The 133870-nt window shown below is 40.2% G+C and overlaps 3 protein-coding genes, 1 non-coding gene and 1 pseudogene across 6 annotated transcripts; 4 read left to right on the top strand and 1 right to left on the bottom strand.

Annotated features, from left to right (window-relative positions):
* Positions 1 to 20541: 20541 nt before the first annotated feature.
* Positions 20542 to 80762, top strand: megf11 (multiple EGF-like-domains 11). Of its 2 annotated transcripts, none has more exons than XM_085357479.1 (25): positions 20542 to 20642; positions 21880 to 21981; positions 22362 to 22462; positions 26610 to 26702; positions 26863 to 26883; positions 49333 to 49579; positions 49720 to 49840; positions 50236 to 50372; positions 58837 to 59049; positions 59526 to 59700; positions 65392 to 65512; positions 68484 to 68647; positions 68774 to 68876; positions 71672 to 71818; positions 73157 to 73291; positions 75245 to 75373; positions 75980 to 76108; positions 76748 to 76876; positions 77014 to 77142; positions 77246 to 77482; positions 77628 to 77797; positions 77888 to 77951; positions 79387 to 79431; positions 80134 to 80340; positions 80587 to 80762. In XM_085357479.1, the coding sequence occupies exons 1-25, from the start codon at positions 20542 to 20544 to the stop codon at positions 80760 to 80762; spliced, it is 3396 nt and encodes a 1131-aa protein (XP_085213605.1). The 2 variants fall into 2 exon arrangements, with proteins under 2 accessions (XP_085213605.1, XP_085213604.1); XM_085357478.1 differs by having other exon boundaries at positions 80128 to 80340.
* Positions 52920 to 53800, top strand: LOC146627938 (uncharacterized; annotated as a pseudogene).
* Positions 80763 to 90168: 9406 nt separating the features above from the next.
* On the top strand, positions 90169 to 90240 carry trnaq-cug (transfer RNA glutamine (anticodon CUG)). Its single transcript has one exon. It is a non-coding gene; the product is annotated as a tRNA-Gln (tRNA).
* A 3886-nt stretch (positions 90241 to 94126) lies between these two features.
* On the top strand, positions 94127 to 115323 carry dennd4a (DENN/MADD domain containing 4A). Its single transcript, XM_085359244.1, has 29 exons — positions 94127 to 94203; positions 98695 to 99026; positions 99189 to 99435; positions 99541 to 99610; positions 99735 to 99904; positions 100695 to 100933; positions 101055 to 101121; positions 101214 to 101272; positions 101391 to 101535; positions 101656 to 101831; positions 102085 to 102185; positions 102920 to 103138; positions 103604 to 103749; positions 105557 to 105690; positions 106022 to 106154; positions 106351 to 106557; positions 106660 to 106788; positions 106896 to 107040; positions 108426 to 108548; positions 110001 to 110108; positions 110922 to 111715; positions 111811 to 112030; positions 112643 to 112734; positions 112835 to 113010; positions 113258 to 113663; positions 113969 to 114086; positions 114385 to 114547; positions 114648 to 114712; positions 115181 to 115323. Exons 2-29 carry the CDS (start codon positions 98716 to 98718, stop codon positions 115315 to 115317), a joined length of 5100 nt encoding a protein of 1699 aa, XP_085215370.1. The 5' UTR covers positions 94127 to 94203; positions 98695 to 98715; the 3' UTR covers positions 115318 to 115323.
* Positions 115324 to 117454: 2131 nt separating this feature from the next.
* slc24a1 (solute carrier family 24 member 1) lies at positions 117455 to 125609 on the bottom strand. Of its 2 annotated transcripts, none has more exons than XM_085357476.1 (9): positions 124497 to 125609; positions 123673 to 123732; positions 123334 to 123442; positions 120367 to 120435; positions 119189 to 119343; positions 118815 to 119072; positions 118636 to 118725; positions 117823 to 117989; positions 117455 to 117704 (listed from the first exon to the last, which is right to left on the bottom strand). In XM_085357476.1, exons 1-9 carry the CDS (start codon positions 125607 to 125609, stop codon positions 117455 to 117457), a joined length of 2271 nt encoding a protein of 756 aa, XP_085213602.1. The 2 variants fall into 2 exon arrangements, with proteins under 2 accessions (XP_085213602.1, XP_085213603.1); XM_085357477.1 differs by having other exon boundaries at positions 119255 to 119343; positions 120352 to 120435; positions 124497 to 125516.
* Between the last annotated feature and the right edge of the window lie 8261 nt (positions 125610 to 133870).

The following is a 133870-nucleotide window of genomic DNA, read 5'->3' as shown; positions in this document are numbered from 1 at the left end:
ATGCACAGCTTCTTTAAACAGTCTCCCTCCTCTTAACACCTTCTAATTTCCCACTAAGCGGCACATCTCTTTAAACATCAAACTAAGAACCAGATCCAGGGTTTGGTTTGCAAATCTTCCATGTGAAAAAAATCCTTGGAAACATCAGGACTGCAAAGCGAGAAGTCGCTGTAAAAACTTAGCAATATTCCTTAAATCTGTCACACGCAGATGAGGATTTGTTAGTAAAGGTGGATTATGAACAATCATTTGAATATTTAAAGAGAAGGGGAAAAAAATTCAGTCTTAAGTAACTTGTTTTTTTCCCCCCTCTTTTTTCCCTCTCTGGTTCACAGGAGAACTAAAGTGTGCATCCTTTCAGAAATAGGATCTTAATTATAATAATTATGCTGTTCCAGGCAATTTGCTTCTTTCACCACATACAATTTTAAATGTTGCATCCATGTATAGAAGTAGCTTAGATGAAAGATGCTTTGCAGAATGAGAAAAAAAGACTTTTAAGAAATCTGAAAGAGATCCTACAGGTTGTAGGCTGTAACTGCTGAGGTTAGAGGGGAGATGTTTCCCAGGTTGCTCTAATAATATTGTGGAATCATCCTCTCTGTAAGAACAAGCAAGTGTGTGTTTATGTGCGGAGAGGTGTACGGCAGGGTGATGGGGACTAGGTGGGTAGGGAGGAGGGCAGCATCAGCATCAGCGCCCATGACGTCACCAGAGTTTAAAGTGGGCCGCGCTTCACCCCGTGGAGGGGAGAGAGGAGAGGGAGGAAGCGGCGGCGGTTCCTTGCACCTGTCTCGTGCGCGTCGCCGAGTGTGAAAAAGCCCTGCGCTGACACAACTCCACAAAGTACCTGCTCTCACCGATCCTGCCCGAATGTTCACTTTCTGCTTTAACTAAATATGGAAGAGCTCGTTGCACGGTGGACCCTGTCAATTCTTTCGCCTTGAGGTCGATAACTTTCCAATTCAGCTTTCCGCGAACGGTGAGTCAAATGCTTCCTCCCCCCGACAAATCGGGCTCGATTTGTAAATGATGCTGCAGCAGCCGTGTCATCGGCACGCGCAGCATGTGTGGCGATAAATATGTTTCCAGATGTTTGTTAAAGCAGATTTTTTTTATTTTAAGAGAGAGAGAGAGAGAGAGAGAGAGAGAGAGAGAGAGAGAGAGAGAGAAATACATTATTGTGTATTTTTGTTTTAACTGCTGGAGTGGCTCCGCAGTAACTTGCAGTCTGAGCGCGCTGCTGTTGGTTGCTGTGACAAATTGTGCTTTCCATTTAATTAGGCTATTGGCGAGTATATCCCACGGAAATGTGCGCGCTGTGCCAAAGAAAAGGGCTGTATCATCCCGGAGAGTTTTCTAATCTGCTGCAGTCGCGAAGCCGAGTGTTTTTCTTTTATCCCATATATATTTTTGTATGCCAATGTGCTCTGCCTATTCAAACTAGTCTATTACTTTTGAAGATTGTCATTTTTAAAAGCTGTAAAGCTTTGAATGCTAATGATTTAGATTTTCTTTCCTTTTATTTGAACTGCTGCAGTTTATGCATTGTTGTGATGCTTTTTTGCCTTGCCTGGAGTTAGTTTGGTTGGTTGTGTGCTGAATGTGATCTTTCATTCCCTGGTTCCTTATAAATGTTACACATTTAATATGAACACTAGTGTAAGTGGCCCCTGTGTAACTGCGATGTCACGACGTCGTTTTTTAAGCTTAAGAGACATTCATAGAACCAGGATTTGAGATAATGGTCTGTCCTTCAAACTCAAGGATTAAGACTGATGAACATTTTGGATGCACAGAATAGAAATGACATGCGGCATGTTATGTCATTTTTTAACCACTAGATGACAACAAAGTGCAACGTAAAGCATCTGATTAAACTTGCATTAGCCTGTTAGTCAATGAGCAGATCTGCACCATGGTTTAATCATGAAATAATTACTGCTGCTGATTTCCTTTGTGGGAGAATAAACAAAACCAAGAAACCCGTCTCTAAAACATACAGTTTTGATGATATCACTATCAGTTACACAACGCACAGACACACACAGAGAAATACGCACACTGTAGCTACTGTTGCTTTGCCCTGCTGGCGCTGCATACATTGTTCCACATACTCAGCATGGGTTCTCTGCATTATAGCAATTTGTCATAAAGTCATTTATCAGGGATGCACCGTGACACTACAGCAGTGAAGGTTTAGTTTTTGAGTGAGACTTGGACACTTGGTGTGTGCTGTTGTGTTTCCAGAAACTCTGGCTTGTTCATTGTAACCCCTTTCAAGACTCCACTTGATATTCACAGCTTCATTTCTGAATATTCAAGGCTACACAATTAGTTAAATCACACCGCAATTTTAATGTTCTGTGTTCATTTAGTTTTTTTGTTCTCCAGTTAACTGGAGCACATCAATAATTCACAGTGTCCTAACTCATGTTTAACAAATACTGCCTTTATATTTAGATCATCTGTTCCTTTGTCAAATCAGCTGTTATTCTGGACCACCATGACCTGTCAAAATATTAGAAAGCGTGGGCAAATATTGCTCCCATTTTCCTTTCTTTATGCCCACAGTTCAGCTTTAGGCTGTCAAACAAGTTGACAAAATCACCATATTCCTTTTTCATACCTGCCTATTGTCCCGTGAAAATGGAGTATCTTCAAATGTCAGGCCTTTCACAAATATAAAAAATGACCTTGTGTTCGGCTTTGTGTCAATAAATCATGTAAACACTGAATGGATAATAGCTTTTTAAGTGTTTATTTAGTTAAAGAATCCTTCACTTTGTCTGACAGGTTAGGGAATCATTTCATCTAACAATCACATTTACATTTTTCTTGCTAATATTACTGTGAATAACAATACCTAACTGTAATAATTTTTTTTAGTCTTTTGTAGATAATTAGTAAAAGAAAAACAGTCATTGTCTTTTAGTAGTTCACTCAATCTGTCAGGGCATAGCAAGTGCTTGGAAAATGGGAGAAAAGGGGTATATATATATATATATATATATATATATATATATATATATATATATATATATATATATATATATATATATATATAAACATTGATATCCAGAGTTAGGGCTGGTTAAAGCTGTGATTTTAAGCAACACTTTCCTCTAATGAGGGGTCATGGAGCCAGAAACCAAAGTAATACTCTGTTCAGCTTCAGTGGTTTCAGCTCTCAGTGGAGCCAAGGACGACATTTGCCGCTCAGACACCGTAAATTCTGATGTTGTTTACTGAACAGATGCATATTTGTCTTATTTTGGGGGCTCACTTAAAGGATCACTGTGTCCGGGGCACCTAAGTGCCTCATGCATTCGGTGGAGGTCATTTTTTTGCAGGCATTTTACAGTCTAGTAAACCCTTTCAACTGGAAATCCCGATGTTTGGCTCAATCAATATGTTTAATTAGGGCTGATTAATGGAAGCAGATAGCTGTGGAAGGCTGACCAATTTCTCTCATCTCAAGAAAAAAGAAAAAATTCATTCCATGGTGGTAATGTGATTTTTATGTAGCAACTCACAGTATTCATTAAACCGAAATTGTAGGGATTAAGTATACATGTATAGTTTACATTTCCGTTTCTATAGATGACCTAACAATTTTTTTCAGTAACTACATTTAAGATTTGACCAGCTGGGGGTTGAAACTCACACAGGCTCAATATAATCTCTTAAACACATGTGAATTAAGGGATTTGAAAACACTGCTTCGTGCATATGTTTAGAAATAGTTTTCCCCGCAGGCGTAGACATAGACTGTTGGCAGTGTGAAATCTCTCCATTAGTGTATTGGGATTTGCAGAACTACAACTGCTGTGTACTGTTTGGGGGTTGGGTCTGGTTCAAAAGGGCAAATCCTAAAAAGTCGTCTCAGTCTTATAAATCTGACACTGATTTTGAAAATTGCATGTGGACACCTCAGCATAGTGCTGTGTTTCAGGGCTTAGTTTCTTTTCGAATTTGCTGTAATGAACACTGTTTTCTGTCAGTCCCTCAGAAGTAACAGCTAGTATGACCTTTATTCTGCAAATTAAGCCGTTTTTGCTTTGCAATGACTGATAGATCTTATTATTTCAGCAAAAGTGCATTGAGCATTGAGCAAATACCCTGGAGCCATAGCAACTGCATTAACAAAAGTTAATGAAATATATGGAGGCAGGACCTAGACTTTGCTTTACTTTTGAAAGCTGTGGCATTTACATTTTGCGTTGAGTAGAGGGAGTGAAAACGGTTTATCCCTCAGCGTACACCCACAACCTACCTCGTCTGTAGACATAAATTTGCAGTAGCCAATATTGTAGCGTTACCAGTAAAAATAGACACGTTTGTTACAGGTGATTTTATTTATTTATTTATTTTTTGTTCAAGAGCATTTGGCTTTTCTTGTAAGTGGGGATTATAAGGAAAAGTCACAGTTGTGCATGTTGTGCATCACAAAAAAGTTACATAAGTGCAAAGTGATGCAAAATTTTAAAGGCCAATAAAACGTCGTCGCTAGCTGGCATTAAAAAACAAAAAGACATCTGCAATTTAGATTGAGCTACAATTCCACATTAGGTTTCCCAAGGGTCTGGTCATGTCTGCATCTGATTATCCTTGCATACATTTAATTAATAATTCGACAATGCATGGCATTGATGCCGGTCAGCCAGCATTCTGCAGGGGAATAGATTGGCTCTGCTTGATATCCAGCCACAGCCTCTTAGCGAGGAACAAGGAAACGATGAGCTCAGGCAGATTTCAGATACACGAGCTCGTGCGGAGCTGCGTTAATCCTCCCTCCCTCAGGTGCAGTCTTGGGGAGGAACGCCGTGGACTACAGCTCACCACAGATAGTTGGCCAAGCTCTGATTAATGCACTCATCAGTTCTTTTCTTGTTGGTTTTAATGACAAGTATGTCCCTTGCGGGAATTTGGTGACTTTTTACAAATACTGCTGATGCATCTGCTTGGATCTGCCGCTTTTCCCTTCCCCGTATTGTGTAGAGAGCCCTGGTAGAACGCCCAAGTTTTTTGACATGACTAGGCTGTCAGTTACAGTGCAAGAGACCACATGACATATTTTCTACCAAGAGATACAGGATACATGAGCTGAGGAAATGAACAGTGATAATATCTCAGCATGTTGGGATGTGTTGTGCTTTGCTGATAAGGCTATTATTCATTATTATGCCTTAGACAGCAGAAATCCACTCTCCATCTCAGGCATATGCTTTTCACACATAGTTTACTTACTGCTTACTAATTACTTTGGAGTTAAAAATGATTTAATCGCTTATGTGGACTGTAAAGAAGCCACAGATATTCACTAAGCTAATCTTTCCTTTTGAGAGCTCAGGCTGTTGAGCAGAAGTAGAAAAGTGAATTATTGGCTTGTCAGAAACATGATGAAATCCATCCATCCATTCACTTCCGCTTATCCTTTTAATTTGACAGCATCAAAAAGGTACCAATAGGCACTAAGAATGTTTTAAAATGAGTTAGAATAGATGTGATAGATTTCACAGAAGTCCCCAGAAATCTTAAGGAGAAGATGATTCATAACTGTGGTCAAAGACTAAGGCAGTTTGTAGCGCCTGCTAAACAGAAAATCCTAACAACAGCCATTCATCTTAAAAAGGGCTTTAAAAACTTAAATGTTCCCCAGCATATTTAATGTTGTTATTTTTGCATTGTTTCCTCAACCAAACAAATCGGGTCTGAGTCACAAATTTGACAAACAACCACAATTTATCACTCACATCAAAGAATTGTAGTGTTGTGTCTCAGTAGGCAAAGTGAAATGGAAATTATTATTCACGTTTTATATTGTGCAGTAATTCAGCAACATGATCAATGGCTTATGATCATCATCCTGACAAATGCAGACAGAGTTGTGGTCATGCCACATTTAGCTGCCCTTATGTGATTGATGATTAAAGCAGACAAATGATTCACTGTGCTCAACTGTCCATTAGTAGTATGATGCCTATTAGAGGGTGATATTTTGCCTCTGGCACCTTTCACACAGGGACCTCGTCGCACTATTTTTTTTCTCTGTCTGTTGACAGGGATGTGCGTCAGAGTGTATGTTTCTGAATAAGTAAATATAAGCTTATTTTTTTATTTAAAAACCAAAAAATATGTAAATGTATGACACCTGACATACAACATATTGCTGTCACATCACTGCCACATGCTGTGCACCGTCGTAGCAAATGTTTTAGCTGCATCTCCTCTCGGCTTGTCTGATCAGTTCCAGTGAGAATACTTTGGAGCCTTTCCAATGTCTAGTGATGGATCTTTGTGTTATCAGTGAGACGCTTTGAGCCCTGTAACATAAAGCCCCAGCGCTTATTCAGCACCGCGTACCTTGCCTGTGATCAATGGCCAGCAGTCAGGACACTGAATGGAGCACAGATTGAACCACATCTGGGATTTGGATGCTGAATAACAGCCCACTCAACAGGGGTGACTCATGAATAATGCACCAGCCAGCTGAGTGTCCCATCTCCTTTGGCCCCTTACTGGTGATGCTTTTGCACTCAGACCTGTCCAGGGAGCAGAAGGTCAGTGCACAAACACTTGGCACCCCTAGCACCAGCATCAGGCATCCCTGCCCACCGCAACCATGTTATAATGGAAAGCATAATGGAATAGAGGCTGAAAGAAGCACGTAAGGGAGATGTAGCTTCCATTTACAACAATGATCATTTTTTATTAGGTTTTTATAGATTTTAGGAGCATTTTTATATACAACACAAAGCGGTCTGGGTTGAGATGGCACGGAAAACTGCAATTTAACAACCTTATGTTGTTTTTATTTCACTCAGGTCATGGAGACATGCTATTTTCCTTGACAGATGTCATAAATTAAAAATGAACAGGTTTGCAGTTCATAAAACAGTAAGTATATGTTGCTATATTGTTTTGCAACCTGTGCACTATTTCTACATTTCACTGCACTATGATATTTACAGACTTTAGTGACAGACCGATTAATTGGTTGGCCTATGAATGCGGACACATCTGCATTGCAGGCAGAAAAGCTCATGTTGGTTGACCACAGCTGTAATATACGACACAATTATATTGTCGAGTTCTACACCGCAGGATGAGCTTTAACAGTGCGAGCATCTCATGAATCAGATGATTTATACTGAATACATTTTAGTGCATTGTTTTCTCAGCCTAGTGGTTATATTCTGTTTCCCAGTTATTATTCAAACAAATTTCTAATGACTTTCATTGGCTTTGTGTATGCATTGGATTTTATGGATTTGTTGCATTTTGGCTTTATTTAACATATGATTAAAACAGGCGTCCTCATGTGTTCATTATGCAGGCTGAACACAGCCACACAAACGCCTCTCTTTTGTTCATTTTTTTTAATGTATTCAGTCTAAGTAGGCACATTTTGCTCAAGTGGTTTCAAGGACATTTAAAAGGTCATGACGGCAAAAATTGGGCGTACATCGTGCAAATCAAGTTGATGGAGCTCTCATTTCACCAAATGGAGATCACCTGGTTTGGATCCTTTGTGCACCGGTAGCGCATTTTCAGATTTAATAATCATGATGGTAAGTCATTCTTCATTCAGTCATTGACTAGTGATCCAGAAGGTCAACGTGCTGCACTATCGGAGAGAGCACACCACTGAGAGGGAAGTAGGAGGTGTAGCTTTTAATAGAAAGAGTTGATGTTTTATTCTGATTTTTTATTTTTTGGAAAAGAAGCATTAGTTAGAGTAGGCTAACTAATGCTTCTAAGTAAGCTGGTGATTCACTCAAGTCACTCAAGTACACACATGTAAGTCAGTTTTCAGGTACATTATTCTGACAGCAACTTTAATAATTCTGCCATTTTTTTTGATGAGCTACCATTTAGAAACTAGTGCTCGATTATCAAAATTTCAAATACCTAAATTATTAGCACATCCACTTAGGGGAGATTCCCCCTCGAAATTCATCACTTCATTTCAGTGGCTGTTCATAGCTGTTTCTCATTTCACAGCAAATCAAAGATAATAGAATTGCAAAAAAAAGAAATAAAACACATTTATGCATTATTACTTATTTTTTAAGATGCTTTTACTCAAAATGTCAGGTATTGGTAAAGCGTAAGTAAATTACAGGATTATTTCAGTTACGAAACAGAAAAAAGCAACCGATTTACCCACTCAAACAAAAAATAGTCCAATAAAACGTACAGAGAAAAGAGCACAACTACACAATTTTTAAAAAAAATATTGTTGCAAAAAAGAGGAAGGTCATTTTTGTCCAGATGCCATCCTTCTAAAGTCATCAAGAGTGCTTTGATGAATGATTGTTCGATAACAATTTTGAACATATCCTGCCACTCATCTCAGTTTTTTTTTAATCCTTTGTAGCTGTTACAGCCACTAAGTTGAGAAGTAATTACCTGGACTATGAGGTGTTACAGTGGTAAAGTGATGTTTGATAATTCAGCATTAATAATTTGTTCGTACCATAAGATAAAGTCACTTCAGAGCTGCTTCTTTTTAATTCACTTGAACTCTGAGTCAATTGTTTGACAGTACATTACTTCATTGAAGTAGCCATTTGTATTCTGAACTTTTGCTTGCTTGTAAGTAAAGGGTTTGAGTAGTCTCTCTACTGCATTGCATGCATCAGTATAAAATGATATGTTTTCCCAAGTGTAATGTAAAGTCCTCTGATATCTCAGAGGATTGTCTGCACAGAAAGCAAAGTGCATCCACGCGCAGTGGCTTTTCTCTTCCTTGCTCCCCGCGTCTGCTTCACACACCACATACCCTGCGACATTTGGGACGAGTTTCTCACTGCTTGGCTTCTCACATCTTGGACACTGACACAAAATAAATGAAGACACAAAGAAGACACAAGGTTCAGAGTTGGAAGGGGTTGGTGGCTGAGGTGTGAAACTATTGGGGTGTAAAATTGCCCTGGCAGCCGCACTGTTGTTTCAGCATTTCATGGTGAGATGCTCAGCTAGACTTTACTTGACTTTTCTGCCTCCTTCGATCCACCTCCTTTTATTTGTGTTTCTGTCCACACTATACCTTTGCTTAATTTGTCCACAGCACTGTAGCTGTACAACTAAAATACAGAAATGAACACATGGCTTGGCTGGGCCGCCAGGCAGAGAGCAGCTGAATATTACAGTGGTTCAGTTTTGTTCTCCACTGGAGAATGATCCTGGTGAGAGAGCAGACGGTTCAACAGGCTAATATTCACACATTAATTTGCCCAAAGATGTCCAACTGTTCTCCAATAGATCTCATTACGTGCAATCAGTCACAGGCTGGCTAATTGTCTGTGTGGTGTAGGAAAGCTTTACTGGTGCATATAGGAATGACTGGTGCTTCCTCCTGGTGGCGGCAGGAGGCCATGCCCAGGCTGTGAAGAGAGAACAGACGTGGTGCAGAGGGCACTGCAAAACATTTGGCTGTCAGTATGATGCCTAGGGTTTGTTATTAAAAGCATAGGGCGAAACACAGAAACTATTCTGAGCAGCAGGCAAAGCTATGTGACATCAGGCACATTGTTATTTTGCTTCATTAAGTGATGTTGTTTCACTAATTAGTTTTCTTGCCTAAAGCTTGTAATTGGTGACATGTTTATGACTGTATGTGCCATGCCTGTTATGTGAGGAACCCAAACATGATTAATTACCAAAAAAAAAAAAAGTTTGACATTAGAATAAGCACAAGAAAAACGACGTTGTAATTGCTATACGCTGTACTCCATTATCTATATTAGTGCAGTGCCTGCTGTCAGAGACATTTTAGCGTCAGCAGAGGCAGATGTCATAATCAGTGGAGATTTATTTAGAAACTGTGTTATCCGAATTGAGGACATCATTATGAAGAATGTCACATCATCTGTGCGGTCACAAATCAAGCAAAAGACCCTACGATGCAATCACATTGTCGCATCATGCCATACATTTGCATGTGACAATTATGCTTAGTATCAGAGGCGACGTGATGACTCTAACCTTCTAGAAGCTGTCCCTGCCACTCAGCAGCTATCCCTGTAATGCCTTCAAGCAATCTTTTACAAGACTAAGCCACCCAAGTCTCCCAATTTAGTGAGGCTAGAGCCATAACTGCAATAGATGGGTCAATGAGATATAAAAAAACCTCATATACAATCACCAGTCAAATTTTTTTCAGCAGGTTCTATTATTACTATGCATGCAGAGTTTCACGGCATTACTGCCTCATTTACAGCCCAACATAGAGTGCCAACATGATCATCCAAGCAGAGCAAAGCATTAAGCCAATAAAAAAATAGTTCATTTACCCATATCTTTACTATAATAAATAGACACACCTGCCACCACACAGCTAAAACGATCCTCAACCTCATCTGTGTGTGTTTTCATTATAAAGCAGGTGATTGGCTCTTTGTAGGGAGCAGTGGAAAGCCGCTGTCTCCCATAGATTTCTTATTCACGGGCCTTTAAGTGCTACGTCTGCCTAAAAATCCGGAGAACAGGAGCACATAGCCAAAATCAAAGCACTTATCAAAAAACGGTCCCTAAACTCAGCAATGTACTTGCTTTGGTTTCTAGCAATACAGCCAGCAAATCGATGAATAGAGAGTCCTCGATCTGATAGTCACCAGTGCTTTGCTCAGTGGTGCAGTGGTTAGCACTGTCTCATAGCTAAGAAGGTTTTGGGCAAAAACCTGCGCACTGGGTTGTGCAGTGTCAGCCTTCTACAGCCTTCAGGTATCTTTGCATCAGCAAAGTTAGATATCACACTCATTGGAAGTTTATTCCAACTAACCATGTTATCTGAACTGTGACATTGTTATGAGGCCACAGAGGAGTGTGGCATAATCTGTGCGGTCACATATCAACCATAATGGCCTATTCCCACTGAACGCATCATTTGTCACATAAAATTATGGGCAAATTTAAACCTGCTGGAGCCAGCGAGACCCTTCCTGCATTCATCCTCTATGGAAGTGGGGTCCACTTTCAGGAGCATGTTTGTGAATGGTTTAAACTTGTGTCACCTGTGACATCATGCGTCAGGTCAGAGGTGGCTAAACCCTAAGGTCAGACCACAGCTCATCTACATGACCTCAAGCTCTTGCAGTGCTCCTACTCCTGCTCCCAGCAGTACACCCGCTAAATATGATGTAGATCATTTGGTGAAATATGTGAAGGACAGACAGACAGGGGTTTCTTGATTTATTAGTGAGATGTGATGATTATGTTTACTCACATTAGTTTCACATTTTCTGCTCTTTCTTTGAACCACTTCTGAACAGATGGCTGGAGTGACTGTGCTGCTCTCCTCCCTTGTGAGTCTGATTTTAGATTCATAAAGCCAACGTTAGACTAGATTAGTTTCTCTGATGTCTATAAAGCAATTTCTCATTATTGCCCGTGGTTGAAAGTGGGATGGGAGTACACAGGGCAGTGTTTGTCTGCTCCGACAGGCTGCGAAAAATCTTTGTGCCTAGAGTGAAAGAAATAAAAGTATGAGGACAGGCTCCCTCCAACGGGCTGAGTCTGGTGTTGGCATGCCCTGCGGTAAGGCAAGGTTATTCAGATGAAAGATGGTGTTGAGATTAGTGAGCCCTGCCTGAGCGCATGGACGTCCAGCATTCCGCACTGCGTGATTTATGAGAACCATGATATCAGCAGTCGCCACATGAATAAACCATGTGGGCAGAATTAAGCTTCTGTTAAACGACGCACAGCATTTTCCCAGGTGCTTCACCAGCCAAAGTGAAATCACATTCGTGGATGTTGTTGTTGCTACATGAGACTTTAAAAGCAGAGGATGTTTAAATTTTTCCTCTCTCTTTCCCAGTAATTCCCATGGCTTCGGCAACACTTCCAGGTAATTGTTTTGAGCTTATTAATAGTTTGTAGAGCCCCTTGGCATGAAGGCTTGACGTAAGGCAACGTAACTAAGCTCTCATTATCTATTCAATACCAGAATAAATGCATATATTGATATATTTAAACTGTCCTCCTGCGGCTAATGGTTCTTTCATTACAGTCATTTAGCGTGTCAGATACTTACCCCAAGATGAGCTCTTCAGATTGTGTGTTTTCTATAGGCTAAAATATTTGCTGCCATACAATTGAATTTCTCAGCTTGAATAACTGCATTAAAATTCGGAATTCAAATCACTTGATTGGACTTTTCTGATCAAAAATCTGGAACAAAAACAAGTTTCAACCATAACAAACACTAACAAGTTGAAAATGAAAGTTTAACAGTCCAATTAAATAATTAATAGCAATTAATGTAATTACTGAAAATCGTTAAACTGGAGAAGCTACTTTGCACATAACAATTTTTAATCATTTTTTTTTAAACTAAAACAATAACACAAGCAACATCACGTTGGGGTTGAAAGTCACATATTTAAGAGAAGAACTGCACTGCAAACCCAGGATGTCAAGTCTGCAAGATGTGGGAGGGGTAGTAGTAAATGCCAGCACTAAAGGGAAGGGCTTTTGATCCATACTAAGGAGTATATGTATAGTTATCCTCACTTATGGCTCTTTCTCCCAACCTGTTGTGCTTTGTGGAAGCACAAATATACTACAGTACCTCTTTAAACTTAGGCTGAAATAATGTTTGGACAGATAATTTGTTATTTTCCTTATCTACGTGTGGATTTGAAATAATAAAAAAAGTCTGAAATAAAGTGAGAAACAAAAAACTCATTTGAGGATGCGAATCAGGCTAATCTCAATAAGACTGATTGTGCCAATTTTTAAGATAAAGTCCGCTGAAAATAAAATGGCTGCTTTTGTCTATCTTTTGTTTTTTAAATACACTACTTCGCCAGAGGCACAATGTACAGTGAGGTGCTGCGGCAGCAAGAAGCAGCAGTTTTTCGTGGGAAACTACATACATATTAATGCATATTAATAATAGGAATATTGCGCGTCTGTCTTCCTGTCCATCTTCATTCACTGATTGAAAAATCTTATTCAAATGCCTATAGCTAAAGCAGGGGGAACTATTCTTTTCTGGCCTGTATAAAATAATCTGAACACAGTATGCCCTCTGTCCTCAGAAATGAGTTGAACTGCTAATGTCCATAACCATAACTAAGCAGTATTATGGCGAGTATCCAGCCTGAGATTGAGAGATTGTGAAATTAATCCTTGGCTGGATCATGTCAAGCTGGCATTCCTAATCACTGAAGTGTAATAAATAGAGAAGTACCCTAGAGAGAGAGATCAGGTATAAGGCATTGCTGCCTTGGCTCCACTTCATCCTGTCAGCATTACTGAGATTCCCATAAATGCAGCGACAAACACTCTCTCGGGCTTTATGACTTCAGTACTCTTGCCATGCTAGTGCATGCACTTAGTCTCTTTAAAGTGATTTGTGTATAGAGAGGAACAGAACAAGTAATGTGAAGCAACAAAAAAAACAAACAAAAAAAAATACGTAAGTAAAAATACAAAAATGTAAAAATCACCAGCATTCAAACGTGCAATCAAGTCACTCCTGTTATTAGGAAACTATTCTTAAACATAAGCACTCATTATGTTGGTCCTGTTGGAAGCAAAACTGTTATTATACTAATATTATTTGATATTATTAATAGGTATATGATACGGGAAACAGTATTTTAGTCTCATGATTTGAGGCGGAGGCAAGTTTGAAATAAAAAACTGTTAAATCTATAGCAATTTAGGTCACAGACAAAAAATATGTAGAAAACATAAAGATGTCACAAATTTAGTCAGCAAAGTAACTACTACCTGTAGCACTTTATATATTAATAATGTCACACTCTGATGCCAATCATAGTCTTAATAATATATCTGTATTTATAAATAGCACACTAAGGAGGAGTAATGCTATATAAATGATGAATTAAGCACTTACTAATACCTTAATAATGCTTAATAGTGTGACATTATTATAACGTGCTACCAAAAGTATTTATAATAATTTAACTTTGAATATAATTGATTATAAAGTAGCAAATGCTCAAAAATAAAGCACCAGTACCCTCAGATTATAGTTACTATTGGTTCTCATTAGAACACTCATAAAGCTTTGAAATATACATACAAATATACAACTCATAAGCAGATTTTAGAACCTAGTTTTTGTAGTTTTGTTGTACCTGCAGAGAAACCATCTCTTTCTGGCCTCTTAACACTCAGGTATTTGGCTGAAACCAGGGGAACCAGAGCGTACAGTGTGCCACACTGTGGCCTCTGTAATGAGGCCTGACTCCTAATGACTCACAGCCCCCAGCAAGAGATAGAGGTGGCCAGCAGTGGGGCTTATCTCATTGGCACTCTGTGCTGCGTGGTTACTGCTGTAACCTTTAGATCACTTCAGATTAGGCTGCTGCGGGAATCCTTCAGTAGTTATTACAAAACAGATTGAGCGGCTGGAAGAATTCTCATAAAAGTTGTATACGAGCCCTCCGCTTGAAGTTGTGATAATAGGCTGATTGTGCAAAGACATGTTACAGGCTGAAGCTCGTGACTGATCGGCGTTCTCTAACGCTGCCTCAGATAAGGCTGCGATGCCATTGTTTTTGTTGACTGCTTTTGATTATGTAAATTCACACAAGCTAGCGGAAACAGAGCATTGTGATAAATTTAGCACTAAGAAGGTCCTGAAAGCGGCAGGGGGTCCACAGAGTGGAGGTGAGCTAACTTGTGCTAGTCAGTCATGCCTGCTGAGCATCATTCATGGAAGAGTGCAGGAGTTGGTCAGCCAGGGGACAGGGTGGTTAATTGCACTGCACTTTAATAAGTCACACACTGAAGACACATGGCTTTAATCACGCAGACGTCCCCGCTGATAGGCAGTGCAAGGGACAAAGGTGGCTCCGTCTCATCGGACTTAATGTTTCTGCAGGCAGGTGTCCGATGTAAACTGCGGGTGTTCCTGTCAAGATTCAGAAGTCCATATAATCACGTACACACACCTTCACTATACTCTGCCGCTTGTTCTTTGCACTCGTCTAACCTCGGTACCTAAATGATGTTGCTATTTCAGCTGTTTTTTCACTGGGAGCAGCACAGCGGTGGGAAGGTTTCATTGTCACAGTAATCAAAGTGGTGACGAGCAGAAGTGAAATACATTTAGGTCGAGTGAGGTCTCTGGAGAGCATTTTGTTGGTGTAAACACTTTTCTCGTCAAAAAAGAGGGAATCTATTTTCAGGGATTTGAGCAGATACAGTGCGAAGTCATACAGGAGAGCCCCGAGTGATAACCGTCATATTCATCCAGCTTGTCTTTTATTCAGTGCTCTCTGTACGGAGAATCAGCAATGAAGAGAAGTTATTCAACATTAATTAAAGGGCGTGTTGCTTGCCCCCAACAATGCATTCTAATGTTAAAATCCATGTTAAGGGAAATAGCAAACATGTGATTAGGCAAAATGTTAACTAGGTCTTTGTCCTTGACATTCACATTTTTAATGTCACTAAGCTGTTCCTGACGCATGCTGCGCTGCACACATATATCTCACTGGAGGTAGATTTTGTCCAAATCTAACAGGATTTGCTAGGATTTGGAATTAAATCTCCACGTAGGGTTTGATTTCCAATCAAAATTGGCCACTGCATTTTGTTCTGCCTTTGATGGTTTAAAAAAAAACAAAAAACGATCTCACTTCAGTCATTTTTTTTTTTTTTGCTGCAAAATGAGACTGTTATTTTAAATGTTGCCATAAGAGACAGTCAGCCTGATATCAGTCTGACAGCAACCAAATGGGATCAAGTTGGCTATTACTTCCAATCTGTTTTTGATAATACAGCATGTAATTGTGATAAATCATCGAAAATCACACATCTGTTGTTTACATAGATGGAAACTCACAAATAACAGAAATGTACATTTAACTGTTACATTTGTGCACAGCAGCCTTCCTGTCCTATAGAAATATAACCGGACTACAACCAGTCCCTACAGCCGAGTCCCCTCCAGTTGGCTCATTGACAAAGACTCATTCAAACTGATGGCAACATGTTGGCTATCTGTCACCTTTTTTAAATTAGAGATTAGTGATTATTTGCAAACCTTCAACAACGTCTCTGAGTGTGACTGCAGTCATCCCAAGTGAGACTGTGACTGTTTGGAGAAAGTTTGCCTCCTCTTAGCCGACCTTGTGATCAATAGTGTGCAACACCATCAACAGTTTGGTGAAAAAATTCAAAACAATCACAAAGTAGCCACGGAGTTTTCTTTTTTGTTCCTTTTATTGTAGATGCAAGATTTCCATCCTATTTTTTACTTGTGTGACTGACCCATTAGCTTGCTCTGAATATAGGCATAGCTTTGTCAAGCTAAGTGCACCCAGCTAATTTAATGAAAGCTTACTCAAGCCGGCTTGTTCTTAACATTCCCACAGTATTTTAATTTATTTAATAAAATATCAATATTTGGTGTCTCTGTATCAACATAATATCCATAGACAAAATATTGCAATACTATGCTGTATTGATTATTTTTCCCCACAAACCTAATAATTACGGTGATAATTTTAACCCAATCAAATCAAGCATTCTCTTGATGCTTGTTGTAATAACAGTGGGAGTGCATTGTTTTGTATTTGTTGACCGGCTGTATAATTGTGCTGCAGATTTAAAATTGCTTCAGACTAGCATAGTCTGACTTAATGTTCAGCAGACGTAATAAGGGGACCTACAGTAATTCTTTAGTCTTCCCTCTCATCGCCGGGCCTTGGAAACTATTTACATGAATAAGAAATGATGTTAAAGTATTTATTAAGACTTTATTTTGTTGTGGCTGTGTTTGCATCTTAATTTAGAATTCATAGCAAATGAAGGACGAAAAAATCTCAAACCTACACTCTGACCTCCCAGCGAAAGCCATGTAATGAGAAAAATGATAAACACATGAATGTTCTCCAAATTATTGCAATAAACCTTGTGTAGGCTTTGTTAATGATCACAGTTAATGTGATCTTGTCACATTGTGGACAAACCACTCACAGAGTTTGAAACGTGAAGAGAGTTCATTGTATTAGCCCCTCTTGAGTTAATGCAGGCTTTTATTCCTGTGGGTAAGTTAGTGTGGATGTGGATACCAGGTAGGTGGAAATGAGAACCGTGTGCTCGAATGTGGAGGCTGCGCAGCGTAAACTGGCCTTTCAAGAGCAGCTTTTGTTGAACTATATGCCTGTTGAGACTCTTGATCCCATAAGAAATTTATGAGTTTGTGTGCGTGCGTCCATGTGAGAGCGAGCAAGGAAGCATGTGTCTTCTGTGTGTCATCATAAGCTCATTATTTTTCTTCTCTCCCACAGATCTGCGACCTGTCATCACCTCACCCAGCAAGTGTATGTGTGCGCACTGGCACTTCTGTGTTTTTTCTGCTTCCAGAGCCCCCTCAGCAGCCACCGAAAACACCCAGAGACCACAGGCTGCAAGATTAGGTGAGCTTTAGGCCACACGCCTCTGGCTATTAGATCTGTCACTGTCTCCTCATTTGAGGGCACTGTGGCACTTAATTTGCTTGCAGACCACACTCTAAAGCTTACTAATAGTCATTGATTTGTTTAATCTTGCCACATATTTAGGATAATCCCAATTTTATTACCTCTTAACCCCCTTTCAGACTAGTGATTGAGAACAATAAAAAATAAATAAAAAAAATATTGAGCTTGTCCACAGTCATTCAGATTAAATGGCAGAGGAAGATGGTCTAATCAAAGAAACAGTAAAAGCTTTCTGGTTCATCAAGCAGTGTCCCTGTAGTAGCGTATAACCCGACTGTTTCAGAGCAGCGCTTGAATATGAGAGCAGCTGTAGCCCATAACACATGTGTATCTTGATTAATCATCCTGTTAAGGAAATGAACATGGCTTTAACCTCTGCCTGTTCAGATGAACTGCTGCTCAGAGGAAGTGGAGCTCTGATTGATTTTCTTTCACATGTGAGTGAACTACATGCATCTATCAATGCAGAAGATTAGCTGAACATGTGAATTTGTGCGTTATTGGATACAGTCACTCTGAAGTATTGAACACATCCCCATAACACGGCAAACCACATGCAGAGCACACGCAGCCCACACATGGATGTATTACTACATGTTGAGTTGTACAAAGACGCATCATGTTGAATTTATTACAATTCATTATTTTTGCTCAAAATGCCACGCTGTAACATTTTCCGTGTACTTCGTACTTGTGTATTTTATTACTACTGTGCAAAACTGAAATTTGCTGTGTTAGTCATGCACGTGTTATACCTGGACTTCTATACCTAATCTGTCATTGTCACTTTTGTTGATGATATGTGCTCTTCTTCTGCCTAATGAAAAATCCTGATTGGGTAAACAGCCTGTCTGTCTCTGTCACTGGGTGGTTTCATTTCTGTAGATATTAGAGCCATAGATAACTTAGCCCAATATTCTGCTTGAGCCACATTTAAATATTTTATTATGATCTTCTATTTGCACCAATTGTAATGGTTGATCTTGATTATGTAAATTTATTTTGTGATTTAGGATATTATACTCCATTAATTCGTCTGGCTGTTGTGAATCTGTTCTGTTTAGGCAGATGTAGTAGATTGGTGGGCCAGCACATGCATCTTAGAAGGTCATCAAGGACATGGAGCAATAGTTTTCTGACTGTCACAGTTTACCAACAAAGCTATGCAAAGCAGAGGGTCTGCACATGGAAATTAGCCCAAGGCTATAATCTGGCATATTTACATTTGTTAAAATGTTCATTAATATGTATTGCCCCTCTTTCTAAAAAATAAATAAATAAAAAATATATATAACCAGAATTCCATTTTCTTATGTGTGGAATAAAAAGTTTTTTTTTCCTGTTTTTGTTTCTGAATGGCATGCAAGCTGCCTCCTAGAAAACACAAGTGAGACACTTTACGTCTATACAGAAGGTCCAAAGGTTGCTGCTACAGTAGGTGTCCATTGAACACACAGTGTTTTCAAGGTGAAAACTACTTAAATAAAATAGTTTGGTGTGTTTTTTATGGGAAATAAACTAAGAAAATGCACCACTATATGGGGACTATAGCTAACGGCTGGTCAGCTTAGCTTAGCACAGTTGAGTCTTACTCTATGGCAGAGTTACCACTAAAGGGTTTGAAAAAATAATGATATTTAAAAATTTAGGTTTCGTGTCCTTTTAAGTACCTCAGAGGACAAAGTGCTATGGTGTATTTGAGAGTTAAATAGTCCAGTTAAGTCAAACTTCAAGTCCCACAAAACAATAGTATCCCAGATATATTGTATATTTAGTCAATAGCCATATCCATGGTAACCATCCATATGCAGTAGAGATTCACCAGTTGTACGTTTTTGATTGAAATTTCTGATTTATTTATTTTTTTACATGCTTATACTGACTTTTTGCCAATTGCAATTTTTTTTCTAAGAATGACAAATGAGAGCATATACAAACAAAAAAAAACGACTTTTCTTCAGTGTAAAATATTATTCACATAATAAAATAAATTATTAAACTTTACATTTTCCCCAAAACTACAGAAAGAAACAGAATCTTCTCTTCTTTAAACAATTTCCAAAACAATTCTCTGCTACTGAAAAAAGGTATAAATAATTAAGTCAACGTGAGTTGTTGTACACGAATATTCACCTGATATATTTTTACCTCAAACAAAAGCAGGTGCAACAAGTTTGTATAACAAAACAAATTGCACTTACATATTTTTCCAATTTGTTTAAATTCACCAGACACCAACCCTTTTTTCTTTTTTTTCATCCATCATTTTCCTCATAACTTCTTTGATCATTTTGCTAATACCGAGGCTGCTGACTTGCAGCTGCCTCGGTGCTCTTTCCCTTTGTTAGCTATGTCCATGTTAATCTGGGTGAGGGTGATTTAAGTGTCTGATTAGGTTGTTTGATATAAAAACTTTTTCACAGTTATCCCCCATGGTTTACTTTGGGGAACTTTGTGTCGCCACTCATGCATCTCTAATGTCTACCATTATAAAACAAGAGTCCCAAAAAGTGAGGACACTTACAAATAGAAAGGTCTGAACAGCTGTGATCGAGCTCAACATTAAACCTGGTGTCATTGTCCAAAAACCTACAGACCAACTGCACAGCCTATTGCTAACCTTTTGATTCCCAACCTCTAAATACTGTTATTTTTTGATGCTTATATTGTACCCTTGATTATTCCACCTGAGATAACTGCTAGACAATCACAATACTGGAGTATTCAGAGTATTGATGAATCAATTGGAGAGTTTACGCTTGTGTTTGTCATCAAAAGCATTTGAACCTGGAAATTGCAATTACATCAGCCTTACCGAACAAACTGGCACAATATAATACAAACAAGTTTATTAATCCCACTAGGGGCAATTAGCTTCAAGCAGCTTGTTATACACAAAACACATTAACATACAAACAAGCAAATGAAGCTTAATGTGATAAACCTCTCAGGAATAAAATAAGCCAGTTTTTAAAAGGTCAAACTATTCCTTTAAATGTAATGAAATTATCATCTACCACCCAACTGTCTACATTTCCTCCCTGTTTCCTTCTTAGAGTGAAGGATGGGGTCATCAGTTCCTCTGCTGGCCTCGCTCCTTGCGCTCACCACCAGTGCGTTGAGTCTCAACCCAGATGACCCCAATGTCTGCAGCCACTGGGAGAGGTAAGCACATTCCCTTGCATTTAATCGTCTGAAAACGCTGATTCGTATGAGTGACGTTGTCACTTCTGAAACTTTTTCAGTATATCTTCTCTTAACCAAAGTTCTGATCTATTGTCAAAGTCCATACAGCAGTATTGATCTCACAGCGGCTCAAGTTGCCAAGCTCGGAGAGATGGGAGGTGCTGCTGCTTCAAATGAAATACACAGGCAGATTGATCAGTGTACTCTCATCCCAATCAATCGCGAATGCCACAGAGCCTGAATAATTATTAGCTTTGCTGGGCAGTGTCACTTATGAGAAATAAGCAGGAATAATTTCTGTCTGTGGCGCAAAGGGGAGGAAAGAAAGCTGTGAAGATATATTATCTGGATTATTACCTGACCAAGGTGAGGGTACTTTGTGGTTCCACCTTGTTGGCATCGAAATGGATTCCCTAAGTGGGCAGTATGGTTATGGCTTTTAGGTCCTCCAATATCCGCAGACCATATATCATAAATATCAACTATTTTTTAGCGTTTTCATACCCTTTATTTTAAAGTCAAAGCTTCACTATGCAGGAAAACGACACTGTGTTGAAAATGGGATCAGTGACTTTCTGATTCTTAATAACTAGCATTTTATTGCTATAGCTGGTAAAACCTGACCCAGTTTAATAGGGTTAGGGTAGGGTTAGGTCTAAGTGATTTAAAAAATGATTTTTTTGTGATGATTCACAAAAAAGAAAAATAAACAAAGTTTGGCTGCTCAAATATTTAAAATGTTTGACTTCCCTCTAATATTTTTTAAATAATGCCACCTTTCACCATTTTTTTCTAAAATTGTTATTTAAGTCAAACCATGTAAAAAATTCAAAGGGTAAATTTCTCCTAGGTAGAGCTTATTACAACACTCAGACATTTAATAGATGACAAGAAGCCGAGACTAATGGCTGCTTTTCTTTGTGCCTGTGGCAGGGACTGAAAGCCAAAATTATTGGAGACTATAGGACCGGCATTTCAAGATTTTAACAGGCGCTTGTTTACATTTAAGATCTTAAACAGAAACCATGCTGAAAATTCTAGGAGTCAAATAAATGTAAAAAGTAAAGAGCACAGCATCCGAATCTAAAATTTAGAGGAGAATACATTTTAAATCTCTACCACAATTTAAAGGGGTAGAAATAATAAGCCAGAGTACAAGAAAGTATGGTACAGTCCTTTTTTCTGCAACTGGTGTCCTTAAACATTTGTCTTTCAGCTATGCGGTGACTGTCCAGGAATCCTATGCTCACCCATTCGACCAGATCTATTACACTAGATGCACAGACATCCTCAACTGGTTTAAATGCACAAAGCACAGGTGAGTTTGTAGGTCTCAGAATTTGTTTCCTTATTATATTTTACTTGTTTTTTTGTTTTTGTTATAAGTAGCACGACCTTTACTGTACCCCCAGAGGATGCCAGTGACTGTAATTGTGTTGTTTTGAAGACGTTATGTTTTAATTGCTTCATCAAGGTTGATAGCTCCATCAACTAAATGAGTAAATAGAGACCTCCTACAAGCGGATTTTTATTTGGGGGTAAAATTCCACTTAAGAATGATTTTTCTGTGCGTACTTTGATAAAATGACAAATAACAACAAAACATTAAGTTACTGTTTCGAGTTTGTTTGTTTCCTGTCCTTCAGAAAGGATCACTCTTTACCTCACGTAGCTGTCCCTGTGTGTCTGCTTTTTCAGGATCAGCTATAAGACAGCTTACCGGCGGGGAGTGAGGACCATGTATAGGCGCCGCTCGCAGTGTTGCCCTGGTTACTTTGAAAGCGGAGACTTGTGTGTTCGTGAGTGCACCTTTTTTTAATTCCTAAGTCTTTGCTCACGACATTTCAGGTTGTATCTGCAGGAGATTTTAAGAAAATAAAATATTAGGATTGATTTTTAGTCTGAGTGGCTTGCAAGTAAAGACGCAACTTCCATACAGGCCGCTGCTGCCCAAGTCTCCTGTCTGATCCCTCAATAGCAGTCCACTCTTGCCTTCTTTGCTAGCGTGCCACCATGTATAATATGCGGATTAAGTCAATTTAAAATGACTGAGCATGATTTAATAAGGTCACTCACTGTTTTACAACATGGTCTGCTCCCTGCTTTGCTCTTTCTGTTAGAGTAGCTTAATTGAAGTTGTATAACAATGAGAAAAATTAACGAGCCGAGAGCATACTGGTTACAGACCAAGGATGTATAGCACCCACCATAAAACCACAACAGACTTCAATAACTTAAAAGAGCAAGGGCCTTGAAAATTAGGTTGTAACAGTGCGCTTAAAACAGTCATTCACTGTCAATTCAATAGCTTCAATGTATAATTTCACTCGCACGCATTCAACTGAACACTTTTGCAAGCTGTTCACAGTATTTGTTACGCTGACCTCACTGAATATTTCATTTGCCTTAAAAAAGAATTTAATTAAAATTGGTCTTCAATAATAGTTTTCATCATCTTTTGCAACATAAGCTAGCTTCTGATATAGTAACCCCACCGTGTGCTCTTTGACCACAGCTGAGCTTGTCCTTGTCTAAGCTTTCCTAGCCTCGGGGTAACAGCTCCCCAGGAAGTCAGCCAACAAAGAGTGAGACCCCGTCTGATTATATGGGAGTCTGGAGAAGTGAGGAGCAGACTGATCAATAATGTATTCATTAACCATTTAACTGACAACAGAGACATTTGTTCATTAATAGTCTTTTCAGGGTGTTAACAAGGTGAATCTGCTAACTGCGATGCCGCCTCTTGAATTTGGCTCGTCTTTATCAATAAGCGTGCTTTATTTTTTTGTATAATACAGTATCAGGCCATTGCGGCCTGTGTCAGGTGAATAGAGGAGATTGAGTTGATAGGGGCCAAGAGGGCAGTTTTTGCTTTTTGCTGGCTTTGCAGACTGCTCTCTTTTAATCCTAGCACTCTCACTACTAGGATTAAGAGATTTGTACTCCCCAAGCTGTTTTGCATGCAGTGACAAAAGGGAGCATTATAGAGGAAATCGAACCAAAATTAACTCAAGTCATCTATTTCGAGACATTTTATTGTTTACTGAATGTAAAATATCCCTCCCTTGTGTATTGTTAGTTTAGTGTAGCTTTTCCCCATGAAGTCTGTTTCATTAAGAGTCAGAAAAGCTTCAAGAGGGTTTGCCTTTTAATCCTGCCTCCTTTCTTTTTTTTTGTCATATGGCACCACATCAGCACTCACATTAGCTCCAGTGAGAGGCAGTTAATGAATTTGGGGATGTGGAGCAAGCATTACAGAAACACACAAAATGCTAATGCTTCCGACACTCTTGAAAGATGCCTTTTCTTTGTTTGTTGTTGTGTTTCGTTTTGTCTGTAAGAAGTGATTTTTATTTTTTTAACATTTTGTCAAGGCGCTCTGTGATACGCTGAACTTTGATCTGCTTTTTTCTAATTAGTGCTTGAAGTTTCCAATGAGAGGTGTTTATTATTTCTGTGACCTTTGATCTGTCGTAAGTCATTAGCTTAATATGTAACTAGTCTATGTAGAGGATGTGAGGAACTCATTTCCCACCTAATAAGCATGATTATTACAGTTGTGCAAAGGAAGCAAGATGAGCTCACTAATGACAACAGCTCGTAATATCTTCTGAGGCTGACAGGCTCTGCGGGGCTCTGAGTCTCTCTTTTCGCAAAACATTTAGGCCAGATGACTCCTGCGTGACTCTTGCCTGTCCATTTTAAAAAAGACCTTCGCTGCAGAATTAGTCGGGTTTTGATAAGTTTCACATTTGAGCTTTCACCATCAGTAAGATGATGAGATTTGGCTCCAGAAAGGGATCGTGTGCCTGTGATTTCTTTTTCATTTTTGGCTTTGTTGCATTTTTTTAATGTTTCAAAGACAGTTTTAAAATAAATCGTCTCTGTGCTAGACAGAGGCCCGGAAAAGAAGTTATGCAGGAAGTTGTTTGATAGGTTCTGCTGGCATCTGTCTTAGAATGATTCAACCATCAGCTGCATCACCTCGTTTCAAGCGTTTTCCACTACAAAGCACTACGACTACAAGAATCATAAACACTGGCAAAAAAATGGCACTGGTAGACCCTTTTTTTCCTTTTGGTTACTGCAGGAAAGCTTTCCACAACAGGAAGGGACAGTAAAGATTTATAATATCCAACATTTTAAAAGATTGCAGTTTTCCTGGGTAAAAATATTAAATTTATTAACACTGCATGACAATCACCAATTAGCTCCATTGTTCCCCGTCCTGATAACACCTCTGCATAATGAGTTAGATTAGCCTTTTATCTAGATGAAAGACTCAATTTTCCAACAGATTCCTTAGACATGAGTTAGGCAGAGTGATTCATGAATTTCAATTAAAATGAAAGACCTACCTCCTACTTTATTATGCCATCCCTTCAGTACACCGGTTCAGATCTCAGGAGAAGGGTGCGCTTTATCCTTTCTCCCATATTCAAAACTTCATTTCCATATTTCTTTTTTTTTCTAAAGGATGTGACACATTTGCATTTCCCTGTTCTCGCTGATCAGAATTTGCTGATTGAAACTAAACGAAATCAACTCATCGTGGTGACATTGAATTCGTCTCCTCTTCTCTTTGAATACTCTGCATACTGTGGGCCCATTGATTACAGGTAGTCGATCTCACTACCTTCGTCAGCACAAATGTTGAAGCTCTTCCCCCTTTTCTTTTTGCTGGCTTACTGTAATTAGACAGTTCTCTGCCAGAGTGATGTTCAGAAAATCTGCCCTGAATTATCTTTCAATCTCTGGTTTACCATTTTTGCCGTGGGAGCATTTCTGCGATTAGCGCCAGCTTGTTGCTGTCTGGCGTTCACTCCTATTTCTCCTTTCCTGCTGCATCTTTTGAGTTGGTGGTGGAGCTTAATCGAAGCCTGACTGAGTGATAATCTATAGCGGCACTGTTCAGGCCTGCAGCCAGCTCCTCCTGACCTCTGTGCCTGCAGCATGGGTGCCATAGTGTTGAACACAGGACTTATATTGTTAAGAAAAAAAACTGCTAGATGCTATCCCCTGTCCCTTTTTCACTTTTGACCACATCACAAAAAAATAAGGAACAAAGGAAGCAGAACTTGGAGTGTTGGATGAGCTCTGATCAGTTAAGGGCATGGACTGTCTGCTCTGCCGCCCTTGGATTGCGTATTATCCCTCCACAGGCCATGTTAGAGGACTGCTGATTCCCATCAGGCGGAGTTTCTCTCTCGTCGTGTTTCCTTCCTCAGATAAGAGCCTGTCTGTCTTAACCCTGTTGGCCAGATGACCTTGGCTGCCATATAGTTATTAATGCTAAGTACCTATTTTTGTCATCCTTTTCCTTCTTACTTTGAAACACTGTGGAAAAAATAAATCCACATGGGTCACTTTATTTTCCAGCTCAAAGAAAAAAAAAATCCAACTCTTGTGAACACACTTGCAAGAATACTAATGCCAGCCCAATCAATTGGGCGCTGTGTTGTTCAATATGAATGATCAAGAAAACTGCATACTTAGTAAACACTGCAGTGCCTGGACCTGCTACATTAAAGCATCACTATATGACAAAGCACTGGCTGATCAAATTAGGGAGGATTTACAGCTTGTTCCGTCATGCCTCGACCTGCCGATAGCGAGTCATTGTGGAAAGTAAAGCTACATGATAAACCAAGTGTTGACCAAGGACTTTGGCTGCTAACGAATTGTTTAGCCTATTGTCAAGTAGCTGAGATGGATGTTAAATATGAGCGCCAGGAGATATTGAGTGTTCAGTTTTATGGGCCAGTTTTATGGGCCATTTTCTTTCAGCTGTTATCTTGGTGCTTTTCATTATGCTGTTTATTTGTGCTTTAATGACGGTTTACACTCTGTGTGTGTGTGTGTGTGTGTGTGTGTGTGTGTGTGTGTGTGTGTGTTCCAATGCAATTATAAACTGTGCTGATGAGGAAATGTCTTTGTCTATTTTAGCTCTGTGCACAGAGGAGTGTGTCCACGGTCGCTGCGTGTCTCCCGATACATGCCAGTGCGAGCCCGGATGGGGAGGACTGGACTGCTCCAGTGGTGAGGGCACTTTTCTTTTAATTTTCCAGTTAACCATTTAGACCCATTTATTTCTAAATGGCTTCACAGCCAGTTAGTCCATAAGACTTTGCTCTCAGTGTGTTTTGCCACAATGCCCATCTACCTCAAAGCTGCTCAGCTTTGTATCCTCTCTTCTTAGCAAGCACAGCCAATGGAACAGGTAAGTTACAATGAATTCATTTTCATTTGCTGGAAGTGGAAGTGATTTGCCTGATGAATATAGCGGATGGATGGATGGTTGCATTCCCCCCCCCTCCCCCCGTGTCTACCAAACTCTCTGTTATGGTCTTAATCATGATTAGACTGATGCCCGTGGCTTGTTCAGTGCGATGATGAATCAGTGCCAAGCTGAAACAAGCCATTGTATTGGTCTTCTATTTACTGGGGTTTCCTCAGCACCCAGAGCTGGATGGGAGGGTGGAGTTAGACATATTCATCCTGCAATCAACTAAATGCTGGAGTGTCACTGAGGCCAGGCAGGAGGGAAGAGTCTATTTTCTCCTTTGTGAAATGTATGCCAGCAGAGAAATGTAGATACAGAAGGCCTTTTATACTTAGGGCAAATATAGCAATAGCCATGGCAACATATCACCATTTCCTGCATCAACATTTCTGACCTCTAATTCTTAACTTCAACTCTCCACTCCCAGTTGCATTTAACCGTTGCATATTTAGGAATGAGTTATGGCAGATAAAATCAAATCAGTAGTGCTATTGTATAGATCTATGAGTTTTCATTAGCAGGAGAGCCATTCGCTGATTAGCAACTGTGTGTAAATCAGCTGCCTGCGCAGCAGCAGTGGCCTATCGGAGGTGGATTCATGGGCATAAATGACAAGCCTGAGCTGTTTGCTGCTGCTGCTGCTCACTCCTACAGACTGGTGAGGGTCCAACAGGGAGGATGTGTGAGGTTCAGGGCCCTCGGGGACTCTTGTCCCACTCTTAGTTGGTTAGGAGTGCAGCCGTGTGTGCGTTTGAGCCTGCAGGCGCTTGGCTAATCCACCTTGTTAAAACAGACTTGATGATTGAGACAGAGGCATTATTCATAACTTTAGATTTCCATACCAGGCATGATTCCAGGTTTTTTCATTTACGAGCTTTCATCTGTCGAAATAAGGAATGTGTGCCAATTTTTAAATTAAATCTGCCCTCTTTTTCCTTCGTGTAAATGGTGCAGCATGGTTTTTTTTTTGTCTTTCACTGTAAATTCTGCATTCGCTCAGCACAGACAGATGAGGCGGTTAGGTAAAAGTCTTTATGCAAATGGATGCAGGCTTCATATTATGGCACAAGTGGGCTGAAATACACACATTAACACCAAATCAGCTCCAACACAATCAATGTCATGCTTTATTTGCTGTTTATTTTACCACTATTATGTTTGACTTGAGGTGTTTGTGTTCACATAAAAGCCAATTCCATAGCTGGTGAGAAGGCAAAATGAGCTCATCATATGACAAAGGATTTGTGAATGTGATTAAAATAAAAAAAAGAAAAAGTGTGCCGTCCAGGCTTGGAGATGAAGAGCTGCCGTGGGATGCTGTGCGGTCTAAAGCTGAAGTGACAGCCTTTCAGCCAATGATCTGGAGCTGGATCAAAGGCTTGGACTTTGTTTCTGGAACAGCACCCACCAGGAAACAGTTTTGTATATGGGTCAGGTGGTGGAAATAAAGAGTTGCACTGTTTGTTGCCAGAAAAGGGAAGGCGATAAGGTGGGAGAAAGTCAGTAAATTGTGCTGGGAGTGGTGGTGAAGGCTGAAGAGAGATCTAGCCTGGTTTCTTTTGGTTTTTTTTGGTTTGTTTTTTTGTTTTCGCCTGCTGTTGTCCACCTGCTGTAGCCAGAAAACATTTCATCCTTTTTCTCGGCCTGAAGCTATATTCCCACTGAGACCAGACCTGCCCTGTGACCTGCCTCGAGTCCCGGGGTGTCTCAGACTCATCTCAAGGACACACTGGTAGATGTGGACCACACATAAAACAGAAAAAGCAAATGAGTGATGCTTGCTTTCTGTCATGTGTGGATTTTGAGTATTTTGAGGGGAGGCTTTGTTTTCCCAGAGTGATGAATGATTAATTGCCGCTGTTGGTTAGTGTGATTGCTCTAATGCCTGCACATTGTGTTTGTGGAACGTGGTCTTGAAAATGTTCTCCTAATCACTTGTCATGAATCAGTTGTTTATTTTTTAATTTAACAGTTTAGGGCATTGAAAGAGTGCCCTGTACCTGTTAATGTTTGCTTTTGTCCGTTTTTCCCCCCAATGTTGTGCTTGTTTTGTCTGTTCTTTTGCTTTCTCTTCTTTTCATATTGAAATGCATCTATTTGTCCTCTCTGTACCACTGTGTATACTTTGTTTTGTCAGTAGGGTTTGTCTTGGAGAAATAACAATGTTCACAATAGGAATTCCACCATGTAAATAAAAAAAATGGACAAAAAATATTAGGTTCAATAAAGCAGGGACAGCAGCAGATTTATTTATTTATTTATTTTTGCAATGGCAATTCAGATAGATGGAGCTCTGCTCATGGGACCGAACAGTATGTCTTTAGTCATTTTAGATTTCTGATGTATGCTACTGCTGTTATTGGTTGTAGTTTGCAGCAAATATACTAGATGTTAGCGTAAAAAAAGAAGCACACAGTATGAGATAAAACGGGAAATCAAATCTTTGTAGAGTATTATCAGTTTATTGAATAAAATCTATATAAAGTTTTTTAGAGACTCTTATGAGTTTCTTGGGTTTAGCAGTAGACTCTTCGTGAAGTTGCAGAGAAATGACCTGGTCCTTTTTTTTTTCTCCCCTCCTTTATTTCCGTGTATTTTTCAGCTCTTGTGATTTAATCCCTCTTGATGAGTCTGTCACACCGGGTCACTGTTTGCTACAGTAATAACAGCTTTCAAATAAAAAGAATGATCAAGATAGATGTCGTAAGGTATATTTACCCGTGACTGCCATCGCTTGTAAAATATTAGGTGCAATGAAGCACTATCATTGATTTCATGTGATTCAGTCAGATAATGATATGTTCCTGGTGCTCGGGGAGAAGAAATGTGCATATGAAGCTTTTAATGTTTCTTTCCTCAGCCTTCTTGGAGATTTCTTTCCCCTATCGTGGTGGAAAATGTACGCCCACTTGTGCAGAGATTCTAAGAATCAATGCCACCGATATAAGTATCTGGAAAGTCCAAGAAGTAGTTCAGGTTTGTTAACCGCAAAGCTTCCCTTGCATTCTAAAAAGAAATCTATCACACTTAACAGCCAAATCTAATGTGTTTGGTCAGCCGTGGCCCATGAGGTAACATATTCCTCCCTCATGTATTCAGATGGCAAAGCAGCTATTGCTGTGTGTGCTATACACATGGTTAATTGATAAATGTGGCTGATGAATGGCTTTTTTTATGCTATGCTGCACCAGATCAGATGTTACAAATGCTAATTGACCACTAAAACTGTCCATTTTTATGGATTTAAATCAATGATTTGTTTTTATTGGATTTAGGAATTTGGGATTGCAATCACAGTAATGTGGCTCAAACAGAATTAAATGATTTGTGCTTTTAGCTTTGTTAGTGTCACAGCTGGCGGAGTGAGCCGTGTGGTGTGGAGGAAAAGGAGGACCCAAAATGCAGCAAACTGATGATACGAGTGAAGTTTATTTACACGGTGGCAGTGGCAAAAACAGGCAATGAAGCATGAGTAATGACAAACCTAAACTGGGAGAAACTAAAGAGCAAACCTGAAATCTTACAAAACGGAGAGCGGAGCAGAGAGACGCAGACCAAGGACCAGGATACCAAGAAACACAGACGAGCCGACAACGAACACAGACCGACACCCACTATATATACACACACACACACACACACACGGTAATCGGGTAATCGCACACAGGAGGGAAGAACAGCTGATCTGAATACACATGATGACTGGAGGACACAAGCTGAACACAATGACAACAGACACAGACTTTCAGAACAAAACAGGAAATCTAGAACCCGAACCGGACACAAGGGGGGAGGACACAGAATAACTAGAACAGAGGGAAATAATCACAAAACACAAAACGCTGGGTCAACGACCCAGGACCATGACAGTTAGCTTGTTTTGCCCCAACAACTGTAGATGTAAAACGAAAGAGTAGCCCGACCAAGACCAACAGACCAGAAGCTGTTAGACTTCATTTTGACTTGAAAAACACTCTCACGAGGACTCCCTCTGGCACACGTCGACAGTATTTACACATTATTCTCAGAAGAGCATCTAAGCCAGATGGTTTCTCTCCAATCCCACAGCAGCAGGACATTGATATGCATTGCTGTCAAAGACCAAGGGACTGAATTACATTGAACATCGGCATAGCACACAGAGATTCACTCTCACTTGACACATCACTCCAAATGTCACCTTACTTTGCTCCCGAAACTTCTCCCTTCATTAATCTTAGAGACAGAGTGTTGAACGTTTGTTTGTGAGCATGTGTGTTTCAACAAGTCACTTTTCTTTGAGATGACGGCTGCACGTCAACAACAGCAAGCAAAAAAAGTGAATCGTGTTTTTAAAAAGACGTCCACATCGATTGAATTCCTCATTATACAAGCATGTAAAGAGGCATTTTTGGAGAACTATAAATATTCTAACTCTATCATTCTGAAGTGGGTTCCTTGCTGCTTATTTCAGTCGATGCCAACTGCCTCATTCATTTTGATAGATCAAAGCGCCCAGGCAACAGTTTTTCTCAAGGGGACAGAAGACGGACCGATCTATAGAGCCTCGTGCCGCTGTGCAAGTGTGTGCTTGCATCAGTGCAGTTGAGGCCTACTGTGCTCGCAGAGGTTTGTTTTTGTGAATGACTCCAGGTTCCCTGTGGATGGTGGAGCCATTTTGTGTACTGCCAAGTATGCAAAAGCTGTGCTTAAGGTCCCGACATGGTAGCGTGCTGGTAGTCTCTATGTATATATGTTCCACACACAGCTTTGTAGGCCTGCATATACATGTTGTAGCTTCACACTGCCACTTGGGGGCATTGTGAAATTTTTTGTGGAACAGGTAATGTGGGCGACTTCCTATTTAATTTGTGCAGTTAACAATAAAGGTCCACATGATCTTAACTTTGATATATATATCTTGTCATTCTGTTTACTATTTGGGTGCAGTTAGGAAAAATTTGTAGTGCCTTGCATTCAAAAGCAAAACTCTAACAACTTAATATATAACTATAGTCTTGGACAGTTGAAATAGTGAGCACAAATTGTTAAACTTTTTATTTCACTAATAGTCCATTACTTGCTATTTAGAACTTAAGAAGGACTTTGCATGCTAACTTTAGTAATTCGAGTTGGTTGTGTGCAATTTTAAAACCCAGTGGTGACTGTTAAACAGAAAAGATTAAACCATGTGGATGCCGCTGCTCGGGCTCTGAAAGAGATGTTTCAGGACGTGCTTCAGACAGCACGCCTCTCAGATCTTTCCCTGCATGCCTCACACTGACTCGTGTGACTTATGTGTAGTGTAAATCACTGTGCAGAGACTTCAACTGACTGATATTGAGTCCATCAAATGAAATGTGGCGCACACACCACAGCTGACAGCATTCTTGGCTACAACCTGACAAGCACACACACACACACACACACACGTGCACACATCCAAAATGAATTAAATATTCATTACTGAAAAATGTTCTCACTGAGTACAATAATCATAATCTTTTACACACACACACACACACACACACACACACACACACACACACACACACACACACACACACACACACACACACACTTACATGTCTCTTATACTTTCTGTACATACAAGCCTCATTGGCCAAGCATGCAGATTGACTTTGCCAGCCTCTGAAGATTTTTTTGTACCATCCCATTAAGCAGGATTTATTATTCCCCAAGAGCTCACTGCTCCATTACTTTTGGGAGAATGCCTGACGTGTGTGTGTATGTGTGTGTGTGTAGGTGTGTGTGTGTGTGTGTGTGTGGTGGGGGTTAGGTATGTATCTTTGTATGTATGCGTGTGATAGATAGAATCTATTTATCTTATCTGTCTAGATCTGATGAGTGTGGAGGCCAATTGAGAACAGTGAACTCAACATTGTTCAGATAATCTGAAATTTGTGACATTGCGCATCAGCAGGCTGGAAGCAGCCATCTAAAGATGGGTACACTGTGGTCATAACGGAATGGATATGGTCGGAAAAAATACAGCAACAATACTCAGGCTGGCTGTGATGTTTAAATAATACTCAGTTGGTACTAAGAGACCCAAAGCGTGCCAGGAACATATTCCCCACACCATTATAACCAGCCTGAAGTTTTAAAACAAGGCAGGATGGATCCATAATGTCATGTTGTTTACACCAAATTCTCTCCCTAACATCTGAATGAGACATTGATAAAGGACATTTACCAGATTAGGCAACTTAATTGTTTTTTTCTAGCTGACAGGAGTGGCACCCAGTTGCTGTAACCCATCTGCTTCAAGGTTTGATGTGTTGTACATCCATATGTCTGCTGCATACTGTGATTTTATATATATATGAGAGGAGAGAGAGAGATGCATGTATGAATTCTTAGTATTTCACATATAAAAAGCAGGTGGATGTCATACTCATGGTGCATGGTGATGGTTAGGATGGTATAACATGAAGTTCCGAGGGTCATTATCACCCTCATGCTTGTCATTAGTCAGTAAGAGAGAAAGAGAGAGAGAGAGTTAAGGACTCCTGGAACACACCACCCAGCTCTGAGAGCCTGTATAGATGGCTTGATTTAATAAGGACATTAAAAAGCCTTATCTCCTGTCCTTAAGAGAAGGTCAGTGTGTCTAAAATAGCTGAAATGCTATGATAACAGTTTAGAGAGATAAGATATCTCCTGAATACTAATGCAGAACAAAGCAGCTTTAGGATCATGTTACAGCCTATAAGTCACCCTTATTTTTCTGGCCTAATGCGTTGTTTGTTTCAGTCATTTGAGTATTGGATACAGTTGCACATGGTGTCAAAATGCACTGTGGATCTGTGTTGTTAGGTCTCTACAGAATTGACAAAACTCCTCCCATCCATCGGTGTCATTATTTTTCTATTCTGACCAGTGGCTTCAAAAACCTGAGAAGGCCAGACTCCTCATGGTCTTAAAAAAATGTTTGTAGTCATTTGCCCCCCAGTAAGTATGTAGTAGTATCATCAGCCATGATGATTTGACTTCTAAAAGTCATGATGTCGTATTATTGTTTGAATATGCCTGTCAGCTGTTGTGAATGTAGCTCAAGTATGATTATTGTTAGTATGATTGCTTATGTTTTTGTGTTAGTAAGCTGAGAATTCTCCGTATTTACCCAATAAAGCAGCTAGAATCATGGAATGAATTTTTTTTTTTTTTGCCATGATTTATTTGTGTTCATCTTTCCCATCTGTGTAGTAGAAATGTGCTTTCTGCTTTAATATCCCATGCTTCATTTTGTGACGCCTCAGACTGAGCTCTTGTGTCAGTCCCAGTACCCAGATAGTTATTCTTAGTACATATGCTAAATTTCACAAGATTTAATGGGGTTTATAAACATATATACTTCAGTGTTATTAAGTTGAAAGCACAAATAAAGGGTAAATTATCATATCCACACACATTCACATATATCTTCTGCCTTGTACCGCATATACAGATATCACATTTTATTAGCAAAGTATTAGTAATAGATGCCCCAATCACCTCTCAGGACCTTGGACTCATGATCATTATGATAAGAATAATAGCTTGAGGATCGCCACAGTCCTTTGGGTGCTGCGTTGCTGTGTCCTTGCCTTGCTTTGGGAGAGGGAACATATTAGTAGTCTTTCTCAGATGCTTTGGTGCACCTGCAATCTCCTGATGTTTAACCCTGGACTTCATTGGAGTGTTGCAGTGATTACAGGCCGTCCTGAGGGACATCGATTGTCCTGCTCCTCCTAGGCCAGCCCCACACAATGCTGACGAATGAACTCGTGGCCCTGCCAAGTCCAATTAACTGTCAGTGCCGCATCGACGAGCTCCTCCGTTTGTTGAGAGTGAAGAAAAACAAACTTTTAATCAAATTTGCCTCCGGGCCCTAGGGTATTTGGGGTTGTATTTTGCATTCCGCTGTGTTCTGCCTCGCCTGCAGCCGTGCTACCCTCTCAGAAGGTTATATTGCATGTTGTTTGTGTGAGATAGCAAATTTCCCTGGACCCTACTTTGGTACAAGCCCTATCTTTCTACTGTCTGTGATTGATGAATTAGCCAGTGGTAGCATCTTAAAATTATCCACCCGCAAACAAGGCTGACAAAAGAATAAAACTATTGTTTATATTTGGTGCGAGTTTACTGCAGCTTGTCGCAAGAATTTTTTTTTTTGTGCGTGTGTGTGTGTGAGACAGTTCCTGAGTGCATGGCAGTGTCAGGAAAGTCTATAAGCACCTTGGACTAGTTGATCAATAAAAGCTGAGGTTACAATCTTGCAGAATTGTTTGTGCATTAACATCTCCACAAATACCCTCTGCTAATTCTACATCTCCACAAATACCCTCTGCTAATTCTACCAAGGTCGAGATAAACAACTCTACTCTTCTCTGATTAGAGTAATGCAGACATTAAAAGCCAAGAAATTCAATTAAATTGATGGCTGTTGCCACAAAGAAAAAAGGAAACAGACAAAACGCAAAGATATGCTATCACATAGCTAGGGCATACTAACTGGAACAAAGAGATGTAGCTTGGGATTTAACCACTGACAAAAGGGCATCTGGATGATAAGGATCAAAGGAAATTTTAGAGGAAATGTAATCGTTACCCCACACAAGGATGTATTTATGATGATCCAATCTGTGTTCTGCAGACGCTCATCTAAAATTAGTCGTCAGTGCCACTAAAATTGTCTTTTTGCCCTGATTGGGTGAGCACACATCACCAACCAGTACAATGTTTAGAAAAAAAAAACACACCTACCTATAGGAGTCCATCATGTCCTGTACTGCGCACTTCATTAAGACCTTTCAATTGAGTTTAGATGGATAAAAGACAGAAAATGCTGACTTACTGGTTCAGGCACCCGTATCCTCAAAGTGATGAGTCCCTCCTGAGAAATTAGATTAGCAAAGAAACTTGACACCATGTGATTTCACACTTTAAACATTCCCTTGTATTATAATTCTGGGACTCACTTCCATTTCAGGCACAGGCATACTGTAGTATGAATGACAAATTCGCCCTCTGCCACAGAACAAAAAGAGGGTTAAGGTCCATGGATCAATATCACTGTTCCTTCTGCTGACTCTTAAAGCTTTTGGGCAGATTTTTTCCCTTCTCTTGTGTCATTTGTTTATTCCTTAAAACTTTTAATCAAAACCTGACCGATGAGCAAATCTGTCTAGTTTTAGATATTTTTAAACTATGTTTCTTCTCTTATAATAAATGTCATGCGGGTGGTTTTATGCCCCATGCTGACCCTGCTCTTCCCAGATGGCTTAATTCATTTCTTTGCTGCTTCTTTAATGTACTACAGTATTTCTCTCCTGCTCTCTCTCTCTCTGCCACTCGCACACAGTACTCCCTAAGTTGCTGTTGTATACTTTTCTCTTCACTTTGACTTTGAGAATCGGGGAGAATAATTCATGGGCCAGCAAGTTTCAGAGACTGGGATAACAACGCTGCTTTCAGAGCCAGCAGTTCATTTGAGTTGAAATTCTGGATTTTCCTTTTTTTTCCCTGACAAATCTCCAAAGGGCCCATATTATCCTGGAGAGAAATAGGGGAGGGAAATAGAAAGGAAAAACTCTTAATCTACAGTTTTTCTGTGTTAATCAAAGGCTCAAGATGTTTTCCTGTTTCTGTCCTTTCATATTTCAGGTATCCATCTACCCTGTGCCGCTACTCTTTTTACCTCATTGAGCATAATGCACTGCTCTGGTTTTTCAACCTCCTGTTTTCCGCATATTCAAATATTTCCCAAGATGCAGTGCTAATATAGTTTTAAATGCATGACTGCGCCACATTTTGCCCATTTTAGATGAATAGCAATGAAAAAAAACAAACACTTTTCTGGGTTTCTCTCTTGGCTATTTATTTCATTCAATTAAAAAAAATTGACAAAGTTGTACATAAAAGTCTTTGCCTCATAACTTTCCTCATATAATATACGTCAGTGTGTCGGATTAACTGGTGGTCAGGCAGGTAGAAACTCCCTCCAAGATTGATGGCTACATGATGAGTATTTGCATAATGTGAGATCATTAAAAAGCAATTATCCTTGTGTTTCAATGTGCGAACGTGTTTCTGTATTGTTGGGATTCATTTGGTAGGTGGATAGGCGCACTGATTGACCGCCTTTAAGATGAATCATATTAAGTGTTTACAGTGGAGTGGGGCGGTGGGGGGATATTCATATGCCGTGACACCCGAGACACATAAAATCACGGCTTTGAGAGAACAACTAGCAAGTTTTGTTTGCTCACACTGTGTGGCGAGGAGTGGTTAAAAATGCAGAGACAACAGAAAATTTGCATTTACGCACCTCTCTGTGTTAGTCGATGAGTTCCGGTGCTGTTATTGCCGCGTGTCTCAAGCTTTAGGGAATTCAATAATCAGATTGACAGATGGACATTCACACTTTGACTTTTTTTTTTAAACATTTTTTATGCCTGGTGTTTTCTTGACAGTATTAGCTTGGATACATGTAAACCTAGATGCTAATGCTGTCAAGGCTTAACACCTGTTTTCTCAGCTCAGGATGAAACTCGTTGCATTTTTATTTTATTTCCAGTTTAGCTTTAATCTGCTCAAACTGCATGGTTCCAGTTTCTCAAGTTTTCTGCACAATATTCATTTCTGGGTTCCTTTCCACACAGCACCACAAAGTCATATACGTGTCTAAATAAAAAGTATTAGCAGGACTTCCAAGTATTTAATGTTTCTTGTTTTTACTTCACAACAATGTGAACGAGACAATAAAACTGCAGAAAAATTATTTTGTCAGTAGGCTGGCTGTCTTCAAATCTTTCCAATTTAACACAATGCTTTTTCCCCCCTCTACATTTTAATTTAAGGTTCAGTGGAGTTAGTTGAAAAAAACAGAGTCTGTTCCTTTCTTTACTTAAGTGACACCGGATACTATTTGGCTAGAGGGCACTCTTAAGACGGTCCGTAGTGAATTTGAATGAATGGGGCTGGACTATAAAATAAATATACTCCCATGTCTAGACCAAACTGTTACATTTTGATTTCAGCTTTTACTAATGTAGTTTTAATTTTATATCAGGATTAAAATTAAACTTTACTAATATTTTTTATTTTGCATACACGGAATATAATATTCTGCTAGTGCTGATTGGTCAGCTGAGATTTCCCCAATCACTTTGTCAGGATACTCTCCAATAATGAGACCTGTTTTCAAAACACTTCAGCAAATCAAGTACGCTCCTGTGTATACGCTTTAAAAAAAGCAAACTTAAATGTGCATATTAAAAGCTGCCTATGCCATCTGCAGGTGCTTCATTATTGGTTGCCCTGAGGTGTCTGCTGCTAGGAAACGCTCAGCTGCAGCTCAGTTGATCTATAAAAAGTGACTCATATTACCCATAAATATTATCTTAACCCCTTTTATTAAAAACATGCAAGATGAACTAAATACCCAGTATTAGGAGATTCAGCTCCATAAGGTCTATCCTGTAAGCACCCTCTATGAGTCGGGATCTACTGAGCATTTTTTAACCCGTGTGTAGTGAGACGGAAGTCTGAGGTTTCCCTTATGCTGTCAACTTGCCGTCAATCAAATCAGATCTAAAGTTGTGCTCACTGTCCAGATGAGGAAGATTAAACTCAATTTCTATTGCAGTTTTTGGTTATTTATGTTTAAGATTGCAGGTTTTGTTAAGTCTTAAAGCGAATTTTTCAGTGGCTTTAAGTAACCAATGTTACTAATGTTACTCTCTTATTCTTTGGTGTTTTTAAGAGATAAAAACACAACCGCTGCTGTCATTTTTCAAAAAATAGCAAAAGTAAGATATTTTTTCTTTCATCTTTTATGTATTTTTTATCCACCAAGTATGCTTAAGTAGTACATTAGTTTATGAATGAACCACTTGATACCATCTCAGATTGATACTGGACATAGTCATTGATTGCTGCTGATAAATAACTGTCAACAATCTTGATATTAGAATAACTACATAATTGTTGCCTAAAGTAACCCTGTCATGATTGTAGTGAGTTATAAGGAAGAGGTCATGCAAAACAAGCAGTTTGATGGTTACGTTCTTGAGAAGCTGTGATGGATATGTGTGGTTCATGTTTTTTCTGGCCTGAGCAGTGGCAGATTAGTAATGCAGAGAAATGAGCAGATTAATCAATAATTAAAACAATCATTATTATAACCTTGAAAGGTAAAACCAAAATGTGTTTTTTTTCTTAAGCTTTATTTTTTCTTAAATTGCTTTTTTTTGTTAATGTCTGTGTGCTAGTTTACAAAAGTAATACCGGCAATTTCATTGTATCTACTTAAGGGTAACTTTAAAGAAAATCTTTAAAATCTAAAATGATAATGAAATAAAAGTACGTATTTACTTAAAAAATATTGTTATATACCAGTCCCACTGGCATATAATGATACATAAAAATGCAGATACACTGTGCAATTAAAGCTTTTCTGGTGTGTGATATTGAATATACAGTGTAGTGGGGCTCCAAGGGGATTGCCATTAGAGCAGCAGCCTGCAGGATGCTGTGTTGTTTATATATTATGATATGCTGTGCTTGTGCTAATTTTTTGTTTGACAATGCAAAAAACAGAACCTGCTTTTATAACCTGCTATTTTCAGTAGAGCAGTCTGGTGTAGACATAGATAATTCATGTCATGTAGATTTTAAAACAACCTTGCAAAAAAAAAAAGAATCTCTTTCAAGCGTGCACCTCCGATTGCTAAATCCACCTGTGATTGGCCGTGCCTCCTCTGAGCTTCTATATGCACAGTAATAACAAAGCAGACTCTATACACTGATATCTACAGAAGGTGATAATCTGTTAATCCACATAAAACCCACAGAACTCATACCGTAAACACAGGACTTCAACTAATTAGTGCCATGCACATAAATTCAACAGCTGCAGCTTTTCCTCTTTAGGACTCAATTTATTAAGACTACTTATGCAAATAAAGCCAGTCACAAATCTCTAATTGTGATACCAGGCACACAACAACCCCTTACACTGAAGCCATGTGTTTTAAAATGAGTGCAGAGCTGCAGTGAAAGTGCACCATATGGTTGAAAAGATAACAAAACATAATATGATTTTACCAATATAGCCAATTACACCAGAGGCAACAACAAGAAGGAGTGCCATGTAGTCAAACGTTGTCTTATCTTGAGATTTTTTCTTTAAAATGATTTCATGCTGACTGCTGAAGTAGCCGGAGGTAATATGTTTTGTTGCTTGAGCCTGCTATAGCAGAGAACTGAATGGAAGGTTGTGATATTTCACATTTGGTCAGATATTGAATTGTTAACACTACTATTTGGTGCCCACGTGTTAAATGTCTTCAAGGTCTCCTCTACACATGAGTCTCGACAGACGTGGATGTAAACTGCAGCATGACTGGTTGACAGAGCCACACAGCAACAACGTGGTAAACCAAGTTTTTCCACCAAGCAGGTTTTTTGACTTTTGAAGGTTAGCGGTTTGGAAGATCCTTTTAAGGTGTTCTCTTTAGTGGATTACTAATGTTTCTTTTGTGCAAACAAAGTTACCAATTTGCAGTGGGGGTGAGTTAGTAACTCCGATATTCTATTACAAGCAAAGACTGAGCTATATTTTTATTGAACTTAAATTACACAAATTTTAGGGTAAATGCAGAATCCTGCCACTGTATGAAACTACTGGATCCTAATTATAGGCGCATTAAGTAAATGCTTTCATCTTCCTGTAGTTTTATGTGTACAGGCTTAATCTGGAAAATAACTGTAAATCTGGTTTAGAAAGTAGTAACTTCACGTGGGAAATATATAGGTACAATGGTAGGGGTGGCTGTATTGGCATTATATGAATATACATCAGTCTCCACTCTCTTGATTGCGCACCCCTTCACATCGACTGCCGTTGCCCTATGGCAGATTCTACTTCATCCTAATTAGAATTAATAATTGAAAATAGGAAATCAATATGTGCAAATTAAGTCTGGTAACAGTTGGTATTGTCAGGTTGACATTGTTTTTTGGAGGGACCATGCCATTCCAGGTGACTGATTTACTGCTGTGTGTTATGTCTTTGAAGTGCTACAGTCGTGGCTTTATTTATACCCGGGTCACTGTGTATTGTTGTGCACTGTAGATAAATGCCCGCCTTTGCTCTGATTGCTTTTTTTTTTTGTTGTTGTCCTGTGGCAAGACAGCAAAGGGTTTGTTTTCTGCAGGACAGGGTGAAGGGTAAATTATTAATTGGAAGGAGCAGTGGGCTGTGTAACAATTTGCTGATCCAGAGGCTTTCATGAGCCATGTCAGGTTGTGTTGAACAAGTGACTGGTTTACTGCAATGAGGCAGAGCATCTCTCACAGGGCGCTTGCATTACTGCTCAACATGGGCAGCTTTATTAGAAACTGAGGGGCACTCTTTTTAGTAACGTTACTTTTAAGTGCTCGTTTGGAATAACACGTGAGATGACCTGGCCTTGTCGGTTTCAGTCAGCCACTGGCCCTGTTAACCTAGTTACAGCTGTGCTGCAGGGGAGCTGGCTGCAGTACTTCTATTGATCCATGTTAGCATCCTATAGAGTAGAACTCAGACAAATGATCAGATCCTCCTCAAGATAAAGAACAAGGCCAGACTTTTTAATCAGTAATGCATAGTCCTAAAAGAATTAAGCTATTCACTCATTAGTTTTGTGGCTCCAAGTAGGCAACAGTCAGGTCTTGTTAGTTCTTCTCCAGCTGCAAGGTGGTATCAGGAGGAAGTGTATGGTGCATTATAGTGAAATGTTTGAGCAGCAAACTCTGCTCATAGACCTTGTGTTGTTAGCTTGATTATGTGCTGCTTTTCCCCCAAGGGAGATGCGAGCACACAGGGTCTCAGCTAAGATGAATTAGGGCAGGACAAAAGACACGCCCAACAGCAGAAGCCGCAGCATGCTGTTATTCCAGTTCAGCAAAACGGCGCCCATAACTATTGGCAGTTCCCTCTGTATATTTAGAAGTTCATTTGTCAAGCTCTCATGGATGTATCTAAACTTTTTACTTGTCGTGCCTGGGTTTTCTGGGGACTAATAAATAACAGCATAATGGGTGTCAGCAGAGCACGGAGGTGCCAGTAGGACCTGTCTTGTAGCGTATTGGCTGCTTTTACAGCCCCAGGTTTAACAAAGCTCAGAGACATTTATCACTCAGTGCAAATTTACCACTTTACACAACAATCATCACTTTCCCTGTAGACCCTGTCCCAGCCCTGTCTGCTTCTCACTCAGTTAGTCTGCATCAATGAGTCAGGGAGCTGTGATGAATAGTTGAGCGTGGCTTTTTTTTTTGAATAACTCCTTTTGCAAATAGCTCATATTGATTGAAGAGCAGAGTATTACATATTCTCGTGTCAGCTAAATTGTAGGAACAATTGTTTCATTGTTCTTTTTTTTTTTTTTAAATATATAATTTTAACATTTAAACTGTCTAAAGAAAGTCTGTCTCTTTATGCCATTTGTAAGTGGTGGCTTGTCTGCATTAATTCTGACCATGAGTATAATTTGAAAATTCAGATCTGTCAAGGAAAGAAGGGGAAAAAAAGAACAAAGCTAGTGGAACAAAGTGCGATCCAGACAATATGAAACTCAGAGGTGCATTCTGCTCATGAGGCAATGCAGGCGACTCATCAAGACAATGAGTCACGCTGCTTTGCTTTGCTACAAGCTCTGCTCAAAAGTAAGCGTGGAGTAAAAGGCTCTCAGGCGCCAGAGCGTTTTCCCTTCTAATGTCTTTAGTTAAGTTATTCCTCAAGTGTCAACAGTGTGTGTTAATAATAGTTATGTGACAGTGAGTGACTCAGGCAGTGGGGAGTGAAGTCAGGCTGCCTGCCAAATATTCCAGTAGCAATAATGTGGCTTTTACAGTTTGAGTGGGCAAAGGAGAAAGCAACCGTCTGCACCATCCACCACCACTAGCCAGCATTTATACTATAATTGTAATTGAAGTTTGCTTTTCCCCTCCGTCGAGCTGAATAAATGATGTCTAAAACTTGGGCGCCATTTGAATGGTGAAAGATATTCTGTGTTTAAAGAGTTTGACTGAGGCCTTCATTTCGAATTTAGCTTGGAGAAGCTTATGGCAGCTTTCAGCGGCGCAGACTTCTCCTCGTCGAGAACAGTGACAAACATTTTGCTGTAAGTTGCCAAGTTCAGGAGAGCTCCTGAATGAAGTCGGCTGCTGAAAGCTGTTTGGTTTTAATCCTGTTTCAGCCAGCCTCTGATTATGCAGGCTCTTGAGCATACTTCAAAGCTCAGCACCACCATGATGGCTCTCTCAGCCTATTCTTTGGACATCACCTTCAGAAGTTTACTACCTGCTGGTAGCTCTTCATGATCTGTTTTGTTCCAGCAGAGGGGATTTTACTCAGCATCCTGGGATTGGACCTTTCCCTGTGTGTGAGGTTATCCACATTCTAACTGTTATACATTATGAGCTCTGAGAGCTCAGGCTGGATGGTGTATGTGTCCTCTGGTTAGACACAGTGACCCAGGCCAGACCAGCTAATGGTTTGGACTGCATCTTCTCTGGTTTCAGTCTGTGGGATTTGTTGCCTACAGACCAAAACCCACAGGAGTCCTCACCACCACACACAATTTAGCTGTTCTCTCTGGAAGCTGAAGCCTTCATGCTACATGCTACTTTCTTCTGCTATTTCTCTCTGTTTTTGCCCGCAGCTCATCATGAACTCTGACTCCTTAATCACAGTTAAATGCTGGCAGAGCTGGGGAGTGAAAGACTACTGGGTAAAGTTTCCGAACCTCCATGTAGGAGAGAGACAGCAAGATAATGGGCTTTGCTCTCAATGTGCCTCTAACTGGAAGCTAAAGGAGGTTTAAAACTTCAAATAGTAACATTTGTTGAGCTCCTAAGCACCAGAAAAGTCTGCAAATTAAGCACGGGATAGATTTTGGTTTATTCTGTTTCTCTCTGCCTCTCTGGTATTTATGCATTGATTTTTTTTTTAAATTGATATTATATTTTTAGTTGTGCATGTAAGAATGTAAAATGCCATCTCTACTAATGTGGCCAAGGTTTGAACTGAAACCAGAGGTTATGATGCCTCTAAGTTGTAGAGACACTGCCCATTTTTCTGCTGTGTCGAGGGAGCACTGTTGAGCAGAGGAAGCTCTGATGAGTGCTTATAGACTGCTAAACCAAGTTGCAGTTAAACTGCTCATCCATTACCACCACCGCCCGCACACCCCTCAAGTTTAATGTGCCAGGGTCGTTTGCGTGGCAGCAGCTCAACCTTCAGGGAGCTCATTCATGGCAGACTGGAGGCCAGGAGCAGATTAGATCAAATCAGTGAGAGCCCTGTAATGTAGTCTCCAGTCTGTCCAAACGCAAAAGCAATACTGCACTAGCCCAGTGTTTCGGGACCCCCTTCAGGGCAGACCTGTCCGTATCAGTGAAGGGCTGATCATCTTCCTGCTGTGTACCTGGAAAAGCAGGCTTCAGTGCCGACCATGAAACAGAGTTCATTAAGCTCCAATTTCGGTTGATCACAGCTCTGGCAAAGTGAGCATAGAAGGGGGGGGGGGGGGGCTCGGCATCTTTACATTTTCAGCTCAGGCTGTGTTGGTGTGCGAATCAATAGGGGAATATTCACCATCCTGGCTGCTGTGCTGTCCTGGATCTCAAGCTGGGCTTTTCTGTGAGGCAATACAGCTGCTGATGGAGAGATATAGTGCCATATCAGTCACTTAAATCATTACTAGGACCTCAAATGAACAATTACCTGGCTGGGACTGAAGGCAGCTTACTATCCCACCTCAGTGCTGATCGTTCTTCATTCACATTGTGATTGTTGATCACTAGTTGTTTCCTTGATTACAGGTCCAATTGAGTTTTGTGGGGGTTTTTTTAAACAGAACAATTCCCAGGAATGTGTGAATTACTTGTTTTACATCATACCCTCAGGTACTTCTTAGTAATGCCACTGAATTTAACACTGAGCCGCCATTGTCTCATACAGGTGTGGATCCAAATTAAACTTTTCTGTTATATTACTCCAAGTTCAGCACAATTAGTCAGCTTGTGCATTTAGCAAAATGTGAAAAATGAGTGCTCGCAAACGTTTACAACAGTTTGATAATTCGACTGTCTCAAGTACTTTATTTTTTTTTTTTCATTCTGACAGCTGGCTGCTGAAGTTCCACCTGAAAAGAGGCGTTAAAACCATTAAAGTATCAAACTGTTATATATGAAAAATGATTTGTTCCTCGTGTTAGTCTCTGAGTCCTCCTTCGCTCGTTCGTATAGTCACTGAAAGGTGTGAACAGCTTGCACACGTGCTTCTCTTTTTTTTTTCTTTTTTTTTGCAGATTAATTTCAGGGTGTTATTAAGATTTTTCTCTGTGATGGTTGTGATATGTCAACATCACATATATTCAGTCTCACGCTATACATTTTACCGCCATTTCATCGTAACAGAACTGTATTCGCACCTTTTTAATCGTTTTATTTGCTTGTTGGTAACGCAGAACTGTCATCTGTCCACTACAAGGAATTTGAACCAAAACATTTAAAACCTGCAAATTTACATTTTTATATCAACACTGAGTCTAATGACTGCTTTTAGATGTGGTGAAATGATCTGCTTTTACATGTGGTGTTGCTGGAAGGATCAGCACCACCAAATTCATGCCTTTGTAGCTGCATGCAGAAATTTGCAGCAACTTCATCTTCAGTCACAGGTTGTCATGAGATCAGATGAGACAGGTCCTGACTACATGAGGTTGCCAGGTTCCCATGCTAAACGAGATCTTAAGTATTGTATTACAGGACAGATTAAACTGCTGAGACCATAAACTCAATAGGAAAATGTTGGTGTTGAAGCCGGTCCCAGCTGTTATAGCGGGAGATGCAGGATACACCTTGCACAGTTCATCAGTCCCTTGCAGGGCTAACACATTCACACATTCATACTCACACCTACCAATTAAACTGACATGCATGCTTTCAGACTGTGGGAGAAAACCAGAGTAATCAGAGAGAACCCACTCAAAGGCCCCAGCTACATTTGTTGGATTCAAACCCAGGACCTCCTTGTTGTGAGGCAACACTGCTAACCACCTCTGAAAATGCTTTGAGGGATAATAAGTGGAGCCAGTAGTGAGGTCATAGGCAATTTTCTCAACCACCGGGATCACCCCCTGCTGGCCATTTTAAAGAATACAGGTTTAATGCACTTGTGTGAAGGGTCCGTTTTTCGAACCAGTAGGTTAAGGTGCCCTGACACACACAAAGAAGAAGATATTGTGCTGACTGTTTGTTTTATGATGTCGCTCTTCCCCTTGCATGCAGCTTTAAAAGTAGCAACTGCAACATATAAATTATGCCCACATCCTTGGCACCATTACTGTAAGATGAAGATGATGTTAGAAAACATTTAAAATTTTCATCCGCAGAGCTGTAAAGTTGGATTTTGGTATTTTCTAGAATGATAGAAAATGTTAAAAAGCTGAAGTTTCAGCCGTGTTCAGTATTAAACATAAAGTTATGAAATGTTCACAATTGATAAAGGTTGAAAGGTTTTCTGAATGCTAGTGTAGCAACATAGGAAATATCAAATAGAAAAAAATCATATTAAAATGTGAGGTATCCTGGGTAAAGACCTTAATATACTTACTTACTTTTAGAGAGATGGTTGGTCAGGATGTCTTTTGGGGAAGTAATTAACAATAATGAAGCTTTCTTTCACTTGTTTTCTTTTGTATTGACTCATACAGACACGAGATATAAATGTTGTTGTACATTGTTGCTACCTTATAATAGGACAAGCACAAGCATATATGGGTAGTTTTTGAGAGTATGAAACAGGAGATAAGTGAACTGTCTCATTTTGATTTCTAATCAGATCTTTTCATTGGGGAGTCCACACGTTCTTCCTGTCTCTCTGTGTCCGTTTTTCTTAGCAATTGCTTGACAGCGTTAGCTCTGTGGAGGGCCTTTTGTCTGTTTTTTGCTCAAGGCATCCTCATAAAAGTACCTGCTCTCATATAATCCTGAGCAAGAGTGAAAAAAAAAAAAAAACTGGAAAGACCAAAACCAGCAATTTCTTGTTATACCTCTCAACTCTGTGGTATTGAGCCACAAGGTAATTTATTCCCACTGAAGATCTAAACTGTGCCGTGATTTTATAATTTAGGTTTTTTTTTAAAGCAAACATCTTACCAAGCAGGAAAATTCTATGTTGTTGTTGCTGGCTACAACAGGAAGATGGTAAACATATTGGATCAGTCCATAAACCGCAGTGCCAGTGTACTGGTTTTGGTAACGAAGGAACACCACGGGCAATGTTCCCTCTAAGCTGCGCGTGTGCGCAATTGCGCACTGCTGCACGCTCTCTGCGCACAGAAAATCTGTGTTGTGCACAAAAAAAAAAAAGAAAATCTAACCTGAATTGAAATTAAAATAAATACGTTAACAATTCTGTTTTGCAGTGTTAGTCAGTAAGTGACTGGCTGCTCCAGTATGGGATTAGAACGATGTCACCTTATCCCATAGTCCAGCCAATGATGAGATTCACATTCGTATATATACGCAGCTAATCAACGACGTCCACAGGCTATGACAGCATCCTTATGCGCCGACACCGGTGTTTTAGCTAGCAAAGCGGCATGGCTGATGTGGAGTGAAGTCACGTTAATGACAACGTGTAGAACCATTGGAGATGTGAGCAGGACAGACGGAACAATTGACGGAAAAAGTGTGGACTTTATACCAGTTTTTAAATTGTGTTGATAGGCCACGTAAAACCAGTGTTATGATTAAAATATATATATATATATATATATATATATATATATATATATATATATATATATATGTGCAAGGTTTGTTTTTTTTCCTATTGTTGTTTATATTTACTGCGGAAACGCTCGAAAGCGCTCTCTGCCTGTGAGCAAAAACAGCCCCCCTCCCGACCCCCGCCGCCTTTCCTATTGGTGGAAAAATGTACCATGTCGACCAATCAAAAAATGATATGGCAACATGGCATTTAGTTGTTTGGGAAGGGGGGAGTTTTAGGAGTGATGGCGGTGTTTTGAGACGTGAGAGATTTGCGTTGTTTAGCGCAAATCTTGTGTAGTTAGTGTGTAGTGTAGTCAATAGTGTTGTTGTGTGTGTGTCAGAACAATGAGGCGACAACTGAATGTTACAGGTGTTACGGCAGTGATACATCTCCTGTTGTCAGGCCTGCAGGTATCAGGCTGTTGTTCTCCTTTATCTCATAGTGGACAGAAATGATTTGTTGGAGCGGCACAAATAATTTGTGTGGCATCAGATTTGATGCAGAACAGCTGATTGTTCTGTAAATAGTTTGAAATGTTTATTTAAAAAACCGCCCTGGCTGCATTTTTAGGTAAACAGCTGCAAGAAACTTTGTTGTTTGCAAAACTCGGTTACTTTTTTGAAGAAGTAACTATATAATTAATTGCCCAACATTGGTCATTATATGCTGTATTTTGCAGACAGGACTCTCTCCCAGACCACAGACTCATACTTATAATACAAGTCAGAGCTTTATTTAAAAAAAAAAAAAATTAAAAAAAGAAAGTTGTGTTTTCAAAATTGGAGTTCAAGTTATTTTTACTTCCAATAGTGTTAACGTACTGCACAGGTCATGAACAAGATTTTTTTTAAAATTTTCATTGTAAGTGGGCTAAAGCAGTTAATTAAAAGTAGTCTAACATAAATGCTGTAATTTGATTATTTTAATAAACCGTGTAACTTGGATGGATTCGATGCTGCCGTGACCACAGTGCACACGTCTGCTGTTGCTCACAGTGGTCGAAGGGACCGCTCAGGGAGTTTGTGTGTTCGCTCAGACACATGAAAAATTAGAGGGAACATTGACCACGGGTACCAGTGTGCTTTATTGATGTGTTTTTAATCGAGGTCTGTGGCCCACAGGAAGAATATCAGCCTTTTGGTACACAGATAGTATTTTAATAATATGTTCAATTAATTGAGTGAATAGATTACATCCAGCAATTTGTTTGCTGTTACATGTTCAAAAGATAAAAAAAAATACACAGATTAAAGCTTTAGATTTTGAATTTGTTGAACTGATGAAAATTAATATTGGAGGCATAGAGATAGATTTGCAAGCAGTCTGAGACAGCGCTTCCAAATCATACCATTATAATAAAGAGTAATTCATTGGGAGGAAGATTTCCCCTGATCATTTATTATTAATGATGAACTTTTATGGTTATTCCAAACAATCATTAATGAGTCACTTTATTATTTATTGTGTTTTTATGTGACCGTTATGATTTTCAGTGTTCGCGAGTGTATTCTGATGCATAGTCTCCTCTTTTTTTCTGGTGTGCTTGATGCCACTTGTCTCTGTGCCTGCAGGCTGCGAGAGTGACTTCTGGGGACCTCACTGCAGCAATCGCTGCCAGTGCCAAAATGGGGCTAAGTGTAACCCCATCACAGGTGCCTGTGTCTGCACTGATGGGTACCAGGGATGGCGTTGTGAGGAGCCCTGTGAGCATGGTTATTACGGCAAGGCGTGCCAGTTACCATGCCAATGTCTCAATGGTGCCACCTGCAACCACGAGACAGGAGAGTGCATCTGTGCACCAGGCTACACAGGGGCTTTGTGAGTACCACTATCATATTTACTCTTTTGGCACATTTTATGTAGCAATGTGAGTGTGTATATCCAATTTCTTGCTGATGCAAAGAACTGCAGGCAAAGACAGGTTACTTATCTGATACTTTTGACTTGTGTGCTGACAGCTGTGGGGAGCGCTGCCCCTCCGGTAGTCATGGGCCTCAGTGTGAACAGCGCTGCCCCTGTCAGAACGGAGGAACGTGCCACCACATCACAGGAGATTGTTCCTGCCCTGCTGGGTGGACGGTAGGTCACAAAAGCAAAAGCAAAGGCCCGAGGGGAGAAAATACTTGAACGCTGTTGTAAGTTTAGGGGGGAAAAAGTACAATAAATGAGAATGCTGTGTCTCTGCTCCCTGGAAGGAGAAAAAAAAATAGAATTTGTAGTGTGGAGTCTGACTACTGTGAACTTTCCATGTGAAAATTAACTCTGCATTGACCTTTCTGAAGATAATATGTGAAAATATCTTCCACAGTAAAGTGTACAGTTTTGAACTTACTTCTTGAATGTAATGCTTTCAGTTGCCTTCTAAAAAAAAAGAAAGAAGAAAAAGTAAACACATCTGCAGACACATAGAAGGACATTAACGATAGGTCTGAACTGTCCAAACTTCAATCAAGTCTGTTGGCTTGTTTTCACAGGGTTCAGTGTGTGCCCAGCCCTGCCCTCTTGGCAAGTACGGCATCAACTGCAGCAAAGACTGTTCCTGTCGTAACGGTGGAATGTGCGACCACATCACGGGGCAGTGCCAATGTGCAGCCGGCTTCAGTGGACGCAGGTATGCAGGTGACACGTCCGGCTGACAAACAGACCGCTCAGTTATTATTCAAAACGGCTTTTTCTGAAGTTCTATCAGCAAACTTTTGTGCTCCTACTTAAAATAGGTCATACAAAGGGATGATTTATTGATATTAGTATTTAATGCAAAAGAATGGTTTCATGCAGTTCCGCATTTAACAGTCACTCATTGACCCATTCTCTTTGTTGACTTCTAAATGAGGCACAAACCTGGCTGTTCTTTAAAAAGATAAAGGAAATCCTAGCATATTCTTATACTCGAGAGAAATAAGCATTTATAAATGCCCATTAGTCCATTTGAAGGTAGATTGGAAGCTTTTAATAGGGGCGTTGTATGTTTAATTAATCTTGTACTTCATGCTGGCCAGCAAGGTTTCATGTCTTCAGCCTTCATCCTCATCCACTCCCAGCCTATCCATTGATCTCACCATGAGCTACATGCTGTTTGGAGTCTGCTCATTAATTATAAGTAATGGGCTTATATTAAGGTCTCATTGAAATCCACAGATCTTTTTAGTTCCTCGTGCCTGCCAGAGCAGCCCAGAGCAGCCTGGGTTTATTAGTTCAGCTAAAGCAATTGTCTCTTGGATGGAAACACTTCCTTTACAAGACCTTTTCCTTTACTTTATTATTTTGCAAAATTGCCCTCATTCATTTTGTCAGTGGCAGGTGAATTAAACTGCCAGGAATAATCTAAGATTGTGTTACCCCCCACCCACGTGTGTCTAGTATAATAATACCATTGTCCTCTGATAAAACTAAAGCTAGGGTAATTTAAACATGAAACATAACTTGGCCATTTTATGTTGTAATTGAGCTATTTGTAAAAGCTTTGTTACACTCTTGAGACTGAAACTCCACCAGGACTGTATACTTAAGTCAGTATATTGAAGTGAATGACGAAATCCATTTTTGGATCTACACTAGTTTATGTGCAGAAAACTGAAGCAGTTTCTGTTTAGCTGATGACGATTACTGAGTCTTGTCCAACCCCTGCAGAGACGCTGAAGTACTGACAGCAGAGGCCCGCTGTCCTTGTTAAAATTTGACCATGGATTTATGAAAGTATTTTTAAAGTAAACATTCATTATTAAAACTTTGAAATGTAAGAAGAGTGTTAATAATCAGTGACTCTGAATATGACCACTTTTTCATTAACAAATAATCTAACGCGTTACTATTTCCATAACAGTAGTCAGATTAAAGTTACTTGTCCAAACCACTGTGCGTTACTATTTTTAAAGCAAAAAGATTTGGTTTCTTCTTTTCGTCTCAGCGGATGACAAACGCATACGTGTCGTAAAACGTCACATAAGCAACAGCTCACGTTTCCCGCTCACAAGCAGCCAGCGACGTAAAAAAAAGTGTAAACAACAATGGAGGGAGAGAGATGTTCGTTCTTTAGCTGGAAATATGGTCACTATTTTGAGTTTCTGTCAACTAAAGATTTCAATATTAAGGTTCGTTGTACACTCTGTGTCGGCGTAAAAGTGTTATCTACCTTCAAAAACACTACGTCAAACTTAAGGAAACATTTGGAGTCGCAGCACGGCACAGTCAAACTCACAGAGAGAGTCCCACCAAGTGGTCCGAAGCAGAGAGCCGTGACTTCCGCAGGAGGTCCTACACCCTCAAACAACAAAAGTTGGACTTTGGTGCAAAACCAGTAAGTGATGAAGAATTGAAGAAGTTGGTCGCGCAGTATATTGTAGAAGAAATGCTAACTATAAACACTGTTGACTCGCCCTCGTTTCGTGCCATAATAAAAAAGATCCCTACTTCTAATGCCGAGCTGCCTCACCGAACGACTTTTACTTCTTACTTGGAGAGTTTGAAGGCCGCACTGAATGAAATTGACTTTGTTTCAACTACCGCGGATATTTGGACTGCTAACAACAGAGGCTATATGGGAGTAACGCTCCACTGGATCAGTAGAACCACATTAGAGCGCTACAAGGTTGCATTAGCATGTAGGTGGATTCGTGGTAGACACGTATGATGTCATTGGTACAGAAATCGAAAACGATTACTCAACAAAGTAGTTGCAACAGTTACTGACAATGGATCCAACTTTGTTAAGGCGTTTCAAATTTATCATCCTGTCACGGAGTCCGATGATGAGACGGAGAAGGAAGAGTCCACCCCCAAAGACGATGATGTCACTTTTTCTGATCTGTCAGAATGAAAGTGATGGTCAGCTGTCTCTTCCCCTGCACCGCAGGTGTGCTTTGCACACCATCAACATAATTTGCACACAGAGAGCAGGGCTGTGTATAGGAGCAGCACAGCAAAATGCACAGCTCTTCGGACCAAATTGAGTAGATCTACACTTGCATCAGAAACAGTGGAAGAAATCAGTAAAAGAAAGCTCCTAATACCAACACCCACAAGGTGGAATTCCTTTTTTGATGCTGTAAAGAGAATTGCAGACATCCCCATGGGTGAGCTGAATACTCTGTGCACAAAGCTAGGACTGAAGTGCTTCAAAGATCAAGAATACCAGGTCCTGCATGAGTACTGCATGGCCATGAAACCTCTGACTGCAGCACTGGACATTTTACAAGGCGACTGTCCATATGGAACTTTACTACTAACACTTGAAGTTCTGATGCAGAAGACCCAGGCTGTGAAAGATGACCTCTCCAGGATGACTGCAGGCCTTCCAGATGCCATTGTACAGGTACGCTCTATCTTTAAATTTGTCAAATTTTTTGCTTCATACAATTCACAAACATGGAACAGAATATTAATTATCATTGAAAAATAAGATTACAACAATTAAAATGTTTACAAGTAACCTAAAACAAAATAAATCCATAATACTGATCTCATATTAGGCATGGTTTGCAAATAATTCAATAACATATTAAATTGTAGGCATAAAAATATCGATTATGTTTTTTAGGCTATTCAGACTTGTTTCACCGGTGTGCTAGACGACAAAGATGCCCTTCTCGCAGCTGCCAGTTGTCCAAAATTCAAACTCCGATGGCTGAGAGATACAGGAAGGAGGGAGCGAGTACAACAACTTCTGACAGCAGAGTGTTGCACCACTGCTCCTCTGGCAAAAAAACCTGCCAGTGTGCCCAGTGCTACTACATCTAGCAGCCAAGGTGAGATGGCAGAGCCAGAGGAGGAGACCTATTCTGCAGAAAAAGAAGTCATGGACTACCTGATGTCAGGCTACGACCTTCAGATTCTGCATACGTTTTCAAGCATAAAGACATTTTTTTTTAAAAGTATAACACTCCAACCCCATCAAGTACTCCTGTGGAGCGACTTTTTAGTCTGGGAGGTTTGGTGCTCACGCCTAAAAGAAATCGACTTTCTGACAAAGGGTTTGAGAAGCTTCTGTTAATGAGGTACAACCACTGGTTTACTCACTCCAGTCTACTGTTTCCCCCATAACATGCAATGACAACATATACTGAAAAAAAGAGAATGGGGAATCCAATTTAAATAACTATTTACAAGTAACTGAATTAAGTTTATCAAAGTCACTTAATAAACTTATTAAAGTTTTCAAGTTGATTAACTTAAATCAATTACTTGCAAGAAAGTAAGGCAATTTAAGTTGGACCTGCAGTCTCTTTTTTTTCATAAGATTAGTCCAAAGTTACAAAAGCGGACAATAGTGCTTACATGTGGATGATAAAAAAAAAGTATCTTAAGGGAAGTCAAGAAAGACTCTTTGTTTGTTTGTTTGTTTGTTTTTTATAAAAAAGTATTTGTTAAATGAAGTCGACTTATTGTTTTTTATAAAGTTTTTGTTAAAGTCAAAAACTTTCTTTGTTTTTTTTTTATAAAAAGTATTTATGTTAAGTGAAGTAACAAGACTTTCTTTATTTTCATACAAACAAGTATTTCTGTCAGGAAAAAGTTCAGCTTCAAATGTCAGGAGATATATTGTTGACATTACTGTTAAAATACACTTCCAATAAAGTGAGTATTGGCAAAACCGGTTGATGTTTTTATGTTGAGGCAGTGGGGAGTGTTATTGGCAGCTTCTGAAAGTAACTAATAAAGTAACTAGTAATCTAACTTAGTTACTTTAAAAATAAAGTAAAGTAGGGCTGGGCCATATTATACCGTTCACGGTAATACCGGTATAATGTTAGGCAACGATAGGAAAATGAAATATCGCGATAGAATATGAGTAAAACGCGCGTGCGCAGTGCCTTTGTTTTTTTGTGTGTGAAATTATTTTTTAACCATTTGACTTGAATTTGATTTAAGCAGATGCATATTCTTTGTGATATGACCATATGGGAAACAAATGATCATTTAGCCATTTATTTTTAGCTCAAAATGACAACATTAACACAGTAAAACAGGTCTCTTTTTTAAACAGAAGCCTGTCATGCTTAACTTTTGAGAATATAAGTAAATCTTTCTTTAAAAGAACTCTGTCCTGCTTAACTTAAAATTATATAAATTAATAGAAAGCAATAGAACAAAAATATTCTTGTAACAGTGCACATATAGTGCATTTAGTACAATTGGCTTCAGTTGAGGTATTATTTCAGCTTTTCTAATGCTAATCAGCTGCTCCTGTTTGTAAACCCGCTTGTTCCCATGATTACACATCATAACTCATCATCATTATTAATCTATGTATTACTTTTATGTATTAGTCATCTATTTGTTGTAATCATCTATCCTTGCAGTTGTTTATTACACAAAATAAATTTTATTATCACACTTCTGGCCACATAGCGCTGATATTCACTGCACATGCCCATATTAACCTTAACCAGAGGGTTTAAAAAAAACAAACCAATGTTTACATACCATATCTGCTTCTGCCGTGGCCTGGTGGACAAGAAATTGGTTAAGGGTTCCCCGAGCTTTCACGCCCCTCATGTTCTTCATGCGCCCACCATTAGAAGCATGCCTATGGAAAAAGTGAGGGTGTCACCGCAGCTGCTCACACGTAAACGTCGGTGAAAAAGACGTTGCAGCACGGCGTGTGATCTGGACACAAGCGATGGAGGCACAACTTGTAGAACTTTGGAAAGCTCATCCGAGCCTTTTCGATGTGGCATCACAAAATTATCACGACCACAACAACCGTGAAAATAGTTGGATTTACATTGCTGCTCAATCACAGCTGCCTGATCAATGTCTTTCATTAGCAATTTAGCAAAGTTGATGGTGGTGGCGTGCGTATCTGTCTGAGTGAAAGACAGAGAGGGAGAGCGAGCGACAGATTTTCTATTATAACCTTCATTTTATGGAGTCACAGTGTGAGCACTCAGGTCGCATCAGAGCATCGGGCGGTATAGTGTGAGACCCTGCCTCGTGACCTATAAACTTATAACCCCTGTGAGTCAATCGTGCAGTTTGAAAATCGCACAGTGTATGTCCAGCTTTAGGTGTACTGTCGTCCGAGAATTGCACCGCAGTGTCGGCGTTTGTTTCCCTGTTGGCCATGCTTCTTGTTGTGGTCATCTGTTGTCTTCCGGTATTTTCTCCGTAAGCAACCTTTCCTCGACCAATGAGATGAACGGTAATCTGACTTGTCATACTCGAATTGTCATAAGTGTGCTGTCAGCTCATTGGTCACAAAGCAGGAGAGGGGCTGGGAATTATGCTTTCAAACAAAGTGTTAATTCCATAAACATTTATAGACTACTTTTGATTCTCACTGTATTACGGGACAAAGTGCGTCCCTTATTAGCTCAATACGGGACGTGTACTTTTGTTTCTAAATACGGGACGATTCCGTTTTTTAAGGGACGGTTGGCAACCCTAGGTCAAACGAACACTGCAGCATCACTGAGAGTTAAAAACTGTCTCAATTCTTTCATCTTTAATAAAACGATCAGCATTGCTGCTTTACCAGGTGTAACTATGAAGTTTAACTTCCAGGCATCCATGAAAACAAAATGTATTACATTTAACGGAGTTAGAAGTTAGCAGGACGCTAGCGGAAGTTAGCTCGCTAGTTACCGCTGAGATTTCTGAAAAAATTCAAATGTACAGCTCTGCTATCATGTCCAACATAAATGAAGACAGGAAACTAAACAGCAGTGACGTTTGTAGGGTTACTGAAGTTGGGCTAGCTGGTATATAATGATGTGCTACCTGATCGCTAGTGACACAGCTATGCTAGCATAACATAAACAGTGAAGCTGGAGGACGAACACTAACACTTTTCCACTTATAAAAGTTAACATTAAGGTTCCTGATAGTTAGAGACAAATGCAATCGCATGGCAGGATGCTGTAAACGGACCAAACTTCAGTCAGGAGAACAACTGAGATGATCCATCCACAATACAAGGTTAGTCATTAATATACTGCAACAACATGGGAATAGAGTATCTGCCGGAGAATTCAACATTAATGACTCAATGGTACAGAAGTGGAGGAAGCAAGAAGAATGAGTTTAATAAAGTTTGATTTATCTGACTTCTTTGTTTCGCTTAATGTGCCTTATAATCCCGTGCACCTTATGGTCTGAAAAATACGTACTGCACACTGCAGTTTCATGTTGCAAAGCACCTCTTTTTAACTTCAGTGGATATTATACATGGTTATGCTCAGGATATGTCAGCCCATTTCTACTGGAAATGCCTTTTGGTTAAACTTTAAGCAAGGAATTTGCATTTGCACTGTTACATTTTTATAAAGCTTTAATGTACATAAAAACCAGCTTCTTGTTTAAGTGAAAATAAATGGAAGGTTGTCTTTTTGCACTAGTAATGTTGTGGAGTTGTATTTTGTCTCGCATCAATTATATCGTCAGTTATATCGTTATCGCAAATTTTCAAATATATATCGTGATAAATATTTTTGGCCATATCGCCCTGCTCTAAAGTAAAGTAACTAAATTACTTTTGGAAGGAGTAATCAGTAGTCCGTAATATATTACTTTTTCAAAGTAACTGTGGCAACACTGTTAATAATATATCCATATTATTTAATGTATTGAAGCTGGGGCTGGAGTTTTATTTCATGTTCCAATTCTTAAACAATCTTTGCATTGCGTAAAATATGATAAAGCATTATTGTTTTTTAGTATTATATTTACATGCACTTTCCAAAAACACCCTGTTGCATTCAGATCTGCCGCATTTCCTCGTGGCAGAGATTCAACAAGGTGCTGGAAACATTCCTCTGAGATTTTGGTTCATATTGACATGATAGCATCACACAGTTGCTGCAGATTTTTCAGCTGCGTGTATTGATGTGAATCTCCCGTTCCACCGCATCCCAGGGGTACTCTGTTGTGGATTGAGAACGTGTGACTGTTGAGGCCGTTGGAGTACAGTGAGCTCACTGTCATCTTCAAACCAGTTTGAGATGATTTGAGCTTTGTGACATTGCGTGCTGTCTTGCTGGAAACAGTCATTAGATGATGGGTAGACTGCTGTAATAAAGGTACGGACATGGTCAGCAACAAAACTCGGTAGGCTGTTTAAACAATGCTCAGTTGGTACTAATCGGTCCAAAGTGTGCCAAGAAAATATCCCCCACACCATTACACAACCAGGTCAGTACCAGGTATTTAAACCCTAGTGGGAGTTCTCCCTTAAGAGGGTCGTTGACCCGCTCTTGATCATGTGCCTCATCACACGAGCCAAGGCGTGAAAAAGGTGAGTGTCATTATCAGCAGAGGTTTCAGGTGAAACCATCGTGAGACCTTGCCTCACACTGTCATGTGAACTATTAAGAATGCCTGATGCAAGATGTGAGTGGGGGTTATTTAACAGCTAACCTTCTGAAGACACACAAAAATGTAGTCTGCTATAAAATCAGATGGTGACTGGTACCAACGTAAAACAATAAAATAATAATACAAATAAAACTTTACAAGCAACCTATTATATATTTATCTTATGCTTTTAAAATGTGAACAGAGTGGTTAGAGTAAAATATTTGCCCGCATTTATTTTCCTTTGAGTTTAGAAGGTTCAGGGTCTATGAAATATGTATCCAAAATGAAATGTTTCAGTTTTACTAAAATGGCTCATAATAAATATAAAATTGACTCAATTTCCTTCATGTACTTGTGACCATGTGCAATTTGTAAAGGCTTTTTAATGCTGTAGTGATTAAGCATTGACATTGTTGAAAAATACCATCATTTATTAACTGAACTGCACTCACAGAGCTGAAAGGTGGGATTTGTCTGTGTTTGAAACCCTAAAACATGAACTAGAGAAAGGACAGAAAAATGAGCACATTTTAAAAGATGGAACCAAGCAGAGTTTGAGATTTTGCAGATTATTCTTTATTCAATTCATTTTATTCAATTGTTGAAATTAACATTGTATATATCTGTATATATATATCATACATGCACAAAAAGAATCTTTAACATTTCCAACATCAGATTTTCATGTTACAAGTCTTGACTCATTTTTTCCCCCATGTACCTGACATTTTTTAGAGCAGCAATTTAAAAGACTCCGTCATTGCTCTGTAATTTTCCTCCAGATGTCAGGATGACTGCCCTGTGGGCACCTATGGACCGCAATGTAACCAGAAGTGCGAGTGTCAGAATGGAGCCAAGTGTCACCATATCAATGGAGCCTGTCTATGTGAAACAGGGTTTAAAGGGCCTAATTGCCAGGAGAGATTCTGTCCCCCAGGTCTATACGGCCTCATTTGTGACAAGTACTGCCCCTGTAACACCACCAACACCGTCAGGTAAGTGAGACATCAGTGCAAGGCCACACACAGCTTTGCTCTGACCAAGCCCTGAAGCAAAGACTCTCCATATGAATAAAGATTTCTGCAACTCAATTTTGTCTCATCTTAGCTCTATGCCAGCACTCATTCTGAAGTCTGGACACCTCTTAGCCATGTCATCCAGTTAGCTTTTAATCGCGACCTTTGCTTCATTCATAATTTCTCAGCAGCATTCATAGTTAATGCAATGTTAATGCTCTGATTCCGGCAAGAGTTGGGCATCGGCCATAGAAGTCATTACAGAACGAAGGAGAAAAGGGACACATCTATCAGAAACGAGCACGTAGACGCGTAGATGGATGAATGGCTTTTGGCGCGGACTTCACACTTTGATCCTGCTCAAGAATGAAGTGTTGATACTTTTAGAGCTCAAACTTCACCTCACCCTTTTTCTTCCTGTCATTGTCCCATATTTCTTTCTCATTATATTGTAGCTGCCACCCGCTTTCTGGTGAATGCACCTGCTCTGCGGGATGGACAGGGCTTTACTGTAATGAGTCCTGTCCGCCTGGATTCTATGGAGAGGGTTGCATGCTGACTTGTAGCTGTGCCAACGGAGCTGACTGTCATCCTGTCACGGGTACCTGTACATGTGCCCCTGGGTTCATGGTGAGTATCATGTACATTCACTGCTATTTTATTGTACTCATATCTGTGGCCACTTTCAGGATAATGTTTTATTAAAGATTTTCTTTCAAATTTGACCTTTACCTGATCTCATGAGATCTAGATCTCTTTTCCCAGAGCCAAAATGCCAAGGTGGGGCCACAGTTACGCTATGCAAACCGAAACACAGCCAATGTGTACTCAAGGAAAAGGAGGAAAAAAGAAGTTGGTGGAAAAACAGAGAAAAGAGCACTCAAAATGCATTAAAAACAAGCATAAGCTTAAACGGCATTTAAAACACTTAGAAAGAGCAGTCCTTGAACATCCATGACTTTGTGTTCTAAACCACGTTGACACTCGCATGTCCATTTTAATTTATTCGCAGCTATAATTACCATGTCAACTTGTAATTATGCTATTGGTTACATTAATTTCTCATGAAATGCTCAAGGGTTAATTGTATTTGTAACCTCGCTCCTCGTGATCTTTAATATACTGAAGAATATCTCTATCTCCACTAACCAATAATTGTACTCGCATGTCTCATACCATATGCTGCGAAACTCTCCGCCATGAGCCTAAGTTGTGAAGGTTGCAGCTTTGACTTATGTTTCATGTTTTTTTGTGGCTGTTGTAAAAGGTTTGTGTCAGTGTGGTCATAATTTTTTTGGAAGTTGTCCCAGTTTCACTTTAGAAGCTTTTTGTACACAGACAGTCAAGAGCAAGGGGAGACATTTTATTATCGCCTTATTATAAATGTGCTCTACCGCATCACAATAAATCCTCTGGTACCTCCCAGTGCAGACATTAATAATGGGTCGTGTGTATTTTACAAATACAGTCGATATGTCTTGACTTGTAGCATCAGTGATCTGTACTCCTGGACCAATTGGGAGAAAATTGAATCCTTGACCTATATATGTTTTCGTTTTAGTCGGTTTTTGTTGCAGCCACATTGTTCCCTCTTACAACTGTCAAATTAGTTGGGTAACTTCAATCAGTTTCCCTACTGTATTTCTTGTCTTGCAATCTGAAGTTAGAGAGCAACAGCGACTGCAAGGGTACATTCCTGCCAACATTACATTTAGGTGGAAATTGCCTGTGTCTTACACCAGGCCACTGTGGTGAATTGAGCTACCGAGCAGGGCCGCAGACTGTGTCTTAATTTGCTCCACCTGTTCTCTTTGGCGGCTGCTGGGAAGGACTGCCAGATCCATTAAATAGACCTAGAGGGCAGGAGCTGGAAAGAAAAGAAGGCAGTCAGATGGGACCAGACACACCTCATATGGAGGATTGGTGTGTTTGAGTGTGTGTGGAGAGTTTTTTTTTGTTTTTTTTTTTTGTACTCTGAACAAAGCTGCTGCTGTGCAAACACTTTGTTACAGAGGTAGAGCTGTGTAGCTGCTACCTGTAATTGTGTGACATGCATCACACATGGTTATTATCACATGGAGCTTTTAAAATGTGGTTGATGATGGTGTTGCGGCTATGATTGCAAGCGAAGTCACTTCCCCGGGGGACAGCTGATAAGACTAAGCCTCCCCACTGCATCTTTGTTCTGGAGTCCCATCGGGGGGCAAACCAAGCAAAGTGTCTGAGCAGACTGAGCACCTCCACGCTTGATTTAGCTCTAGTAATTGGACATGCTCTTTTTGACTGGGACAAAGTGATTACCGTATTTCCCGGACTACAAAGCGCACCTGAATATTAGCCGCACAAGCTAAAATCAGGGGAAAATCCTGTTTTGTACATACATTAGCCGCACCTGACTAAAAGCCGCAGGTGTTTCAATGTTGACTTATCATATGTAAGAGAATATGCACAAAGGGAATTGTCAGGAAAGAGATGGCTGTTTGGAGACATCACTTTTATTAATATTTTGAAAAACAAGTTATGGGTACATATTTGCACAACTTTTTAGGTATATGTACAAGTAGCAGTAATTACAAGTACGAAACATGTATTGTGCTTCATAAATGAGTAACAAATGTAGTACATAACAATAACCTACAGCACACTAGATTCGGACTACCTTTTAGGCTCAGGTGCAGTGACAAGAAGAAAAGTCAGTCATTCACCACCATCTTCCTGCGCACTAAAACCACCAAAGTCCTCTTCTCCAGTGTCGGATACGAACAGGCTCAGGATGGCTTCGTCATCCACTCTCCGCTTCTCTCCTTCGTTGTCACTTTCAAAACCAAAGAAATCCTCGTTGTCAGTGTCAGAGTCGAACACCCTCAGAAGGGCCGTGGCGGTGTCCTCCTCTCCATCATGCAGCAGTCCAGCCCTTCGAAATCCGTTGGTGATCGTGGATGTTTTCACACTTTTCCACGCTGTCAGAATCCACCGGTGGAGTTGGGCATAACTTGCTTTTCGCAAGTTTATCGCCGCTCATCATCCACGCCTCCCTCTGAACGCGTAGCGCTACTTTGAAGTTTGTTTTTTGCGCTACTTCGTACGGCACCACGTTGCCTGGCGGACGGACATGTGACCAACATACCACTCTTGAACCCCGATCCTTCCGCCAGGCAACGTAGTGCCGTACAACAGCGGAACAAACAAAACAAATCCTCTTACGATATGACAAAAATCCTGAACAACCCATAGAAAAGCCGCACCTGACTAAAAGCCGCAGGGTTCAAAGCTTGTGCAAAAAGTAGCGGCTTATAGCCCGACAATTACGGTACATGTTACCTATTCAGGCATTGTCCCTTGCAATCTGCAGCATGTGGACTCTGTAAGGTGTCTTTCTTTTTTTTTCTTTTTTTCTACAGATTCTGTTGGTACCGCTTTATGTGAAATATGAATGCATTAGGAATGGATTCCAGTCTGCCTTTGTAGGTGGTGAAAACAATTTTCCTATCTCTCAGGGATTTCTCTCCTCATCAGAAGGTTCAGAGGTTCATTTTCAACCATGCTGCATGAATTTTAAACTGCACTCACTCACCCAGCAGTTAGATGAACTGTTAAGGAGTGAGAATGATTGGTAATTAGTGGTGCCATTTGCATCTAGTCTCGAAGGGTACCAGCCTGATCAATGTTGTGTCAGCTAGTGGCTTTCTGGAAAAAATGCACTCCAATTACATTAAGATACTAATAGGTATGAATTTAGTGCTTTGGCCAAGGACGACCTGGTCTGGTCTGGTTACTACTTCTATCGGCTGTGTAGTTATGTAAGGTCCTGCTGCTCCTATGCAATGGACTGACAGCCCGTGTATTAATAATGATTCTCCACATCCAGACTTCTATCCTTCCCAGCTCAGAAGGAATATGAATCAGTCGACTAATGAGAGAGCTGCCTTTCCCCACTTGAGAACAGACCAACCACTGGAGTCCGCACTGTGAGGGGGGAAACCAAGTGGAATTCGACGCAGTCATGGAGGCAGCAAAATCCATGGTCATTTGTGGCTGTATGACGTTTTATCCATGAGTCCAGTCACCAGTAAATTGCCTGAGCTCTGAAGAAAGACTGCACCTCCCTGCCAGTCCCCCTCTGTCCAGCCCTCCCCCACCCTCCACCCCCCAGCCGGTCGAACTTCTTGCCGCACTTAACAACTGTAACTGAACTGCTATTGTTAGCAGTCTTGAAGCTGTCGTTTGCGGCAGAACAAAGGTTATTGCAACCGATTGATAAAAATTTCATTCGCAGACAGGCGCTTTTATGTGGTGTACGGGGAGGAGAGATGTTTTAAGATGTGTGTTCTGCCCCTGGCGTCCACTGGCACATCTCCTCCTGCCTCATGTTTAAACTGAGTTCAAAATGATAATGAGAGCAGTGAGCAGCCAGCAGTCCCCCAGATCTCTGGTGAGCGAAGCAAGAGCCACTCAGGACTCCTCTGGGCCTATAATTGGAACTCTAAATCATTGTGTCACCTGTCACTCAAGTCAGGGTTTGAAACAAAGGGTGTGGGCATCCATAGACTGGCTGTGATCTCTAGCTGAGGGAGGGACAAGAGCGGTGGAGGTGGGTTGTGCTCAGCCTTTAAAGCAGAGAAATTCTAATGACAGCAGGATGCAGAGGACAGAGACGGAGTACTTCATGTCCTTTACCAGATACTTAATTTTAATGCAACAACACTAAAAGGCTGTGCCAATGTGGCTGCCAATCTTTTCTATGGTATATTAGAGTGAGAGGTTAGAGAGTTGGTCTATAAGTGATACCTGTGGGATCCTGTCCATCCATTTCACTGTGGAACTCATTTACTTGGATTTTATCGCTGTTTTTGCCTAGTGTGGCTTTGGCTGAATATCTAGCCTGATGAGGGCCCACGTGCTAAAATGTAGATACAATGTTCTCACCACAAGATTCAGCCCTATTGCATTCCCATGCTGTCAAATCCATGGAAAGCTGCTAATGTCTCACAGACGAGCACAATGTGTTTTTTGCCATCAGTGCTGTGACGCACAGGGTAATGGCAACAATGAGATGGGTTTTGCTCCCAAATGATCACAGGCAAACTTGTAAAGGACCCCTTGGCATCACATTTATGGGCAGGGTTAATGTGGGGAAGGTGCATGTTTTAACCCAAGCCTCAATCTCCTGATGCTGACTTATTTGCTCATTAAAAGAGGACCATTATCTCTCTGTGTCCAAGACTGCTGCTGACAGTGTGTCAAGGACACCGGTGCCAAAGGACACATTATGAGTATCTTAAAAGTTGCCATTTTTTGTTGATTCCGTTTGGCATGCTAAGTTGGCTCACTCAGCAAACCGGTAAAGTTGAAGCCACAGAAGTGGTTCGAACTCAAAAATCCAGTTTCTTTGTCTGTTTGAACACACAGATGTTTTACATATTTTTGTGATTTAGTTTGGCTCACAATTCATGATGGTTTCATCATCTCCAATGTCCATCGCAATAAGCATCCATAAATCAGATCTCAGACAAACTCCAGGATGTTCTTCTTTACCTTTCAATGTAATGTAATGCAGTGTAGTGTAATCCAGTCCATGGGAAGCTTGCAAACAGCAACTTGTTATGCTTATGAGCCATATTTTTATTTCATTTCAGTGTGCCAGTTCCATTTGCATGCCAACATTGTCTTGACTGCTTGAGTGGGCTCCACAGTGTCAGATTTTGAACACCCTTATAGAGTAAGGCTTGCAAAATACATCTTCCGCAAGTCATTTCACAAGGCAAGGGCAGTAACTTAATGTGACTTTAGTTTATTAAGAACTCAAAAGATTGCATTAATAGAGTGAAGATGATTAGATAAGAGTGCAAAGTTAGTCATTGCTTGATTGGAGAAAGCGGTGAAAAGTCTGGATTCTCCAACTTTGGAGTCCTGCCTGCGTCTCAGCTGAAAAGGAAATCTAACGGGAGATGGAGATGAAGAGAGAAGTTGAGAGATGGGGTGAAATGGGGTTGCAAACCATGGCTCAGAACAGGTGCTGTCAGAATATATAGAGTGCATAATTGGAAGTTAAGAAGAGATAGCTTGAGCTGATCAAGTGTGGTCCTTCCTTTGAACTTCAGTTACTTTCTTAAATCCATTCAATTTCAGTCTCCATACAGACACAATGTGACTTGTTTAAGTAAACAGCTTAGTAAGCTATACAGAGAAATAGAGTCAACCTTCCCAGTGTTTTAGTCCACATCCTTTCAGACTATTTTATTCCTTTTTCAGTCTGCCAGTGTCAGCATTTATTGCTATGTTGGCTGTGTGCTGCATAACTTTGCGTTATTTCTCCCACAGAGTGAGGACTGCTCTACAGTGTGTCCACCTGGTCTGTTTGGACGTAGTTGCCTGTCCACCTGCTCTTGCCATAATCATGCATCCTGCTCTCCTGTTGATGGCTCCTGCTTCTGCAAGGAAGGTAAAGAATCATGAGGCTGAGCACAAGTCTTCTATATCATGAGATAAGGTGTACTGGCTGTGCAGATGAACAGATGGATGAACATTTGTACACATAAATTCTTATGGACTAAATTCAGTTGCATTCTGTGCATTGGGTTGTTTTCCTGTACAAACTTTAATCTGTTCAATTTTCCAGTCTAATGAATAATACATGTCATAAGCTATTCTTAATTTCTTAAGACAAAATTTTATGGTACAATGCACCCCTCATTGACCCACCCCTCATTTCCATGTGTTTCTCAAGGAAAATGTGAAATAGGTGCATTGATTCATTGAAATGTGCAAACATGAATGAGAATGCAACATGCAAGGTAAAAACTGTTCGTACAATTCTAATGAAATTTGGTATGACCGCCTTTATTCTTCAGCAGAGCATGAACTCACTTAGGCAAGCTTTTTTTGTCATTTCTTCATGTAGGTTTCAGGAATAGTTCTCCAGGCTTCTTGAAGAGCACTTAATAATAACGAGCATGGTGTGGGGAGGCCAATCTATGACTGATAGTATGCAATTGTGTGTGTAGAATCATTGTCATGCTGTTAAATGAAGCCACTGTCAATCAGACAATTTCCAGATGGTTTTACATGATGGATCAATGTATGACGCTATTTTCTGTTGACAATGCGATACATTTTGACAAGAGTCACAATACCACTGACCTCAAACTCCAAATCATGGCGGAGCCTCCACTATGCTTTACACGTGGCTGTAGATGGTCACTATCGTACCTCTGTCCTAAACTCCTCCTCAACAATCTAAACTAAAACCTTCAAATCTGGATTCATTCCTTAATAAAAAGCTGTTGCAACTGATTTTAAGTCCAACTTTTTCTTTTTTAAACTCAGATCTGCCACTTTTTCTTTTGTCCTCCACTTGTCCAGTTTCCTCAGAGTGTTTAAGGACACACTGCACACAATGCCAAGATATGCCACGTTTTTGGCCAATAGCACTTTGGGAATCACCTTGCTGGTGCAAAAATATTATGTTATGGCCATCAAACGGTGTTATCTTTGGCATTTTTCATTGATTCAACTAAAGAAATAGGCACAAATTATTGGTTTTGTGACAGACTGCTAATAACAAGGTGCCAAGCGATATATTTCTGTGAAAGACAGCAAAGACTACACTGAAAAATGACTGAAAAAGTAGCCAAAGTTAAAAGAAGAACTTTCAAGGACCTTCAGAAAGCCTGGAGAACTATTGCTGCAGGCCACTTTAAAAATTACAAGAAAGTCTGGCTCCTTGGAAGCAAACTATAAAGAAATGAGGGGTGGCTCAAGATTTTTTACACAGCACTGCATAAATGTCTCACTGATATCAAATCCTTCTTACCTTCTAACCTCTCATTGCCTATAAAAACATTTTCCTTTCTCAGATTGTATTGTTTTCCACCAGATAAAAGATAAAAATAATAAGTGTGCACCAAATACACAGTATACACAGTCAATAGTACCACCCAGATCAATTATTCCTGAGAGATTTCACTCATGCACACAGATGTTAACTCGTGGGTTAATAGAGGAATCGTAAATTTTGACTGCCAACAGTTGAGTCTATTCAATGTTTTGGGGGCAATATATCCAGGACATATAGATATATTTCTCTGGAAGTAAAAACTTTATTATATTTGAACACAATAAAACAACTGAAGAGGTTACCAAAGTCCAGATGCTATCAATATACCACTTTTTTTTTAAATCTTTTACCCATTGTACTGGACGCACTGAAGAGAAACTTAAGAACTCTCCAAAGTCAGTAGGACTGAATAAATTTATACAAGTCCATCCATAGTTATTGTGCTCATTCATACATTGCCATTCTTAGAGGTGTGTTTTCTCTTTGCAGCTGAATCATATCACATTTATTTAAATTAATCTTTAGGGTTCAAGCACAAGGGCAAAAACCATTGTAGCTCACCATTATTTACACCAAAGGTGTCAAACATAAGGCCTGAGGGCAAAAATCGGCCCAGCCTACTGGAATGATTTTAAAAATGTGATGGAGGACCTAATTTTCAGGATTTAAACAGCTGTTTCTTAAGTTTTCCATCTTTTCTTCAGATGAAGACCTTCCTCATGATCACTGATGTTACAACAAAGTTATAGATAAACAATTAATTTTGAGTAAGCTTCCAGTTTTTTTGTTCCTTTCACTATTATGGGGCGATCGTGGCTCAAGAGTTAGGAGTTCGCCTTGTAATCGGAAGGTTGCCGGTTCGAGCCCCGGCTCCGACAGTCTCGGTCGTTGTGTCCTTGGGCAAGACACTTCACCTGTTGCCTACTGGTGGTGGTCAGAGGGCCCGGTGGCGCCAGTGTCCGGCAGCCTCGCCTCTGTCAGTGCGCCCCAGGGTGGCTGTGGTTACAATGTAGCTTGCCACCACCAGTGTGCGAATGTGTGTGTGAATGGGTGGATGACTGGATATGTAAAGCGCTTTGGGGTCCTTAGGGACTAGTAAAGCGCTATATAAATACAGGCCATTTACCATTTATTTATTATAGAAATGACAGTTTATTACAATGGGTCCACAGTAATTATAAAATACAACATTTTCTGTGAATGACCTTGCAGAACTTTTTCTGAAGTTTTACACATTTCTTGCAATTTATGCTGAATGAGTCGTGATGACAGAGCAGAATTCCTTTGGTGTGCAGAAAAACTGAGATGCACAGTTGACATTGCACTTCTTTTTCTATTATTAAGATATCTCATGGATCAAGTGGGTAGTTAAACTTCTTTGCACTCATAGAAAGGAGTGTTTCACTCGTCCAGCCCACTCAAGATCAAAGTGGACTGTATGAGGCCAATGATATAAAATGAGCTGACATCCCTGATTTAGACTGTTCAGTTGTCTGGTAATTTTAATATAAAGCCTTCATGTCGCTTTTCTTGTATAAATGTTTATAGTTTGATTTTTCTCTCTCTGTTACTCGAGGTTGGCAGGGTGTGGACTGCTCCATCCTCTGTTCCAGTGGTGCCTGGGGTCTGGGCTGTAATCAGACATGCTTATGTAGCAACAGAGCTGCATGCGATCCTATAGATGGCACTTGCACATGTTCTCCTGGTTGGAGAGGAGAGCACTGTGACGAGCCCTGCCCTGTAAGTCTGTCTTTCTTTCTTTTTAACTGAGAGATTGATGTGAAGACCCAGCTAAATCTTTTGCATCATTGTGCTGTATTTTAGAAGAGTTAGATCAAGTTTTCTTATTATTATCGTCGTTGTCAGGAGGGTACGTATGGGTTGGAGTGCCGTGAGCGCTGCGACTGCAGCCACGCCGATGGCTGTGACCCAGTGAGCGGTTATTGTCGCTGCTACCCTGGCTGGACAGGTTTGTACTCCTTTTTTCACAACAAAATCACAGTAGTCTGTCTTTAGGAGCAGAAGCGGCCCGTCTTTAGTAGTTATCTTCATTAGCTGAAAATCAAAGACATTAGATGCCAGTCAGACACACTGATTTACCATAACAGGAAAATATGCTGCAGCATTCATGGCTTGTGCAGTACAGTATGTTTACAGAATGTCTACACAGTGTTTTGTTAATTAAATGTTCAATTTGTTTTGCCACTGCGCCGGTGGCATAGCCGAATGAGAGATGTTGAGAATTGAGCTCTAAATTAATTCTCTTGGCTGGCACGCTGGAAGCTGCTATGCAATCATGCTTATATTATATGATGCCGGCTACACACAAGGACTGAACTGAATCATCAGCTAAATATTTGCAAACTGAATCAAATAATTGGCCCACATTGCTCTCAAGATTTTTAGATATGTCTTGTGATATTGTTATTTTTGGTTCTGTTTATTAGAGTTTGCATTTTATTGGGAAATTTGATTAAACCAGCTGCCGCGTTTATTCACCAGAGTATCAATCGTTCTTTGCTATCACAAGCTCTCCACTGGAATCTGATCCCCTCTAGATGCAATAGTTTTTCGTTTTTTGGGGGGTTTGCACGTCCATATGTTCGCTCTCTGTTTCTTGTCATTTAAACCATTTGCTTACAGGGAAAAAGCTTGGAGGTTGGAAAGTATGAATGTCACAGCAAGGGTGAGAGTCATTATGCTCAAAAATGAAGCGTCGCATCTGAATGTCAAATACAGGGGGCTAGCAAAGGACCTGGTCTCTGAGCTTGGGCAGAGAGGTGCAGTCGGAGAGGGAAAAAGATTCAGCAGGAAAGGTCAAGCCTGTGAGCTCTCAGCATCCCACTCCATTCAGCCTCCCGAGCTTCGGGCATTTATTCTGGGAAACAATGTGGGTTTTATTATCTGCAAGAATGGAGCCGGCAAAACGGGCCTCTCATGCTCTGAATCCCGCACAGGTCGGGACCATCTGTCAGCCTTAATTGAGTCACCAGGGTGCAGAGCTGGGGGCAGCGTGCAGCCCAGTGGGTCGGACAAACACACACATACATACTTAAATTGCAGCGGCTTGACAGCGGTCTCTCTGAAGGAAGGAGCACCTAGAGAGAGGGCTATGTGGGATTCGTCACAGGACTGAGTCAGGGATGGAGTGAAATGTCTGTTTACAGCTATTTTTGTAAACACTGTCATATCACTGAGTGTGCCAGGGTTGGTATTGCATTCTACTTTGCTGTCAACTTGGTGTTGGCTCTATTGTGAGGCTTGCCTAAATTGTCAAGAAGCTTGACTTTAGGAGTGTGCGCGCTTAAGTGGCTAGGCCGACTATGACCCACAGAATTGTTACTGAACTGTCGTGAGCCTGACATCAGCCAACAAAGATTTAAAAAAGTTCTCTGACTAGACACTTGATGCAGAGGGCATCGTGCTAGACCATGTTAAATAGACCTTTGCCTTTTATTTCTGTAGAGATTCTGGTCCATGACACGAAGCAGGTAATGTGATGTGTGTTTACATGCACTAGGAGAGAGAGAGTTAAAAAGGGAGAGAGAGGTTTGCTTCGCTGTGCTCACTGTACAAATTGGATAGTAGGACCTCTGGCACTTCTCAGCGAAAAGCCTCCTTTGAAGAGACTTCAGTTCTGGCTTCTTTCACTCTTTCTTCTTCTCCCTCACTAGGCACCCAAAGCCCCTCTGTTTGTCACCATTAGACTGAAAAATGTGATGCTTTGTCCGCATTCATTTTCTGACAGTAAAGCCAGCCACTGTTTTTCTTTTTTTTTCCTGCCTGCCCTAGCAGAACCTCAAACACACTTGCACAAGCCTTGCCCTCCTTTTGATGTCCATGGCACAGCTTCTGACTTAATCACTGCGACTGTACCCCCCACACCCATCTAGCCCCCCACTCATCAGACTTAACATTTCCTATCCTATATAGCCTTAAGGTGCCATGGTTACCGTATAACATTAGTCCCCAGAGTTTAGTCCAGGTTTAATTCAAAGGTACTGCACTAATGCCGCTTTAATTGCCACACCATTCTCAGATATTCTCGCTCAAAGGAAATTTCAAATGAGGCTTCGAACTGAGGGCTGAAGCTTGAAAGGTTGCAGAGTTTGCATGCATTTGTGCGACTGTGTGACACCGACCGTGTGCATGTGCAATTGCAGGGCTATGCCACACTTTCTATACCCGGCTGTATACATGTAGAACGGCACGCGTGAATTTTTTTTTCTGAAGGAAAACATGGCGCTCTGATGGGCATGCTAATGCATTCACAGTGAGAGCCCTGTATGGATGCAGTGTTTTGCATTTGGTTGAAGCCACAGAAAAAAAAAGACACTGTGACACTTGCAGACTGTGGTCTGAGTACTTCCCTTCAGCTCCATGCACTACCCTTGCTCTGCTGAAAGAGAATGGGAGACAAGCTTGGCCTCTCTTGAGACCCAACCCTGTTAATCAACACAGTGCACTGGCAAGGAGCTCCAGTCAGATCAAAAATAAAATACATTTGGAGAGGAGAAGCAGAGTGTGAAAGATGGGCTGAAAAAAAACACCCTCCAAACTGCAGCTTCTTTATTCAAAACTAAAATAAGTCAATGATTCATGTTAGTTTAATAACCCTGAAAAGATGTGCAATGATCAAGCATTGTGAATGCTGCCCCTTAATGATGTGTTTTTACAGATGGCACTCTGTTTAGAATTTATCAGCTTACCAGTCTTTTGCCTTCTTAATATGCATTCACTGAAGATTTGGTAACATGTCTGCAGGAATCCACTGTGATAATGTGTGCCCACAAGGCTTCTGGGGACCCAACTGTTCAGTCAGCTGCTCCTGTCAGAACGGAGGATCGTGCTCTCCCGAGGACGGCACATGTGTGTGTGCACCTGGATACAGAGGGACGTCCTGCAAAAGAAGTGAGCCTCTTTCTCGAAGCAACTTCTTTTTATCTAAACCCTTAGGAAATAAATCTGTTTCACTGAGACCATCATACTTGCAAACTCCATCATAGCACAGCAAATTAATTCTCTTGGCTCCATCACAGCACTGACCTTGTTTGATCTTTGAAGAATTGTTGTTGGACATAACTGCTTGAGTGTAAACCCTTCATCACAGCTATCATGTAATCACAGTGTCTTTGCCCCAATGGCATTCCCCCAGACACATAAACATACACACACACTGACACACTTCTCACCCCCTTCTGGCACAGTCCTCAACAACCACCTCACAGTGGGAGACTCACAGTCCTCGCCTGAGGCTCATCAGAGGGTATGCTCACTGGGAGTGCCAGCGCTGGTTTCCGAATGGGGTCTGTCTGAAGGTGCTCTCAAGTGATGAACTCACTGATTGGGAGTGAATTCACTGTCTCAAACCTGTAAACATCAATTTGAGTGGAGAGACTTAAACACGCCGTGTGTGTGAGAGACAGAGAGGGGAAATGGTTACTCCTCCAAACTCAATATTTACACAGATAATTTTCTCGTCAGCTAGAAACCTCGTAACTGCAGTTTTGCACTTTTTCCCTTACTGAAATATTGTTAACTAATTGCATGCTTCTCCAGAGGATGATAAAAATGCACCACACCTGGTGCTTAAAATAAAATCCACTGGGTAAACTTAACATTGCAAGTTTGTCAAGCTACAACTGAGGTTGTTTTGTCAGTTTCTAAAAGGTTTCTATTTTAGAAATACCCAGCTGTCCCCTGACAGTTTTCTCCGAATCACTGGCTGTGAAAATAGTGTAAGTATTCCTAAGGCGCTCTTAGAATGTGTAGCGCTGGAATGAAAATATGTTTTTAATATAAATTGCAGCTTTTTATAATGGTTGCACAATCTTTGCATAAAGTGTTATATAATAACTTCTGCACCACCGTTTATATATCTCTCAGTTCACATTCTTTCAATGAAATTTGCATTATTAACACAGCTGTGTGTCTCCTCACATATATAGATCATCAGGCTGCTCTCATGACTTGACGTAAAACAGACTCACTATGCTCTTAACTCGTTTACTATTCTGTCTCTGGCTGCAGATAAAATGGCAGTGATTACAATGGAGACTGACTTTTATACTTTTCCCCTGCCTTTGCTGTCGCTCCTTGTCTTTTCTGCTTTACTTCTCGCAGCCTTGATTTTTCTGCACTCCCTTGATCACTCTTGTCATGCTTTGTTTCATTACTATATACCTCTTGTTTCATCCAACGCTGGTGACTGATTCTCTGTCGTCTCTTGCCACACTCTGCTGCCTCCAGTCTGCTCTCCGGGGTTCTACGGGCACCGCTGCAGCCAGTCGTGTCCACAGTGTGTGCACAGCACCGGGCCATGCCATCATGTCACGGGCCACTGTGAGTGCCTGTCTGGCTTTACCGGCTCGCTGTGCAACCAAGGCAAGTAGTCTTCTATGTCCTTTTGACCTTTATCCTGCTCTTTCACGTACAGTGAAATTCATTCACTGTGAAGTTTGAGTGTTTTTTTTTTTCTTTTTTTGTTGGTTATTTTTGAAAATGCCTTTGTACAAAATACAGAAATCTGTAAGGGAATAATACTGATCATGTTGTTCCTGTACATTTTGTTTAAGTCCTCTCTTTGCACACTGGTCCTAATAAGATGACCTGCTGCCTCTCGCACTAGCATCTTAGCCTTGAAACTTTAAAATATGACTATTATCGATGCAACCTAAGCTAAAAACAAAAGTAAACAAAAAAAACAACCTTCAACAGAGGATGGAAAATTGCTAAGAGCCACATTTTTAGACAAAGAATATTTTAAGTAAATTTTGCTGTCCCCTTGCCTAATTCTGCAAAAGGAGCTGTATGTAAATTGCTTTCATTAATATACAGACAAAGAAATGCACAAACACACCTGTTTCTATTGTTAAACTTGTTTTCAAGGCAACTTTTCTTTTGTGGCGTTACTGAGGATGTTATATGAAAACAACTTGGTTTGGCACTTTTTATTCCTTATAAGCGACATTTCTCAGCAACTACTTCTTGTAGCGTCATGACATCTTGATAAATGTTTTACAAAGAGGGTTTTGTTTTTTGCAAGACGTTTAGCTATATGTCTGGTCAAAGAGAACATTTAGTAGGAAACTGAGAAAGAGAATGAATGTATACTATGTGTGTGTCACAGTAGTTTTTGTCTCCACACTGTCCATCCATTGAACAGCGTGCTGATTTCAGTTCATTTGTGTGACAAGGTATTGTATTTGTCGTGTCAGTGGTTCCACATTAAAAATGTTCTCCGCCGTTCTGAGAAGAGATACCTTCACACAAATGCGCTGTAGATTTTTTTCCTCTAATAATTTACCTCTTTTTTTTAATAAATTACAGATAGGCGATGAGGAATTTTTGAATTCTCTTTCATGGCTTTAAGCAATGTCTTACAAATAAAAGTTTAATAGCTTAGCTGAAGGAAGAGGGAAAAGTAAAAGCGAGAACGAGTCCTAATTTGTCTGAACCATAATTACTGGTGAGCGGGCGTTAGGCGACGAGGGACAGAGGTGGCCATCATCATGCACATTATCCTCTTGTTGAGCCCCATTGTGTCCTCACTTGTCCTCTGTCCAGCACACAAAGTCCCAGCCTAATGAAGCTCTCCCAGTGAGCTGAGGCTTGAATCCCCAGAAGCAACAGTATGGGGGAGCCAACCTCATGGCTTAATGACAACCTGCTTGAAAGAGGTTGAAAGAGCTCTCAAGAAGAGGGAAAAACCAGTTGAAATATAATCATTAAAATCACCCCCCATGATAATGAGTCAGACCCATCTCTTTCACAGCCTGCCACCTTATCAGATATTCCTAACGGTGGCTATTCTTTTATGTGAGACGTTTATTGCATCTGCTGGCACTGCAGCTCCCTGATCCTGATACTGAGATACACCTTGGTTTAATTTGTCCCATGGTCCAACAAGGAAACACAAACGAGGTTTCACTGGAAATAATATTTCTTATTGAAGAGTGCCTGGATGCATTGAAATATTAATTTCATTAAAAATGTATACAGTGGTCTGTGTACATGGTCTATTTTAATTCTTTGGCACATCACTCATTCCACTCTAAGCAGTGGAAATGGGGCAGTTGTGCCACAGGAGGCAGTGACTGACTCCTCCTTTTGTTTAAGCAGATCATTTCGTGTCCACTCAAATAAAAGGATATCATCCATTAGAGGAACATGTTTACACAACCTTTTCAAAAAATCAGTGTGTTTTCATAAATGTGTTCACAGTAATGTGCCTAAGTTTAGTGTCATAATGTTAATGGGTTTTTCTAATCTTAAAAGAGGCAGAGCAGTTTTTTTGTTTATTCGTAAAGTGGTGTGTTGTTTCTTTCTGTTCTGCAGTCTGTCCAAGTGGCAGGTACGGGAGAGCTTGTGCCGAGATCTGCCTCTGCACCAACAACGGCACCTGCAACCCCATTGATGGCTCCTGCCAGTGTTTTCCTGGCTGGATAGGAGAGGACTGCTCTCAGGGTATGGCTTCCTTCCTTCCTTCATCCACTCTGTAATTTGCTCATTTGTCCACTTTTCCCACTCTCATTGTCTGTCTCCACTCCTAATTTCTCTCTCACCCTTACCTTCATACACATTAATCATCTTCATGACCCAGCGCACAGAGAGAACTAACCTCAGCACCAGCTGATGTAAAACACACAGCTTGCTTAAATGATTGTTGTAATACATTATGCTCTTTGATTTACAGAACTGTAGGCCAAAGATCATTAGCAGAACTTTGAGCTGCCATGGCATGGGAAATTGATGTGTGTGTGTGTTTTTTTTAATTGCATTAACTATTAAACTAAAAAAAAACAACAACTAACGATCACACGGGTGATAATCCATACATATTCACCTGACAGCAATTTCCAACACTACAACTTGTGGGCTTGTGGAGGGTAATGACAAAACTGGATTTTCTTCCAAATGTATCATTTTAACATATTGTATGAAAGCGTGGAGAATGTCTGGACTTTTCCTCAAACATATGTGTTATGTGATTCATGTATGCATGTCTAGGACGTAGTGTATGTAAGGGAGAGTGCGTGACCATGAGTTTGACTGTGTCTCTGGCGTCTGCAGCCTGTCCCTCTGGGCACTGGGGCCCTGATTGTCTCAACTCGTGTAACTGTCACAATGGAGCCCAGTGCAGTGCCTATGATGGAGAGTGCAGGTGCAGCCCCGGCTGGACCGGTCTCTACTGCACACAGCGTGAGTTTCTCCCATCCAGTTAGTAGACACACAGTGTCATCTACTGGCAGTCTAATAGAACTGCAGCAGATGACAAGTGAGAAACAATGCTTTTTTTCTGATTACAAGGAAACTGGATGTTTTTATCAATTTTTTTATTTTTATTTTTTTAAAGCGAGAGAGAGCAATAGCAGAACAGAACTAATGGTCATTTCATTAATGGTTGTAATACATCCCAGTCATTTACCCAGGGATAGAGCAGATCATCAATATCAGTCCACTAATTTGAATTTCCATTATCCATCACCTCGAGGGGTTTATTCAGTATTGTTTGCAGTGTGGAGCTCCTGCTATTGTGCATGAAAATTACATTTGTTTTCCCCTCTCTTCTCTCATATAGATTCTTACTATTTGCAGTTGTCTTCTTCTTTATTTCCACCTCTAGGTTATGTTGACAGCATAACAGCATTTTCTGCAGAAGCAGGAAATGTTTCATTTCAATTCATTCACATTGTCTCTTATTGAGTATGCAGCAGAGACATTGAGTGATATTGATTTCCTCGTTCCTTTGCGATTTGACCTTGACTCTCTATGTTGTCTTCCCTTCTCTTTGTTTTCACCACTCCTCCCACCCCAACATTTTATACATCTCTGTCCCAGGCTGTCCTTCAGGGTTCTACGGCAGGGACTGCTCCGAAGTCTGCCGCTGCCAAAACGGTGCAGACTGCGACCACATATCTGGCCAGTGTGCTTGCCGAACCGGCTTCATTGGGACGAGCTGTGAGCAGAGTTGAGTAGGCACAACACATTTTAGCTCTGAGCAAAATTACCCAGTAGATGAGTGTGTGTTCTATAAACAGTTTGGCTCCCACTCTGTAAGTGCTTTAATTTTGATGGGTGTAATAATGTGCCTCTCTGTCATGCAGAGTGTCCCGCTGGTACATTTGGATATGGTTGCCAGCAGCTATGCGAGTGCCTGAACAATGCTACCTGTGACTATGTGACTGGAACATGCTACTGTAGCCCTGGCTATAAAGGCATCCGCTGCGATCAAGGTGAGAGGTGATTGAGATGGCCGAGGCTTTACGGGGTATTATCGCTCAAACACAGATGTGTATGCATTGTTTAAACGACCCACTTTTTCTGCTTTCTCTGTAGCAGCTCTGATGATGGAAGAGCTGAACCCATACACAAAGATCAGTCCAGCACGAGGCTCCGAGCGCCAGTCGGCAGGGGCTGTCATGGGCATCATCTTTCTCCTCCTCATCATCATGGCCATGCTTAGTCTGTTTGTGTGGTACAGACAGAGGCAGAGGGACAAGGGCCATGAGATCCAGCCAAGTGTATCGTACTCACAGGCCATGCACATTACCAACACTGACTACTCTCTGTCTGGTAAGAGTCTTGCATGTGCATTTTTCCATCACTTACAATATATGTAAGTGATGGGATATTACACCCCATGCAATATCACTAAAATGGGAAAAAATGTAAAAAGGTATCATTTTGCTTTTGAACCTTTCTGTGTGTAAATCCTCAGAGTGTGGCAGTACTGTCGCGATGAGAACCAGTGCTCCTGAGATCAGTCAGAGCCAGACCAGCAGCAGTAGCAGTGGCCAGTGCTTCTCCAACCCTAGCTACCACACCGTGGCTCAGTGTAATGTGGTCTCAACCATTTCCAGCAACTTGGACGGCACTCTGACCCTCAAAGTATGAACTCCCTCCATGTCTTCGCACAAAATTTCTAAATTACATGCTGCAGTACAAAATCAACACTACATTGTCTTTTTCTTTTCACAGTCAAACACGCTGAAGAGCAGAAATGGGTCTGAATGGAGGGCCTACTGCAACCTCAATGACCTGGGTCAGTTTTCTTCTCTCCCTTATTACATCGCAGTTCGTAGATCTGGAATTTGGACTTTACAGAGCCAGCAATTCAAGGGCAAAAGACACACGTGTCGTTCTCACACACCCTTTATTGGCGCTAACCTGCTGTGAATGAAGATGAACCAGGGGTCTCTTGTTAGACATAACCTTTGCTCTGATTTTGATAAGATATGCAGCGAAAGCAGTGGTGCGAAGATGAATAGGGGTCACTATGAGCTCATTAGTCCTCTTTCACTTCCCCTGGTGGCACATTTTTCTATGAAGGCTTACATTGGGTCAAACACTACACTCACATAGGCTGTGAACGATAGAAAATTAAGTGTGGCATTTAAAAGGAGCATATTAGCATTTCATAAATGGTTTATAACAAACTAAAGGGTAGTTTGATGTAAGCACATCAAAGTCATTTTTTTTTGTATTAATGGTAATTGTCAGGTAACCATTTGTAAGTGGAGAATAAGGTGTGGTGCACAGATAATGAATGACAGTGTGAGCTGTTGTAAAAATACTGTATTATTAATATTATTATTTTCTTTACTGCTTATGTCCTACTTTAGGCGCGCTGAACACTGTTGCAATGCATTCTGACCCTGAGGCGTCAACTGCTGCAGTTCTGTCAGATGCCACTGGTGTCCTAGAGATACGCACAAGGTGTCCTTTTTGCTTTGTTGCCGTGAAGTGCTGCAATATAAGATGCCAAGAGATAACTGGGCCCCTTTTTAAAGACTGATAAAATCCTCAGTAGGAAGTGATTGCAGTCCATGTCCCCTTTGGGAGCGTTTGTCTTTTGGACTTTGTTTTGCTTTATTTTCTATCACTGAATTCAATTTTGCATCCACTCCCTGGTTAGGCTTAGGCTTGCTTAACTTTAGAAAAGTGTGCACAGTCCTTTACTAGATTCAATAATGTATGTGACAAGTTTGGAGCGAGAAAGCAGTCTTAGTCTCGTTATAACCAAGTGGGTCATGCACAGACACCAGAGGACACCTTGTGCATATCTGTGAGATGCCAGCAGCTTTGACAAAAAGGACAGTGTTCAGCGCTCGGGGAATCACAATAGGCTGGATGTCCATTCAAAAACCTAATATCTATAATTAATTCTTTGTCATGCTTGACTTTAAAAGTCGGAGCCCCCATTTAGTTTATACGTACAAAGCACATCAATTATATTGGGAAGTCAAAAAGTGGTTTTTATTTACTGAGCTATGAACTGTTGTAGTCACAGTACTTGGCTTTTTCTTTTTTGTGGTATTTTGTTGTTGGCAGTAACTTATCACCATCATTTTCTTCCTATCCTTTCAAAAAATAAAAAAATAATAATATTTCACTATAATGAGACGTCGCCTGTCAACCTTCACACGTTCTGGGAATTTAATGTGATGTCTGACTTTGTTGTTTTGACATGTTTACAGATGTTCAACAGGGTGAGGCACAGACACAAAGAGGCTCCAGGAAAGGTAAGAAATGAATAGCAGGGACAGTTTGCTGTGTGCTGCATGCATGTCTGTGAAGACCTATTCTGCATATGGAATCCTGTTCAGCTTCACTAGCAGCTAAATTACAAAATCCTTTTATGCTTAACAGCCCATATATCCATTTTCCCATTTGGGTCGTGTTCCCCTCTGAGACAGCTATTTCTCTGACCCAAAATCCCACATCCATATAGTCTCTGTAATTTATGTGAAAACTCACTGCACTTTGGACAAGATCATGGTGGGCTGAGGTTTTATTCCAACAGTAATTGCTCTCTATGGCTCCGTGCCTGATACGTCATTTTGTCTTCCACACTGTTCAATCGGTGGTGAATGTGAGAAACCCAAGGGTGTGGAGAGTGGTCTGAAGCAGCTTTGCTGCGGTCTCTAATGAGCCCTCTTATCAGTATGATGAGACTGTTATGGATGAGACGAGTCCTCCACTCTCTCCCCTTTGTACTCTGATTACTACGTACCACCATTAGTCACCTGTCCGAGACAAAAGAAGTTCAGCTTCTTGAGAATGGCAACGAGTTTCGCTTCCATTCTTCTGGTCACGCTCTGATACCAGCTTAAATTTTAGTCCTTTAATATCAGAGTTCAGTATGTACGCCATTGTTAAAAGTCAGTGGCAGGCACTTCATCTCTGTTGTTACTAAATATGTCCTTGTCTTGCGGCAGCTGCAGATTACATCAAGAGCTCCATGTGCAGCAACAGCTCCTGCTCCCTCAATAGTGAGAATCCTTATGCTACCATTAGAGACCCACCAGGGCTGGCTTGCAAGCACACAGAGAGCAGCTATGTGGAGATGAAATCCCCCTCCCACCGTGAAGTGCCCTTTGGAGGCACTGCCACCCTCCTGGGCAGTGCAAGCAGGAATGTCTATGATGTTGGTGAGTGCGTTGTTGGAGTGTTGTGTGTGGAGCTCAGCAGGGTCCTGCAGCTTATGGCCTCTCTGGTCATGTCCCATACTGTGATCCTGTACAGAATTTGTACGCCTTGATAAAAGAAAATATATGTGGTCTCTGTTGCATGTACCTCTCTGGTCTCTTTTTTTCCCTCAGCCTGTGCCTGACACTTTACCTTCTTATGTATCTCTCCCACTTTTTTTCCCTTCCTCCTTCCCCAAACTGTGACAGAGCCGACAGTGAGCGTCCTGCAGGGGCCCAATGGAATGGCCACCGGATTCTCCCAGAGCCCCTACGACCTTCCCCGCAGCAGCCACATCCCCAGCCACTATGACATACTACCCATGCGTCACAGCCCCACGCACACACCCCCACCGCCTCCAGAAAGCCCCAGCTCTCTGCTCTAGAAGGCACGCTGTCCTCCGGGCCTCTGACTGCGTGCCGGCATCTGGGAAACATCCAGCCACCTTTCAACCAACGGCCCTCCCTTTGTCTCTGTGTGTGTTCGATTAGATACTGACATGCTGAGATGGAAGGACAGCCACAGCTCTTCTGGACCCTGCTCTCTTTAGCTCCCTCACTGGTGCCCATTCTATTGCCCAGAGAGAGGAAAGGGGGGAGATAGAGTGTCCCACACACCAGCGATCATTCACTCATTGTATTTTCTTATATAATTGATCACACAAACTGCTGGCTGGCCTCTTTATGGACCTGCTGAAGTGGAACAATATCTTTCCAAGCACCCTGTAAGACAGTATACATGGAGTGGGTGGACAGTTTATTTACCTGGAGAGAGCTCTCTTCACTCTGATTTTTAACCCATCATATAAGTTTACATTCAAGGACAGCCAAGCGTTTATAAAGTCCCCGCAAAACACAAGTGATTTTCTCCACAGGAAGGAAGGTTTAACAGCCTTCACCATATCTAAGCAGGCAAAGATCTGCTATGTATAGTGTTTATGAATTTTCTCTGTGAAGCAGCTGCATATCACAGCACAGCTGCCACAAAGTGCTTACGATCATCTACTCCGAAGTGAAGAAAAGCGCAGGCAAAGGTAGCGAAACCTCCACTAAATGTTAATTTAAGGAAACTTTGCTGTGAGTGAGCCAAGTCTGAGGAAGCATGGATAAATAGTAAAATATTGTATTTGGGTTTTTTTTATTCACTGTTATCCAGTAACAATCACAGTTAATACTCATGTGATCTCTGTGTCTTACTAAAGAGCTTCTCTTAGTTTTAGTGTTAATGAGGCCCAGTGTATCTTGAAATGTATTCAGGTCATCAGTGTTCATGCATTTATTGCATTGCTGAAAGTAACAGTAAGTCTAAAGTTTGGATTTTTCTCCCCACACTAATGAAGTGATCTGATCTTGTGTTGTTTTGTACGTGAAAGCTTCTTCTTCTTTTTTTTTTTTCTTGCAAATGTTTTGGTTTACATCTTTTTTTTAAAATAGTGGGTCATAAGAAGAGTTTGCTTAGACTTTTTTTGTATTTATAAATCTAATTGGTTTTTTTTGGATTGTTTTATATTAGTGATGGTGTTCCTTTTTAAAAAAAAAAAAAAAGTCTGTGTTATTCTAGCATAAGAAAAAAAATGAGCATGGATACCCGCTGATGTAGATAACACAATTTATCTTCTTGTGAAATTATCGGTGTCATTTTGTGAACTGTTTTTGAAGTCACTTAAAATGTTCTCACTCTCTGTCAAATTGTAAATTGAAAAAAGGGAGAAAAAAAAGGCTTTCACATGAGCAGTTTAAGACCCACAAATATCCTGTGCAGTATTTACAAAAGGGAATTATATGTTTAAAAAAAGAAAAAAGAAAGGGAAACAAATCCATTTCTAAATCTAAAATTTATGTTTGTATCAGGCTAAAAGAGCATATTTATTTATTTATTTATTTATTTATCGAGATGAATTTGCTCATTCACTATGTGAATTCCATTTCACCCTATGTAGAAGCAATAACATGTTGACAATCGATGCACAGACAGCGTTTCATTAGTGCTGAACATTATCCCATCTTTGACCAGTGTGGTGACCAGTGGATCATAAACCATATGACTATTTGACCTCCGAGGAAGGTTTTTCTAGCTGCTGTCATATCAAAGCAGGTTGTTGTTTTGGTACAAGTTTCAAATTAAATGCCTATTCTGCCATCAGAAACCCGTTTCAGTCAGGTTAATACCCTTAATGAAGGGTTCTGGTCTGGTGAACAACAAATCTTATCAGGTGGCTTAATGATGAGTCTTTGGGTGAAATTCATGAATAGAAACTCTGTTAAATCCTCCGATGTTATATGCTGTGCGCAGACTGAAGCAGAAAGGGGACAACTACATGATTTAGACCAGCGATAGGCTTACTCGCCACCGCAGGGCGCCGGCTGACCCGTCGACTATTTTAAAATTCACTGTATAAAATTGATTGAGTGGTCTCCACCGTTGCGGGGTGTTGCATGAAGGCTTTTAAACTTAACAAAACTTCAGATGCCCCTACTGATTGCGCTATCAGCTTGTCAGTTTTATTCATTTAATCTCATAAATTCTACTTTTTTATCATTTAAACTGGCCCCTGGCCTCCTGTCATTCTAAAGGAGCGACCTCCAGGCAAAGCAAGCTGATTTACACCATACGTACACTTCAGCTCTGCACAGCATGTAAATTTATCCGCTACACCACAGAGGAAAATGTTTTATCCTTTATTCTACCGCATTTATTGTACTTTCATTAGAGTTACTTGACAGCTATATAAATGAAATCACAGGAATTAAACATTTTCTTTTGAGTAATTTCCTGATCGACTGTGCAGACGAGTGAAAAACAGAAAAGCAGGGTTTTTTTTACTGCTACTCTATGTGAAAGTGTGGAGCCTGTTTTTCATCTCTGACTGCGCCCAGGATCGCTGATGGTTGTAATTGATGCTCAGAAGTCTACTTCATGAACACGATAGGCTGAGATGATGACCTGTTGGAGTTAAGTAAAGATACACATTTTTGGAGCTGTTAAGTTTGTCTCAGTGCACGGGGTTTTTAAATAATTTACGCTGTTGGATCACCAAATACATTTAATATGACTAACCGTATCTGTCTATATGAAGTTATAGAAATAACTCTGCGTCTCTCAAGTGTAAAAGGCCATAGTGCTTGCTTTACTAAAAAAAAAGAGTCATAACTGTCATAATTACCGGAACGTGGAGAAATTGCAGGGTGTCGGGTCACTATTACAAAGAATTAAGGAGCGGGTTTTTTGAGCTCCACTCAATTGACAGCCGACAAACCCTGAGTGATGCCCCACGGAAAGGAAATGCAGTCACTAAGTCAAGGAACTAATGGACCAAATACAGCCAGGGACTTTAAAGAGAGCTAGAGTGGAAGAAAAGAAGCATAAAAGGAAGAGGTCACACGGTAGCACGGTAAGCACTTGAGAGATGTCGTTTCTTTTTTCTTCTTCTTTTTGGCTTGCTGAATAGCCTTTCCGAACTGAAATACTTTATGTGATTTCTCAGAGGTCAGACCATGTAGAGAGTTACAGACGGCAACAAACCTTCATTTGACTAAAAGCTGGACAGATACTGAATGCTTAAAAGTTCTGTGCGTTCAGATGCAGGTATCATTATTGCTGCTGGGGAGCGTGTGCTCTCTTTCAGCTGAGTCACTGTGACAGACAAAAAGAAAATGTTTCTAATTTCCAGAGTCTTGTTCTGCCACCTATATGAATATTACATCTCAGTGTAAAGCGTGCCATCAAATATGCAACTATATTAGTGGCACATTCGCTTCTGTCCACATCTGTTCTCCATTAATCCTAATTTAACAGTGTCAGCTGTCTCACGGGAAGTCATTTGTTTCCCTTTAAACTACATTTTATACAAAGTATTGAAATAATCTTCACAGTTGAACATATTTCTTCTCCTTTATTACTGCTAGTCTTTCAGTGGGCAGTTAAAACTTGCAGAGAACTTTTTGGACATTTTCACTTTGTTAACAAGAAGCACTCCAAGAGCACAAACCTCTGGCATGGCAGCTCATTCTCTGGGTAGTATTTACTTTTAGGGGAATAGTGTTGTATTCTGTATATATTCATTTTTCTTTTCTTTGTTCTTTTCAAACTACTTTAAGAAATTTGTTGTGCAGTAAAAATCAGAGAAGGGCAGCTAGACAGATAATGTAGGCGTAGGTAATGATCAATAAATCAAACAAGGTATTGATTTAGGAATAACCAGCTCGTTCTTTTTCTTGATAATACTTTCTTTTAAGATGTAAGAAAGGCAGATGTGAAATGTGAAAGTGAGGTCAGAGGTCAAATGTGACATGATATTTGGATGCAAACTGTAATGCCATATTTAAAATCCACGTATACCAGAATCATTTCCTAAATGTTACCAGTATAAACAAAGGCGGTACAGATTTAATGATGAGGTATTTGATGAAACTTTGAGGTTATTTGACTAGAGTAACGAGATATTTGTATATCCCCATATGTAATTCCATGTTGTCAATGCAAGCAAAAGCAGTACGAAGCATGGGTTTAAATAACACTGTATAGAATTATTATCACTTTGACCTGCAGTTTAATCTAACAACTGTGAGGTCAGAGGTCATATATGACATATTAAAATATTTTTACAGTAGTTTCTATATGTTGACACATCTCACTTATAAGGATAATTTTTTTTCTACGTTCTAAAGCTTTTTTTTTTTTTTTTTAATCATTTTCCGACTGATAAATCATTCATTCGACCTTGAAGACCTTGGTGGATGTAAGCCAAATTTTAATGGATTGTTAACATGACCCCACTCTACAACCCTACCACGTTTTATCAAAATTCATGCAAAGCTGACAAGATGACATGCAAACGCTACCAAAAACTACACACGACACAAACTCGTTGCAACTGGTTAAATGTGAGCGGTGTCATTGGTTTGATTCATATGTGTGCATATCTTTGGTCTGCATCTTACAACGTTGATAAATCTTGAGCTGAAGAACTTCAGGGCTTTTTTCACTTTCTAATGCAGTCCTAAGGCGTACACCTTTCTGGTGCATTTGCCTGTCAGCTCTATCTCTCGCAAAAGCTGTTTTTCACAGAAGCTGTCATAGAGTGGGGAGGGAAGAAAACATCTACATGTTCTGAAAAGCTGCACCTGGATGCTGACCACGCTGCTGCAGAATAACCTGTCACTTTCACTTGAGTCTGACATCAGCTGTTGAGAGCCAGGGAATAGATTTATGTCTGCATGAAGCATTTGAAAAGAGCGACACACAACAACTTCTGATAAAGTTTCTATTTTTCCTGGTGAACTTCTGATAGCAGGATCAATTGTGGTGTGATAGCGCTCTCATTTAAGTATGCACCATTTGACTGCACTCTGCTGTGGCTAAATCCATAGCAGAGCTCAGCTGCCGATCTTTATTGTGGTCACGTCCTGCTACAGGAACTGTGATTATCCATCAGACCAGAGCTGGATCTTTACTTAATGCACAATCACTATTCATCCCAGTGAGGTTGATCATTTTCACTCCCTCTGTGTCTGTATATAATTCAGATGAAAACCAACCTTGACACTTCTAACACTGCTCAATAATTAAATAAGCCTGTTAACAAAGTAAAGGTGGGAAAGGAAATGACATAAGATTTGTCTAAATCAACTGGTGAGACCTGTTAATGGAGAATTCTATGAGAACAGATGTTTCCATATGAGTTCAAAGCTCAAGGTTTAAAGAAATTACTATTTTTATGGAGACAGAGCAACCACATTACTACAACCCTGCGAGTGCTCAAGGCTAGTGAGTCCTGCTATGTAATGTTGCACCTCGGTCTATAATGCTTTTTTTTCACAGGTATTGGTTGAACTAAGGAGATTTACCCTAGAGTTGAACAATCTCAGTCATAAACTGATTTTGTGCTAGGCCTGCTAACTGTGGTGAACTCACAGATGTGCAGTTGCACTTTTTAATTTAAGTGTTATTAGGTACTCTTTGCAGAAAGATCATCGTTAAATTTGTATATTCAGATCTAAATTAATTGTATTTCAAAAAGATCTAATGCAAGATGTTTCATCAGCAGCAGTTTAACATAGTATTACAATTACATAAGTGCACCTCCTGGAAAGGATTTGGAATGAAAGATCACTAAATTGTGGCTGTAGACTTAATTTAGACATGGTTAGGTCATTATTACTAGTGTGGACTGGAGACATTGGAATCGCCCTGAGGTTTACATACTCACATGTGCCTCAAAGACTATGGAACGCCAGGACTGCCATAATGAATTAATTAAATACACCATTAAATAATTAATTAAATGTGGCAATAATTAATTAAAATTGGAATTAATTAATTAAATAAATAGTTATGACACATGTAATTAATTAATTATTGACACATTTAATTAATTATTTATGTATTTCACATTTTAATTAATTATTGACACATGTAATTAATTAATTATTGACACATTTAATTAATTATTTATGTATTTCACATTTTAATTAATTATTGACACATTTCATTAATTATTGACACATTTAATTAATTATTTAATGATATATTTATTTATTTCATTTTGGCAGTCCTGACGCCTGGCTCTCGTCATGAAATAATTTTATCTGTCAGCCTCACCCATCAAACTCAGGGGGCGGGGTTAACGCTGCCCATGCAGCTTCTCTAACATTTGATTGGTTGCCGTGCAAAGTAAGTCAAAACAGGTCGATCCTAGAAAATCGATTGCTTGTGTAGACTTGGGGCAGCCAGTTATCCCAGAATGCAGATCAAATCACAAGCAGCAATGGTGGTGGTGTAGTTTTAAAATACCCCGTTTTTCTGTCACCAGCTACACTTTTAACAGTGTTTTAGCCGCGAATGTCGCGACGTATGTCTGGTCAGGTTGTCAACATAGAACATGTTTGCAAAAGTGCTCAGATGTTTTCAGAGATTTCACTAGCTCTGCTAACAGTTAGCATGCAGAGTGCACCGAGGGGGTTACGTTAACCGGTTTGTTTACATATTCCACTCTCCGTGTTCCACATGTTGCATTCGCAGATTCTCATTTTCACCGAACGATCGTCTCTTTCCGCCTGGTCTTGTGTCTCTGTGCTTCTGTAACATAAAGAACGAGCTGACATTTTTCTCACGAAACCAGCGATCAGCTCAACAGACCCTCAGTTTACCTGCATGCATCCTCCTCATCTGTCAGCTGTTTAACACCTGCTGCTAATTCAAGAAACACGCCTAGTTACCTGGTGATAGTCACAGTTTAACTGGGCAGCCGGTGCTCGATATAGCGCAATGTCAGCGCATTTTTCTGCACAAGATAAGTAAATATAGTGTTTTCCCCGAGCGCAGAGCTGCTGGAGCTCGTTTCCTTACAGAGCACTTTATAGGCGAACAGCTTTATCAGCGGCTGATGTCCAATCACCGGCACACAGCTTTCAAACCTCAGCTGAGTTTTAGCTCTCAGTGGTTAAACGCTGGACTTCATTCACTCAGGTTCTGTCTGTCGGGTCACGTTTACTTCGCTGTTTTATTTACAACTGAGCAAATCGGTTTGGCTGAGGTTAAAGTTACGTTTCATAACTGCATAGTTTCACAGACGTTTAATGGTTCACTGGCACATGTGTTAGACTGAACTATCATCTAAATATCATCTGTTTTTTAATAGTTATTCAACTGTATTCTAAGCACCAGCTGTCTGTTAGAATGTGATTTTTTTCTCTCTCTGTTGGCAGAGGTATAAAAATGCGCAGGAAAATCTGACATGCATGGCGAACTTCACCGACGATATTTAGGGAGGAATAAACACACATCAAACATAAATGAACCATTTGTCTGTCTCCATAATTGAGAGAATTTTCTCTTCTTATGTCAACACTCTCTCTCTTTTTTTTTTTCTTTTTTTTTTCTTTTTCGGTCATGTTATGTTTACCTGTCAAAGGCTTGTTACAAACTATGAAACACATGGTGCAGACTTCTGGATGTTAGAAGAAAACTAATACTGCTCATGAATGAGACAAAAGGCAGGAAGGTGTCCTTTAAAACTAAACATGTTAATAGGACCTCCCTGTTTATATCATAGTTTATGATATAGCACGTGTATTTCAGTAATAGCCTGCTGAGGCCACTATACGTGCTGGCCTCATATCAAATGTGAAGGCAGACTGAGTCTATGTTTGACGTTTTTTATATCTAATCTTCCTTTTCAAACATTTAAACAGCAGCGAGTCTGCAGCTGAGGGAATACAAATTCAAATTGTCGGAACAGGTTTGCTCGTTTCTTGGATTCATTTGGTGATTTATTAAATGTATAACTGTTATTCTAATCTGCTGCTGAGTCTCTTACACTTTTCTTTATGCTGTATATTTTCACGTCTCTGGAATAGTTGGCAGTTAGATAGTCAGCTGGGAAACTTTGTGTTAACTCATGGAGCTGAGGATATCGTGGATATGCTGACCTCGCTGCGTGGTGTACAGAGCGAGGTCAGCATGATTAATATTCACAATAAAAATATTAGCCGAACATCATGAAGTCTGTATGTGTTTCATAGTGTCGAACAACCTTTGTACAGTTAAAGCCAGCAGTTACTACATGACGGAAACACCAACGTTATCTCTTTTATGTGTTTATACACAGGTCACGCTGATTACTGAACAAAAACCCAAAGATCAGATGTTAAACAGATTTATTTGCTCTCTCTCCTCCTTAAACATGTTTTTAATGTTAGTTATAATTCAGAATTGGCGACTGAAACACGTAGGACACATAAGAACATCAGGAAATAAAACATCGATAAATATAACCTCAGTAAAAGAAGTCAGCGGGGGTTACTACAGCTGTGTACCGGGGCCTGCGCTTTGTCGGTGGGATTGCTTGCGAGGCGAGCGGGTCTATCCCACGCTTTGCCGTGAGACTGGGCAGACATCTCCGAAATCATCGAAACACTTTTGCAAAGAGGCTGTATCTTGACAAACCGACCAGACACATGAAGATTAAACCACTACATTCTCGGCTAAAAAAATATTAAAACGGTATTTGGTAACACACAAACAGGGTTTTTCAAAGCTCAGTTCTGTTAGCTTCCACATGCCGGTTGTTGTGTGCTAGAAACAATGGCCACCAGGCCAAAGCAATGGTTTTGACTCGATCAGCGTTAACCCCGCCCCCTGAGTTTGATGGGTGAGGCTGACAGATAAAATTATTTCATGATGAGAGCCAGGCGTCAGGACTGCCAAAATGAAATAAATAAATATATCATTAAATAATTAATTAAATGTGTCAATAATTAATGAAATGTGTCAATAATTAATTAAAATGTGAAATACATAAATAATTAATTAAATGTGTCAATAATTAATTAATTAAATGTGTCAATAATTAATTAAAATGTGAAATACATAAATAATTAATTAAATGTGTCAATAATTAATTAATTACATGTGTCATAACTATTTATTTAATTAATTAATTCCAATTTTAATTAATTATTGCCACATTTAATTAATTATTTAATGGTGTATTTAATTAATTCATTATGGCAGTCCTGGCGTTCCATACAGCGTTCCATAAAAGACGAGCAGAAAACGGAATGAAAATCAATACCTGCGGTTCTTGCAATTACACATGTTGACCACCAGGAGGCAGCCGAGTGCTGGTGAGAGCGGCATTGAAGTAATTCTGCCAGTCACAAGTAAGTGCCCAAGTTTTGTCTTTTTATTCCGGTCTACAAGGGAAACAATACATCCGCAATAAATATACACCTTGCAGAAACAAGATGTGTCACGATTCACTCTATGATTTTAGTAGGTCGCTGACACGTGGTTCCATGGTGTAATGGTTAGCACTCTGGACTCTGAATCCAGCGATCCGAGTTCAAATCTCGGTGGGACCTGAAAAGTTATTTTTTCTTTAATTCTCGTTTTTATTGTAAAATGTCTATAGTTTAACACACAGGATTCTTTTTAGGTCTATCAATACTTATAAAATAGATTATAATATATCTAATATCTATCGTTTCAGCTTACTAATGGGAAATTACAAACAATCTCCACAGTACGAAATAAATCCTTTCTCCTCCGTTTATATTTCAGTTGCAGAAGGTATGCAATATTTTGACTCGTTCACTATTTACATGCACTCACACGTTGCAAGTTTTCTTAAGAGTCTGACGTGCATATATTTGTAGAAAAACATAAATCATTTAAAAAAACACAGTTTTTGAAAGTCTAAGTCAAATCACTGACTCACTTCCCAATTTTGTCAAGGGATTTTTCAACTAAAGAACACAAACTTTTTCCCTGATGGTCTGAAAAACTGTATACTTCTGAAAAAGTGTGAGTGAGTCAAGGAGCTGATTAGACTGGTGCTGCTGGCATGACCAGCTGATGATCAAGTCAAGTTGGCTTTATTGTCACTTCAACCATATACAGTTTAACAGTACACAGTGAGGCGAAACAACGTTCCTCCAGGAACCAAGGTGCTACATGCAACATAAATTTACAACATAATTTAACAGAAAAACTCTAAACTAGCTAACTAAGAGGCCTAGTTAGCTGGCTAGCAGAGACAAGACAGACTGACCTAACATAAATTACAACATAACTTAACAAAAAACTATCTAACTATCTAAGGATGACTTTTTTTTTTTTGATGATGACCCCTTTCCAAGCTTGAGGTGTAACGTAGAATTTTTCAACAACACTTTCTTGTCTAATGTCCTCCTTGTAATGATGTTCATTTTTGAAACAATTTTTAATCCTCTGGAGGATGTCATCAACAATAGTCTCATGCGATCAAAGACCAGACATCATTATATGGTAATTTCACCTGGATTTTTCTGATCTGATATTAAATAAAACTCTGTCTATTGCCTTTAATGCAAGGCTAACAAGGCAGACCAATTCACACTAATGGCTGATTTCAAAGCTCAACAATAACCCCAACACAGCTGGTCCCCCCCCCCACACACACACACATACACACACTTTTTTAGCCTAGCTGTTATCCTGAATCAAATCAGAAAATGATAATCCTTTGAAATGTATTTGTTGCTCAGTCTGTTAGTCGTTTGCAAGGTAGGCTCATACATTAGGTTGGATAAATCACCCTTCCTTCCTTCCTTCCTTCCTTCCTTCCAGTGTGTAGATATTGCAATAACACGTTTTTTAAAAGAGTTGTTTTAATTTCTTCCCTCATTTTTTTTTTTTTTTGATGTTGTTGTTTTGGGTTTTGGTTTTTGTAATAACTCATCAGCTGTTGCCATGGATGCAATGTTTTCTTGTTTGACAGCAGCAGCGATCTCAGTGATTGTCAGCTTTGGAGCTTGCTTGTTATTTCATTGTGGGTAACACATACAGATACTTAATGTTCTGTTTTTCTGCTTTAGCCCTTCAACTCATACTGAGCTATTTGCTGAGATCAAGAAATGTCAGGTAATGTCAGTACTCCACATTCACGCTTCTGCAAAAAGCCCAGTATGACAGCTGTGTTGTGCTTTGACAGGAAGAACCTCACTTCATCTTACTTGAACTTAACTGTGTTTGTAACAACACATCTGATCTTGGATTGCAAGCAATTTATGTGAAGTCACAAAATAATTATTTAGTCTTCTCTAAAGTGACGGCGCTGCTGGTAACCAGTGCAGTAATAAATACTGTGTTTAGTCAAACCTGAACCTGCATCACTACATAGCTCTTTGGCAGCTCCAGGTGTTTGTGGGTGGGAAGCACCATCTGCTAAAAATACAAATAAATGCCTAGTCAAGGCCCACAGTTGTTTTTGTAAGTTTTTAGTTAACACTGTAGCATAACCATGAAGTTAAGAGCACAGAGCAGAGAATTTAGTGCAAGCTGACAGAAAAATGGTATGTAATATTCTCAGGCAGTTCGACTTAAATATCCGTTTGGACCGTTTGGACCTTTGTGATATATATATATTTTCATGCTAAACCAAAGTGTGATGATGATCATTTAGCTCTGAAGAGCATTTTGATTTGTTGAGTTTAATGACTTAACATCAATAACTAGGCCTTTACATAGAAAACCTGGTCACTTTTAACACCTGTACAGTACCTTTGAAATACCAACAACAGCATATCTGCTAACTGCCTAAGAATATATCAGATATCTTGTTGTTTTTATGTTTCTTCAAGGGTGCAGTCGGGGTGTGTGCCTGCAATCTCACAGAAACAAATGAAAAGCCACCTACTGTCTGTTGCTAATGAATACATTATCCAATGTGAGCATGCAGCTTGTCAAACACATTCACGCCACAAATCTTATATCATGTTTTTCATCTAGTCTGCACATCTCAGCAATACCATGTTGAACATTTTTGATGTAGTAGCTGTCTTCAGCCTATAACTGTTTTTCTTTTAACAATAAAACTGCAGTGTTGCCATCCTTATCTTGGAGATATAATAAGCATTAAAAAGCATTAAAGAGACAATACCATATCTGAAACTGGAGTAAATCAGAACTATGCGTTCTATTAATTAATTAATTAACTATTAATTTTCCCAAGGGGCTCCATGAGAAGCTGCAACTTTTTAAAACTACTGGTGCATGTATTGCTCACCACTGGAGCTATATGGGGTTTCCCAGTATTAATATGTGGTCATTTGTGAATTTCCACCAAACTGTGTGTCTTAGTAATCGCCACACAAGGGCAGCAGAGGGCAGGACTGCCAGGGTTTATGCAGAGTAAAAAGTTACAGTATACTGTAACTTTTTACTCTGCATAAAACCACTTTCATTGGGTATAACTGAACATTAAACAGCTGAGTGAGGAAAAAAACAACAACAACCTTTTGATTATCATGTCATAGATGAGTTCATGTGATATATAAAATTGTATAATAATAATAATAATAATGATAATGTGGTGAAGTTCAGAGTTGTCTGGCAATAAAGTATCATCATCACCACCATCATCATAATTCCTATATTTATTGCAAAAATTATATTAATATAATTAGCCTAATATATGTAATATTCTCAGATTATACTGAATGCACTACCAAAATGAATAAGTGTTTCTATGCCCCTTTTCCCTTTAAGAATAAAATAATGTACTTTGCTTATTAAATCAAAAGAGTCTTGTCTGTCTTTGGCGATGGGTGGGTGGGGGGTTGTGGGCCTGAGCGGTGTGGATGACTACAGTTAAATCCTGGAATACTGTGTCACTCAGTAGATTTAAATAAAACTAGGTGTAGCTCATCAGAATTTATTATTCCTGTTCGTATGCAAGAAGTTTCACAGAGCTATCAAATGAAAAGAAAAACAGTTTTAAGCTTATTGCGGTGATATAAATAAGTTGTAAAAGTAAAGTTATACTGTAATATTTCTATCAGAGACGTTTTTTTTATGTTAGCTCAATAACAAAAATAATAATAATAAGAAAGTAAAATACGTTTTTATTTATATAGCTCCTTTCGAGATAAATATAACAAAATCATTCGCGACAAAATGCGACTAGTACAGCTTATGGCAATAATAATACTCTTTTGGTGTGGTAGCGCTTTCGGAAGTTGTGCAGTTCCGTATAAACCTGTTTCTTCAGAACCACAGACGTTTTTCTCTGTCACAGCACTGTCATCAGTGACGTCAGTCAGGGTTGTAATCGGTCACGTGAACAGCGCAGGTCTGGATAAAGCGCTGCTCGGGAATACACCATTTATTCTGGTCGGTCCAACCCTCTGTGAATGATTTTTTATTATTTTATACATTATAATATATGTGTAGGTAATTTATTTAAATCTGAACTGTAAGAAATAAACATTTATCATCAACGGGGACCTGGGTTTTATTTTCAGCGTGTACTCATATTCGACTGATCATCTTTCATTCGTCGTGATGTGAGTAGATTCTTCTTTTGTCGAATATCTTTTAAAAAAAAAAAAATACAAGCGACGCTCGCACACGTAGTTTCTGTGCTTATAGTAATTTTTGTGTTATTATTATTTTTTTAATATTATATGTCTGAGATCCCATTTTTGTAGCTTTATGTTTGTGTGTGTTATACACTGAAGGCTAATTTTAATGTTGGATTGCTGCTTGGAACAATTAACGGCAAACATGTCATATCACTGTCCAAGAGCTTCATGCAATGCAAGCTCAGATTAATTCTTTGCGGTGAGCATCGGTTTCTGTGTGAGATTTTCTGTGTATACACTGCGCCCATTGGTTACAATGAAGTCATATGGAGGCTTATTCCATTGCCTCCCGTGTCGGTGCTCCATAAGATGGCCTCTTTAGATGTGGGCATATGAGAAACCCCCTTTATTTTTATGGTCGCTGTAGCCAGTTGTTTTTTTTTAATCTATTTATTTAATTTTAACCATTTACTTTATGGTTAACCCAGTAGTCCTTTTGCACGTGCGGTTCAAGCTTAACGTACAAAGCCCTTCAGCGTTCTCCTATTTTCAGCACCACCTTATCTCCTTCATCTTTCTGCTCTGTTTATCTTGGGCGTGTGTGGTTTCCTCATCAAGCGGCCAGGGCTCCCCCCTGTCCAGCATAAGGAGTGCAAATGGCTGATGAGGGTGAGGGTTGTCTTCATGGCTTCATGGGGAACAGATGCTTAGTGAAATGTTGTGGTGGTTCCCTCCCTGTTCACACTGCCCATCCTCCCTGCCCCCCTGCTGTTAACACAGCCCTCTAATCCCTCCACAGCCCTACTCGGACTGTCCAGCAGCCACTGCCTCTGTCTTTTGGGCCATAATTACAACAACACACAAGCAGAAGTCAGAAAGAGGGAGGATCGATTTTTCAAAGTTTAATGTCTGCCTTCTGAAAAAACAACAACAAAAAACAAAACAAAACAGAAAAAAAACATGTTATTGGCAAGAAATATCAAAAGAGACTGGGGATAGATAATCGGTCATGTTGCTTCTGATGAAATATAAGTTCATTCTAATTTCCGAAATTGGCTTTAATGCCTATCCAGCACTTAAAAATATATTTTGGTGCAAACAAAATCATGTTTGATATTTAGGGGTTTTGTCATCTGCAGAGCTTTGGCAGTTGGGACTTCTAAAATGTGAGGCAGTGCATTTTAGTTGAGAGCTATAATCAGAGTGTGCTGCATACAAATGCTACAAATGTAAAAGGAATGTTTAAAATGATGCAACAATTTTATAGGACTGATGCAAGTTTAAAAAACTCATCTTAGAACATGTTTTAGAACATAAGAAGATACACAGAAGGTGTGATGCTCTCAGATACCATGAAAAGAAAATATTAGGTTTGAGGATGCTTAAGAGGGAAATGTCAGGAACATTATGGCACAAGTGGTTAACAAATTACTGCAAAACGGACGGTTGACGGAGACTCACGCAAATAATAGTGGATGCGAATAGGGAAGTTGGTTTGCTTGCAGTAAGAGGAAATCCGCCGTGTCCTTATTTGTCCTGTTATTAAGAAATGCAGTGAATGAAGCGGTTGCAGTTTCTGTGGCGACTGTGACTTGCTCACTTCCAGTGTTTAGTAAACTCGAGACTGCCTAGAATAAGTGAGATAATACGAGAACATTTCAAAATTACATTTCAGTCAAAATATTTGTGATGGAGTCAGTTTGATTTCTGTGTTGGGGGGGGGGGGGGGGGGGGGGGGGGGTTTGTCACTAGAACATGCACTTAGTGATTGATGGGATGAACAATCACATACATGAAAGTGGATGATACAGGCCAGTAACCAATCTGTTTTACCATAGTCATCTCTGTGGTATTAAATATGATATCACACTGATAAAAAATAGAAAGCATTTCCAGATAAAAGGGAAACACTGTGGGCAGTCATGTTTACTAAGAGTGTTTGTTTCCTCGTCCACAATCACATGGAAAAAAAAACATCAATTCACATAAACAGATAAAAGATATTATTGCGGCCGATTCTCCATCTGGTAAAACATGTTTCTCAGACACATCGGTCCAGGCAAAGACAAATAATCTACAGCATTCTGATTAAAGGAAACCAAAGACTGTGTATCATCACAGGAGTTAGAAATGTTCAACCTTCTGTTCTCTGCTCAGTTTTAATGTTGTTGCTATGGAGAGGATTAGATATAATTTTAGGCCTCTACTTCCTGTCGAGGGGGAGGAATAGACGCAGTAATGTCGTGGTGGTTGGAGCAGGAGATTACATCTATATTTAATCCAGAACCTTTTGAGTATTATATGACACATCTGTCTAGCTTTTAGCTGTCAGCATTTGTGTAATACCTACTGGCAGCAGGTATGTTGTGTAAGTGTTGTGCGCGATCAAAGAACAGGTGAATCAGCTGAACAGAATTATTGTGGCCTTCGGCTTGTTAGGTCATTAGGTAAAATGGATTCGGCACTGGATTACAAAGGATTTTGTGCCACATGAACAGCTGGCGATATGATAAAAGATGTGACACACAAATTTCTGCTTAGAAATTCTGGGGCAGGAAAGAAAGTGGTAAAAGAATCGCTTCTAGCTTTTCCAGCAGCATTATTTTGGGTCAAAGTCTGCAAACATTTCACCTGGTTTTAAACAGATTTCACCTGTAATTATATTTCATGACTTTGATTGTTCATTTGGTTAATGGGGAAGGACTTATTTTCTAAAATAGTTAGAACCTATTTAGAAAATAAGACCAAAATTAACTATCATATAGATGTTTAACAATGTAAATTATCTAACATAAGAAAAGAAGCCATCACATTCTGCCAGATAAGTAAGTAAGATTTACTTACTTATATGGAACCTTTAATTCATATAACACCTCCTTTAAGGACCACAAAGTGGTTCACAACTACAATAAAATTACAAATATTAAAACACAACAATAATGTTCACTAGTTTAAGTTTCTAAAAGCCGTTAGATAATGTGAATAGTTCATTGAAAAGTAGAACCGCAGAAGCAACATAAAAACAAGACCAGCTAAGCAATAAAATAAATATACATCAGTGTTTTTCAGAATAAAAAACTTTTTTGAGAACCTGAGTAAACCGTAGAGGAACAAATGCTACGTTGTAAAATGCATAAGTGGCAGTGTAATGAATGCATACATATTTTTCAATAAAATAAAATTGAGTATTGAAGGAGATCTGAAAAAACAAGAAACCTTTTTGCTCTTTACACGCCGAGTCATCACGCGTAACCATAGGGCTCAGCACAAATAACTGCGAAAAAACATCAACTACTGATGGAAAAACAATGTCGACTGGAAGACTGTCAGGATGGAGGAACCTGGTGGTGATGAGTCATCATTTCAAAAACAAGCTTATGAAACAGTGGACTGATCTTTGCTGGTAAATTATTTTAAAAGGTCTTGTGATTGAAAGTGAAAGCCAGTCAGATACCAAATTCTAAATCTTGTTCAGTAAACAACTGAATCTCTGTCATCACTCAACATGCTGCAGTATCTTGCTTCTACAAATTATCTTTTTTCCATGCTCTTGTGTTAGGAGTTAGTTTTGCACTCTGAGCCTGTAAGCAGTGCTTAGCTGTCTGTACCATCACGCAGCCACAGGGAGGAACAACACACGGGACTATTAGATTTAAAGCCAGTAGAAGCCAAAGTCCTCAGTAGATGAGATATGGCCATAGCTCCTTGTGTGCCAAGGTTCCTAACAGTGACACATCCATCACAAAGGAGTGAGACAACTTTATTCTACCTCCCACATACGCCAGTGGGGAAAATAATAGGCAGCTGTTTATCAGTTTGCTAGTGTGTGTGGACGAACTGCTGAGAGAGATAAACCAGGCTCTTCAACTGAACCACAATAAGCTGGCCCAGCACTTAGAGGGCTTCCAGGGTTCCATGCTTTGTGATAAAGCCATAACAAGCTAATTCACTGGCGCGCCCTCTATTCCTTTCATTTTCATGATGTTTTTGAGCCCAAAATAAATGCTGTCTGAATATTACAGCTGTAAAAGCCCAGAAAAAACTGCTTGCCGAGCAACAACGTATCCTCTCTTCACTTCTGAGTGCTCAGTTACAGTTCAATTCTAGTTTCCATATGCGCCTTTTTTCTTTTTTCTCTACAGAGGCATGTGTTCTGTTTTACATAACCAGCCATGGCATATAGCAAGGTCACTGGTTGCAAGCCCTCCCATATTTCTCGGTGAAATATGATGTTTTTGCAGCAAGGAATGTATTTTAAGTGCTTCCATGTGCTCTCATTATGTGCTATTTCTTTGGTATGGTATGCAATTTAATGCACTGCAGGAGAAGTGTACATTTTACATGCTGCATTTTGCCTCTTTTTTCAAATCTAGTACAACAGCTAATACAGAGTAAGGACATTTAAGGGTTATCCAGTGTATAGAGTGCACTTTGTTGACCCCCCCATGCAACTTCCACTTTTTTATTTTGCAGCCAACAGTGTGGGAATGGGAAATGATGGAGGATAAAGGGCCTCGTGTAGCAGACTACTTTGTGGTTGCTGGCCTCACCGACTCATCCAAGCCTCTAGAGGAGGATCTACACTTTGATGATGCTGGTCCCAAATCTGTGAAACCCAAAGCCCCTATCACGGATGTCGCTGTCGTGATACGCTCTCTGGGAGAAGAAGTACCCCCAGGCTTCACCTGTGTTGAAACTACCCCCTCAGGCCTTTCTGCAGAGCTCAATGGAGCCAGTCTAAGGGGCCCACAGATATTCTTGTGCTTTAAGCGAGGCAGAGATAAGCCTCCACTGACAGATCTCGGGTAAGAAGTAATCCTCACTTGCTGACCTTTTACTCACCCAGCAGCACTAATAACTCCTCCGCTTAGGGTCACTGTAATCTGCTTTAATGCACATGCTCCAGTCTGAAGTCTTGATCAGTTTTCAAAAATATAAAAAGTCACCAACACCGTCTGATATTTCAGGGTTCTGTATGAGTGGAAAGAGAAACTCAAACCCGGATGTCACATCGTTCAGACCACACCCTCAGGCCGCCCTGCAAACATCAGCAGCTCGTCCTCCCAACGCATCTACATCACCTACCGCCGTGCACCAAAGAGCCAGCCACACACCTCATTGGCTGTCACCGATGTCTGCGTTATCATCCCCGGCAAAGGGGAAACGCCCCCTCACACCTTCTGCAAGGTGGACAAGAACCTCAACAGCAGCATGGTGGGATAGAGCTCTGAAAAATAATCACTTAAACCTAGTTTGTCTGCCCACACAGCCCAGATTGTTGCTGCTATGTGATGAACTTTATCTTTCTCCGTATTTCAGTGGGGATCCTCGGTCTACCTTTGTTACAAGAAGTCTCTGGCTAAAGCAAACACAATCGCATACAAAGCAGGTAAACTGTGCAGAGTTTGTAGCAGTGAAAAGAAAAAGGAAGTTTAGTCATGGATTTGTGTCAGTCATTATCAGTATTCATATAAAGAATATGTTTAACATTTCTTGCATGTGTTTGTGTCCAGGTCTTTTGTGTAGGTACCCCGAAGAGGACTATGAGTCCTTTCCACTGCCAGAGTCAGTGCCTATGTTCTGCCTGCCCATGGGGGCAATGATCGAGTGCTGGCCTGCACACACCAAACACTCCCTGCCTGTTTTTTCCACATTTGTACTAACGGGAGCCTCTGGAGAAAAGGTAAAATCACCTTTGTACGTAGTTGCTTTTTTGTATTCTTTTCTTTTACTTGTTATTTTGTGTACTCACCTACTGAAGTGGCCAAAAAAACACTTCTCCATTCAGCTTACGGCCATTTCGGTGAGATCATCACCAATTAATGATTCCCCTACAATACCACACATACAAAATATCTCCCTTAATTGCTTCATTTCAGCTAGCATCTCTATCTTTAGCTCCACCTCTGTCTCTCACTGAGAATTAGGATCCCTTATGGATTAGACTGTTTATGAAGTGCAGCTGTATTTCTAAGAATACCAGACAATCTTAATCAACTTCTGAACTCTGACTGGAATCAAAAGTGGTCTAAAGGCTGTGTTTGGAATACCAAAAGCCTGTTAGCCTCTGAAAGCACTGCAGCATAAAAGATTTTTTTTGTATTGTGCGGCTGAGTGTAGCTCATCTTTTGAATAATGGATGGCTCATGCACCACTTGGGCTGATGTGCAAGTTTTAAATGCTGGATGCTTCAGTGTTTACTGCTTCTTGCCTGCAACCTCTAGTCTGCAGGCTAGTCTCATGGCACTTTAGGCTAGGAATGACTTGTGTATTTATTTGGGAGAAGGAACTTCAAAGGGCGGATTTATTATGTTGAAAATTCTCTTGTGAAGCCGCCACTACATGCTCAATGAATGTGTTTCTCAAGGGACTTGTGGCTACTGTTGGGTTTGCATTAGGATAACAAGCGTGCGCATCCTTTAGATGCATTGTGCATTCTTCACGCAATTATCTTGGGGGCCCTTTGTGTGCAGGTGTACGGAGCAGCTATCCAGTTCTATGAGCCTTACCCAGAGGAGAACCTGTCTGAGCGTCAGCGCTCACAGCTCGGCCTGCCAAGCTCTGATCTCAGACCTGACGAGACCAGAAATGTTTACAGCAACAAGAGCATCTGCTTACTCTCCCACTGGCCCTTCTTCCAGTCCTTCAGGAGCTTTCTCACCTTCCTCTACCGATACTCCATCTCTGGGCCACATTCCCTGCCTATTGAAAAGTTAGCAACTTTTACAGATTTTATCCCTTTCAAATCAGACACTTTAGCTCACAGCCTGATAAATCATACAAAAGTAAGAAGTGTTACAACTTTACTAACTGAATTGATTTTTTACTCACAGGCACATCTCTCACTTCATGCAAAATGTGCCGTTTCCCTCCACTCAGAGACCGCGCATCCTAGTCCAGGTGAGTTTATGAGAAATCACTTCAACTTTGTACGGGTGGGTTCTTTGTTAAATTTGCTCTAACTCACTAAATTTTGCTTGTGTCTTCCACAGCTGTCTCCACATGACAGCCTGATGCTGAGCCAACCTGTGTCCTCTCCGCTCCCACTCAGGTAAAGATAACAATAAATTTCAGAATTACAACATCTTGCATTTTTTGCAATCCTAATCTGAAAACTTGTGTTGTTGTTGTTGTTGTTTTTTAAATTGCCGTGTGTTTTTGTGTGGTAGTGGGGGAAGCCTCTCCACGTTGCTCCTGAATCTGGGCCCCAAAAATGCTGCCACTCTGCTCGTGTTGGCTGTCACAGAGCACAAGATCCTGGTTCATTCCCTGCGCCCCGCTGTACTCACCAGTGTAACCGAGGCCCTTGTGTCTGTAAGTATTGTCTTTTTTAATCCTCTTTTTTTCCTGACAGTAAAACGAAGGTCTTTCATGGGACCATAAAAATCTTTTGTATATATTGTTTATAGTAATTTTACTTATGATCCTTTTCAGATGATTTTTCCCTTCCACTGGCCATGTCCATACATCCCTCTGTGCCCGCTGGCTCTGGCAGATGTTCTTAGTGCACCATGCCCTTTCATTGTGGGCATGGACTCCCGGTACTTTGATCTTTACGTCCCCCCGGCTGACATCACTTGTGTGGATCTGGACACCAACACCATCTCCCAGTAAGTGACCTCTTACTGCAGCCAGTCTGTGCTACTAGATGGCCACCTTCAAATCAACTCTTATGTAATGATAAGAGGTGGAATGTGAAGTATTTTTACTGTACAGAAAAAAAAACATGTTTGGATCCCACTGGTCTCCCACATCAATTCAAAAGGTATTCTGTGAGGATATCAGTGAATCCTCCCTCCCTCATATCTTTTTTGTTTCCTAACTGTCCTCCCGTGTAACAACAACCATCTGTTGTGCTTTCAGAAAAGATGACAAGAAGGCTCTTACGTGGAAAATCTTGCCCAGGAGAGCCTGCAAGCATCTTCTCAATAGTCTGAATAAGCTCTATCAGCAGCTCATTGAGGGTGAGTCCAGTCTGATGCTGTGTCATCCTCTAAGTGGTTTCATGAATAATTTTGGTTGCTTAGGCTACATGAGTCTGTTGAGTCAGCCTCTATGGGCAGCTTTACAGGAAAACTGACAGGATGCACTCACTGTTCCGTTAATAAAATAGTGCAATGATTAGTTCTTTTATAGAAGAGCATGTTGACCATGTATCATTCGCCATTTATGGTTTTTTAACTGATCCTCACCCTTCCTCTTATTCCATATATGGTATTCTTTCATTAGTGATTTATTCAGATTATTGTTTTTATTATTCTATTTCTATTTAATTTAAAAATCTTTTAAATTATGCAAAAATGAACTGTTATGTCCTGCCTCTTATAAAATCTAGATCTTCGCTGTGGTGTTTGAACAACATGACATCATGAATACTGGTCTAGACAGGAACAATTTGCTTGCGACATCATGCCAAGTGGTCTGTTTTTGCTAGCTTTATACCTGTTGGCAAGTTGGTCTCTGCATTTCTTTTAACTAGGTCTGCTGTGAAAATCAGAGTATTATACATAATTTGACTTTGACAGTCTCACTTTTACTCCAGTCTTGAGTGCTGTACTTAATACTTCTTTCCTTGTGGAAAAAGTGTGTGGTCTGTGGTAATAATAATACTGGTGTCTGGTTAAATAACCGGTTATTTGCTATCAGGTGGTTTACGCGCGTATGGATTGTTAAAACATCAGCTGTTGTGTGCCCTCAGGTGGTCATTTAAACCATGAAGATGTGCAGATGGATCACACAGTGACCGACTGTGAGCTTGAAAGTGGAAAAAGCCTGCACACACTAGAGCTCGAGATCCAGGAGGCCTTCCTGCGCTTCATGGCTGCCATCCTGCGAGGCTACCGTTCCTATCTGTTGCCCATCACCCAAGCCCCGTCCGAGAAAACCACTGATGCCAGCTCCCTCTTTGACATCCAAGGTATGTGTCACTCTCAGCCAGTAATATTCACCATACTAAGTCACGGCAAACCATGCTGACAGGTCATGGCTCCCCTCCCTCTGTGATTCAGTGCTGTAGTAAGTCGCGGGGTTAAGGTCTGAATGCTGCTAAGCTGGCCTCAAATCAGAGCTGTAATGACTGTTGTGATTTATGTTGAGCCTCGGTGGAAATTAGGGTTGGATGACAAGTCAGAGAGGCCACTGCGATTAATAGCACAATGTCCCTGCACATCTGTGTGCTATTATGTAAGAGGAGCAGTGGAGAACAAATTGTTTCATAACACAGCATTTATTTTGCGGAAATGTTGGTTACGGCTGCATCTTTACCCCATAAATATTTTGCAAGGGCTTGACAAGTAAATGCAATGATTTAGAATCATGAGACGGATATGAATTCCCCACTTTTTAAGATTTTCAATAAATAATTTCGTTTTCTTTTTTACAGGCTTCTTGAAGAGCAGAGACCGCTCCCATCAGAGGTTTTACTCCCTCATGACCAAGACTCAAATGTTCAGTCGTTTCATAGAAGAGTGCTCCTTTGTCAGTGATAAAGATGCCAGCCTGGCTTTCTTTGATGAGTGTGTTGATAAGGTGAGGTTTACAGCTAATCTTTATTATGGATTTTCAGTGTCAGAGATGATTCATCAAAATCATTCTGCTGCGTAGGAACAAACGCTCTTTGAGCGATATTTAGTCTGGCCTCTGACTGCTGGCAGAAATTCTCTAAAAAAGAAGCAGAAACATTTAGAGGAACAATTAATCACGCACTGTCCTCTAAATTAAGACCTTTTTTGGACTTTATTTAATTTTCAAAAAGAATGAAAAAGCAATTAACAGGAAGTAAAGGCAATAAACAAAAAGTAATTAACACTTCAGCACATCTCTTGGGCCTCTTTGTAAGATCAGCTCTAAGCTTTTCCATCAACTTTATTGTCTGCTTCTTTTTAAAGATGTTTTCTGTCTTCTTTTTGCTTCTTCTGCTGTTCTGATTATCTGCCTTCTTGTCATTTCTTTCTTCTCCTTTGCTTGTCGTTACGGTCCCTGCCTATCAGTTATTTTCCAGTGGAGGAAAGGTAAGTTACTCAATCCTATGCTGCTGTTTAAATAAAATATTTTTAACATTTTCCCACATTGATCCCAATCAAAGGATTTAATAATGTACATTATATTTATGTGCACTTATTTTGAATAAATCAAGGTGGTGTAACAGAGGGCTAGAAAGAAAATGTCTTTAATGTGATGACATGCATTAGATGTCAGAAATCTGCGTTATCCTTTTTGTTGTTGTTGTTGTTGAAATCCCGTGGGATGTGCTGATTATTAGTTTGTGCTAATTCTTCGTAGACTTGACAGATTTTATGAACACAAACTGACAACTTGTTTTGTCACACCCTCGCACAAAAACACTAAAACATCCGCCTCCTCTGTTCGTGTGTGTACGTGTGTGTGTGTGCTAGTACACTTGTGCAATCAGGAAGTCACATTTACATCCTGCTTGAAGAGTTTGAACTGTATTAATGGTCATTGTGGTTATTATTGAGAAGTGGAAGCCTTGATTCATACAGCGTCATTGCTGCTGAGGTTGACAACAAATGCGTGATTGAGAAAGAGCTCTCGGGTGTAAGAGGAAGGGCAACAAACAGAGAAACACAGAGCAGAATTGAAGTGAGGGCAAACAGGTCAGTGAGGGTCCGGTGACTGAATCATCCACTCAACTGAGTGGAACAAACCCTGTAATCCAGTACACCGGGGAACTATTCAGCCGCTGCCATAATATTAACGTTTTTGTGAAACTCATGCCCGAGATAAGCTGGTAATCGATTCAGACAAGCCAAGTGAGTGCACATCAGCTCAGTAGGCTTTTTATAATGTCCCAGGAAACTATTCAGAGCTGATTTTCTTTAAAAAAAGGAGCATGTATGCTTTTGCTCGGCTTCTCTTTGTTCCTGCTGTTGTTCTCAGAAAGGCATGCAGGCATGCAGGCAGGCTTTGAAAGCTTCTCTCCAGACAGCAGATAAGTCCATTTGGAGCTGAAGCAAATGTGGCAGTTAAGTATCAAGTAGTGCTGCCAAAGCTGTACAGTTAAATGGTTTCATGTCCCTAGAGTAACATGGCATCAATTTTGTCCAGGTCACTGCAGCCTAGATTAATTCGGTCTTGGAGAATTCACGGGATCAAGCATTCGGTAGTGCCCTGTAGTTAACTGGAATTGGAGCAAAAGCCATATTTCTGATGCAGGCCGGTTCATTACTGACATCTTTGTGTCCTCACTGACCCTGATATCTGGTCGGATCTGATTGCTTCCAGAAAGCTTTAGCACTTGTAGATTTGTGTTTAGAGAACAGCTAAAAGGAAAGATGAAGACAGCTGCTGAATTTGTGTTTCTCTTGCAAACCAGATGGACAGTGAGCGACCAGAGGACGCCAGACTGATCGAACTGGATGAATCGCACCGCAGCGAGCACACAGTCTACATCAACCCTCCAGAGCTGCCTCCGCCATCGCAGGGAGAGGAGCATCCTCTGTGCTATAGGTACCACACTGCAGATGAATCTCTAAATGAGAGAGGCAAGACAGGGGGTTTCTTTTTTTAAAACTCTGTCCTGTATGCTTGAGCAGCACACTGGGTGCTGCTCCCAAAGGACAGACTCATAAACTGCTTCCGTTGTTAGACTTTGTCACTGCCACAGGGCTGTGTGGTTATTTTGAGCTGTAACACATTACTTTTGGATTCTTATGTTGGTGCCTCAGGGAAGAACCAAACTGTTGTAGGAATAACTCAGCTTGCTAGCATTTATGAGCAATCCATGTCTATTTTTAGCTTATGTAACTGTATATAAGGGAGTATACATTTCTTTCTGCAGCTACTCTGCATTTCCTGTGCTAAATGCTGAGCTTCTGGAGCCTTTGGAGGGAGCAAGTCCTTCATCGGCAGGCATAGCCTCACGCCACAGCAGTCCAGCCAGCCCCACAGCCATCTTTAGACGCTCTAAACAGGTCCTTAAGAATCTTCATGTCAATTTGGTTTCTTTCATGAACAAAGATAAACCTAAATATGTTCAAATTAATGTCACATTTACTCCTGTGCCTATTCTCCATAATCATGTGTAAGGATATGAATGTGAATCCAAAATGCAAATCTGGTTGTTAATAGACAATGAATCACATTTACATCTGATCTTTTTCATCTTAGGAGATCAAATCAGCTCAAAGGATGGCCAAAACATATTCATCTATGCCTCAGATGTGGTCCAAGTGTCTGCTTCGCCACTGCTACGGCCTGTGGTTTATCTGCTTGCCAGGATTTGTTGGCAACTGCCACTCCAAGGTGCGAGCGCTGCGTACGGCTTATGATGTGCTGAGGAAAATGCAGGACAAAAAGCTGCAGGCTCCAGATGAGGTAGGAAACTGCTCTGGATAAGAAAACAATACAGATCTGCCGATATGATTCAGAAAAGACGACGCTGCACATTTTCAGTGTTAACGTGTTTTTTTCTCCAAGGTTTGTTACCGTGTGCTGCTGCAGCTGTGTGGACAGTACAGCCAGCCAGTCCTGGCTGTGAGGGTGCTGTTTGAGATGAAGAAAGCTGGAGTTCAACCCAATGCTATCACATATGGGTACTATAACAAGGTGCGTGCTATCGGTCGTTAACAATACAACTAAGAAAATGCAAGCAATTTGCATATTGGATTGAGATGGGAGCTTAAATCTTAAAATATGTTGTATTTCTTCTCCAGGCGGTATTAGAGAGCACCTGGCCATCGACCACCAGGGGAGGTTACTTTCTATGGGGAAAGCTGAGGAACGTGCTCCTCGGTGTGCTCCAGTTCAAGCAAGCAGGAAGGAAACAACGGAACTCCCAAAGAGATCCTCATCTTTCAGGTAAGGAAAAATTAAATTCCTGATTATGTGACTGTCTGTAACAACCCAATTACATATATTTTGGTGAAAAAACAAAACAAAACATACAGATATTTTTTTCATTCAACTACAGCACTTCCACAAACATCTGGCCAAACATTTTGTATAGAGCAGTAATTCTCTGTGAATGCTTTCCTGGGCGGTTACATAGATCACACACATCATATTTTTGCCTCTAGTGAAAACTACTTTTTCCTCTTGTAAATAAAAAGCATGGATCAATCTTGTCTTGTATTAGCGGTTCAGGCTGGAGGGTATGTTGGCAAACTGAGCCCATTAGTAACATCTAAATGTTATCTAAACACCACAGCTCACCTGAGTATTGGTGCTGACCATCTTCATCCTTTTATGATCACAGTGTAACAATTTTGTGATGGATGCTTCCAGCAGGATAACACGCTGTGTCATAAATCATCTCAAATTGCTTTCTTGAACATGACAGTGAGTTCACTGTATTCAAATGGCAGCCACAGTCACCAGATCTCCATCCAACAGAGCACTGTTGGGATCTAGTGGAATGGGAGATTCTTATCATGGATGTGTAGCCAACAAATCTGCAGAAACTGTGTGATACTATCATCTCAAATAACATCTCTGAAAAATGTTTCCTTAGAACTCCGATTAAGGCAGTTCTGTAGTCAAAAGTAGAACTAGTAGTGACTGCTTTACACTCGATCCCAGTGAGGCTTTAAGATGTTTTGGACTGCATCAAATTTACAGAAAATTACTCCTGACTTCATCAATGGTGTATTTTCTTCTTAGTTACTGTAATTGCTTTATGAATTCATGCGACATAGTCTGATCCTGGTTCCCTACCTTGCTTTTCTTGAAACCTTTTACACAAAGTGAAGAGGTTTTCCTCCCTGGCAGTCAAAGTATACAGATTCCTTTTGATCTCAGTCTCAAATTCCCACAACAACCCGCAGAGACCCTCATTACCATAATGACATATTGAGTGATAGGCTTTAATGAAAAAGTAATGCTTTACACCATTTGATACGACATTTTTCCCAGCTGCACATATTTTAACTTAACGTTTTAAACGTTTAAATTCCCAAAATAAAAACACGATCATATTAAGTGCATCTTCGGTCTTGAGCAAGATTCGTTCACTTTTCTTCACTTTGAGGTAAAATAGATAAATCTTATAGCGCTGGTTGATGCTGTGGCACTCAGAACATTCCTGCGTTTGCTGCAGATGATAATGATTGCAACACAGTTCAGTGAGGGTTTATACATCGCTCATATATAGTGTGAGTGCAGCTCTGGTTTCATAATCCTGTTGGTAGTCTGTCTTTTGTGAAGCCTCTCTCATCCCCTTTCTCTCTGCTCTTATCTCCCTTTAGACGGCAGCGATCTAGACACAGTCAGCCATGGCAGTTTGGACAGCGCTAATGACTCTGCTGAGCGCACCTCCATCGACACCGACTTCACTAAAATGGACTCCAGCGATGATGGATTTAGTACAGGTAGAGAGCTACTGCCCTATGTCGTTCTCATTCCATCTATTTTACGTGCAGCCTTTTACTTTCCCTCATATCTCTCTGATTTATGGGATGTGATTGAATTAACTGCCTTAAAAGTGGCAGAACATCATGAATCTCAAACCTTAATTATTCATCTGCACTGACTTTCTCTCAGTCATTTTACACAAACTAATATATGAAAGACTCCAGTATTAAGGTGTGATGAAAGGTTCACCGTTTTCACTGTTGGATTTTCCCATACCTGATGTACTTGATTTATATCAGAGAGACGTTTTTGTTGTTTATTTTGATATTATGGAATTATGCCAGGTAATCAGAGCGAAAATCTCTTTAGTGGTTGTGTCGTGTCTTGTTTTTTCCTCTGTGGTTAGATGCTATGGATGGTGAGGTGCAAGGATCAAGGATAGTTTGATCCCTGATTATTTACTTAATGGTGTGAAAGCAATAGGGAATAAAGGGGATGTGTAGTCAAAGGCACTCTGCTAAATACATAGATATACAATATGTGTGCTGCATGTGCCGTATTATAGGTACCTTTCAGCATGTAAGCAAATAACAGGTGATACCTTTTGTTATTTATTTACATTTTATATCCTTTTTGTTCGGCTTGCCCGCCCTCGGCTGGTGGTAGGGTCCATTCAGGCATGGATAAGAGAAAGAAGGCGTAACGTAGATGGAGATGTGGTGGCAGTTTGTTGTGTGGCTGCTTTCTTACTCTTGCTTTTAAATATAACTTTTAAAACTTTCTGCTGCTTTTAAACCAGCCCAGTCAAAAGCATAAATAAATACATATAATAAATCTTTGAATTATGCATTAAAGGCAAATTGCATTCAAATTACATTTTAAGTGATTGGGGAAAATGCAAATGTAAAAGCCAAGAAACAAGCACTTACATAAAGTCTGCTCTGTAATATGTGGTGGTGGAGGTATGGGTGGGGTTGGGGAAAATTGTATTATGTTGGATAGCGTTAGGTAGGCATGTTTCTTTTGTAAGCTCACATCTTCGCAGCTAAGACAAGTACCAAAGCTGAAAAGACCAAAGCTTTTGCGCTAACAATATCATCTGGCACAACTTGTCTCATCAAACTACTGAAAGTGAACAAATTCTTTGAAAATACTCCAAGCACAGTGGAGAAGGTTTGTACTGTCTCCTGCTATTTGACCTTGTGAATTTAATGAAGTTTTTATAAAAATATTCTGTTCCTTTTCTGGTGCCCCTGCTTTTCTATTCTGGGTGTTTTGTGTGCTTCATGCTGAAGGGAATGTCACAAAGCGCTTGTAAGCAAAAACTCTCTGATCAGTTGTCTCATATAAAGCTTCCATGGAGACTAATAGGAACAAATTCTAATTCACTCGAGGAAGAAACAAAACACCAGTGAGAGGACATTTAAAAAGTAAGCGTCAGCGGAGTGATTTCTCCTTATCTTTTTCAGGTGAACAGTCAGACCAAGGCTATGATTCCTTGTCTAAGGAGGAAGAGAGATTGTGCAGCAGAGAGAGTGATGGCACAGCCCTGGTGGAAGACAAAGGAGTCAAGTCAAGTGAGTTATGGATTGCTTTTATGTCGTATCTTTGACACTGGGGGATTATTTCTGCAAAAAGTGACTCACAGCTCACTGCAAAATGGATGCTTTGCCTTTAAAAGCTGGTGGTATCACATCTGGCTGTGGGTGTAAAGTGGGTTTTTTTCTTGTCCATTTGCTGTTAAATTTAGGTGTTTCTCATTAAAAAAAAAATACAATCTGCTGATGGATAAACGTGTTATGTAAGCAGATGACTTTTGCCTTGAATTTTGTTGCAAATCATGACATGCGGTGTCTGACTTTGTGTTGTTTTTCTAATTTTTCAGTCTTCATAATCAGTAGTCCTCTGTAATTGGTGTGGCATTTTATCAGAGCCTTAATAACTTATTACTTTTGGCTTAAAATGCAATACAGCTGTATTGTAAGATAAACACATATCCCTTAAGGAACCGCAGAGCTGCCAGTTTCCCTTCCTCCTCGTCCCTGCAGCAGCTTCATGTTGGCGTGAACAGTAGAACACCAGCAACAATTCATTCAAATCTAACAGGATTTTTTAGAATAATGCAAGAGCACAATAATGCCACAGATTTCAGTGGACTAGCCAAAAACGCACAAAAATGCCTTTTAGTGTTCATTCTCAATCTAAATGTTGTTCAAAACTGCAGCGTTTGATGTGGAGGTTCCATTCTTTCTCCCAGCGCCTCCAAATCAAAAGATGCTAACACAGCAATGTTTTATTTATAAAGCAGACTCTCAAGAAGTCGTTTTATTACTGCGTATAACCACTATGTACCGTTCAGCTGAATGCTTTCAAATGTGTTTTTGTCACAGGCAGTGGCCTTAGGCTGGCTTCCAGTCCATCTAGTGACACTCTTCTGAGTGGAGCTTTGCCAAAGGCAGAGAGGCCAAATTCTCTGGACTTGTCTGGTGGACAGGGAACTCTGAGGCTCAGTGTCCCCATTCTAAGTACATCAAAGCAGCTTCACCTTGCTTCTGACAGACTGCATGAAGTAGAGGAAGAGGTCACAGAGACTGATAAACAGAAACACCCAGTGGAGAGGGCCGGCGTTATCTGCAATGCCGGGACAGTGAGGAGGACAGGTATTGAGATGGGATTTGATCCCCTGTCGCTGATGGCAACAGCGACCGTACAGGAATGTGACCATGACAACAGCAGTGCATCCAACTCTAGGCGCAACCTGGCCGAGGAGATTGAAACGTACATGAATAATGGCAACAGCCCCTTGAGCAGCCGCACGCCCAGTATGGACCTGCAGAACCCCTCAAGCCCTTTGTTCCGCTCAGCCTCTTCTCCCCACTCCTCCCCGCAATCCTCAACCCTAGTTCAATCCACTACACACCTCCCACTGCCTGCCAAAACAAAGGAGAGGCTGAGGCAGTCTCCATCTCTTCCTCTTGGTATTTGTAACAAAGACAGAGAGAGGCCTCCCTCTTTGGTTTCACCGTCATCACCCACTCCTTCCACTTCATCGTTCTCCATGGAAACACTGTTCACCCCAACTCTCGACATCTTCAAGAGCAGCGTTATATCAGCAGGAAAGGGTGTGGCTGAGAAAGCTAGTCGTCTCTACTCTCGTTTGTCCTCTCAAACTTCACTAACACAGGTTAGAATTTTTTTAACATATAAATAATTCATGCATATTTGGGATTACTGGCTCTAGGATGAAATCTAGTTACAGTTCTTTTTTGCCCCCTGCAGGACGCAAACTGTGACCGCATGAGTGTGTCCTCACTGACCTCAGGAGAGGCCGATTGCTCCTCGCTGCTTGATAATGACTCCTGTCTAGATCCAGATGGATTTACATCCCCACAGCATGGTAGCGTGTCCCGAGTCAGGAGAAGCCCCGTTGGGCATCATCATACTCACCTGGGCAGCCCTGGCACCCCAAACAGAGTGTTCAGACACAACTCCTTTTCTGGTTCGTTCCACATCTTTTAATAAATATTGTTGTAGTGAAGCTTTTATTTTCGTGTGTTACATTGTTATTTTACAACGTTACTGATACTTACACTGGATGATCAACAAAGTCAATTAAATCAGGTCCCTTTCCTGCTAGAAGCAGCTCTAATCTAAAAAACTCATGGCTTAAAGCTTTGTTGTTACAAGCTCATTATAACTGCAGCATTGTGCAGGTTTGCATGAAAACACTTCTTGGCAGTCTAAATTTAGAGTAAGAGTAGGCCTCAGTGATGGAAAGAGTTGGGTGTTGTTCTATTGGAAAGTAGGCCAGCAGGCGTGAGGGATGATGCAGTGTGTAGGTTTTTCTGCACCCAGCCACAGGCCCTATGCTAAACACACTTCAACATGTACACGTGCATGCACAATCACGTGCACACAAGCAGAGACACAGACTCACTAAACCTGCGGCACAAATACAAACACTCATTGCAGATTTTAATAAAGTAATTGCTGCTTTGTTTCAGCTGGACACTTTTTCTTAGTTTCATCCAGATATTTCAAGCTTTGACAGCTGTGTTCAGTCTTGGCTTTGCGTTCTGTGTCTGATTGTATAATCCTCCACTGTATCCAGGTGGTTTGGCACTTCCCTCCAAAACTCCTCACACTCCAGATTCCTCCCCCGACACCGGCCGCTTCCAACCCACTCCCAATTACACCGTAGAGGTAAGGCACCAGCACATAACAATCCCAGTCCAACTCTTGTCTGTAGGCTCGCTCAGGCAGTGTGATGGTTTCTTTCTGAACCTGACGCTTTCTTTTATAGGTGTTGATGTCTAGCTGTTCACTTTGTAAGACATGTGACTGTCTGGTGTATGATGAGGAGATAATGGCAGGATGGACGGCAAATGACTCAAACCTCAACAGCACTTGTCCTTTCTGCGGCACAGCCTTCTTGCCTTTTCTCAATGTGGAAATCAAAGATCTGAGACCGCACAGCAGGTAAAATTTACACAGCACACTATGCTTACAAAGAGAGCTCAAACACTTTGAATAGTTAAAGCCATCAATTTGGGCTATTTTCAGTTACAACATTGTGCTAGATTGTCTTTTCTATAGTATCTTGCTAATTGTCTGGAACATTTTTTTTTTTCTTTTTACAAAAGAGCACTAAGGCACACAGACACAGACAAAACATCTTTTATCCCCGTGGCCCATTTAAACAGATCCACTCTCTGTCTCTCATCAGGTCGTCTAAGAAAAGCAATCCGGTTAAAGAGGAGGATACATCCCTGCCACCCAATCCTGAGGAAAAAATCTCCACAACAGACGGTGCAGCTGAGGCGTCTGCAGCTCCTGCACAGAAGCGGGAGAGCAGTGGGGGTGCTGGCCAAGCCCCAGCCTCATCCTCCTCCTCCTCCTGCTCCTCTGCTTCTGCTCCTGTAACAGTGCCCTACTTGAGCCCTCTGGTTCTGTGGAAGGAGCTGGAGAGCCTGTTAGTGAATGAGGGCGACCAGGCAATCTCCTCCCCAAGCGTTGTTGACCAACATCCCATTGTCTTCTGGAACCTTGTTTGGTACTTCAGAAGGCTCGACCTGCCGAGTAACCTGCCAGCTCTTATCCTGGGCTCCCAACACTGTAGCCACGAAGACCAGGTAAATATGACAGCCTGTCACCCACGCAGAATACTTTAATGATGTCATCCCGTGTGCCATCAGCAACTAGAAAAGTGAATATTGTAGCTCATTAGCTTAGCCAAGCGCTAAGGCAAGCAGAAACAGTTTGTACCAACTGGCACTTCTAAAGCTCAGAAAATTATTTGGGACTTTGGTGACTCCTAGTGTTGTTATTAAAAATCAAAACTAACAAAATATAATGCATGAAACCATAACACGACTTGTGCCTACAGAGGACAATGCAATAATGAATTCATCTTTTTTATGTATTTTGTCCCCTTCAGACTCCTCAGATGCTGTCATCGGAGGACAGCAAGCAGGTTCTCGTGAGGATTATGTGGGACAATTTGAAGTTGCACCAAGACAAAGTTCAACCCTGCTACGTCCTGTGGAACACCCACTGTAAGTTAATACAATGTTTACTTTCACAGACTATAGTGCAATAAATTAGAAAAGGTGATATCAGGCTACCTTCAGAAAATTATTTTCCCGGTAAGGTCAGATATTTACATGCAAATGAAACAATGCATATTAACTAGTAGATCATGCATAATTCAGCTCAGGAAACCTATTAATCAAGTCATCTTATCAGTGAGCCACACCTTCAGACTTCGTTTCTTCATTTCTCTCATCTGTTAATGAGAGAAATGAGATGAATGAACCTTTGATCGCAGTGATTTTAATCTCTCCCTCTTCGCAGGTGCCAACTCGCTGGTTCGCTCCGGGTTATGTGAAGAAGGCCAACTCTTCACTGTGGAGCTCCTGCAGGGTTTCGTGAGGAGCATTAAGAAGAGTGATGTGCATCAGCCCATGAGCCAGATCATTCAGCTGTTGGGGCCTGAGTTAGGTTTTAAAAGACAGAGGTAAGTAAATAAAGAGGTGTGTGATGAGTAAAATTACACCGGCAAAATCATATGAATGGAAAATCTCATTGCTTTTCTTTTCTTTTCTCTCCCAAAAAAGGAGTCTCTACAGAGAGTTATTGTTCCTTGCTCTGGTGGCTTTGAGGAAGAACAACATTAATATCAGTAAGTTCAGAGCATGGATATTTTAGTTTTTAGTTATTTTAGCAGGACTGGAAATGTCAGTCCACTGCTTTTGCCCAAATATGTAATAATGACTCTTGATGGCTTTAATGATGCCCTGACATTTTGTGTAACTCCATCAGGCGGGTTTTTTTCTTCTTTTTTTCACATATCCTGTACAAAGTTTTGTGTAAACAGCCATCTTGGATGCAATACACTAGCCTCATTTGTACTCTGTACAAAGTATAAGATTAAAGTATTTGAATATATCCACATAACACAGTTTTAGTACCACCTTACATAACCCAAAGTATTTCTCTGACCATCTACAATAGAACAGCTAGCTAGAAGACTGTAGATTCTTCTGCCGATATTCTCAAATGCCTGCTGTTTGTAGTTAATGGATATAAAAGATTTTATATAAAGAAAGCGTGCTGACAGATTCTTAACTTACCATTATCTCGCCTGCAGGTGCTTTCGATCGCGAGTACAAGCTGGCATACGATCGCCTCACCCCCAACCTGGTTAAACTGACACACAACTGTGACCGGCCCCCTGGAGCAGGGGTCATGGAGTGTAGAAGGACATTTGGAGAGCCTGGTTTGTGAACATTTTGTCCCCCTTCTGTAGCTTTTTTTCCTCCCTCCAACAGTCACTGCTGCTGTTGTTGTTGTTTTGTTTGTTTCTTTGTTTGTCAAACTGCTCTTCAGACTCAGGACCAGCTCATCTGACTGAAGCATTGAGCTCTTGTAAGCACAATGGGACTGAACATAATGCAACTGCCATGAGTTTCTTGAAAACTGTCAGAGCTGAGAGGCATGAAGTGACAGGCCTTGTATTTGTAAATACTTTGAAGATATTTTCTGTATAAATGTTTGCACAGTTATTACACGGTCTACTTTATGCCTCTGTTACTGTTGAAGCTGTGAATAAGTAGGTACAACTAAGTGTAAGTTCACCTCGTCGAAATTCCTCAGTGGTCCTGGTGACCTTGTTAAGACTGTTGTTGACTGTGTGTACTTTTAGACGTTCATGTTTTTACAAAGCACTTTGATAAGATGAGCACTTGCCATTTGTTCTCATTTACATGGGGCTGTGTCTCTGCCACGCACACCTTAGTCATGGTTCTGTCTGAAATTTCCACAGGTTCAAGTTTGTAAAGGCAAATCACTTCCTCTTCATGTACACCTCATAAAGCAGACAGGTTAAACTCATATACTGAAATACACTAAACTAGGTTGTAACCTCATAAAATTATAAACCACAAAATTGTTTCTGATTCAAGAATGGAGCCAGTTAATTTATATGCACAATGTTTATTTGTTTTTGTACAATGTACCAAAAGATCCCAAAAGGGAATATTATATAATTCATTAATTTACAGTTTGGTTTTTTTTTAGGCAATATCTTTTTTTAAAGTAATGATTAAAATTTTGTGTTAAATGTGATTTTGCAAGGATGGATTTCCTTAAAAACAGTACAATCAATCAAAAGGAGATAAATGTTTTCTGTCAACATTTTCTTTTATAAAGACTTTGAGTCACACTAATGGGTTCATAATAATGTACAGAGCATTTGACTCTAGAATTTTGTATATTTTCTTTTTGTCTTCAATGTATGGTGTCGATGTTTTAGATATTTGGACAACAGTGCACTGTTTAGTGTGACATACAGAGTATTGATGGATGTTTTACACACTTATACTAACCGGTCTTGGAACAGACGGTAGTGCAGGCTTATTTGCACTGAGAATATTTAAAGATATAAAGATGTCAAAGGCATTTCTTTGACATGAAAAACAGCTCCGACCTGCCCTCATTCAGAAATCACTTTAAAACACAAGTGTGACAGTTCACTCTTTCACGATCAACTGACAAAAAACCTGGAGTGATGCAGCTCCACAGCTCATTGCTGGACTTTGCAGTAACTGATGATACAATGCTGGATTATATAAGTCTGTGTGCTTGAAATAAAACACCAATCTCACAGCATGTAGACCAGTATTTTAGCCAACTTGTAAAAAAAAAAAAAGTCTGGGTAAAAAACAAAACAGTGAATGACCAAAACATAATTTTATGTCTATGTGTTGTTTACACTAAGTGTCAATTTTAACAATGTTTTCAATGTATTATTTATCATTTGTAACACAGATACTGATTTGTATGATTTTTACATAAAAAAAAAGAAAAGAAATGAAATTTCTTCCTTAGGTGGATGTATAGTTTGACTTCATTTATGAATAAAGACATTTATTCTATGGATGTTGTGTTTGATTTATTTTTTATTTTTTCAATGATTTTTCATGATTTTTGAAAAAAAAGTTCAAGCAAGCTCAGGGTCCCTATCATGATTCTTACAAAATCATTTACTTACGATGATACAAAATACACATTTAGTAGCCTACATTTTTCAAAATGTGTCCACAAACTAACACTTTTACTTGCATTTCATAGACAGTGCATAAAAAACCCATTAACATCTCTGTTAGGTCTTACACCGCAAAATCTACACTGTATTAGACAGTAGTCATGCATCTCCCCGTGTACTATGAAAATCAATTTAAAAGCTGCCATCATTTCTATAAGTGAGTATCGGGTTCTAGAAAACGCTTTATTGCTGCTGACATACCAGACACTTCACTGGTAACAATGCAGAGCACGTAGCTTTCTGAATGTTTCCTATAGATATCCAGGTCTATGCTCGTGAGATCCTTTCCCAAAAAGGTTAACAGTTCAGCAGAAAGAATTAGATGGAAACTGGGCAGATGATGATACGATCTTCCAACATAACACTGAGCACCAAGAAGATAAAGTAGAGGAGGAACATGGTGAAACCCAGCACCTTATTCATCTTCCAGTTACAGGAAGCAATGGAGATGATGACAAAGAGGAGCATGAGGAAGAGCAGCACAATGGCACAAAAGAGCCCATTGCTGCTGACAGCCACTGGACCAAAACTATGGATGGCTGAGTACAGGAGCCAAGGGACTGGGAGACTTTTAAATAAAATGATAGTGAAAAAACATAAAGAAAAGGGAGAGAAAGGAATTATTAAAGTTTGTGTTAAGCAGCTTTAAAAACGAAATTGATGACGATCCAGCTATAGAGGCTCACCCCACAGTGATGTCAAAGATGTTACTGCCCACAGAGCTAGACACAGCCATGTCTCCCAGGCCTTTACGAGCCACAATCACACTGGTAATGAGGTCAGGGATGGAGGTCCCCGCAGCCAGCATAGTCAGGCCCATAATTTCCTCTGAGATGCCAATAGTCTCACCCACCTAGGAAGATGAACAAGATTTTTAGGTGCTCAGCTTTTAGTTTACACAGATCTTTTAACTCATTCACTGCCATTGACGTCTATAGACGTCAATTACGTTTTTCAATGGGAGGGGCTAGAATACAACCTCGGGCAGCTTGTCAGTGAATTTTATTTTTTCATATATTTGTAAATAAATTGTTTTGATAAAACATAACCTTTCTCAGTGTTATTTCTGTTTTATAGAAGTGAAAAACTATTTTATATGTTAGAGGTGTCACAAAGCAAGAAATATTAGTGTTCTGCTTGAAATGTATTTTTCACAAAAAGCTCGTTTTCTCCCTTTTTTTGGTCAAAACAGGCATTTTTGGTGGAACCCACCTCTCTTCTACAGCTGATTACTAAAGAATGGAAAATGGTAGAAACAAGCTTTATTTTTTGGATGAAAGAAGAGAGTCTGTTCTTCATTTTGGTAGGTTCAGCGTTTATATGATCATAACACACAGTTTTCTGTGGCTCTTCAAAAATGAGTAAAAATGCTCAAAAACCCTGGCAGTGGGGAGTTACCTGATTTGAAAATGGCTGGCAGTGAATGAGTTAAGTGATACTGTGTGTCAATGCACATCAACAGGAAACAAAGCAGAGTATTTGTATCTAAAGTAACTGACCTGATGGGCCCACCACACCATGAGGTACGAGAAGATAGCAATCCATAGAATAGAGCCCAGGAAGGTGACAACAAAGAATTTTCTGGATTTCTATAGGACAAAGTGAGTTATGGAAAAGCAAAATGCAGCATGATTTAAATTACCACAGCTGATATCAGAAATATTATGGTATCTCTCACCGGGTTGCGAACATCTGGGACGGTAAGCCACAGAGGGAAAACTATGGGCAACAGGAAGAGGTAGGTTGCTTGCTTTCGACGTGTATCGGGCCATTCTAAAGACAGAGGTTCATCGTCTTTTTCATCTTCTTCTTCGTCTTTATCCTCATCATCATCCTCATCTTCACTGGACTCGTCACTTTCATCATCGCTGTCCTCTTCGTCGCTCTCAGAGTCGTCTGACTCTCCTGACCCATCATCTTTTGCTGGTACATCTTCCTGAAGTAGGAAAGATACCGCAATTAAAACATATGATAAAAAGAAACAAAAGTCAAACCATCCTAAGGAAGCAGGTGCCCACAAGTTGTATCATTGATCTGTGCATTGACTCTTACATAGACAGGAATCAAAGACTGACTTCTGGGCTTTTTGAAAGCCACCAGGACATGGTTGGAGAGTACCTTCTTGTCCTCTGGCTGCTCCTTCTTTTCTTCTTCTGCAGCTGGGGTTGGTTCTGACTCTTTGCTCTGCTCAGTTTTTTCCCCACCATCTGTGAAAGGAATCCCAAAGAGTTTGCTTAATAACTGCGGGCCCTTATGCAGTTATCTGGAAGATTTTAATTTCATTTAAGACTTCAGGACTGATTACAGGAAGAACTGCAGTCAATGCATTAGCTGAATTCACTCACTGTCTTCTTAGCTATATACCTATACATTCCTTGAGTTCTCTGCATAGTTATATGCACTTGGTTTGTACATGCAATTTGACATGTCAAATATGTCAAATAAAAAAAAAAACATAAAGCTAGCATTAACAAGTAAACAAGCTTCAGTGATTTAGCATCCTAACAGATGAGTTTCGTCTTGCTAACCACCTTGGCCAACGTGTGATGCAGAGAAATGTTAAAAACATTGTTAATACTTCCTTACATTCACAAGGAAAGCTGTGATGACGGTGGAGAGGGCTGCTCTGACCATGTTGTTTTATTACTTTTTTGCTAAAATGTTATTTGGCAAATTCCTCCACCTCCTGTCATTCTCAGTTTGTTAGCAAGTAATATTTGGTAATATAGTAGATATTCAGTTATAAAAGTAATAATATTTTAAAATTCTTCAGTCAGGAAAGAGTGCCAAAAGCTGAAGACATCCATGTAAAGTGCAGACAGACAGCAAAAATGGTATGTTTTAATCTGTTCCAGTTTAACTAGTTAAACTGTTAAAAAGTGGAATAATATGTTTGTTTGTGTATTCTGGAGGCTGGGGAATGTCTGCTTGCCTTTGTGTAAAAGTCACGCCACCGTCATACAGTATATATATATATATTTTTTAACTAGTGTGTACTAACTGTTTCCAAGGTATAAGCTAAAATATTACTACAATGGGGAAACAGTTGTTTTATTATGATAGTTGGCATATAGCGACATCTACTGATGTTGAACAAAAAACCTATTTTTTTTTTTTTTAAGTCATTTTGCGCATGTCATTTTAATGCTTTGCAGACCAGCTATTGATAATGATACTAAGCAGGTGTCAGTCTCTAGTCAGTGAATGACGCTCACATCCTTCAATGTTACCTTCACTTTTGTCTTTGGCGTCTGATTTCTTTCTTGCCACGCTGTTCAGAGCTTTCTCCTTAAATTTCCCTACAAACACACAAAGTGGCAAAATAAAATTAGAATCACAGACGTCACACGGAGGGCCCTAAACACAGTACAAAGTGCTTTTAATTTAGATTCATTATGTGTATATTGCTGCTATATTACGGTAGTCATGAAACCCTAAAGAGAGCCTGATTGAAAATGTTGGTGGTTAAGATTTGTATTTGATTAACTTATTGCTCATCTTTTCATCAGACTGCACTTTAGATTGAGAACTACTATAAGTTAATTTAGTATTTAACTGATATTTAATTGTCATTTCCTGGAGTGGGAGGAGCTACTGACTATATGGTCAGCTACTTTCCAGAAGCATTGCATGTTAGGTCATAATGGTGAGTAGGCCACAATGGATGTACTACAGAATTGCTATCTTAATAGTTTATTTTACTTTTTGGATAATCAGTGTTTAAGTTGAGGTTACTTGTTTTTCTTTTGCTTTATACTAAACTTCTTGCCTTAGTTTGATTGCAAATACGGCACACTAATAAATTGCTATGATGAAAAGGGGGGATAAACAAAGACTGGACTGTTCATCTGCGTCCACCACACAGCCATTCCTCACAATGAGGCTAAAATAATTATTAATATTACCAGTAGTACAGCAAAAACCACAGAAAGACAGCGTCAGCAGTCAGTTTTTCAACTTCTCATATTTTGGACTAAATACACTCATCCCAAGGTACATAATAACAGAGTAGAGTATTTCTATTGATAGTGCTCCCCAGACATGAGAAAAGGTTTGATTGACTAAAAATTATTGCTTGACAGAATTACTTCTGTCACTGATGTTTCTTGGATGGATCTCAGGGTGTTTTCATGCCTGCTGTGTTTAGCCCATTTAAATCAAACTCTGGTTCATTTCCCCCCTTCATGCAGTATGTTTGTGCAGATGTGAACACAGTAACCACACCAAGAGCCTTTAGAGGAGGTGGTCTTGGTGCAAATGAACTCCTTGAAGTTTGTTTATAGTGTGAATGTGATCCGACAGTGATTCAAGCCATGGCTTGAATCACTGTCGGATCACATTCACACTAGGAGTTGAAGACTCCTAGTTGAAGACCACTAAGCAATATCAGATCGAGCGTGAGAATATTCAGCCTGCTTATTGGCCAGATGTGTCTGGGGTGGGAATAACAACAGTAAAAACAGGAAGAAGGTGTTGTGTTCTGGACTATTTTTATTCTAAATATATCTTCATTTCATAGCTAGTTGCTAGCTCGTACAGACCCTTGCACATCTATAGTACCTTTCCGCTTTCAGATTACAAAGCATTCATGGCTAAAGGGAATTTTCAGCTCAAACGTATAACATAGATAATCTTTGTAACCATTTTCTCAAATGTCAAATCTGGATAGGTCAGCCCATCATCACACTGTCAACCCAGCTTACATCTTCTAAATCATTGCATTTTAACTAATTTAAGGGAAAGAAAACCCCGTCATCATCAGTGTAGGGACTAACGTTATTAAGTAACACGTTACAGTAACTACGGTATTATTGTGGTAACGAGCACGGTAACTAGTTATTATGCCAAAATCAGGAACGCATTAATCGTTACTGGGATTTAGATAGGGTCGTTATTCGTTACTTCGTGTGGTGGCTATCGCAGCTTCCACAGATTCAGTAACATTAGCAAGTGGTGGAAGCCAGCAGGTGGATGAGGGAAAGGAGGAGCAGAGAACCGAGGCGGCCGCCGGTCCGAGTGTCAGGTGAACTGAACTTCAGGTAAGAAGTTATAACCTGCAGTCCATCTGGGTCAGAAATAAACCAAGTTTAGATGGAGTTTAAATGGTAAATGGCCTGTATTTGTATAGCGCTTTACTAGTCCCTAAGGACCCCAAAGCGCTTTACACAACCAGTCATCCACCCATTCATCCACCCATTCACACACACATTCACACACTGGTGATGTCAAGCTACGTTGTAGCCACAGCCACCCTGGGGCGCACTGACAGAGGTGAGGCTGCCGGACACTGGCGCCACCGGGCCCTCTGACCACCACCAGTAGGCAACGGGTGAAGTGTCTTGCCCAAGGACACAACGACCGAGACTGTCCAAGTCGGGGCTCGAACCGGCAACCTTCCGATTACAAGGCGAACTCCCAACTCTTGATGAACCAGTCCAGCCCTGTATGCAGCTCATCTGCAGTCTGGTGTTACCTACATCTTCCTATTCGGAAGGCCGAATTTCTGAGTTCTGCGTACAATCGAAAGCACCACGACTGCAGTTTTTGTGTTGGATGTAAAAAGCACACATGACGCTGTGACGTAGGCTAGAATTGTGGCGGCGGTCAACGGTGTGGGATTTCTCCAGGTGTGGGATTTCTCTCGTGGAAATATGCACATCATTTTTTCCTTTCTATTGGTAGGTGGCACAGTGCACTTGTGGCAAGTAAGCAAGCTAGAAGACTGGCAATCTTGCTGGGTATCCAGTTATGGAAGCAACACATTAACAAGAGAATTCTGAGTAAAACCAAAGTTACTTTCCCTAGTAACTAGTTACTTTGAAAGTAACGATTAACTTGAAGTAACTGAGTTACTTTTGATAGAAGTAACTAGTAATGTAACTAAGTTACTAATTTAAAGTGACTTACCCAACACTGGTCATCATGCACTAACTGACTTTTTCTAGAGTGTATTGCAGCTATACCCTGGTGATATTCTTCCTGTTCTCCTACAGGCCTCTAAATGGATCCCTCTACAGACTGAGGTAGGTATTTATCTGCTTAGTATCAATCTGGACTTAGTGCTGCCTTCATGTGGGACACTTTGCTAATCCATTTTAGAATGAGAAGGACATAGTACTCAGACAGCTATTATAAAAGCACTTGGTACACAGTTATCAGTCATCAAACAGTATTCACAACTATCAAATAGTACTCACCATTACCTATAGGGTCTAATGTATGAATCATGAGTTGGAAGATGGTGTTTCTCATTGTGCTGTTGTGTAAAGAAGCAGAACTCCCCCCTCGCTGAAGGGATGGCTTCAACTGGGGAAAGAGACGGCTGAGGTCATGATAACTAGTCACTGTACAGATAATAGCCCATCACTGTTAAACATGCAATAGTGGATATAGTGGCTGTTTTTTTTTCTTAACTAGTGCAGGGAGCTAGCACTTGTCTTAATTATTTACAAAATAAGACTGTGAGTCTGAAGGGTATAAAGAATTTTTTTGTGACTTTCTTCTTGCAGTTTATTGGTTGGTGAATTGATTTTTACCTTTAAACGATTCTTGTCCTCTGGAGCAGGAGGGGCATTATCCTCACCGTTTCCATTAGTCTGTGTGCAACAATGTTTTGTTCAGTGATTATCATTCAGCGGCAGAGATAAAACAAAGTTCATTCTGGTAGATTTTATATTAGTGCTATAATTTAATGCATTACTAGTTCACTCATTGCACACGCTGCCTGACTTGATGATGTCAGATTTTTTTTTTTTTAAATGCAGAGGATGACAGTATTTTTATTGTATCCATTATCCCCATAAAATAATTATTAATGATTCTAAATGATATGAAATAGCATTTTCAACAAGGAATAAAATGTTCTCTTTTTGGGAGTCCCACCCTCAAAAACCCTGAGTATGAACAAACCCTTAAACCCTTTACTTGGTGTAAGTTAAGCCTCAGTCACACTGTTTAGGTTTGGACACGCTATACATGGATGCTAAAGGAGCTATAACTCTGGAAAGCATTCATTTGCTGCAGCTGATTAGCTTTGGGGTGTTTTTGTTTTTATAAAAAGCTACGTATATATCATGTGACGAAACTGCTTTCTAGTTGCTAATAATAATCCCTACAAAAACCTCTACTAGTTAAATATCTTAAAATCTGCTGATTTATGTCTCTCCAGCAGGAATGCATTAATACCTAGCTAGTATGCCTAGCTCTTCAAAAGTTTCATTAGGTTGTTTTCTGTTACCAGTAGTTTATGGGTTTGGGTGAAAATGGAGAAAACTTTTCAATATAGATATCAGACAACAGACTTATTAGTTGTCTGACTGAGGATAAGAGCTTTGATGAATTCTTTAATAGGAGATCTTACCTTGTCAGGTTCCTCTACAGCAATAACTTTGACAATGCTCTTGTGTTTGTGGAGTTGGGTCTTGAATGCACGCTCTATTTGCACATTAAACTTCATGAAAATGACATAGACAGTGTAACAAGCCACCAGCATCATGCTCTCCCACCACATTATGACATTATCCAGGAAGAAGATAATTAGAAAGATGAGGCCAAGTATGTAGAATGACACATCTCTGAATAGAGGCCACCAGGTCAGATGGAGAATCTCCCGAGAAAACAAAGCACACATTCCAATCACAAACAAAATATTGAAAACTGCTGAGCCCACAATTGTGCCAATACCCACGTTGCTGTGGGCAATGAAGACTCCTATCAAAGAGGTAAAAAGCTCAGGGGCAGAACCTCCGGCGGCCATGAAGGTGGCTCCAGCCACATCATCAGAGATTGCCAACTTGTTTGTGATTACCCCGAGAGCAGGAACAAAAAACTCATCACACACAATTGCAAGTGACACAAACATGTACATCATCCCAATAATGTGAAGGGTCACCCAGCCACGTCTGCGATCTTCGATTGAAAAAATGTCCTCTGGGTAATCACCCTTCATATGTGGCGCTTCACCCGGAAAGGCTGGTGGGACGGTAGTTGTAGGAGGAGCTGGCGTGGGTGTTTCCGGAAGTTCAGGTGCCACATAGATGCAATGCACAAGAGTCCGATTTGTTGTTGGCAATAATGGCGATTCAGTAGTGGTAGATGTTGTGGATACTGAAGTTGTAGTTGCATTATGGACATCATACGTTGTGTTTCTTTGCTCAGTTTGCTCTAAATCATATGCTGTAGTTAGAGCCTTTCCCAGATCTGCAATCTCCTCAACCCCCTCTGCTGAACCTTCCCCACTATCCTGTGCAATTTGAGGCATTGCCAAAGGCTCGTACAGTCTAGTGCTGATGGTCAGCTGGTAGAGGGTACAGAGGAAAACCCCAGAGAGGAGAAAAAGAACTCGGCTCAGCTGCAGTCGCTTCCTTCTGGTACAATACATTTTTCTCCAGCAGCAGGTGTTGCTTTTGGCTAGGTTGAAATAAGGTGCATAAATAAAATTTGGTGGAGTCCAGTTCTCTCCCCAGAAGACCATGGGGTGGCAGAATTCAAAACTCCAGTGATGTGACTCATTTCACATCTTCAAATCCATGGAATACCCAGTCTATAGTACAGTAAAGGAAAAACAGGGATAAAATTGCATTTGGAAAAGATATTAATAGTATACATGTATTTCAAGGCATTTGGACTATTCATAACTAAAATGTATCCATTATTATGTGTCACAGTATTATCATGGGGAAAACAATTATTTGTTTGCTCACTTACAACAAAATTAAATCTGTTTTTTTATGGTAGTTTTAGTTTAACAAAGAGAGACAGAATATCAAACAAAACACATTATATAAAGGTTATAAAGTCATTTGCATGTCACTGAGCGAAATAAAGATTTGATACTTCTGTTCTTAAATAGTTATGTGCATGAAGCACAATCGTCCACATAATCAGTTTCTTCCATTCCAACCTCTGCATTCCCACAGGCTAAAGAGTAAAGTGCTGTCAAAGAATGTCAGGAGCAAGATTACAGACCTGCACAAGGCAGGGACGGGCTACAAGACCATCAGCAAAAAGCTTGGTGGGAAGGTGACAACACTTGATGTGACTATTAGGAAATGTAAGACACAGAAAATGACCCTCAATCACCCTCTGTGAGGAGCTTCAAAGTAACTCTAATAAGGAAGCCACATGTATAGGCTCATGTGAAGTTTGCCAGTAAAGATCTAAACAATTTAAAGAAGGCTTGGGATAAATTGCTGTGGTCAGATGAAATAAACATCAAGCTCTTTGGCCTCAACTCGACTCACCTTGGTGGAAACACGGTGGTGGAAACATTATGTTTTGGGTACAGGAGAGATCCTCTCATTGAGGGACAAAAGGACGGGGCTGCGTACCACAAAATCTTGGACAAGAATGTCCTTGCCTCAGCTAGAGCACTGAAGAGAGGTTGTGGATGGGTCTTCCAGCATGACAATGATCCAAAACATACAAGGCAACTAAAGAGTGGCTAATTTGTTCTATGTCATTTTTTTCTGGAGTTTTTGTTGATATTGTGTGTCTCTCCATTGAAAAAAAAAACAACCATAAATATCAGAGACTGTTTATTTCTTTGAAAACGAGAAAACAAACAAATTCAGCAGATCATCAAATTATTATTTTCCCCACTGTATTCATAGATCCATTTATAAAGTGTTACAGTTACTTTCTTTGCATAATGCTGGTTTCTGCACAACATGAAAGACTAGAGTTGTGATGCAAAATTTAAAGCAAGGAGCCAATCTAATTGCTTTATCCAAAGAGAACAAAAAGGTTCAGACTTACCAGAGAATAACATCTTGCAAAATCATAAGTGCAAGCATATCCAAACACAGGTTTCCACTGTCAGCTATTGTGGCACAAACAAACTGTTGCAGTGGCCAGTGTTATGTATGTAGGACACAGAACAACTCTTCACAATGGATCAGCATAATACCTAATACCTGAAGTCTTCTAAGAGGATTATGTGCGTTACCGCACTCTCACTTGTGAGTATACCTTAGTAATATTCAGTTTAATGCAAAATAAGTGTTTGTTTTGTCTAATGGTATTTTGACACCACAGTGTTTAGAGAAAAAAACTTTGATGACATAGTGAAACGTATTATACTGGTATGTCTACCTTTAAACTTCATATTAAAACATATAAGTACCATATCAATGTGCATAACTGATAAAGTGACGCGTTCCTTGATGGATTGCTGTTCCGGTGTTTCCAGCATAGGAATATGAAATAGTAGTGCATCTTAAAACACTGTTGCAAGGGCGAATGCCATATTCTGAAAACTAGCCAACCATTAGACTCAGACTGTTTGCAGCTTTCAGTGGTGACTTGATCAGTGATGTCACGTGTATGTGTGATTAATGCTCCCCTAGTGTAGGTGAATGCATTTCCATGAGTGAACGCAGCTTTAGCACTGACTCCTCCCATACCTGCTTCCTAATCGTGGGTTGATAATATAATGCACCTGAAGCCTTTGTTTACGTCCCACTCTAACCATATATGCACTATATGCTTGCTATCTATCTTGCAGCAAAAGAGGAGGTATCACTTGGATCAAATAAATATGTATTTGGAAAGATGTTCTTGTAAAAGTAAACTTTGGTTTTTGGTTTAATTTTAAAATGTGTGCTGAAATTTGGTAAATAGTTTATTGTGGGGTGTATGATTGTGTACCTGCCAACAGGGGTAGGCAACTCCAGGCCTCGAGGGCCGGTGTCCTGCAGGTTTTAGATGTGTCCTTGATCCAACACAGCTAATTCAAATTGTTAAATTACCTCCTCAACATGTCTTGACGTTCTCCAGAGGCCTGGTAATGAACTAATCATTTGATTCAGGTGTGTTGACCAAGGGTGATATCTAAAACCTGCAGGACTCCAGCACTCGAGGCCAGGAGTTGCCTACCCCTGATGCACAACAAGGTTAATTAGAACATAAAACCATAAATATTTTACATACTGTTAGAGATGCATCACAAAATTTAAACTAACTGGAAAACATACTAATGGGTGTAAAATCAACATCATAGGTGAAAAGCTTCTTATGTACTGATCAGTTTTTGTGATTATTTGCTTCTGTTTTTTAGTTTTCTTAAACTATTTATTATCTGTGTTTCTGTAACTAACAATGTGAAGCTATTGCTTATGCCTAAACACTAAGGATTTAAAAGAAACCCTTTTTCAGAATAACTGTGTAGTCCCATGTGTTCCTGTGATTTATATGATTTGTGTCTTAGTCTTTTATTTACCCGGGTAAAATGCTAATTGAGATTTTAATCTCTTTTCCAAGAGAGACATGGCCTAGACACCAGCAGAGGTTACAACATACACATCACATAACAATATTCAGTACAGACAAGTGGGCACAATCTATATACTCTATATGAATCTATGTGAAACATACACAATAATACACATAAACAATAGTTACACTGACCAAAACAGCTATTCTGTTGCTCCTTTAAAATAGACTCAACTATCGTAACCCAACTTGTGTAAATTGTAAATAATAAACAGATCAAGATCTTTTTTTATAACACCCTCACAATTTTAATTAGTGTCAGGGGGACACTGCATTGGCTTTCAATGTTCTTTTTTTGAAATTTCAGGTTTGTGGTTATTTTTCTCAGGAAATCATCTTTAATGCATCAAGCCTTTGTTCTCTAGTTTCTTTAAAGTCACTGACTTTATGAAATGTATATGAACCCTTTCAACAAGCCTACTTGGGCTTACAAACAGGATGTCAGTGCGCAGGATAGAAGGCCTTTGTATTTTGTTGGGCGTAATATAGGGCCCCTGACGTCACAGTCACACCATCACTGGGGGGTTTTTTTCAGAAAAGACTATTTATACATTTTCCGAGCGGATGTCTGATTATTTAGTTTTTTTTATTTACACGGCTGTCTATATGCTTGATAACTGCATAGCTTTGTCCAATGAATAAAACATTTCTATGGTCACACACTGTAACTCATTAGTAAGTAGAGATAGGGAGAATTCAGGATAATCCAAAGAAATGAGTAACGATACAGCAATTAATGAGCGGTGAGAGTCGGAAAAGCCAGGTTGAATTGGTAAGTTTTCAAGCATGCTTTAAAGGATTGAATGGAGTCAGAGGCACGAACGGTAGCAGGAAGACTATTCCAGATGTTTGGTGCTACAGAGGCAAAGGCACGATCATCCCTAGTCTTCAAACGGTGCCTAGGCTGGGCCAGAAGTAACTGACCAGATGATCAAAAAGAACGGCTGGGAGTATAGAGACTGAGGAGGTCGGTGAGATAGTCAGGTGAAAGGTTGTTTAGGCATTTAAAAGTAAGCAGCAGAACTTTAAAATCAATACACAATTTAATAGGCAGCCAATCAGAGAGCACTGGAGTAATGGAGGCAAACTTTCTAGTTCCGGTTAGGAGACGAGCCGCAGCATTCTGAACAAGCTCTAATCGTTGGAGGTGAGCGAGTTGGAGTCCAGAGTAGAGAGAGTTATATTAATCTAATCTGGAGGTCGCAAAGGCATGTATACATTTTTCAAGATCTTTGTACGGTATTAAACGTTTGACCTTGGAAATTTGGCACAATTGGCACAAAAGCCAGATTTAACCACAGAGGAAACCTGTTTATCCAGCTTAAATGAACTATCCAGGAAAACACCTAGATTACTTACAGTATCTGTAAGAATAATAAAAATAACAATAAATCAAAAAGAAGAATCTGATTATCACCTTTTTGCGAACATCGGGCAGCCTAAGCAGGTAGATGGCTTGCTCCCACCCTGAGTCAGGCCACTGTAAAGACAATGGCTCCTCTGTTTTTTCATCTTGATCCTCCTCCACTCTGTTTTCATCAGCTCTGGCTTTGTTGTCATCATTTCCTTCAGGTAGATTCTCCTAGGAAGCAGTTCATTAATCATGACTGGCAACAGTACCTAATATATACCATGATTTCTGTCTTTTTTAATAACAACTAGACCACTGTTTGAGACAATCTTCTTATCAACTGACTGATCCTTCTCCTCGTGTTTTTAATCATCTTATGCTACAGACTATACAATGCTGCAACTTTACAGACAGTATCATTTCAATTTTTGACATAGTTGCAACTACATACAGTGGGGCAAAAAAGTATTTAGTCAGCCACCGATTGTGCAAGTTCCCCCACTTAAAATGATGACAGAGGTCAGTAATTTGCACCAGAGGTACACTTCAACTGTGAGAGACAGAATGTGAAAAAAAAAAAATCCATGAATTCACATGATAGGATTTGTAAAGAATTTATTCGTAAATTAGGGTGGAAAATAAGTATTTGGTCACCTCAAACAAGGAAAATCTCTGGCTCTCACAGACCTGTAACATCTTCTGTAAGAAGCTTTTCTGTCCCCCACGCGTTACCTGTATGAATGGCACCTGTTTGAACTCATCATCTGTATAAAAGACACCTGTCCACAGCCTCAAACAGTCAGACTCCAAACTCCGCCATGGCCAAGACCAAAGAGCTTTCGAAGGACACCAGGAAAAGTATTGTAGACCTGCACCAGACTGGGAAGAGTGAATCTACAATAGGCAAGCAGCTTGGTGTGAAAAAATCAACTGTGGGAGCAATCATCAGAAAATGGAAGACATACAAGACCACTGATAATCTCCCTCGATCTGGGGCTCCACGCAAGATCTCATCCCGTGGGGTCAAAATGATCATGAGAACGGTGAGCAAAGATCCCAGAACCACACGGGGGGACCTGGTGAATGACCTGCAGAGAGCTGGGACCAAAGTAACAGAGGTCACCATCAGTAACACACTACAACGGCAGGGAATCAAATCCCGCAGTGCCAGACGTGTTCCGCTGCTGAAGCCAGTGCATGTCCAGGCCCGTCTGAAGTTTGCCAGAGAGCACATGGATGATACAGCAGAGGATTGGGAGAATGTCATGTGGTCAGATGAAACCAAAGTAGAACTTTTTGGTATAAACTCAACTCGTCGTGTTTGGAGGAAGAAGAATACTGAGTTGCATCCCAAGAACACCATACCTACTGTGAAGCATGGGGGTGGAAACATCATGCTATGGGGCTGTTTTTCTGCCAAGGGGACAGGACGACTGATCCGTGTTAAGGACAGAATGAATGGGGCCATGTATCGTGAGATTTTGAGCCAAAACCTCCTTCCATCAGTGAGAACTTTGAAGATGAAACGAGGCTGGGTCTTCCAACATGACAATGATCCAAAACACACCGCCCGGGCAACAAAGGAGTGGCTCCGTAAGAAGCATTTGAAAGTCCTGGAGTGGCCTAGCCAGTCTCCAGACCTCAACCCCATAGAAAATCTGTGGCGGGAGCTGAAAGTCCGTGTTGCTCGGCGACAGCCCCAAAACATCACTGCTCTCGAGAAGATCTGCATGGAGGAATGGGCCAAAATACCAGCTACTGTGTGTGCAAACCTGGTAAAGACCTATAGTAAACGTTTGACCTCTGTTATTGCCAACAAAGGTTATGTTACAAAGTATTGAGTTGTATTTTTGTTATTGACCAAATACTTATTTTCCACCCTGATTTACGAATAAATTCTTTACAAATCCTACCATGTGGATTCATGGATTTTTTTTTCACATTCTGTCTCTCACAGTTGAAGTGTACCTCTGGTGCAAATTACTGACCTCTGTCATCATTTTAGGTGGGGGAACTTGCACAATCGGTGGCTGACTAAATACTTTTTTGCCCCACTGTATTTGTCTAACTGGTAACTTTTTAATATGTTTCTGTGAACGCCTGGCATTCATGTTATCCTTGTGTTAATTCTTTTAATTCTTTAAATAGATGCAAAACATACTTACAAACACATCTGAATGAACTACACTCTGTAGTTTTGTTCCCAATCATACACTAAAATTGTAACACATCACTGGTGTAGATACCATCTGGGGTTAAATGGTTTTTTAAATCAAAGCAGTCATTACAAACCAGTTAACAGTGACCAATAAATGAGGTTTATGTGTGAAACTACATTTATGATGATATTGTCAGTTAAGGATTGTTGTGGGCACGGTTGAAATCATTAAATTAATGGGTTTTAAACAAGATAATACAGATTTTAGGCTCTTGAAAATTACATAAATACCAAACAGTAGATTCAATTCTTGTCTGATTCAACATAAGACCTCTGAAAAGGAGAGCTTACCTTGTCAGGTTCCTCTGCAGCAATAGCTTTAAAAATGCTCTTGTGTTTGTGGAGTTTGGTCTTGAGTTTGTGCTCTATATGCACGTTAAACTTCATGAAAATGACATAGAGAGTTTAACAAGCCACCAGCATCATGCTCTCCCACCACATTATGACATTGTCCAGGAAGAAGATGATCAGTACGATGAGGTCAAATATGTAGAATGACATATTTCTTAATAGAGGCCACCAGGACAGGTGGAGAACTTGCTGAGAAAACAAAGCACACAATCCATTCACAAAAGAAACACTGAAAACTGCTGAGCCCGCAACTGTGCCAAAAGTTGTCATGGGTGATGAAGACTCCTATTAAGAAACCCAAAAGCTTTGGGGTGGATATTCCAGCAGCCATGAAGGTGGCTCCTACCACATCATAGGAGATGGCTAACTTGTCCCTGATTACCCTGAGAGCAGGAACAAAGAATTTATCACACAAGATCGCCAGCAGCACAAACATGTAAATGATCCCAATGAGGTGAAGGATCACCCAGCCAAAAGATATCTAGAGGATAATGAGCATGAAGGATGGTCGGTGCAGGAGGAGCTGGAGCTGCTGTAGATATTTCTTTTGGAAGCTTAGAGGCTGCAGAGATAAACCCTTTTGTGACTTGCAGTAATAGAGACTCAGTAGTGGTGGGTATGTTGGAATCTGAGGTTGTTTCCACATCATCTACCACATGCGTCTGATCTTGGGGATCATAATCATGCTTTGCAGTGAGAGATTCCACCTCAAGTATCTTTGTTAATTTCCCCCTGAAATCCTCTCCGTTCTGAGGCAAACCTGGTCTGGCACTGACAGTCAGCTGACAGAGGGAACAGAGGAGAGTCCCAAAGAGGAAAAAAAAAGAAGCTTTTTCAGCCGCAGTCGTTTTCCTCTTGTACAATTCATTTTTGAAAAATCAATCAAAAAAAGTCCCAACTTCCCACTTCCACTTCAAAACCTAAAAAAAAGGTTCTTCAAAAAGTTTAGGAACTGTTTTGCAATTACAACTCAAATACAGCACCAGATAAGGATATTTTCAGAGGTTCTGTTCTATTCAGATAATCAAAACAAATATTATAATTTTTAATCATAGTGGCAGACATCTAAGGAATGTTCAAGTTATAGGATATGACGCTGGAAAAGTCTTCACCGTAAACATTATAACCTACTTTAGGTCCGACTAATAGGATTATGTGTAGCGTCTCATCTTAAACTAATCATCAAAGCAGATTCCAGAAAGCCTAAAATACATTTAAAAATATTTAAACTGTGAAAATGTATTTTGAAAATGTGGGTAGATACCTTGAAACGCGTCCACCAAATCTTTACTGGTCAGGGCTTTAAAGTGGGCGTTGCTTATCGGCCCGTCTTTTGTGCAAAACAAGTCGCCAAAAGACTTGTTTTGCACAAAGACTTTTTATCATCTCTAGATGATAAAAAAGTTATGTCTGCAGCCAGATCATTATTATTATCATCATTATCATTATTATTACTATTATTGTTGTTGTTATGGGTTTTGTTTTGTTTTTTTATCTCCCGGGAACTATCCGCTGATGTGTACACTAATGTCAGCCCGGACGG

Source organism: Diplotaxodon limnothrissa, linkage group LG7, assembly GCF_057381915.1.
Source record: "Diplotaxodon limnothrissa isolate DT_005_m linkage group LG7, D_limnothrissa_male_GT1.1, whole genome shotgun sequence".
Taxonomy (NCBI): Eukaryota; Metazoa; Chordata; class Actinopteri; order Cichliformes; family Cichlidae; genus Diplotaxodon; species Diplotaxodon limnothrissa.
This window is presented reverse-complemented; position numbering and strand designations above follow the sequence as displayed.

Coding starts and splice junctions, on each gene's coding strand:
- dennd4a (XM_085359244.1), top strand. CDS start 98,716: ATGATGGAGGATAAAGGGCCTCGTGTAGCAGACTACTTTGTGGTTGCT. Junction 101,536..101,655: donor TAACCGAGGCCCTTGTGTCT/GTAAGTATTGTC, acceptor GATCCTTTTCAG/ATGATTTTTCCCTTCCACTG. Junction 102,186..102,919: donor CTATCAGCAGCTCATTGAGG/GTGAGTCCAGTC, acceptor GTGTGCCCTCAG/GTGGTCATTTAAACCATGAA.
- megf11 (XM_085357478.1), top strand. CDS start 20,542: ATGGGGTCATCAGTTCCTCTGCTGGCCTCGCTCCTTGCGCTCACCACC. Junction 68,877..71,671: donor CTGCTACCCTGGCTGGACAG/GTTTGTACTCCT, acceptor ACATGTCTGCAG/GAATCCACTGTGATAATGTG. Junction 77,143..77,245: donor AGGCATCCGCTGCGATCAAG/GTGAGAGGTGAT, acceptor CTTTCTCTGTAG/CAGCTCTGATGATGGAAGAG.
- slc24a1 (XM_085357476.1), bottom strand. CDS start 125,609: ATGGTCTTCTGGGGAGAGAACTGGACTCCACCAAATTTTATTTATGCA. Junction 123,733..124,496: donor CTGTAGAGGAACCTGACAAG/GTAAGATCTCCT, acceptor TGTTGCACACAG/ACTAATGGAAACGGTGAGGA. Junction 117,990..118,635: donor TGGTGTGGTGGGCCCATCAG/GTCAGTTACTTT, acceptor TCATCTTCCTAG/GTGGGTGAGACTATTGGCAT.